This window comes from Bombus impatiens, unplaced genomic scaffold, assembly GCF_000188095.3.
Source record: "Bombus impatiens unplaced genomic scaffold, BIMP_2.2 scf_0775, whole genome shotgun sequence".
Classification (NCBI taxonomy): domain Eukaryota; kingdom Metazoa; phylum Arthropoda; class Insecta; order Hymenoptera; family Apidae; genus Bombus; species Bombus impatiens.
In genome coordinates, this window is record NT_177194.1 from 153,138 (window position 1) to 277,330 (window position 124,193).

Here is a 124,193-nt window from a genome sequence, read left to right on the forward strand (position 1 = left end):
GTATAAATAAATAAATCTATAAAAAACATAGTTGTCTTTTATAAAACTTTTATTTTCATTAAAATATTAATTTGCATAAATAGGGACTACCATGGAAGAAGAAGAGAATCGACATCAATACAACTATGTACTTACACAGAAAGTAATTACAAGTAATCTGTACGTCACTGCTTCAGGATATTTCTGCACATGTGCAAAATGTTTTGTTATAGTTTCCTAGCCTCCATGACGCCATTGTTGCGTCGAGGTCAAATTATTCACTGTTAACCTTATCTTCAATTTTGCTTTAAAAAACAAAATTGTATATGTTGGTATGTTATTTATTCCTTTACCTTTAATTCTCTTTGTCTTCTTTTCAAATAAATATTTGCAGTAAAGTCAATGGCGGATTCAGACCTATCACCCTACGACCAAAGAGCAATAAAACATGAAAATATTATTTCATCCCTGAAAAACTTGCTAGGCAGGTATATAATTAATTAAATAATTTGCAATGAACAATACATATGAATCATAAAATATCATAAAAAATGGCATTATATAGTACTAGTGATTTTTACATTTCAAATGCAACCGTTATTTAGTAATAGGATACTTTCTGTTATATTAATGTGCTACTTTTTATGAGTATATTATCTCTTTCCAGTTCTCTGTAGTTTTCAGTTTAACTGCAATAAACACCGACGTGTAGCTATAAATTTTCTTTTCAAACGCTTACTTCATCCACTGTAGTTATTGAATAGATTTTAATTAGAATGTTTGCTATACGTTTGACTTCCGTAATACTTCGAAATGTTCCATATATTTTGTTCCTGCACTTACATTACCTGTTTTTATTATTTTCTTTATTTAGTGTCTTAGGTTTCTTAAAATCATCTTCGTTATCTTTATCTAATTATCTTAAATATGACAACAGATCATGTATCGTGATAATAATATGATTGCACATTAAATTCTACTATTATTATTTTTTGACATAATATGATATAACTTAACTTTTACACATAATCATTATTATGATTGAAACGTATGGACAAAGGAAAGCTTTCGTTTTCCGACTTGTCATTTTACTTAAATTATTTAAATCCCTGTCTTTTATTTTACACGACATGCTTAATATCTGATTCTTGACTTGGATAACACAGTTTTATCTTAAAACATTTGGCAATCATTCTTGATAAGAAGAATAATATTACAAGGAAACGTGAAATACACTTTTGTTGGAGCAATCAGTGGATAAACGATACTGCTTGGAAGTTGGAACACAGGCGACCTCTGTACTGTTCAACGTACTTACATATTATATAATAGCATGAGTATGTGTATATACATATATAAACTAGGATTCTCTGTATATGCGTTCATCATCGATAAAGTTCGGAATAACTCGGGCGCGCGGACTTGTTCGCTGAACGAGTGACGGATCTAGCAGACGAGGAGGCTGCGGAAGCTGAAAGCTCTGAAAGGGTGCTGAGTAACCGATCCTTGGCCGAAAGTGCGCGACAACGCTCGACGAATAAATACGAGAATATCCGAAGCTAAACTGACGATGAGCGGAGTTGTAGAGTGACGACGACGACATGTTTGCGGGGTTCGACCTCTACAAAATTGACATCGAGATTTGAATACGATATTGTTGCTAATAGATCAGCGTGGTTAATAAGCGATGTTCTGTATCGTTAGTTGACAATGATACATCATAATATGAAGTGAAACGTGACGTGACAAATCCTTTGGAAAATCAGTCTGTGGTGAGCAGAGTGAGTGAGTGAGTGAGTGAGTGTGTGTGTGTGTGTGTGAGCGCGCGCGCGTGCGTTTATGTGTACAATAACGTGTTATATCTCGAGAAACGTGCGCGATTTGTATGCAGCTGTAGAGAAACGTGCGTGCGTGCTGCGTGCGTGCGTACATACAGTGTATACGTGTGTGTATGTGTGTTTACCACGAGTAAGAGCTTTGTAGGTACACATACACACACACAAACGCGCGCGCGCTCGTATACACAGATATATAATAGGAAGAAACGTAGCGAAGGTGTGTAGAGGCTGTCAAATCGTTTTCCGACCGCTGACCAGTTTCACGACAGTCATTTCCTTTTCTTCCTTTTTTCCCTACTACATAGCCTATTTTCCTCTATATCTGTCCCCCCACTTTGTAACCGCGAATATCTCCTGATATTCGTCTGGCCGACAGTGACCGCCGTCACGGCGTCGCGTCGGTGTCGTCGACGGTCCCGTTGAAAATATGCTTGGCATAGAAGCGTTAGCGGCATCAGTGTCGTGGTTGGTACTGGTGCTAGCGTTGGTACTGCTGGTGGTGCTAGTGCTGGTGTTGAGAATGGTCTAGCGCGGGTGTGCGCGCGCGGGTGTACCTCGACACAGTGCGGACGGTGGCTTTAGATTCGAAGCTGCGGAAGAAAGGCCGCGAACTCGGCCCTGCTCCGATGGCCTGATATACACTACGAGACGCGTATATGAAGCTACACTGCCCTGACTCGTCGAGTGAGTACTTTAATTATCATTGTGTTAATAGATTTTTGACTTAAATAAATCTTAACGATCAACCTTTAACCAAACTCGTCAGAACTTTTGTTTTTCCTTCTTCCCCTTTCAACACTGTCAATATTACATTCGTCCTTGTCGATAAGAATTCCGTAAGTTTCCACGCGTATTACATGTCTGTAACAAGGATGTCGCAATCATTACGCGTCTCCATCGATCAATTTTCATCGTATTTATCAATTAGTATCATCGATATATGTGCTTTCCATGTTTGTTACTTCTTCGATATTCTCTTTGTTCTCTTTCAATCTCTTTTTTCTTTTTATTATGCGTTGCTTTGCGATCAACTGTCAGCTGTCCGCACCAATTGATCGGTGAAATCATTAAATCGAATATACTATAAATTTACTGAAAAGTGATTTTTACGCGCAGTATTACGATTAATATGTTGCAATTATGTAGATATATCGCGTGACTTTTGTTTCTCTGGAAAACATTCCTCTCAAGAGGAAAGGTGAAAAAATGAGTCGGAAAATATCGTACGAAGCAGCTGCAATAAATATCGACCACATATTCTGACGATGAACGAAAGCTTAAAGAAAGTGAACCGGGTCACGACGCAGTTTCTCGACGCGCATTTCGAAAATGAATAGAATATGGAAAAATTTGTAAAGCCTAATGTTGATCGCAAAACATTATTAATAAAAAATTGACACCAAATTTTCATCAATATCACGCATTTGCATTTTATCCATTTTGGGCACATAATATGCATAATAATACTTTTGACTATTTCGAAATCCAACTATTTATGCTTGTTAATTCATGGTACTAATATTAATATAAAGAATAAATTATTTTTAAGGTTTCTTATTAGCACACATTTCAAGATTGCAAGCATTGTTATTATTACCGGTCTGTATTTGATATCGTCATTGCTATAGTAACGATTCAACGAAAGTCAAACGATGCGAATGTACTTCCGTATTATCGAGCTATATGATTGTCTGCGATTATGTATCCCTCTTCATTACTGCTGTCTATTATTTATGATCTATACATAATACGTAATATGCAAACAATATCGATATGATAAAAATATTATTGAGATGTGTTCAGTATTACTTTTGTCTCATGGTTTAAAATAAACAAGTTTAGAATAATATTTAAATTTACGTTTGTAGTGTCATGTATATTGCGTGCGAAACGCATGTCTTGCAAAAGTTCAAGTTTGAGAATAATCATGTATTTTTTAGTAATTAAGGAGATGAAATATTTTCTTCGACATCAATCTTCAGCGATAAGTTCGAACAAAAAGTATTATGCATTTTGTATTTTGATTACAATGTGTCAATAAATAATGAGAGCTATATCTGTTAAGAATTAGAGACTATGTAGCTACATATTACTGTAAAGTGCTAATATTTTTATGAATATTTCTTTATGTTGAGCAAAATGATATAGAAATCCGTTAATTTAATAAAATATTTTTCTACACTCCAGATTGATAATGTAGTAAACGATTTCACATGCTTATGCTTTGTTTCTTTCATATAATTTTGAATGATAAGGACACCGAAGGTAAGAGACGTTACTTATTTATTTTTTGTAAGTTTTCTTAAACGTAAAAAGACACAAGTATTAAACATAGATATTTCAAAACTATTTCTACCGTTAACAATAGAAGATGTGTAATACTTATTTATTATTTTTTATTATTATTTATTATACATATTTCTGGCTTAGAGCGGTTTAGAACGAACTTCCGGTTTTACATCTTTTATTTCATACATCTCTTACTTCCTATGTTATCTCACGCACTCACGTCCTCCTCATTCATTCTTCTTCATCTACGATTTCATTCATATCATATGTATTCTGTCTATAGACTATTTTAAAATTTCAGTGTTTATATATAACATAACGCCTATTATACTACTACTTAAATCTTTTCTTTGCTCTCTCTTTCCATCATATTGTTCTTCCTGGTAACCAATTCCTTCTAGGTGTTCAATATTGCTTTCTATCCCATTTTGGTTTCCAAGATTTTTAATACAAATAAAAGTAGATTAATTTAAACGTATAACAAATCAAGATACAATAAGGAGTAAAATCTCATATTTATCAATTAAATGAATTCTAATTACCGCATTACGTTTCTATCGCAAATACTTTGATGATACAATCAACGAAATTCTTATACCTACATTATCGTGCATAGGTATTTGGACACTGGATACAATCTAATCAAAATATTTATATTCTTATCTCTACTACTAATGCTTTGCTTCTTGTCATAATAGGGGCCAAATATTCTGCTAAAATGAAACTAAAACAAGAAATACATTTGTATCTGAGTCAATTAAATTCTATATTTATTTCTAATAAACCGCTGGCATTAGAAAAGTCTATATAGACTTTTAGAATGTGGTTGGAGACACATATCCCAATCATTCTAAGATCTAAGCATTGAACAGATGCACTTTAAGTTACTTTTAGCTAAGGTGTTTCTGTAGAAGCAGTTTTCATTTACATATAATTATTGCTGTATTTATTTCTATTAATTAATATCAACCAGTGTTTTTATCAATATGTACTAATTATATATGCTTGCCTGAGATAGGATCAGAGGCAAAAATTAGATCGAAGAGCTTCATTTAAAATATACTTTATATATTTGTAATCATTTGCGAGTCCAAATACTTATGCGCGATAGTATACATATGTGTAAAAATAGGGCACAGAAAAATAACAAATTTTCGTAAGGAAAATAGAAAATAAGATATTGCGAAAGTTATTGATGAGTTGAAATAAACGTTAATCTGTTGGGGTACCTTCCCTATTACATATATGTATATATTTAACACTACTAAAAATTTGTCGTAAACATCGAGAAGTCGAAGTATTTAATGGTATAAATCTTAAGAATAAAATTATAATACTGTTCGTAAATTGAATAGCTGCATTTTTTGTATAGTTAAAAGAGAAGTAAATGTTGACGTTCGTATATTAAGGGTATGCAGTAAAATAAAAAAATAATGTATTATGTTCTATCTATGGTAATTCCTAAATGAATTGATTACGAAGTGGATACATACGTGTATATTGTTCGCGTATAAAATAATGTTTCTGACCTTTAGTAATACGTTTCTTTTTATAGAATATGTACCGAATTTTGGAGATTTTATTAAACCTGTCTCAAGTCACTTTCTCTTATTTACCGCATAAAGCTACAGTTTTCTGCTAGTTATTTTTTATTATTACTATGTGTTATGAAACATACAAGAAGTACAGTATTTAGAAAACGTATTGCACTATGGAAACAAAAAATGATTAAGTTCGGAGGAATAATTAGACGTAAGAATTGTTTATTTCCTATTAATATTTTTAATGAATTAAAGAATTTAATCAAATTACTGACCTTACCTTTTTACCGATTTCGAAGCCCTTAAAATATGTTGTCAAGATCATCATTCTGAACAACTTCTTCCTATATATATGAGTGGTCGGTTCTAATTTTCAAATCATACACAGAGGTATTTTTGGTATCATGTATGCTGCGTAAAGCTGTTGATGTATTACCTACTCATGAATTTTGACGGATTATTTTCGTATTTTCATAGTGACGTATAAGCAGTGAAAAAAATAACAAAAATTCCAGTTACTGAATTTCAAATGCAAAGGAGTAGGTTGGATTAAGCTATTTAAGTAGTGACGGCCCGTAGGCAATACCGATAATGGTGCGTCTACATTAACACAGTTATAATTTGTGCATATATATACGTACATAAGCAATAATTATAATATCTAATTTACAATTTTGTACAAAATATAGAAAGAAGGTACGTACAAGGTGTTTCCGAAATTATGGTACAAGCGATCGTGTGGTGATTCTACATACAAAAATAAGTGAAAAAAGAATAAAATTTTTTCCTTTAAGACTTCGTTTTTTGAGAAAAACGAGTCTGAAAACCCATCTGGTACCCATGTCTTAACTAATTAATTTTTTTCTTCCTTTCCTAATTAATAAAAGGATACTTACAAAGTATTAACGTTATTCTCATTTATAAAACCATTTAAATTAAATACAGAATAAAGGAAAATAATAATCGATATCGCGGATAAGATAACAACAATAAGGAAGCAATCGTGACATTGTCCATGTTTAAAATACAGACACGAACAGAAACAAAAATTTCATAATTCGAAGTTTCCAGTTAATCCTTTGTGGGCAAGACCGTTCGGCGAGCGAGCGTCGCTGTGGACGAGAGGTATTGGCGCGCGCAGTTGAGAAAATATACACGTTGAACGTTTGCGTTATTCATTGTCGAGGCTTGTATTATTTTCATCAATATTTAGTTCATCATCATTGTCACTATTACTAGAAACGTTGAAACGTCTGAGCCGATTCATTGTTGAACGGAGTTCGTTTCCACTGTCTAAAGCATTGTCGTCGTCTTCTATCTTGTCAGGTTCAAAATAGCGTTCGTCATCACTACTATCACTATCGAACATGTTCTTTTTGGAACTTTTAGGCATCGTGTATAAGGTATTATAAAAAATATATAATAAGCTTTCTGATTTATCCGGTAATGCCATTGAAAGATTGAAATTCGTTCTGACTCGACCATCATTCCCATCGCGATTTTACGTTAAACGGAAGATAAGATTTCTAAAGGTCTATAATTTTCATAACATAATACTGTTTAGTTTACTATACCCATACGTAAATACGCATAAGATTACCGCTTAGAAAGATAGAATTACAGCCACTTCAAAATAACTGTCCACAACAGTAAAAAAGACTTGGGCGGTTATCATATTTGCCGACACTCGTCCGTGAAGAGTTAATATACGGGTGGTACCTGATAGGTTTTCAGACTCATTTTCCTCGAAAACAAAGCCTTAAACGAAAAGATGTTATTTTTGTACGTGGAATCACCACCTGCGACCATTTGTACCATGATTTCGAAGACATTGTGTATATGGTACCAAACTTAGTTTCGTGTATAACTCGGAAACTAAAATCGACCATCCTATATATGTATAGGAAGAAGCTTTTAAAAATGGTGACTTTGACAACATATTTCAAGACCACTGAAGTCGATGAGGAAGTAATTCACTCAGTTCACCAAAGCTTAATTACAAATTAAATTTAATTTCTAATTTACGTAAATAAATCTAATTTACTAAATTGAACAGTATGTAGATCGGATAATTTCGATAAAAAATTTATACAGTGTGTCCTATCTAACTTTGTCGTTCTTAATTACCTCTGTATCTGTCACGATAAAGAAATATTACGAGAGAAAGTTATTGTATTTCAAGGGGGAAATTAGATTATGAGTGTGAAGATAGTCTTAAGGTTAAATCCTCTAGGATTTTATAGTAATAGTAAGGTTTTTTTAAATGGAATATCTTTTTTTTCGTTTACTACTAAAAAGGTGAGATCAAAACTCATCCAACCATGTCCCATGATCTTGAAACAACCTATCGCTGAAAACTTCGGAAGTAAATGACTGAGGCGGAAACGAAAAATGAATTACGGAAACAAAATAAACACTTTAATCATACTATTTATTAGTTTAATATGTGCTCAACTTTCCTATAACGGCTGCAGGCATAAAAATCCGTATTTCCAACGCACGTGCAATGTGCAAGTTTATCTTCGGATACAATAAAAAGAGCTAGCTAGTCATGCATTAGTCTGTATTGTATAAGTGTATTGAATTTGGAGGACAACATTCTCAGCGCGCGGTAAAATAATGCAATTAAGATGTTTATTTTGTTTCTGCAATTAATTTTCTGCGAATTTTCACCTCAGTCAATTTCTTGCCAAATTTTCGACTCAGATCTTTTCAGGGCCATAGTATGGGACATGATTGGGGTTAGGATGCGTATTGATTTCACTTTTCTAATATAAACAAAAAGTTAATTCACTCTACTTAAAAGCTTTCAGAAGATACGACCTTCAGATGACATTCACTCTTATAACTTAATCTTTCCTCTAAAATACAACAGATTCTTCTCGAAACATTTTCTTGTATCGTGACAACTAAGAAAGTAATCAAGCATATATAAATGTTTTGAATTTAACGATAAGAAGATGTATGTATTGGTAAAAGAAAATTGTGCCATATACATAGTGTTTGTTAAACAGTGAAAGGTTTTTCTGCGCGATTTGTTTCTAATCATTATATTACTTAAAATTGAGAACTACACACAGCTTGTCTCATTTGTTAGAATCATCAGCTAGCACATACCGATAACGTTGAACTATTAATTAGCCTTGTTATAAGTAGTATTATAATTAAGCTTAAAAATATGAAAATTATGTAAAAACACAATGTGAAATGAATAATTCCTTACAAATTTCAGTGGGCGTGCGGGGGTGACTGGAGTGATGGGATGGGGCTAGAGCCCCATGGAGTTCGGGTAGACCCGTCTCCAGCCCAACTCCCCAGCCCCCTCCGCCATCGATACCGCCACAGCTCCTGTCAGCGTCGCAGAGGGCCGCCTCGATCGCGATGGAGGCCTCTAATAATCAACAACAGAAGAAGGAGCCACGCGTTCACAGGCCTTACGCCTTCGACAAGGTTTATGAATTTCTTATTTACACATTATGAATAGAGTACTAGCTGCATTATTTAAACTTGATTCACAGTTCGCATATTGATACTAGTACAAAATTTTCCAGTCATTTTTCATTTTATCAAACATCGTTTTATGGTTTAAGCCCTAGCCAACCGAATAGGGAGATCTCCCCTCTGTAAAGTACATCGCTGCGTGACCGAACGGGGAGATCTCCCTTTTTGACTTTTGCAACGCGTTTTCTTTTTTTGTTTTGTTTTGATTATTACCAGTTATTGTTTACCTGGAATTGCCCTGAATCAATTGCACCACTTTTTCTGCTTTTATAAAGTACAGTATATAATAAAATACACCAATTTAGTGGTGTTAAAATTAATTACAAAGTTACACTATCAGTTATGACTAAGTAAGGTTATAATCGATCGATACCACATTGTAAACAGATATTAAAATGCATTATGAATTTTTAATTTAACGTTCAAGTCGTGTTATTTATCTTTAGTCATCCTTAATGTTTTTAATCCTGCCTATATTTTTTATATTTATAATATATCCTTTCTATTTGACGTTTTTTATAAACAATATGTGAAATCGTTAAATAAAATCATTACCGCAAAGTATAATTGACCACCTAAATAATTTTTAGACTTCTTTGTTTTTTAAGTAGTGAATATTAGTCCTTGATACCGGGAAAACACGCGGTGGACAGCGTTATAGATTGGGGTTAGGTTATAGGCTTGCTTGTCCGAGCGCAATGGGAAACGTATAGCTCGCTGTGGCGCGCGCGATTGGCTAAGTCTTAATAATTAAGTTGGAAAATTTTAAGAGAGTCTATGCTTATGGATATACGTAGGATACACAAACGCGCGCGCGAAGTTACTAGAGGTGTGCGATTCGTCCCGAGTATATATCGAGATCCTGAGCTTCGGAATGGGCCGAAAACAGTTCGGGCAAGATCTGGCGGGATTTTAATATATTAGAGGTGTGCGGATACACGTATCGAGATTGCAACGGGTGGAGAAAAGTTTGGGAGGGATTCTTGGTACATGTGTACATATACCCGTGTTGCTCGTATTCCTGACTCGGACGCTGCGAGGAAGCCGGTTATAGGTTTAAGTAATAAACAACGACATAATTTGTCATTATTTAACGAAAGCGTTGCTGGATGTCGTGAGGCAACTGAACTTGAAAAAACTAACCCGAACCCAAACCCAATATGTACATTGATGATATTCACTTTTGATTCAGTTATAAGTTGTAACAGATGTCTTTTACAGCCTAGCATATGAACGTTGTACATGAGATTTTTAATCTCGCCTGACCTCGTTTATAGACAGAAGATAAGCGACCGGCAACCGGCAATCGATACTAGACGTACAATTATAAGCAGGATTCACTGTAGCGGTATCTTAGTTTCTTACAGATATTTCGGAAAGACCGGCTACGTGAGATCTCTGGTTATATGTGTAGGGAAATATTTAATTGTTGATGTCTCATTTACCTCGCTAATTTCGATTTTTGTATATTTGCGTAGAACTCAGCATTTTGAACAACTTTTTTCTGTACATATAACTGCTGCTAGGTTTGCAAGATATTCGCAAAGAACTGTTACTACCGCTACAGTGTACTCTGTTTATAATTTTGCGTCTGTATATACTGTACAATAGCATATGCATCGATATTGGTTTCTGGTCGCCTTACGGCAGTCGAATAAAATGGTATATAGTCTAAACCTATATAAACTATAAAAACAGAAGACAAGAATCATGTTCGAGTTAGGTCTCTTTTCCATTTGTTACGTCGAAGGTCCTGACAGACAAATTTTTTGATTATGGAAACACTGGTGTAAGCAAACTTTTACCGCGTTTGGAAAATTTCAAAATGCACGCTGTTTGTCGAAATTATTACGAGGTTGTGTACCATCTGAGTGTTACTAGCCAAATGATAAAAAGTTAAATCTTTCTGTCAGAAGTAACCAGCCGTAAATCACGTGTTATTTTGAATCTTCATGAATGAGTGAAATCGAACAAAGATTAACTTAATTTTTTTTCAACGGGATCATATGTTTTTTAACACATTAATCGGTCTATCATGGCACTCCTTATAAAAAGTTTTTAACCTATATATATATTTACGTCGAAAAACTATTAGTAGTAAATAAAAAAGTTCTTGGGTAGGTTGAAAAACAGAAATAAAATTGTTTATTTTAAACAATTAAATGAAAACACGTAAATGAAATACAGAAGTAAACAACAATTAATAATTAACAACAATTAATAACAGTAATAATTAAATAAACAACAACCAATTAATGACAGTAAACAATAAATAGCAAGTTCTGTACAATGTCTACCTGAAAATCGAGAATCGATTTTCAACGTCCTGAGCTACGTCCTGAGTCTTCAATGTTTTAAATAATTACTCTTTCTTCTGTGATCTTGTCTATCTCCGATGTTGATCTCTGTCCGTACGTTTGGGAAATGCGTGTCTCTCAAAATGGCTCTCCGTAAAACAAAGAAAGCCGCTCTGTCCGTGAAACAAAAGAAGTCGTGCGTCGAGAGACGGTCGTACAAACGTATTCGCATTTGAACTCTTAGAGAGTTTACATGTATTATTATTGTTGAAAATTGTGGATCTTTGAAGCCGAAATAATGTTATAGGAACACTAAATTTATACTGAGGATTAATATTAAAATAATGAAATATTTATTTCATGAACGATTCCTTATATATTCATCGATACACACTTGCACGCGTCTCAGCACTTTCATCTATACCCGACTGTTAACCGACTCTTAACCGACTGATAGGTTTACATTCCTTTGTTTTCGAGACGCTTCGGACACACATACTTCTACACACTGATATTCGCATACAAGTATCTCTACTACGCATTTAACCTAGTCCAGCACAGAAAATTATACATATCTCAACAATTATATAATAATGTGATATAGCATTATAAGTTGATAGTGTTATATATTAACACATCCTCAGTGAGGACTCCTCACATTCTAACAACAAAATGACATTTAGTCGCGCATGACTGTTCCGAACGTGGGTATAGCATGTATATATTCCATATCCGTACTTCGTAATCGCGCGCGATTAGTCTGTTGTCACGTAGGAGATACAAGAAATCATGAAATTGACAGATCACGGGTGATCTCGCGTCGTAGTTCGAACGTTTCACAAGTAAAGTAAAAAAATTTGAACTTTAGATACGGTAATAAAATTTATTGTACGAATCCAACAGAGTGACGGTTCAGTGTGTTAGAAGAAAAAGGTGTTGAATGCTGATTTGAGAGGATTATTACACTAAGTTTTGGCCCCTGTGGAGAGGTTATTATCGGATGTATATCAGACGCGGCTATTCTGTTACTATCTGGTTATTATTTCGATGGCTATGGCATGCAGGACGTTTTATCTACTCTATACTGCTTCTGAGCGTGTGACTCTGCCGTAGTGACTCGCACCTTGACTTGGCAGTCATTCGCGGCAATGCGAATGAAAATGATGTCATATTCGATAATGGGGATCCAACTATGGGGAAGAGCGAGTAATTCCAACATAGAAATTTTTCAACGATTCCAATCAAAACACTAAGATCTAATAGATGCACTTTGGTAGGCTATCAACGAAACAATACATCGCGACCTTAAGATACCTACAGTTAAAGAAGAAATATCCAAATTCAGTAATAACATAAGAGTTAACAACCACCAAAACCCATTAGTCATTCAATTACTTGACACGACGGATCAGATTCGCAGGCTAAAAAGACACTATCCTCTAGATCTAAACATTCGATTCAGCTAGAATCAAACATACGATAATCACTTATTATTCACGTTTATACCACGTATTATACCATACCAGAATAATTTACTTATAATTCTCAATGAGAATTGATTGTGAAATTCTTGCAAAAGAAAAAAAGAATATTCGATAATGGATTTTGTAGTCGTATGACTGTAAAGTCAAGCCACGACGTCCTTAAATATTCATAATGCCCATCGGGGACGATGAAAGCGAAACCGCTTTCTTGAATTTTCATGTATTTACCTTGTTCTAGACGATCAAGTTAATCATCGATCCGTGATGAAGTATACCGATCCCTTACTGTTGTAGGATTTAAAGCTCGGTAATCCACGCATAATCTATCATTTCCATCTTTTTTCTTTACTGATATAATTGAGCTCGTATACGGCGATTGTCTATGACGAATTGACGAATAATTATCTTTTCTAATATTCTTCGATCCTTGATTATTTTACGTACTATCTCATGTTGGGATAAGTTGTTGGTATCTCTGTGGTCGTTCTAATATATTTCTCCGGTATTTACCACGCGAATCTTGTCATCTGTAATTACTAATATTACTAATTACTAATATTCCATCAAAACGTAATACAATTCTTCTTTCATTTTTGATGGGACGTTTGAACAAAGTTAAATAATTTTCTAATCCAATCTAAATAAATATATCCAAATACGTTTCTGGATGTATTTTCTTCTTTTTGTTTAAACGGAAGTCAAACAATTCGGGTTCCGTATCATTGATGTTTTGAAAATTAAATCCGTACCAGAGATGGTGTTTACTTGTAGTATAGCTTCGTACAATGATTCTCTATTCGGTACAATATAGAATGTTTGAAGTATAGATTTTGCACTATGTACAATCAACGTTGTTTCGGTTTTTGCAAATTATGCCTTCAGTAATTCTACATAACGTTAATGTGCATCGTTCATAGCACCCTCCGATTCTTCTAACACTTCCTTCCCGCGGTGAAAATTGTTGAGGTTGACTGATAGGGGAACGAGTGGATGAATTTGTAATAGAAAAATATATTGAAATAAATAAGAGTATAAGTATAAGCACAGGTATAGCGTATGCTGATCCAGATCTTCACTCTTACAGTGTTATAATACAATAGGAAGAAGAATGATAGGGAGCACGTTCATATATTTATAGCAAAGGACATTACCAAAAAGTTAATCTTGTAGCTCTAGCTGAAGGCTACGAGAAACAGCTATAGATATCTACTTATAGCTCTTTTGTTTCTAGATCTTCTAAGCCAAAACAAAATTTATATCCAAGGGCACAATAATATGGATCTCTCCTTATTTCCAATTTTTTGTTTCACTAAATTCTATTTTCTTCGTAACAGTGGTCTCCATATACGAAAGAGAAGGTGTAGAGTTTTTCCTGAAGTAATTACTTCAACAGAAAATGATGCGGCTGAATCTATCAAGGTTGTGAGATGTAGGGCGTGAAGGGTGCCAAAGGACTACTCGGCGTATTACTTCAAAATAGTGCGTTTATTGATATTGTCTCGAACTCTCTGTCGACTTTACTGATCCGTTGCAACGACTAACTTCCTTCTAATTTGACTCTTGACTCCCGACTGACTAACTACCAACTGCGGTACTGAAGTCATATTGACGGACCGTTAGGCCTATTGAAGTTTCCGATCCTTTCGACCTGTCGGCACTTACGCTATATCGCAACACTGTATATATTTCGTCGGTCTTTCCGCGATAGTATAATAAGGAGCAAAGAAGCCGCTGGAAAGAGAATCATTGTGCCAGGACCGCGAAACGCGTCGCGTTTGTCACGTAAAATCACAAGTCACAAGTCAGATTATATAAAAATAACAAGGTTGAATCGAAACACAATCATTAACTTTCTTTTTATTACGCTTTATTATGCACTTAATAGTCACAATTGAGTATACACTGAATTGACACGCATAAATTACACTTTACTCTAACAACTTTATACAAATTAAGTAGGCGACTGATCTGAGGGTAGAAACCCGGTAAAGAGATGTTAAGTGTTCGAAAGATGAAAAATCAGTCAAGTCTAGTGACGATGTTGTGGCGGATGTGTAGACATCCGGTTGCCATCTTGCCCTCGGTGTGCGACCTGGTCTCTGATGTGGATTGCGATGTGGTTGATGTTACACGTTCGTCGTTAGTCGTAATTTTAGCAAGATGACGGTTACAAAGGCCTTGTGCCGCAACAGTTGAAACAACGTAGTCTCGTGTAGTTAATCGCGTAATGTGCAGACGACCTGTCTGAACTACCTTGATTTCTCTCTTCTTCATAGCTTGCTGTTTATATCGACACTTCTATCATTATGGTCAATTTTGTTGCAGTCATAACGTCATTGCAATTTTGTAACTTTGGAATCATCTTTTTGTTTTGTTTGACACTATCAGGCTATTTGTCTGTACGTGCAGCATTCTCTTCTATCTATAATTTTCCACATCTATAACGAGAAAGCGTCTCATTGAGCCGGATTATAATTTCAACAATTTGCTCTTCGCATATTTTTTATCTGGTTTTTCTCAAAAGAAAATTTTTTCCATCGCGTATTCTGCATACGTATCATATTCTTGATTGATCAACGATGCAGCTTTAAAAAAATCGGTACCCAAATTCCGATATCTGGGAAACGTGGCTAATAGCACAATCTCTAAATTATGCGACAGTTTAGCCACTGGCGTCCATTTTTCGTATAGTCGTTTTGCCGATCTTGCCAAAAATCGTCAAGAATTTTCTAACTGGCTTTCATCATCCAATTTCTGTTAGCTACTTTTTATCAGTACACTATGTCACTTCGTTTCAACATTTCCTGCTAAATAGGCAGAGAGACCGCGTCTATTTTAAACTGTATATCTTGAATTTTTCTTCGTCCACTATTCTGACTCATATTGGACCTAGATCAAGCCCATTTCTAACGATAGAAGTTATATTCAAGATCAACATTTCAAACTGTTTAATAATTTCTTTTGCAATCAGAAAATTCTATTTCCGACTCGTTTAATGTTATTAATGTTCTATTATGCTCTAAATGTTATTAATGCGTCTGCTTTTTTTCATTTTTTCCTTGTCTCTCCTTTGCTAATCGCCAACTAAACTTCGCTTCCGTAACTTACCTTTTTGAAAAATTATAGCCTTGAAACTGTTGACGCTAATGTCACGTAAAATAACAAAATAAAAAAGGAATTTGAGGTGAAAAATAAAAAAAGAAAACTTTATTTGTTTTCTAACAACAATACACTTTACAATCTACTTTCGAACTCCAGGCGTGACTTTCTAAGACAGACTCTTATGATTTTACTTTCGATCGGATCCGATTACTTTCTTTTGTCATCCCTCAACATCCCCACCGTCCATGCATTTGCTAGGCGTCCGCGATCGTTGCCACGTGCTCTTTCTTCTACAACCTTCGGTGGAAGGACCGTTGGGATGTTGATGGTTCATTAGGCACTTCAGCGATATACATTGTCGCCGAGTGCCGCCACATCTTTATCTCTATCGTCAGTCCGTCGGATTTGAAGTATGCCGGTCGTGACACTAACATATGCGTACCTCATAATAGCATATACGTGTCACGTCGAAGACGCGGGAAGTGATGAAATTAAGAAATCGCTGGTCGTTTCCTCTCGTCGTTCGAATGATTTCGCACAGGTTTAAACGTTTTACGAACAAGGTAAGAAAAATTCAGACTTTAGATATGGTGGCAGAGTTTATTACGTGAATTGAACAGAGTGACTCGGGATCTGATTTTAGGAAGGTTTGTATACTATAGGTTTGACTCTTATGAACGGGGTGTCGCCGGGGTGTTGCCGGGATGTTACTGTTTTCTGACACTGGGACATTGTCTACGTTGTTGTTTCGATGCCCTGTGGGATGTTCGTTAGGCCTCCTTGATTTTTCTATTGCTAATTTATGACTCTGTGACAAAGGCATAGACGTTGCCTCTTTCATCTTTTTGATTTTACTAGAGTGCAGCGAGAATTTGTTCAACTCATGTAACTACGTCATAAGAAACATTCTGAGCTTTCCCAGATCGGTATTTCAGAATCTGAGACACAAAGTCCCATTTAACGTCACTTCTATCTCCTTCTTAGTCAATGGTTAATAATGTTTATACTGCCTGTTCATGCTTATACTCGAGTCGAAGTAGGATCACGAAACTTTTGAGAACCCGAACAATACGGGTGTATCGAGATCCCGCCCGAACGTTTTTTGGTCCGTTATGAAATGATGTACGCTCGTGTGCTTGTTATAACATGTTTATTATAAGGTTCGAGGTACATTCAGAAATTTAGGGGTACCGGAAATTTAGGGATAGCCTCGGCACTCGTAGATTAAAAAATAAACTAAAAATCTACAAAGCGATAATAAAACCAATTTAGACGTACGGAATACCACTATGGGGGACAGCAGCAATGAGCCACATAAATAATGTCAGAAACAATGCCAGAAACGATGTTATACGCAAAGAATTAAAAATACTAACGGTCAAAGAAGAAATCGGCAGGTACGCAGGACGGAAATACAAGGAATGAACGGCAACACATCCAAACCAGCTGCCTGTTGAAACGAGCAAAACTCTCATAGAAAGAAGACTAAAAAAAATCACCCCACTGATCTCACTAAAGAAATAAAATAGTCAAACTCGAAGATGGTATTCCCGCTGAGGTTAGCCATCCACATGTTATTTAGCAATTAAGTTAGAAAAATTTACCAAATGTCCAGTTGGACAAATTGTAAAGTACAAGTTAAATAATAAAAAAGAAAAAAGCTCGTAAGTTGACTTCTGGCTTGGGGTTCTTTATATCCCCTATTTATACTACGAGCCACGTTGGTAGGAGGCTTCCTCCTCCTATCTTCATTTATTAACGTGGGCTATAACCAATTGGCATCGCGGATCGTTACCCTCACTTTTTCTAACGAAAAGTGTGAACAACGAATCCGCGTTGTTAGTTCAAAGGGTACACCCGCACCGAGCTTTCCTCCGTAATAATACGAGAACACCTCTGGACTGAAACTACAAACTCTCACCAGTCAACATCTCTCAGATCAGTCGCGTAAACTGTGCTTATTCAGTTGTGATATTCAAGCTTCATAATAAAATAGAAAAGAATTCGATGGAAGAATTTCGATAGAAAAGAAAGATAGTAGCGGTGTTACGGTTCAACCTTCTTGTCTTTAAAACCTAAGCCTTAATTTTACGTGACACGCTCGTAGGCGGAAAACAACTGGCGAAGAGAAAACGGCTGCTCAAGCCATCTGCATTCCCAACCCCAGATTGACGACGCCAATTATCCTTTTATCTGGGATAGCATTGCCTAGATAGAGTACAGATAGATTGCTCGGCACCACGTTTTTACTTTAAGTCAAACGGCACCAATTATCTCTTTACGTGGGATGGCGTGGCGTGGCGTGGCTAAGCTGTACACCGCTTAACACCGCCCCAATTTCGAACATACGTGCACCCTCGCGTCTCTAGTATTTACATTTATGTACCGCTGATTATGAAAATGTTCAAAGTTATGTTCTTTTCAAGATATTTAAATCATTACGTTTTTTCGAGTAAAATATCTAAAATACTTAGTCAAATTTATTAAAATTTAATGTGCATTATGAATAATTAGGTAAAATTCATTTCCCTGAACCGATGTGGTGATACGATGAAAAAGCAGTCATTTTATTTTCCAATGAAATTGGTTAACAATTCTAATCGTACAATTGACAACTTCTTTTAACTTTATTTCATTTACCTAATTACTAGACACAAATGCGTCGATATTATTGTAACAGAAATATGGGGTTGAAATATGTATATCACCATATAATTAAAGCAACAAATTTAATTTTGTTCGATTATTGACTTGGACGAATTTCACAATGATATCGAGAGATATGTATATGTATAGATAGATTTATGTATGAGATAGTTTTAATCGTTATCTAGATTAATTCTCGAAAGATGTATGTTTTAAAGTAAAAGGAAAAAAGATCAATTACGCCATAAAGAAAAAAAAAAATGGGGAAACGAGATGGATAGAACCATCTTGAATACGAAGTATACCACCGTTATTAATCGTTTGACTGTATTTATTACAGATGGAGGGGCTGGTGCGGGAGATGCAAGACCCTGAGAACGGGGTACCCGTGCGCAGCCAAAAACAATTTCTCACCTCAATTCCCTCAGCTTTCATGGGTGAGTGCCATCGGTATCTACGTTGTGGAGTAAACGTAAGCGGCCATCACGGCCAGGACACTACAGTAGGCTGCCTGCGTGTTGCAGGTTACGATCTCATCGAGTGGCTGATAGAGCGGCTTTCTATCGAGGAATCAGGTATGAAATTCGTATATGGAATGGATTGTTGCTTATCTAGATTTTTCCGCGAATTAGTGTCTTGTTGACTCACTTACGTTTCGTGCTAAAATGTTTCTCATCACACGTTTCTTATGTCGTATTTCTATATTTCTATTGTGCCTGTTGCGTTCCATGGAATTGTTAACTGCCAATTGAGTTTAATTATTTCCCTAAATCGTCGAATATACATATATTATTACCATCCTAGATAACCTAAGGCCAAAGGTATCGTATCGGTTTTCTATTTCTTCTGTTGCCCTTCCTTCTCTATTCGTAGCGTCCCTGTGATCTTTATTCGTATTATGCCGATAGAAGAGATTCAGCTTTTACTATGTGAAAATTTGGCGCGAGTGCATCGTGTAACTGCTATTAACGCTTGATAGTAATTGTTAATTATATATTTTTACTGATTTTTAATGTATCTACATCCGGAACTAAGTAGTTTCGGAAGACAAAGCCTTGAAATCTTTGTAACATCGAAACTTTGTAAACTTCCTATCCTTTAGCACTTAAATAAGACTATTTCTCATCGAGTCATTTTTTCGTTCCCTGTTCGTTCTGTCTTTCTGGCAAGCGAGTACTTAGATATCGGTAGCAACGTAACGGGACTTTATTCCAAATGTTTCCAATTTCGATAATTAAATAAAAATTCTTCAAATTTCTTATTATTACTAACTTTGTCCAAGCTATGCCAGTCAATCTGTCATTTTTCTGCGTTAATAAAAATAAGATTAAGAATATCAGCCCAGTTAATGTCCTAATTATTTTTTGTTTTGTGTAATCCGATATCATTATAGAAAGAAATATATAGGACATGAGATCCGGTTACAGAATTGACTATACAATACAAAACCACTGCAATCTGCGATACATTTGTTAAAAAATTTGAACATATATATGTATATATAGAGGGCGATAACTATATCCACCCTGAATATTTCCATTATTTGTAATGTTGTAAAAAATGTCTATATACGAAACTGGTACGGTATAGAGGGCGATATGTCGTAACGCCAGTTGTCTCAATACCGGCTAATTATTACACCAAGATAAAAAAATTAGCTTAAAAAAATAGGATATGACCTTAAAATCTTCTTTATACCGTTCATACGAAAAGCATTTGCATCACAGTACGTTCCCCCCTATACTTTGCAAGTTTTGTTCTATATATTAATATATTTTCATAACATTACAAATAACGGAAATATTCTTATTGCCTCACCCTGTATATGTAGATACAAAGTGTCAATCGAGGCGTTGGATAAATTTTACCAACGTGTCCAGCAGGTCATTCTGAACAAAAAATGTCATGCATACACTATAAACTCGATAATATTATAAGTAATAAAATAATAACTCCAATGTATTTCGTTTAATTTGCTTTTATTTTTTTATTAAGTTTACTGCTAATAATGCTTTGTTCCTGAACAACTAGTTGTTATTAATCTTACATTTATCGACGTAATATCGGCCGTCCCATAACGCATTTTACAATTATATATTCGTATTTAAGTTGCAGTTCTAGCGTTATAATGGCAGCATACGTCAACTTTTCTTAGTAATTCTTTGCGTGTTTGTAGTTACGTATACGTCTTCGGTCTTCGTATCTTCGACTTTGTACATTTGTATAATTAAAAAAAGAATCTGACTAATCCAAACCAAACAGCATTCTTTGATAAACTGCAAAAAACATTTTTAACGATATTGAAATAAAAAGAAAAAAAATGATTTAGATCTACGGTGACACATAAACGAACACTCGAACAAGTTAAATTTAAAGCATTTTTTATTGTATTTGTCATCGATACAATGTCTCTGGGTTATTTCGTTCGACCTACGGCGATTCAATTTACTTTTGTCGGTAAATACGACCTTTTACTCTTTACCTTGACGATAATCTAATATGAAAATAACAACAGCAGCGAGGACACAATGGACTGTAATTGATTTATAAATATCAAGATTTGATAGTAAGGAAATAGGAAGTATGTACTAGCTGAACTTAAAATACAACCCATTAATTTCATCTTTAATAGGTTTCAATTAAAAACACTTTTCAAGACACTTGTATTATTATACAGTTATAACTTTCATTTGGTGAGATATGCTTCTTTACGATATGTGTTCTTGAAACATAAGCTTTTTCGGTTTATGGCTTCGGCTTGCAACGAATAAAGTAATTGTTAAATTTGGAAGTAAATAATTATATCGTATAAAAGGTAAGAGCATAAAGTGGCCTCTAAGATACAACTATACGATTAGAAGCAATAGGAAAACGATGTAACAGATTCGTTCTACAGGCGTCCTTAATTGCAATGAAATCGTTAAATAACGTATCGATGACACTGATCGTCACTTTTTGTTGACTCTCATAATTAATCGAATTTGATTTTAATTCGATTAATTTTCTTATTAATATACGTACACATATTATATGTACATGTGCCATAGTGCGCACATTTATGCGTTGCGCGTTTAAACCGTTCTGGTAGCATATGTTGATCGAACATACTTTCAGCCCGGTGCTGTGAAAGAAACTGCTTCGGTATATATAACTAAAGAAGGGAGATTTTATGATATTTATTTTAACCATACACACATACAAACGCGCGCGGGGATTAATATTTTAGACATATCGCATAATGCGATATACATGTATTTTTTGTTGTTTATTTCTATAGTTATTACAGTTTAATGGGTCCTTCTTGACAGGATAGATATATAAACAAGAAGGTAATGTATCCTAGGTAGTTATCACTGTTGATTCTCGTAGAAAGTTAAAGAACCACCACCCTTTGCTCGTTCTTATTCAAGGTTTGTAGTTTTAAATAGATCTCGTTTATCATGATACCTTTTTCCTACAAAAGAAAATTGAATATCGTGTTAATAAAAATAAAAGAATGTTTCTATCGCGAAGGACGCACAAGCTTCGAAAATTCTTTTCACCGTACTATTGCCCTTGTTGAAAATACAATCACGATTTTATCTTTAATAAGATTTGTTAAAAAGCTATTTAAACGCATAAATTGACTATGGCAGCTATGAAATAACGCTACTTCATCTATCGAATACCACAACCATCTTTTCTATCGGTCTAGTTGAACGCATTGCTGACCGATGGATCGTAATGCATCTTCCATTTCACTTAGCGACATATTACACTGCACTGTTTTAGTTTAGATATAGTATATAATATATCCGAGTTAAAATATTTCCAATATTATTATAATAATGATACATAGTTGAAAACGAGATACAATATCGATAATGTTGATATTTACGAAAAATTCAAAATTTGGTCGCGATGGAAGAAGAATTTTCGAGTAACGTAGAAAAATGATTTAGACAACTCAATACCGGCAGTAAAAAAATATCATAGAAAATGTGAAGTATACTTTAATACAAATATTCTCATATACCATTGCATAAACTCATTTGTTTCGAACAATTTCCTTCTAATGCTGCAAAAGTATTAAGTACTTCGCTTTCATTCAACGAATAAATATTCGTAGGCGTACTTTATACAGGGTGGTTGGTAACTGGTGGTACAAGCGGAAAGGGGGTGATTCTACGCGAAAAAAGAAGTCGAAAATATAGAATAAAAATTTTTTTTTTTGTTAAATTTTTCCATCGAGACAACGATCTACAGTGAGATCCGTTATAACGAGACGCGATAAAGTGCACGCGTACCGAGCGAAAATTCAAAACCGATTTTCTCGAAAACAAAGCCTCGAACGAAAAATGTTTATTCTATATTTTCGACTTCTTTTTTCGCGTAGAATCACCCCCTTTCCGCTTGTACCACCAGTTACCAACCACCCTGTATAAAGTACGCCTACGAATATTTATTCGTTGAATGAAAGCGAAGTACTTAATACTTTTGCAGCATTAGAAGGAAATTGTTCGAAACAAATGAGTTTATGCAATGGTATATGAGAATATTTGTATTAAAGTATACTTCACATTTTCTATGATATTTTTTTACTGCCGGTATTGAGTTGTCTAAATCATTTTTCTACGTTACTCGAAAATTCTTCTTCCATCGCGACCAAATTTTGAATTTTTCGTAAATATCAACATTATCGATATTGTATCTCGTTTTCAACTATGTATCATTATTATAATAATATTGGAAATATTTTAACTCGGATATATTATATACTATATCTAAACTAAAACAGTGCAGTGTAATATGTCGCTAAGTGAAATGGAAGATGCATTACGATCCATCGGTCAGCAATGCGTTCAACTAGACCGATAGAAAAGATGGTTGTGGTATTCGATAGATGAAGTAGCGTTATTTCATAGCTGCCATAGTCAATTTATGCGTTTAAATAGCTTTTTAACAAATCTTATTAAAGATAAAATCGTGATTGTATTTTCAACAAGGGCAATAGTACGGTGAAAAGAATTTTCGAAGCTTGTGCGTCCTTCGCGATAGAAACATTCTTTTATTTTTATTAACACGATATTCAATTTTCTTTTGTAGGAAAAAGGTATCATGATAAACGAGATCTATTTAAAACTACAAACCGAATCACCCTCTTTCTGCTTGTACCGCCAGTTACCAACCACCCTGTATATTCTGGATTCAGCTATCAGTGTTTGAAGATTCTATAATTCGTATGAATTTGTACCTATCGTTATTACCTTATTTTTAGTTACTTGTTTCTTGTTCTTTAGTTCAAGTTTCTTGTATTGCACTTCGTTTCCTTTCACTGGCCCCGTTAATTTAGTTTTCATTAGTTTAGTTTTGTTCTGATCAGTTGTGTATGTGCATTGTCTTTTCATTGAATTTAATGGAATAAAGGATTATTTAAACAAAATATAATTAAAGATACACACATTCGCTTGAGCTGAGAAATTGCTTGTGAAAAAAATATGTTGAATAGAGAATTTCGGTTGTGTAGTGGTGAATTTGTTTATGTTTTCGAAACAAAGAGAAAAAATTAGTTTTTTTTCAGTGATGTGGCTTTCTTATGATTAAACAGCATGCGTCGCTCTAAATATTCGCTCCGAATCAATGGCTGGCCGTGTTAATTGCTACTCATCACACGATGTACGCGCAATACGGCAAAGACTAGATAAGTTGCACGTGATTAGGTATCACTTAATGCCTTCCGTTCAATTAAATGTATTCAACGATTCCGGCAGCTGTGAAAGTAAATTGTTATGTTGACAGTAGAGGCGGTCCATATTGCCAATCAGCTCTGCCAGTATGGCTACTTCTTCCCGGTGAATGACTCCAAGACACTCACCGTAAGGGATGATAGTTCTCTGTATAGATTTCAGGTACCGTATTTGTCATACTACATGCTTCAGAATCGAGTATCTTTTGAACTCGGATTCATTATGCGCCATATATACGTAGTATATATATATTTATATGCTATATATGTATACATTGTATTTAATATTTGCGAAATGCGATGTCGATCCAATTTTTTTAAGAAGTCATTCTGAATCAGTGCCTTTGTGTGTAGGGTACCTCGTTGAAAAAGGCTAATTATATACTATCATGCAGATAAGAATCCAACTTACCGATTTCGATGATTTTCAAATATGTTATCGGTATCACGATTTTGAACAATTTTTTTCTGTACATGATATAATCGTCGCTCGCTTTAGTTACCGAGATATTTATGAAAAAACTTTTGACATTTTTACTTTGAAGCGGGCTACGTGCCGCTAAGGTTGAGTATGTCCTAGACGGTAAGATTTGCCTCGAGGCATGCTTCCAGACCCGGTTTCACGCGAGGCGAGCTGGATTTGGCATACTCGTAAGAGTAGTATGGACATCTTCCAATTATAATGAATTACATGCGAATTATATGCGATTATATACGAAAAAAAAATTGAAATTGTTTAGGTATAGCAGTAGATACAGTTACTCTTTAGCACAGAATAACTTGTTCAAAATTGGTACCAAACGACTTCGATCTTTTTACAAGGATCGATCAGTTTATCAGATGACACGAAACAAAATTTTACAAATCGTACTTGATCGGAATCGCGAAGAAAATAGTAAATACAACCTTTCATTTTTACAACCTTTCGTAATATTTACAAGAAGACCAAGCTCATCGATTTCGTTCATTTTTGATGTGGTAGAAATCAACATTTTGCACAACTTTCTCCTATACGTATCACATTGGGCCTTAGCTTGCGAGATATTCGCAAAGAACCGTCGGTACCGCTACAGTGAAATTTGTCTACGATTGGGCGTATACTGTCACAGTATACGCATCTGTATTGGTTACTCTTGGCAAGCTGCCGGCCACTTATCTTCTGTTTATAAACGGGGATTAGGCGGGATTAAAGGTTCCATGCACAACTGTATGTGCGAAGCTGCTAGAAATGTCTGTTATAACTTATAACTCGATTAAAAATGAACATCGTCGAGTTGAGCCCTATTTGAATTTCAGCCTTAATTTGAATTCATTTTCATGATTTTCATGACTTTTATCTGCTACGGTATACAATACGCATAAAACTTTAGCTAGTTTCATATCTTGACTAAAAAAATTATTGTTGATGCAATTTGCACTATTATAAACATACATATACTTATACGCGCGCGCGTGTGTGTCTGTGTTATAAATATAAACTTATACTATATAATAAATATGTACACACACACACATATATATAACCCTTTACACTCGAGAGGCGACTCAGTCGCCACGGCGTTTCGTGCGGTAAGTCGAGTGACGGGTGAGAGGCGACAGTTCCTGTTTATGCTAAATTTTTTCGACATCTCCAATTGAAGACAGCGCAGTATTGGTTCGTAAATAGATTCTTTAGTTCTTTATGTTCTTTGTTAGGACGTGTAAAGTGTTACACTTTAAAATGGAGGTGAACTATTTAATCTCAAATCCCTCCGGTTTTGGAAATGGTTTTGAAAACGTCACCGACGTTAGTTCGGATTCGACGATCATGGCAAAAGTATTATAGTTTAGATGTTCTAAAAAAATGGTTTCCGGAAGTGAAATTAGCTCAAATGACGATGAACTTGATCTAGAATTGTTGAGAAATGCGGTCAATTGTATTCAAGAATGCATCTTGGTGAATGCTTTGTAAATTATATAAAAAGTACAGAAATTAATATTACAAAGTCATATTTCCAAAGATGCAAATATAGATAAATTATTAGAATATAATGTTTTCGTAAGTTAATTAGCGCATAAAATCATTTTACGTTATCTATAAGTCACGCGTCACATATGCGCTAAATCATCTCGAGTTGCTACTTCGCCTGAATGAAAAAGTCCTCGAGCGCAAAGGCATAATATATACTATATATATATGGGACTTCTACCGTGCACGGTTAGATTTATCTACGGGCGTGATCATATTACCAGCTCGTACCGCGATAAGTTTTTATATATAAACTCGCGAGGTTTTTCTTTTACGCGTATAACAAAGGTTGCTCAAATATAACATAATAAAACATACTAAAAAATCATCGATATCAGTTAGATGGACCTGCATGGGAACTGCATCGTTCTATTAAAACAACTTTTCTTGCCAGTTGTGAAGATGCGACGAAGAAACATGATACATAATTACTTTCTTACGAAAAGGCATCTCGCGCACACTGATTGACAATCTTGACAAATACTTCAAATACGATTTTGAAGAATATGTTTTTACGGTACATGATAATCCTTTTTCCTTTCCTCTTTTTCTAAACAAAGAGAATTCATATATATCTAGATCTAGATGTTATGATATTAATATGGTATGTTGTAAAATATAATTGCATCGTATTACTGTTGGAGAACAAAATATTTAACGACTGAATTTTATTCGTGTATACCGTTGCTATACGTTATAACTAATATGTCTATATACAGATTAAAAGTATCACATTGCACTGATAAATCGGTATATAGTGATAATGCGTTCGCGCACAAAGCAGGCCATAAAGAATAAAATTCGCCATCGGTCGTGCTTCCAAACTAGGTTTGGTGCGAGGCGAGCTGGATTGTATGAGATCTACGATATAACGAGTAGTATGGACAGCTTTCAAGCAGTAAAACATTTCTATGTGAAAAGAAAGTTGCAATTGTTAAATATAGCAATAGATGGGTGTATTGAAAAGCAAGAAACACCGCGCGAAGAAAGAAAACGATATGAAAAAATTGGCTAATAAAAAATTGACAATAAAATAATATTGTGTTTGGTTTCATTTCAATCGGGAAAATGTCAACAATGCGTTAATGAAATTTTCAATGTATCAAGTGCCCGAAATAAGGTCGGCGGCAGGTTGTGTTTCGGCAGATGCCTTTCGCTTATTTGTCAGCGAGATACGTCGGCTGGTCTCGTGTGCGCTTCTGGTCTCTCGTCAAAAGCGGGAACGGCGAGACTGCTCTGTTTATGCATATAATCAATCTTCACCATCGTTCTGTCATCCCTGCCCGCGTGACCTTATCTCGGCTTCTTGAAACGGTCGCACAACGAGACCGGTCGTTTCGCCTTCGTATCGGTGAGACAAAACACCAATGGAACGGAGAAATATTTTTATTAAACATTTTTTTTAATTACCATTAATACATTGTCAACATTTTCCTGATTAAAATGAGCCCAAATACGATATTATAATACTGATAATCAGCTAATTCTTTGAGATGGTCTTTTTTTATCACAGATATCTAAACGTTTACAAATTTTTTCCGCATAGAAATGATATTTCATTGTCTGGTAGATGTTTATACTACTCTTAGAAGCAGGTTTCATGAGACTCAGCTTGCATTGCGTAAAACTTAGTTTGACAGGATGCTTCGAGGTAAATTTCAACGAAAAGGCATGCTTAAATAACAAAGTTCTTTTATATATAACTATCGATATCTCTCACCCAGCTGACCGATTTCGATGATTTTTGAGTATGCTGTAGAAATCAACATTTTAAATAACTTTTTCTTTCTAACTTTATGTATAGCCGCCACTAGGACTTACTACAGAATTTCATAAAGTATCGTCGGTACAGCTGTAGTGAATTTTGTTTATAATCGTGCATCCGTTGCAGCATATACGTCAGCATTGGTTGTCGGTCGCCTTGAGACGGGATCTCCAGGGTCGTACCGCCGTACGCGGCTGCATCTGAAGCAGTCTCATCCCAGATTGACACGGCATCGGCCGTCTCCCGTTTGTGTCAATCGCGTTTGATGATCGACTGTATCGTACGTTACAAACGTAATACTGTAGCAGCCGAATGAACTTTTATTAAATGCTTCTATTTTAAAAATATATCTTCGTTTATAAAATATAAAATAGCATCTGACCCAACATAACAAGAAGATACGTCAATAGTACGTTTATCTGTGACACAGTCACAAATACGGCCGGCGTGTTTGCTGCTTTGTTCAGCCTCCGTTTATGTAGACTACAAACAGAAGATAAGAATTAGGTTTCGGGTAGGCGTCATTTTATCCCGCCGCCGTATGACGGTTGGCAACACTAACTCGTACATACTCATACGTTGTAACGGATGCACAATTGCGAGCATTCGTCATAGTAGTTTTATGCGACAGTTCCATGCGATTATCTCGGAAACTGAGGCCTTTGGGGCGGTTTCATATACGGGAAAAAGTTGTGCAAAATGTCTGATTTCCACATTCTCAAAAATCATCGAAATCGACGAGATCGATAAAATATCGATAATTACGAGCTTTTCTTTATTTTATCGTATACGTGTCTCTAAACACGTATTCCTACGTATGAAACTTTTTGTATCTAAAAGCTCAACACGAAACGCTAACGTAATCTACGAACAGATATCTTAACGTTACAAATATCAAGAACAGGATTGTATTTTTCTACGTATCTATAGGTACAATGATTTTCAAAAGTATTCAGTATTATGATAGGATTGGCTTTGTGGCTCAATATTTCGGTTGTTTATAAAGCAGACGGCCCGGTTATTTTTTACATGATGGATCGTATGTTAATATTAGTAAAAACATATAATTTGTTTGAAAAGTTTACGTACATTATATAGTAAAGACTATTGAAAGAAATAATTCCGTACATTTGTCTTAGTTTGACTTAGTATATTTAGTTAACCTTATTTAGTATAATTTAGTATAATTAAGTTCATCGAGTTAAAATAATTTTGTTTTGGAACATGTTTTAATCTGTTTGAAATGTCATTTAAAATTTTTCTTTAATATTCTAATTATACACGGCCACTCAATTTCGTGTCTTTGTTTTAATTCGGCTATTAAAGAAATTGGAGTTTCCCGAATTTTTCTACGTAGTCCATCCCATGAATTCTCGATAAGATTAAGGCCCGATGAAGAATTTTGGGGTATTTATATGATTATATTTTTATGAATGCTCTTGGACAATGCGTGCCTTATGCTTGGGGTCGTTGTCCTGATAAAACTTAAAACTATTATTTACCCCCGTTTTTACGGCAGTTTAAACTAAATTGTTCTTAAGTATGCTTAAGTAAAGATTTTTATCCATAATGTCGTCAATGAACATCAAATTTCCAACTCCATATCCTTTTTTCTTTATTCTTTATTCGATTTTCGCAAGACTATAGCTCTTCCGCCGATTAAAATTGTAAAATTGTTTAGAAGAAAACTATTCGTCTCCTTAATGAACGACTTTTTCTCGCTATTTTTCCGTTATAACCAGCTTGCCTTAACGTTGTCCCAACTGTTTCGGCCGAAATTTTTTTGGGTCTTTCATCTGATAGCTCGCTAACTATTTTCGGAGTACTATTCGCAGATTTTCTTTCGCTTTTCGAATAATTATCTCTCGTACTTAAAACTTGATCTTTCAGTTTGCAGAGTAGATTCAATGCGATTCTCGAAATGAAATCGTTGAACGATATCCGCGACAGTACCTGTTCGTACCAAGCATAGCACTCACTTCATCGTACATTTTCCGCTTTTCTCGGTGAAAAATTACAAATCGCCGCGTATGAAATGTCGTATTTTTCATTTGCGACTCATTTCGGGCAAAATAACAGTCGTAGTAGAGAATAGTGTATAGTAGAGAATAAGAGTAGTGAGAAGGTATGTATGTATAGCGCATTTCCAAATTCTGTTTGTAAACGGTATTAACGGTTCTATTTTCTTGGAATATCGAGCTACCAGAAAGAGATAAGCGGAGAAATACAAAACCTGTTTGTATATTTTGCGAGACGAAAATACGGTATTATTTCTTTTCATAATTTTTATTATGTAACATAGGTGAATTTTTCACTTTTTATATGTTTATTTTACTATTATATGCTATATGTTAATTTTATATGTTTTTACTAATATTGATATATACGACCTATTATTTAAAAAATGAGCAGGGCGATTGCTCTATAAACAATCGACATATCGAGCCATAAATTAGTAAAGTATAGTCATACCGAAGTGTTTATATCTTCGAAATATTTTTGAAAATCACTGTGTGTAGTAATATTTTCGATAAATTCGATAAATCTAAATTACTAATGCATACATGGTTTTTAATTCAGAATGACATGCAATTATGTTTCGTGAAACAGTAGAAAAGTTTCTAGCTCTGTGATCGCTATGGTTCTTGGATATGTCGTAGAAGTCGACATTTCGAACAAATTTTCCTCTATATGTAACTGTTGGTCGGCTATAGTTTTTCAGGTAGTCGCACTTCGTATCGATACCACTGCAAAATTGAATTCTGCTTGCAATTGTGCTTCTGTAACAGTTATGCGCGTTAGAAGTGATTGCCGGCCGCTTATCTTTTTTTATACAACGATATATACATATGTATAGTATAAGTTTCGCGAACTTAAAGCCCCCTACACAATCGCACGTACGAGGCTGTAAAAAATATCTGCAATAACTGAATCAATAATGAATTCCATCGATATATCGAGTTTAGGTTTGGATCAGTATTTTCAATTTGGAAGCCTCGTAATCGCAAAAATATGTAATAGGCGAATCAATAATCGATATTATTTTACGTAATAAAAGAATGAAAATTGAAAAATTAAGCTAAACCCGATATATTGACCATTTTCGTTTTTAATTGAATTATAATACATTTCTTATAACCTCGCATACGTTGTTGCGCACACAGTTTTAATCAAGCTTGACCCATCCTCGTTTATATAATAGTGGACAAATTTTAAATTTCGACCAAATCGTTCTATCCGGCCGCTGATAACTAATATAGACGCATACGCTGCCGCGGACGTTCGATTATTATAGAAAAAATTCACTGCAGTGGTATAGATAGCATTTTGCGAATACCTTGGAAATTATAGCCGAGGGACAGTTACATGTATAGGAAAAAGTTGCCCAAAATATTGAGTTTTACAACACATTCAAAAATCATCGAAATCGGAGAGGAAGTAGCTTTTTTACAGTTGCACCGAAATCTTAGATACTACTTTGCATTTTTCGGCTTTTCTTTTCAATCGTGCGATAGCATTAACGAAATTGTCACCGAGTATCCACGTTATATTAAATTCAAGTAGACGTTTAAGTAATATTCTTGAGAATAAATAGCAATAGTAATAAGTTACGCAGAAAAATAGTATAGCTTTCGTGTATATTCATTTTCTAAATCATTAATATATCACCTTTTTTATTTAATAAATAGACTCCATGTTATTGGCCATGGCAACATAGAATCCCCGATAACGTGGAATATGCTATTTATCTGGCTAAAAGAACTCTAAGAAACAAGCAGCGACATGCCCTTGAAGATTATGAAATTGTATGTAAATTTTTATGATTTTATTCTGTAAATAGCCGATATGTAATATGTATTACATATATTACACATATTCTATAGTTTTGGCAAATATCTAACTTATCACATCTTCTTAGGAAGCTTTGAACAGCCTACGTAGGAATTTGCAAAACAAATGGGATATTATACAACTACAAGCCGAAGAACAGGTGAATAATTATCGTCGTCGTAATTTATCTTTTCTCGTCGATTTAACTGAAATTTAACAAACAGTTGTAACAATTTGATATTGTATCGCGTTAATATTACACAAATTATGCTCATCTTAGATTATGATCTTAATTTATCGCAATTCTAGATTTATCGCGAAGCAGCAAAAATTCGATTTTGTTGGTTGGATTAATCTTTAGGAAAATACGTTCTAGCACTTTTCTATAATTTTATATTTCTGTATTTCGTTACTTATATTTTCCTTGTACGTAATCAAAACATCGTACGTTTGAGCGTGTAACTCGTTGAGATACAACATTGTGTATTCAGGTCCGCTTAGCGAAGGAGCGAAAAAAGGGGGATAAAATAGTAAGCGATTCTCAAGAACGAGCATTTTGGAGAGTTTACAGGCCACCACCCGGTTGTCTAAGTAGTCTTGAAGTAGCACCCGTACCTACACGTTTTCGTCCTGGACTTTCGCGTCCTCCATCACGTAAACGCACTTTAACCGATCTGCAACGCGAGGTAAATACTTTCTTTTAATCCCGTTATCTTATTTTAGATATATGTAATTAAACAGCTACACGGTTTTAATCACCTTCTTGTGCGCTGTGTTTGCGTCCTGTGCCACGTGTTTTCGAATTTCTGGTAATACAATATAAACGATTACTATGTACGATAATTCATATTGTCCGACGTTGGTCAGCGCAGCGTTCTTAGATTACGATTACACGGGCGTTTTACACGCTGCTTGTCGGACCCCGGTATTAAAAATTGTATCGCCTGGTCAGCATGTTTCGTTTTCTGTGACAAAGTGGCGTTTTGCGACCGTGTCGGAACGTGTTTCACACCCGCGTAATCAGTTGCATTACAACGCATAGTTAAAGTCTATTAAAAATATTTCATATTTCATTTATACATATATAATAGAACTTGTGTATGTGTTACGAGCGTAGTCTGCAGGACGCACGCTGTCGGTTTTGTCCGGACAAAGTCCAAAGAGATAGTCGAACACCGAACATGGTTCGATACGCATAGCACGAGCAAAATCGATATTATTTACCACTGCCAACTTGGCCAGGTTTGAATTGGCCATTGTGGATAATGATAAATCTATGCGAGCAGCACCGCGCTAAGTTGTCCCAGTTTTATTCATCTCGTAAGTTATACTATCAAAGTGCCAGTCTCCGATTTTCCTAAAACTCCGCACTCTTGTAGTACATCAAAAAGCATTAGACACGTGTTTCGTTATTTCGGCTCATAAACTGTTTGATGGTTGGAAAACGGCTCCGAGATGTCAACATCGTTTTTAAGCAATTTTTTCCTATTCGCCCTACTTTTCAATGCAACTTACCCCGTAACCGTCGAATATCTAGCCCGATCTCTGAAGTGTTAAACTTACAGTTATACGAAATATCGTAGCAGTGGCTGGGATCTTGAAATATCCTTTGCCGATAATGTTGCAAGAGACAGGTGACAAGTTTGGACCTATCGTGGAGAAAAACATCTATCAAGCTGTCACTTTGTGTTTATATTCAGATCATGGAACAATTTTTTAAAAAACTTTCAGATTTCATCTTTCTGCACAACTATGATGCTGCAACTTACAAGTGAGAAATAATGTTCTAAAAATCCAATCATCGATTCATATCAAATTTGTATCGCCAGGATTTGCGAACGTGTCTCTAAGTACGCTTGATCAAAGGGCGAATATATTACAGAAAAAGCAGATAAATGTAAGAATATTGCGCGTAGAATGTTGCTTGAAAAATTGTGGTACGCAAAGTAAGTTTTGTAATGATGTTGCCATTATCGGATGTGCTTGGTGCACTGATTCTATTTATATAAAATACTTGTTCACCCCAATTGCTGCTCACTACCCTAAAAAAAATACATAAAAATAAGAAACCAAAAATATTAGACTTTGGGTTTGTGTGCTTATGAAGTTGGAGTTATGAATTTATGAATTTTGGGATTACCGACTTTAGGTTTGTGAGTTTCGGATTTGCGAGGTTTGGGTTTATGGGTATATTGCCAAGATTGTGGAACGATAAGTTAAAATCAAAGATAATATAAATAGAGAAAATTGCTTTGCGTAATGCCGACATCCTATAGGCTTTTTCTAACCTTCGAAAGCTTTATGAGCCGAAATGAAAAAGCTCGTGTTTAACGTTTTTTGATATATTACGTACGTATGTGCGCGGTTTTAGAAGAATCGGCGAGTGGCATTTGGTAGTGTCGCTTGTCAGCGATACCATTCCTTTTGAAACGAGGTATCGGTATTGGTTCAGACGGCCGGAACCGGCTGTCGACTCTTTTCAAATTTGTATTAAGTAATTTTAGTAAATAACGAACATTAGTCCCTAGAAGCGAATAGAACGGAAACAAGCCAGCGCAACTCTGTCCCATTCGGGAGACACCGAGGCGCGAAAAAACACGCGTGACAATGCACTCGGACCGCAACTGTGGCCCCGTAGACGATTCGTCACGTCGCGCGTCGATACCATCAGCGAAAGTTGCTGGTCGAGGAATTTTATAGATATTTACCATGTTCGCTATTCGACTACACGTATTTGTTTGGACTCTGGAATATGACTATGAGTATACTGTGTATATACAGAGAGAAACAAGCGGTGATTTTCAATGAATCCAGGTGGATGAGATATTACACTTTGTCTCATCTAATTTTAACATCTGGTGATCAATTACAATACTGCAAATATATTACACGTATATTTTAGTAACGGTGCAAATATATTCTTTTTTTTTCTTTTCTTTTAATACTAGGTGGCCCTTTTGAAGAACAGTTTAACGCGTACAAGGATAAAGGTTTCGGCTGCGATCGAAAATTTAAAATCATACTTTGAAACATACGTGGAATACGATCCGATGTTTATACAGCCACAACCTTCAAACCCATGGATCACCGACGATCAAACATTTTGGCAGCTAAACAGTCCTGTGTTGGTATTCTAAACATAATTAAAATTTCTCATACAAATATACGCACGTATATGTACGCTTCACGGTAAAGCGTGCGATCATCGCAGCGAAGATGCTTGTTGTGTCGCAAAACACCATTTAAATTCCTTCCTATTTGTGTAATTTGTTATGCGCAGGGTGGATCTTCCTACGGAAAAACGCGTCAAGCGCTGGGCATTATCGATGGAAGAGTTAATGTCTGATCCAACTGGTGAATATTTGGAATTTTTTCTTTGAATAGATACGTATTTATACCTACGATATATGTAAATTGCAGATGCGTTTGTACGTAATAACAAAAATAACTTATGTCAATTATCAACGACTATTTTGAAATTTTTTTATAGCTTTTAATTCTTTTACGTATATAGAACTCGATATACAAAATGTATGACAATAGCAACAAACATAAGTAAGAATGTTAGTTAGCAATGGTAGGAAAGCCTGAAAAATGTTAATCATAAGTAATCGAATAATCGACGTTTGAAAATTGCGTTTTGATTTTACACGTTCTATCGTAGGTTTGCAAGAGTTCACAAATTATTTGAGGAAAGAATATAGTCATGAAAATATACGATTTTGGTTAGCAGTTAAAGATTTGAGACATAGTTTTCAAGCACAAATACCCGACAAAGTCAACGAAATCTTCAAGTATGTATCACGTATTATACTATATATTATCAAATATTTTCTCTCAGTTGATTCGCGAAAAGCGAAAATTTCATTGAATGACATACTCGTATGTACAATATATAGACGTATAATGATATACATATAGCAAGAAAATGATGGATGGAATATATTCTAGAGAATTCCTGGCACCCGGAGCACCTTGCGAAATAAACATAGATGGGAAGACAATGGAAAAAGTACATCAAGAAATGAGAAATCCAAATCGATTTATATTTGATTCCGCCGCTGAACACGTGTATACGCTGCTTCTGAAAAAGGATTGCTATCCTAGATTTATTCGTTCGGATCAATATCGAAATACCTTAGCTGCCGGTGTGCAACCTTTGCAAAAAAAGTGGTACGATTTAACAGTAATTTTAGTGGCAATTCTATTCTCTATGTATTTCCTATTTTTTCTTCTTGACCTCTACTCAAGAGTTGATCGAAGTTCATCATCTACGATATCTTTCAATTACTACTGACTACTATTAATAGTATTATATATATGGTTGTGCGGTATCGGTATATTACAATTCCGTTTATTCGATGGTATTCCGTAGGTTTTTTAGCTTTGGTGGACAAACAAAGAAGAAAATTTCTTCGACTTCGACTTCAACTTCGACTCCGACTCCAACGACCAGCATTTTGCAGCACCATGCTGCAGGTAGTGCAGCAAGCGGTAGTAAACGAAGGGGAAGCGATCGGAGTCTATCTGGATCTGCTCACGAGTTAGCCGTCTGTGGTGTTCGAGATACAACTTCGGTGCCTAGAGTGCCACATTCTCACAGTCAGTCGAACCTCACCGATATTCCATATAGGTAAACGACAGATTTAATATTTTTTGAAGAACGACGATATACATGCTCTTCTCTCTATGTTGCCTTTATCGCACTCCTTATTCTCTATTAATCCTATCTTTATTTTCGTCTCTATGTTGCTATTTTTAAATTTCTATAAGGGTTTAATTCGTTACAAATAAATAAATAAATAAATGTGAGAAATATATTCGTTACGATGATAATTATGGTTGGATTCCGTCGAAACTAGAGAAACCAAAACTATAAAAGGTGAAAAAACGTATGAGATGTATAAAAATTATTCATATATTAAAACCACTACAACTGGCTTCTACACTTCTGGATCGATGGGTATTTGTAAATAAATAGTATGTGCAAAATTATCGTTCACCTTGAATTTCAAGGTCCAGTTTTTTTTGCTTGCATCGTATTCTCATAAGGTCCAGATTTGTCATAAGAGCCATGGCTCCACAACTCGATCGCTCTCCTGAGAAAGTGATTTTAGAGATCCATTGGTTCGTAAGTTGACATTATTTACGGTATGTTTACATTTTGCAGTCGGATAGGAAATAAATAACGTGATATTGACGAAGAAACGGGAAATTATTCTTTGGCACCTTAACTGACATAGCTTACCTTAAATGGAACGAAACATCTAACTTCTTAATTTCGAATTACGTATTATGAAGAACGTTTCCGAAATAAAAGTTGAATGACGCGAAGAAAAGACGATTTCATGTTATCGCAGGTGGTCCACGTATGTCCACGTAAAGGATATATGAAAGTCAACTATGTTTCTTTAAATGGAATTACATTTTTTAATGTACTGATTGATGCATTTCGTTATTCCATATAGAGAAGTATTAAGTTGTTCACGTTGAAAATCATTAGTTCCGGAGATATTTTAATAGAAATAATATATTACTAAAATAACGCAAACTATTGTTGTTCTATGATATGTCTAAAATGACATGAAGTACGAAACAAATTTAACTGTAACGTTACATGCGTGCTTTTATCGAAGAATTTATGAGACGAAACAACATGCGAGGGAAAAGGAGTTCGGCCTTGAAATTCAAGGCCAAGGACAACATTGCACGTACTTTTGTTTTCAAATGTCCCACCAATACAAACATATAGAATCCCGCCAGGGTGATCGTTGCACATAACTTTTACATACATTCTATACATATATAGCAGTATGTGTGCACTATGTATAAAAGGTTTATAGGAATGTAAATTTTCTGAATTTTCTTTGCGTTAGTTTCCTTACGTTAAATCATTTCAAATCCTCACCGAGTATCACACTTATTTCAACTTATAACTTAACTAACTATAACGCGGATAAAATTTGTCAAAGTAAATACGTCAAAGTAAATATGTATGAAGAGAAATATAATGGAATCGAAGTTTAAGAAAGCTCTTCTCTTAGTAACTTCTATTAAAGAGCGTACAAGTAAAATAAAATCAGTAATACACGTTTAGAAAACGTGTCGAACGTTTAAGAAATTAGCCCCCTGCCATCCTATTTAAGTTCCAATATCGCGTGCCCCAAACGAAGGTCGGTGAAGGTCGAACGTCGAGCCATTTCACGGTTTGACTGAGCGTGCAAAGTTGTGCAAATCGTATATGTCTTTGATATATAAATGCGTTGGGTACAACTAATTTTAGTTTGCAAGATATTTGATAAATAATTACAAGCAATTGATCATTGCACAGAAAAGATTTATTATCGTGAAGTAAATAATAAATCAATAACATCAACGCACCACGTCTTTCACACGATACTATAGGTTATGGAGTTAATTCGCTCCACCTATCTTCGATGTATATTTAAACTTGTAACGCATCGAAATCGCTGTCTTTATCTTATTTTCTAAACTATTAGTACGCTATTTGTCTTCGCGACACGATCGAAAAGCAAACAGAATTACAAATTATCCCTGTTTCCAGAAAAATAATCAATTTGCAAGAAAGATAGGTTTTATCGATGCGGTGTTTTCAGGGGAGATCTGGCTCGACTCGTAAAGATTTCAACAAGGCCTATCCCGCATAGCGTTCAGTAAGTCCTCGAAATAACCTGATAGTTCCCTTGCATAAGTATGCGAATACGAATCTCTTAACTTATTTCAATTTTTATAATAAACCCTGTTACTTAATGTATTATTTTACGATGTTAGCACTTGTGAAAAACATTTCATGTATGCAATACTGTTGATGTTTTCTAACATTCTTCGATATTCCGTATTCTCAATGTACTAAGGCTAATGTAGTTTGACTATCTTTCCCTAAAATTTTCTTCCGTTACTGTATTTTAAGTACATCGATCTCTCTATATATATATATATATATATAATCTCGATATATATATATATATATATATATATATATGCGTGGTACATACATACATATACGAGTATGTATATAAATGTATGTATATGTATTATCGTTCAACTGTCTTTTTCTAATCTTTCGCTTTATCATTATTATGGCACTATCACGTTATACATATCCATCTCTCATTCTCATTTTCGTTCTTACTTATTGTTATCGTATCTACTAATACGGTAGCACCGTTTCATCTTGCCACTTGCCCAACAATAAATAGTTACAAAATATTCCGCATGATCTTGATGCAAAATACCAAATTAATAACAAAAGTTTACGATGTCAGTGATAATAACTAGTGGAATTTATCTATATTTGAGGTCTTGTCCATTTTTAATTAAACATTTTATTATTCGATATCGTATTGTTTTCTTACGAAACGGTGTCTATTATACGCATCGAAATATCTTGTGTAACCATTATCATGTGATCGTGTCGTTATTATTTGATTCCACTGTTAACACCAATTGTCGAAACGCTATTTAGCGAATTTTCAGTTTTTCGTGCAATCTATATATATATATATATATATATATATATGCGTGGTACATACATACATATACGAGTATGTATATAAATGTATGTATATGTATTATCGTTCAACTGTCTTTTTCTAATCTTTCGCTTTATCATTATTATGGCACTATCACGTTATACATATCCATCTCTCATTCTCATTTTCGTTCTTACTTATTGTTATCGTATCTACTAATACGGTAGCACCGTTTCATCTTGCCACTTGCCCAACAATAAATAGTTACAAAATATTCCGCATGATCTTGATGCAAAATACCAAATTAATAACAAAAGTTTACGATGTCAGTGATAATAACTAGTGGAATTTATCTATATTTGAGGTCTTGTCCATTTTTAATTAAACATTTTATTATTCGATATCGTATTGTTTTCTTACGAAACGGTGTCTATTATACGCATCGAAATATCTTGTGTAACCATTATCATGTGATCGTGTCGTTATTATTTGATTCCACTGTTAACACCAATTGTCGAAACGCTATTTAGCGAATTTTCAGTTTTTCGTGCAATCGATCCAAGCGATATACATTTTCAAAGATATAGGCAACAACTTAAATTTAGGTTGAGCTCCTCTTCGATTTCTATGAGTTTTCAATACGTTGTAAAGCTCGACATTTTGAACGACTTTTTCTTACGTATACGTGCATAACGCAGTCGGTCTTAGTTTCCGAGATATTCACAACGGACGATCGGTACTGCTACAGTGTATTTCGCCTATAGTTATGCGCTGTGTCAGCGTTTGGGTCAGCATCGGTTACTCAAATCCAACTTACCTCTAACTCTTATTTTCTGTTAATAGTACGTATAAATGAGAATTGGGTGAACTTGAAACTCCGTCCATTATTGCGTATGCGTGGCTGACATCTCTTAATGTCTGGTATAACTCATTCGAAAATGAATACGTATCATCGATGTATCGGGTTTCGGTTTCGGTTAGTTTTCTCAATCCGCTGAAAATTTTCTCCGCGCCGCCAGGCGGCTGGCAACGGTTGCGTGCAACGCCTTGAGGACCGGAGACGTGAATTCGCGTCTGACACATTTCAAGCGGTGTTCTATAAAAATGTCAACTACTGTTAAATGAAACAGTAAAAAAAGCAATGGATGCTATAAACGAACTATTACACATTATTATTCGTTTTGTTAATGTCACACATTATTATTATACTATTACACATTACATGCTTGAATAATACGAAACCGTTATTAACATATTAGATGTAATATTGGTCGCTTTGAATCTCTTCAATTGGTCGAAAAACACGCGGGGATTCGCGCTGTATAGTTGTCAGAGTAGCCGCTTCCCGGAATGTTAATTATAAAAGATAATAGAACGCCGAATAATCGATGTTATTTTACGAAATAAAAGAATTGTTATTGTTTTACGCAAACATTGTTGGCCGTCTCAGGGCGTGGCGGTTGAATTGAAAAAACTAACGGAATAAAAACTCAAACGCAATACGTTGGCAATATCTATCTTTAATTGAATTATAACAGACATTTATTACAGTTTCGCATATACGGTTGTGTAGAGAGCTTTACCCAAGCTCGTCAAACTCTCTTTTATGTATACATATTATAAATAAAAGGTAGAAGTTAGGTTTCGGTTCAGTCGCTGTTAATTATACGCTCATGCGTTACGAATGCACAAATATAGACAGAATTTGCTGTAGCGACATTAGCAGTTTTCTGCGAATATTTCAGAAACTAAAGCCGACCGTCCATTATATGTATGGGGAAAGATCGTTCGATATGTTGCAACATATTTCAAACTGATCGAAATCGGAGAGGCAGTAGCTTTTCTACAAGTTCATCGAAAATAATGCAATATATAAACAACAATTTGGAATTTGGAATGCACTTCAAATTCGACTTAATTCTCTTGAAATAATTTAATTCTCGTCAATTGTATTTTACCCGTTTCTTACCGAGAGAAATCGGCCCTTCTTCCCTCAAAGAAGCCTAACTGTGTTTCGGCTCGAAACGAAAAAGAAGCGACAATTACGATTTCTCTTTAGAAATGTAATTTTGTAAAGCGCGTGTAATTTCCCTGTTGTACGTTGGATGGTACAATTACATATTTGCATGGCCCATCGACATATCGAAATCGGAAGAATCGAAATAAAATGAAAAGACGCTGTGGTATTTTAACGAGAGGAAAAAATAAAAACTAAATCATATAATAAAGTTCATGTTGTCAGGGATGCTGGCACATCGGAAGCGGTAGTTCGCCCTATGGACGACGTTTGCCCGTGGGACGTGGTTCCAGGACCGAGTATAGAGCACGCCATAGATACCACACTATCACACCATCCAATATCATCTGGAGTAACGTCGTCGGTTGAGAGTCAAGCCGAAGAAGGCAATAATTTGAGTGCGCAGTTACAGTCTATCGAGGTTACACGCGCATCTCGGAAAAATTCATCGCAATTAGATTCCTGTAGTTCCTCGTCTGATGTCAGTTTAGTGGTAGCGGAAGTCTCTGAACATCTTCGAAAGTCTTGTAGTTTGCAACACAGTAGTAGCACAGGTAAATATTTTGTAAACTATTTGTGTTTATGCTATGCGTATATTCTTCCCACGACGCTTTCCACGACGCTCTGCACAACGAAATTTTCGCTACTGTCAAAGATAAGATAAAATTAGATTAAATATAATAAAAAGCGAGGGATATTATACGCATGCATATTTGTTAAGTATTAGAACGAATAATTAATTAAAAGGTGCAGCTTTTTATCATAGTTATTTCGTAATACAGCCGGCATGACGACTACCGAACGAATTGGCATAACAACGCGAAATTATTCTATCGGCTCGACTAGCGGAAGAACGAAGCTCTCAGAGATCAGTCGGCCGTCCGTTTTGTCTTATAATTATCCGTCGCCACAACATTCGTTCGAGTATTCTCATATGACAACTGACAGATCGGATGTGTCCACGACAGGGAAGTGTATTGCCGAAGAGCCTGAAACTAGTACGACGTTAAAGTCTCTCGAGGAGGAACTGACGACAAAAACTTTAACCAAGGCCCCCTTAATAAGCATTAGCGCGATCGTGGGGGATCTACCGAGCGACAATTCTACGGTTGAAGTCGAGGAAAAAACGAATGGCGATCATGCGCCGGTAATAAAGGAAGAGATAGAAATTGAGGAAAGAAGGCAAAAGCCGGAGGCTGACGAAGGTGATGCAATGGCGGCAGTTATAGCCGAAGAAAGTTTGGCAATTTCCGCTCTAGTAAAAACGGAGACGGTGGAGTCGCTGGAAGAGGCGCAAGTTGTTCCTGTTTGGGAGCCGGACCCCAGACAGGATGATCAATTAGCGCCGGTTACTCAACCAGCTCCTCAACAAAAGCGTGACAATAACGTTAACGAAGTATGTCCGTGGGAAGACGAGTAAGTACTTGGAAATTTACTATTGAAAATTAGTTGGTTAACTGTTGTTGGAACTGGAAAGACTTTACATCTAAACTTGTTTTACGTTTATCGTCGTAAGCGTAACAAAGATATTTAAGTTATAGTTTCAAAAGAATATAAAAGATGTTACGTTTAAGGAGAGAATAAAATATGTATATGTAGAATATTGAAGGATAGGAACGAAAAAAGAAGAAACGCACAAAATATTTCCACCTTCTTCTCTGCTTGTTAACATTGAATATCATTTGAGGTAAACTATACTTTAGAGGATGAACAATTTGACCGAACCTCGATTTTTTCGATATAAAATTATTGCCCTTCTTATTTGTCATTTAGTAGCTTCTTACGCGCAGAATACAAAATTGCAAGTTTCAACTGTAGAGATTTATTTGGTTCAAAAGTTATGCGTGCGTAAATTTCAGCTTTTTTAGCGTATTTTACACGTCACTTTGACGCCGTGTTGGCTCTTACGCGCTATTAAGCCAATGAGTGGAGTCGCTGGTTGTACATAAATACTCGTTTTTTTATGGTGGCGGCCATTTTAAGGCGAGATTTTGTATATCGGATTAAGTTTCAGTTATCCTATACTCTCGACCTCGCGGTGGTCGGTTACGTCACAATTATAATAACAGGTCTAGACACTCGCTTGGGAAAGCCATCGAAAATTGAATCGCCAAGAATCAATATGGGAGGCAACAAGCTTCTCGTTCTTGCGAAACAGACAGAAATGAGTAGAGTGTCTCTGTCTCTGTCTGAGATATTCATAGAATCGTCACGCATGCGTCAAATCTTCTTGTCTTCCATGTTGATTTTTCACGACTCAACTTTCGGACGTTTTTTCTTAGGTTTCGGTACATTCGTGTCGAGATCTACGAAAACCTCCGATAAAATAAACGATGAACGAAGGGCAACGTGAGTGAAAGAGAAAGCGGGACTGAGATCAATGAAACTTTTACCAGCATATTTGTCATGTTTTTCTGATTAAAATTAGAAGATCAAACGCAATATGCCGTCTCCTTCCTTGTACAATGAGCGACGCCATTCCTTGAATGAATCATGATTAAAAGCCGACGATAAGGCGACAAAGTAACCTATCAAATACGTTAAAAATGCTCTATTCTATATACGCATAACTAGTGGATTTCTATACTAAACTAGTGCATTTCGCACCTTCAAACTTATTTTTTTAAGTTGAAATACGTCGGAAACTACGAGATTGCAAAAGATTCAATAATTGTCCGTGTCCTGAAGTATAGTATATCGTTGTTTGTAGCCAATCCAAGAGCATAAATTTTCTTATTATTTGGATACTACATATTTTGGAGAAATTTAGATATTGTTTTTCTTCCTCTTTTGCTTGTTTGAGATTTTCAAGATTAGCAGACTTGGTAAATTCACACAGTTTAATAAGATGAAAATAAGATTATATATAAAATTCTATCACTTTAATCGCTTTACAACGACAAAAGCATCTTATATTCTCTTTTGATCGAATTTAACTGTACTAATTGACCTGTCTTTCGCAACTTTATCACTATTAGCGTTCTTAATTATTTATCTTTGTTCTTTTCTTAAGGAGTTGTGCTTATCAAGGGTAGTTGGAAAATTCATACAATTTATAACGTTTGTTTCAGGGAAAATTGTAGAGTGGATGCACCCTATGTGAAAACATATGCAACTTTAGGTTATTTATAACTTGGTATGGTACTAAACATACATTTTACATATAAACATTCGCAACTTCAATTTCCATTTTACTTCACTTTTGCCAAGTTCGAGTGCCCGAGCTCTCCAAGATATCAAGTGTTATGTTTTTGAATTTTTCGATTTATCATTTTCAATTCCGAAAAGATTGAAAATTGTATTATTTTTTATCTGTAACATTTGTCGAGATATGGAATCGTCTTAATGGGAAAGAACGAAAATATTGAAAATAAGCAAAAGGAAATGTACTTGTGTGTCTAACGATAAAACACCGCCACCATAATTCTATGATAGTAATCTAATAGAGTAATCTCAAATGCGTAAATAACGATAGAGATTTCAGCACGATGTGATGTATAAAGAATTCCGTTTTGTCTGGAATTTTGGTACAATTTCAGTAGAATTTCGGTAGCATTTCGGTAGAATTTCGGTAGAATTTCGGTAGAATTTCGGAATAGCATAACGTAAAAGTATATTCAGTGAGATTCTCGATTTCATTTTCTTGTCAATCTATGTAAATTTGAACGAACCACTTCGTTTTCTGTTTCCGATTCTATAATCTACGTGAAAGTTGTGCGATCTGTTGACTAAAGAGTTGTGACAGATAGAGTTACGTCACTTTGCTGAATGCAATGAAATATAATTAATACGTACATGTTAGCCAATTAAGAAAACAAACATAGTGGACAAGATGACACGAATTTTTTAATAAAGGATAAAGTCTCTAAAGCGATTTGTTTCGTAAAAGTATTAAATGCGAAGATGCGTCCTAGGGGAGTTAGTCAATCATAAGCCCTTTGACCGCTCCCTTAGCTCGCAAAGCTCCCTTAGCTTCTTTAATGCTACTTACGTAAAAAGTTCTTTATTTGATTTATTATAGACGATTAATCATTTTCTATAAACGAACGTTCCTTACCAAAGAAAAATTTTACGATCGCGTACAATCGAATTCCAATAGCGGTGTATCATTGTATTAAATAAGTAGTACAATGTGACAAATTTACCATAAGAGATCCAAGTGGTTTAGATCACATTGCTTCGCTTAATAAAATCACTCGAATGTTGTGACAGTTGATTGTCATTTAATCTAAGTGTTAGTCATACGTTTATCCGATATGTAATAAGTGTCGAATCACAAGTATTTAATGTAACTTTAGCCCGCTTACGGCCTTATATTACGATATAACGGCTGGCTAACGGTTAAATTTTGAAAAGTACAGGTAAAACGAAACTATTCGACTTTGATCTTCACGTAGATACTTGACGTGTATTTGTAAATCGTTACTACTCGCTGTTCGTAATTAGATCGAGTTAAAATTAAATAGGGCAGGAAAGAAGCTCGAAACAAGAGCGTAATAATAACGATTCGTTTGTTTGTTACAGAGAATATCGAATCTTGTTCTTGAGAAAGAAAGGTGGAGGGAGAATGGTTTTCTCGAAATGTAGTCATTTATCGTGTCTACATAATATCATTTATAAGTATATACTATGACCGGGTTATGCGTATTGTTGCTGCCCTAGTACCTAGATCTCACGAATCAATTCAATCAACTTAAACTCAAGTATATAAGAAAAAATTTAACAAAACTACATACTGCACGTGAACTTGATGACGCAATTTTCCTCCTTTGATAAACTTAATCGACTGGTTGTTAAATACTATAATGGAAATGTTGTACCGTAAAATTTAGAAAGATAATCTTGCAGAGTGCGCACTTGGTAAAACACTTGTACTTTATGTAATACGTAACATAATTAATGAAAATGTTAATTTGCCTGTAGATTACGTAACAAAAAGACTCGATTAACAATCACAATACGAGATAAAGGTATAAGAATGCGAGACATCGTGCTACTATTTTTAATAAGTATTAACGAATTCCATCGGTAATTCCGGTTTTGAATCGAAGAAACATTGAAACTGGAAACACGAATTAAAATTGTAAACGAACGATAGTAAAATTTTATTATTTCTTAATATATGAATTAATTTCAGCTGTTAAAACACACACACACGCGCGCACACTATTGCATATACTATATGTGTATATATATATAAAGTTTCAATTTATTTGCTACACGTTTGAAACGAATGTTTTTTTTTTACGATAAATAAGTATTTGTTATATCGTATATATGGAAAGTACATACTCTATGAATATATGGAGTAAAATTTAAAGTAGCGACGAGCATTCTTTTAGAAACGATAGTAATAAATTTCGAACGAAAGTTCGGGCACTCGAGATTAGTTTTAAGAAATGTAACAACGTATTCATGACGATCGTACTGTTAATTCAAGAGCTCAATTTAACTACCGTAAAGGTCTTTATGAAAACTACATAGTTGATTAGTTAGATAAAAACATGTTACAGTCCCTGTGGAAATGAATATATTATACGAATCATAATGAATACGGTATAGGTACCGAGATTATTCTGTTAGTCGCGGAATTTGCAAAGATATAGGTTTAACGTATGACTGACAATGGATCTTATTTACGAACTCCAATGATTCGTAAATAGAGACGATTCCGATTTGACTTACACGTAAGTAAGTATATACCATCTTGTAAAAGAATTTCGTTCGGCGAAGCATGCAACAATTATTATAACGGATAAGCTTCGAAACGAACCAAAAGCTATTTTTGTTCTCTTTTTGCAGAGACATTTTATACACATAATACATAATGCATTATCGTTCCGTCGTTAGAATTTTAATCACAGATTATAGATAGTTCTACTCGCTATCGTTTAACTAACTCACTCGTCGTCGTCATTGTATAAGGGGCAATCGAAAGGATCGTTGTGCGTCCTGAATCTCCAAGCGCCATCTGATTTCACGTTTTCTTTTCTACGTATCTTAACAACGTATGTTTTTGTATCGATTGGTCAAATGAAAAATTTCATCGAGAAATAAAAATGTCACGGTAACGCATCAGTGTGTGTATCGGTTGGCGATTATTTTTTCATTAGCGACTACATACGACGCGACACGACGCAACGCGCGCGTCGCGTAGCAATGATAATATCAGTATTACGAATGAAAAGACAGTGTTCATAAACGACAGCAAAGTACAACAAGCTATAGCGATCGATAATTATTTTGATATTATTATTTTAAAAATGAATATAGATATGTATCGTTGGGTAAATTTTTACCAAATATTTCGTATAATTCGTTATTGTTTTTTGAGGGCACTAATCGTATAATAATTTATAATCTATGTTTTAGACATAGCGCAACAGATATTTCAAAATCCAGTTGTATGCGAGTACACTGATACTCATTAGCAAGTGCATACAAAATTTCAGCATGATAGCTCACCATTGTATTTCCTATTCTAAGCTAACGCTAAGGTGTCGTCGTTATCCGTCGTGCAAATTATCTTGTGCGATATAATAGGGATTTAATCGTCGAATGATCGGCAAGTTTTCGGACAAAGAAAAGCACAAACAGAGAATCAAAAGGAAGAAATATTATTTTTTAGTTGGTTATACTGCGTAGATTATATTGCTCGTTGTATTTTATTTAACACCGATTAAAACGATGCTATCGTGAGAGGCGTTAAAGGAAGAAGCCGCTTATCGAACATGTTGGAACGTTAAGGATGTTGCCACCTGCATTGTGTACGTGTAATTAGTTTGGAATCGTTCTTACTTTCATACTCTTATTTTCAATTCTCACGTACAGCACACATGCAGCACACATACAGCGATCGTGCCGAAACAATGGCGATTTCTCCTATTAGGGTCTCTAGTGAAAGAATTACCTTGATCTCCAGTCGATTTAAATTCACTTACAATTCGATTTTCTTAATCACGCGCGAAGCGAAACGATCACGTGTTTGTTTCATCGGTTTTTGTTTCTTCCCCAGTTTTAGATTCGCCAATAGTACAAATATAACTTAAAGTATAGCGTAATTTACGGGTAAGCCTGACTCAGATATGATCTAGACCTGACCCAAACAGTAAATATTTTTCATGAGTTATTTAAAAAAATGAAATTGGCGTTCACCGAGAAATAGAGATTTATTCGATTCGATTCGATTCGATTCGATTATCGATTATCGATTATCGATTATCGATTATCGATTATCGATTATCGATTATTGGAACTATATATATTTGGAAGTAAAAGCCGATCATTAAAATTACAAAGTTTAAGAATTTGCCACGATTTCTCTCTCAATTATCTAATATCTGATAGACAACTAGATGAGAATGAGCCATGTTTACCAGGAAAAGACTGAAAACGTACCTGAAACTCACCCCTCCTTCGAAAATGCATGTTGCAAATTCTAAGATTAATTAAGTTTTAGAATAACTAGTATTGTGTCTCATCGTTTTGATAAAAAGAATAAAGCAAAGTAATAATAAAAGAATACATCGACAAGGACGAAGAAGATAATTAAGTGATATAGGTGAAAAAAGGGGTGATCGATTCAAGATTTCAGCGATCCTTGATATGTCCCGAGATGTTTCATCTGTATTTTGTATTAGATCGATCCATCTTCACGCCATTTCAACAAGTGTGCTAAACACGTGTATCTAGTAAACTATATTGTTACTAGAATCGAGAAACTAGCGTAGGGACGTTCTCATCGCACCGATAACATTTATTAAACGGTATGCTGTTCTTTTATCATTGATACGAAGGAAAAAATCCTGTTTTAATTGGATAGAATACACGTTTTCTTACAACAATAATTTAAAGGAAATTCTAATTCGAAGTATTAACAATGAAACGCAAAACATGGGTGAAACTTTGAGAAATTTTAAGAGATCGAATAAGATTGCATTCGAAACGCGTTCCAATATGTTTTCGTATTTTAAGGATTGTTTTCGTACCGTGGCACTTGATAATGAATTATACGTACATCGCGTATAGACAAAGAAAGATTAAAAATAACCTCTCGCGAACAGTGTGTTGTCTATACTGGTCTTAACAATTAGAAGGATTCGTGATGAAAAATGAAAATAAAAGTAACAAAAGGTAAAGGAAGGATCGATCGAATAGATGTCAGTATGAAACTGTGTATATACGTATTGGTTTTGAAAGTTTCTACAATTGAGAAATAATAAAAATTGTGCATATTAACGCAGAATAGAATGAAAAAAGGTTTCTCGAGAATAGAATCCGAGTACGGGTTTCGTTGCATTCTAAGTCAGTCGTGGACGTTAGATAGTTGCTTAAACGATATTAGAATGTATATGTAAACGATGGAAAACGAAGTATGACGACCCTTATATTAAATAAGTTATGTTAGCGACTTGCGATGCGTCCATCACAACTTATTTCAAAGTTATATTAACACGTTGAACACACTGTTGTTCGCTGATTAACTATCCAATTACTAATCCAATTACATATATATTAAAGTACATGCAAAAGAATGAAACAGATCAAACATGTTACTACATATTTAGACACTTGAAAACGTATTATAGAGAATATAAAAGGCTTTAGTGTATATATGTAGTTTTGTAAAGTATTAATAATGTATAGACCTGGAAAAAGACGTACAGTGCTGAATCGACGAAATATATTGTTGATATTAATCGAGGCCGATATGAATTACAAGTTTTCACTGTAAAATCGAAAATCAGTTGACACAATGCGATGTGTACACAAGTGCGCAAATATACATATAACGTGCGTGAAGGAAGTTATTGCATTGAGAACATTTGCGACATGTAATTAAATAAATGATCGTTTCGTTAAATGTAACTGCATTTACGCGTACGAAGGTATGTATGCGTATACACGCATATGTACACGTATGCATAAAAGCAAACAAGATGTTATTCGTTATATATATAATATGTAATATATACGTAATATTTTAAGCTGTCAATAGAATGTCCTAATACTAAATATACTATAGTGAGATTAAAGTCTGTGTTCTCTTGAATATTCCTAACATCTCCTCTTTTGTCTTTTTTATCGAGAACGATCAAGGGTAGTGACAAGTTTCCAAGCTTTTCATCTCCTCTTCGAAATAAAGATTAATCTTAAAAGTAGACGTACAAGTCTTTTTAATCATACCTATAGGATATGTCGTATATTTGTAATATTCATACATAACGAGTGTAATTATTTAATACTAAATAAACGAATAATAATAAAAATACAAATGAAACTAACGATACTAATGATAATGATAACGCACAATATCGTAATGGAGCAAGTAATTTTTCTTTTTTACTCCTTATTCTAATAAATATTATACATATTTTCGATAATATTATATAACAGGACCAAACATTATGTAAATATTTATTCATCGCGTAAAACACAAATGGGAAAGATTATCAAGAGATTACTAGAATTATCAAGCATTAACATTAGATCGTTACAAAGTAAATGGAATAGCTCTCGTGGACGGTGGTGGCAGTTTTTCGATAGATATCAGTCATATTTCTATACGTAATCAAATGTCAAATTCGATAAAATTACAACATAGATATCATTTCTGCGTCATCATTTACAATTGTTTAGTTAAGTTTCTCACTTGACAATAAACTTCAAGTATGGACATAACGGTGTTCCAGTTATTTCTGCCAAAATTGATAAACATTATCGAATTACAATCATTTTGTTAATCGTTAATCGTCGAATAAGAGCTAAAGATTCACGATACAATTCCATACGCACCAAATTGTCTGCGCGTAATTGAAATTTGCCTAATAACAGCGACAACGTTGAGAGGGGCAATTGGAAGGGTATACTAAACACTTATCCATGCAATAAACGCTTGCACCGTCTTTGCCAGCAATATCTCCAATCGCGTCACACAATTCCCTGTTAGAAATAAAGAATGCAATTTTTTATGGGTTTTTTAATAAAATTTCTCTTGTCGATAAACTAACTATTCTTTGTTAAATAAACCAAGGGAGTATCGACAGACGCACGAATCATCACGGTATAAAATAAAATAAATTTCTTTGATACAAATGGAAAATGTAAATACCATATATATGTGCATAATAAAAATATGCACATTTATATATATGCTATTAACTGAATTGGTTTGACTTAATATTTTAAGCTGAATAGTATACTTGGTTAAAAACATTATTATAAGACAGTATTTGCAACATATTCCAGGACGACACATACTACGTATGTGCGACATGTAAAAAAATTATTTGTCAAACCATTATTCTACACCATTGGATCGGTGAGGATCTACGAAAGAAGTAGCCGCGAAATTGACCTTTATTTTCAAATACCAAGTGAAATTTTTTTTACTGCGTCATATTCTACTCGCTTCACGAGGAGCAACAATTTTATTGTATGAGTATGCACGTCAGTACGCTGAATATGTAATAATCAGTATCCAAACTAATGTAGAATAACGCTGATGATGATCTTGACAAACAATTTGCTTACAGCCTGTACATGAAAAGGAGATAAGTAAGGAGATGAAAAAGTTGCGAACATTTGTTGGGAAATCAAACACGATCGTCGCATAATTATTACAAAGTGGCCAGCAACGAGGTACTCCAGTTAAGATGAAATTCTTGGTTTAAGTATGCCGAACTATTATTTCACTAGAAAATGTGTAATTATTATATGTACGAGACTCGTTCGCGATAACTTACGGGCATTGGCAAATAGCTGTTGGGCAATTTGGCGGATAGCGAAGACAGTTGGTTTGACACCAGTCATTCATTCCTGGTATACGCCGATAAAGGTGAGTGGACATGCATACCTGAGATCTACAATTGAAAACACCGGTTAATAAATATTACATCTGTTAATTGCAGATCTCCTCGATTAAAAAAATACTATAATTACCTAACGACAAGCGGAAATATGTTATTCGGAGAACGATAGTCTTTGTAATAGAGCAAAAAGGGATTGTCCTGCTGTACAAAGAGCGGCGGTACTCCGGCTGTGCTAGTAACGATGCTCACATCAGCGCAATTTCGAAACGTCTCTGGTCTTCCACATCCGTTAGCTTCGGTTCCATTTTCGCAGGTGCCCCACATATTACCTAACATGTATGTATTATAGCATTCGTAATATTCATAGATTGCAAAATCAATTAATCGGTTGCTAACGAGTAAAAATCTACGTTCTCGACATTACTCAAATGCCGGAACACAATACAATTACAGTTTTAAAACAAATGAGATTTTTAAATATACCGATTTTTGCCATACATACATGTATATACGCTATACATTAGATAGGTTCAAATAGTTTTTCCTCAAATTCGGAGGATAGTATATAATTACACTAGAACTAATTATAAGTCGGTATAATGAAACTGACGTAAGCAAATATTTCTGTAAAATGTAAAAATACAAACCAGTGTAATAGTTCCATTGTATCACACACTGCGTACAGGTAACATACGGTGGTAAAGTTACCTTATACCGAAATATAGCTTTTCTTTCAGTGTCTGGAGGTATCTCAAATCGGACGTCTCGGGTTCCCGATATATATAACGGATATCTTAAACAACAACATGTTTCGTATACAGTATCAGATTTTTGAAAAAAGTTGATCGTAATATGATTATAAATATTATGTCCTAATGTGAAATTTGTAAAGACTTTACTGTTACTTAGTAACAGTTACTATCGATGAAGATATTGCCAATCTAGTATAATGTAGTAGCATCTAGTACATTGATAAAACGCAACGATACCTAAAACATATCGGCAAGCAGATGAAATAAAATATGAAAATGTAGGAAAATGAGCATCGTAGGTTTTAAATATATTACAGTCTAATTGTAGTAAGCTGTATAATTAATAATAAAGAATACAGTAAAAAATACAAGTGCAAAAATAATATAAAATTAATGTACGTATTTCGTATAACATGTATGTGTAAATGTTTTTCGAAAATTTGCTCAACCCCTATCATAGCTATGCACACAAGACGATTGTTATCGTTGTAGTATCCTGATTTTATTGATAATTATCAACTAATTCGTTTTCACATACCTATTCTACAAATTGGTACTGATAAATCAATATCGTCAAAAGATTTTGATTACCTATCAAAGCATTCTTGGTTTGCTACGTGCCTTGGATTGTTATTTGGACAAAGATACATTTCAAATCTTCCTAAATGGTTGGCCGTAAGCTCGATCTCGACGTCGATATCCTATAGATTTGAACGATATATTCGACTCCGTCATCGATCGATCTAGCTTCGTTATGATAGAAAATTCGAGGCATAGAGTGAAGGAATTACCTGACCAACCGTGTAATGTCTAACGATAGTGCCTTTTGCGTATTCGCCACCCGCTTCGTGTGGTCTCGGCTCTTTCAAGTGATAAGCATCACCGCACACTCCACACTGGCCTTTATTCTCCACCCATTGCACTGCAAAGATAATAATTATAATCCGATTATTACCTAATAATGCCTGCCAAAGAATTGTCAGAAGGAATTCGTGGTCGCAACGATATTGAACCGACGCGAAAAGTCGATCTTTCTGAAAAGCGATCAACCGACTGGTTTTTACATCGAGCTCTTTAATTTCGTAAGCTCTTAAACGTAACGTTGTGTAATATGATATGAATTTCAATGTATTCGTTCATCGTGTACGTACAACAGGATTCTATACCGTTGGTCTCTCTGAACTCGCTATATCAGAACAAGGTAATCATTGTAATACGACGAACCTGCATAACCTCCACAAAAGAGTTCATTGTCATTGTAATTTACAGGATTCGGATATCCAAAACGCCACATACTATTCCGTGCAGGTGGGTCCATTAAACGTCCATGACCATTTACATGAATGCAACTCGGAACCTTTAAAGTCATTACTTTATATAACTATAAATATTTCTGTTTTATTACAGACAAAACGAGGAATATAAAACATTAAAATATTAAAAATATTGTACAATATGAAAATGAAACAAACTTATTTTTATGATATTAAATTGAATTGAATTTAGTTGGGAAATAAATATGAAACACATGCGCAATAAGATCGCATAATTTTTATATGCGTTATCATCGATTGAAATAAACGTATTAACTTTCCTATTAATCGATTAAATCTTTTTAAGAGTTAAATCAAACGAATTGGCAAGTATTACATGTATAGATACGTATACGTATGTGAACAAATGTGTACACACGTGTATCTGAACAATGTTTGAACAATATCTGAACAAGGAACTTACCTGAAGAAAGAAACAGGATAGTACAAAAAATATATTGCGATACCGATATCTGTTAATCATGTTCACCTAAAATAAGATTTACAGGTCATAAAATAAAAAATTATTTAGAACGTTATTTCATACAGGGTGATTCATACATTTCAATACCTCAGGGAATAAACCTCCATACAAAAATACATATATTCTACGTACTTTAATTTTCAAGTTATAGGCGATCAAAGGGAATGTTCCAAGTTTTCGCCTTCTTTTCTTTTTATGGTAAAAACATTTCTTAATAGCACTTTTGCAAATTGATGGATAGGATGAGATGGATCCATTGCATGGCCATCACGATCTAAATCCGGATTAAATCTCCACAGCGCGACGGTCGGATTAATACTACCACTGACCCAACCCAGCTTGTGTGCGCTATGTGTACTATGCATGTGTAATGTGTACCATGTATGTGTAATATGTGTGCGCATACCTCAAAAACTAAGGCCGACCGCCGCGCAATGCTGCTATTCCTACGTATAGGAGAAACTTATTCAAAATATTGAGCTTGACAACTTCATCCGTATTTTCGTGTGCAGATTTATCCCCTGAAGTATTTAGATGCATTTATGAATCATTCTGTTATTAATCCCCCCCCCTCCCCCCTCCGCTCTCTTAGGCTCTCTTTCCGTTGAAAATGTACCATAATTACTAATTTAATTAGCCAAAGTTCTTAAAATGTACAGACTGTAGCAGATCGCATGGGCAAATGATTATTTTACATGCAGAGACAAGTCGAAAGTCTAGAACAAAATTTCTTTTTTCGAAATTTCGTTTTCGAAAAAATCAAATTTCTATTGCAATGATAACAACGATAATGTAACAATAATATGATATCGCGCTGGTAGATCGTAATACTCGTATTAATGAATGAAGCAAGATGTCCTTAGCGCTGTGTTCATCGAAACAGGGGACGTGAACGTGCAGAGATTTCAACTGTTGGGAAATTTCAAAGAAGGTCTATTTACATAGTCTATTACAAGGTCTATTTACATAGTAGTTTTAATTATACCGTAAAATTCTGTTTTGATTTACAAAGGGATTATTTATGTTACCATTGGAAAAATAAATGTCGTAGTGATGATTGTGAATAAAGTTTAGACCTTGAATTTGGTAGTAGCAATGAAAAATCTTTCGTAAGAATATACAATCAGATTAGGTTACAATTGAAATGAAATGTTTATCGTATCGCGATATCGACATTTTTAAGTCAAAAAATATTTTATGAATTAAGGCGATTGATAGAAAAATGTGGTGCAGGTAGGTTTTTCTCATACACGAGATAAATATAAGGAAACATACACGAGACTTGCTTTTAATTATCATGTTTAGACGAGCTTTTAACGAATTATGTCTTTATGAACATTTATATTTCATTGTGAATACGTATTCAGCAGCATATAAATTTTTCTGTTCTTTTCTTAAAACGAAGATTTTGTCATTTGCGCCATTTCTACTTTTTTTCACTCCCTTCGTTTATTTCGTTAAAAATTGATTTTATTAATAATCGTGTTGTCGATAATTATTGCGAATATTTTTATTTCAATTATTTCGAGATATTTTATCAAGGTCAGCATTCTGAACAACTATACATATACAACTACCGCTCGGGTTTAGTTTCCAAAGTATTCGCAAAAATCTTAAATTTTTAAGTTATCGTTACATTTCATTCTGGAGTAGACAACCACGTTTTTATATAACCTGATCCGAATCTATTGACGAGAGAGACAACCATTTTTAATACCGTAAAAAAGGAGGATCAGTGAGTTATACACAGTATAGATTGGAGCGTTGGGACAGAGTGGTTTCCGGCAACGTTAGAATGAAATCATTTTTTATAAATCGGTTGATGTATGAAATGTCGCACATTATTCTAATCCTCGATCGCTGAAAAATGCAGCAAATATACCTACCGTCATTGGGAAGTTATTTACAGAACAAAAATTTATAAAATAAATTTACATATATGTAGTATTAAACGTAAATGGCTTTATAACTTAAAAACTAAACTCGAGTGGCGGTTACACGTATAGACAAAAGTTATTTAAAATGTTCCTACGATAATTTTAATTATCACTTTGTCGTACGCACTTATTCGCTTCTATAACGTCTATTTCATTATTTCTATGCAATATAAAGTTGTGTGCTTTTGTAAAAGAAAATTTAATCACATTCTGTCATTTCGTTGCAAGAAATAATACGGTACAGGTGAAAAATACGTATTTCAAAGATTTAATGTCCACGGTATCAGAGTTGTGTCTACCATCGTGTACATATTGGATATAATGATCATTAAATTAAAATATCGAATGAAATTAACATAAATTTAGACTGACATTAAACCGATCGAACGTTACTATCTTTGCGAGTCGATATGTCGACGATTAACAGTCGAGTTTAAAATCTATATACACACGTATCTAAAATTCGATACCTTCTAGCGTACGGTAAATCAAACATCATAAATGTTGAACAAGCATACTTTTGTTACTATTATAGGATGTAATTTAATCGTTTTATAAGGAAACATCGTAGTAATAGCATCGTAATTTCAAACAGACAAGACGACAGATGAAATAATCTAAAAAGTGTTGCCAGCTTTGTCATAACGTACATGTTTATGCGCAATTAATATTCATCGATATTATATTATTGAACAAAACACGATAAGACGTAATGATAGAATAAATGTAAAATACTCAAAAACATTAAAGACCATGATTTTATTAAGATTTATAAGTAACGACAGGTTTAATATAAAATAATCAAACGTATCAATCTGAAGAAAATAATGATAACTGGCATAACTGGTGATTAAAACTTTTTCTATCCATATATGATGAAATCGATGCCCTTACACGGAATTGTGCAAAGTACCTTTCAATTTCAATATTAATTTATCGTTACGTTTGTCTTTTATCAACGGAATTCGATGACTTGAGATAAATCGGTGTGGCACCTTTCTCCGAAACGACGAAGGTTAACCAGCCTTTTTTTTATTCGTTTTTAAGGAACTTATGTCTCTTATCGGACCCTGGGATATTTTTCATGTCGCTGAATGATAATTTAAGGTTACTGCCTTGTAAATTATTTTCCGCAAGTTATACAAAATCGCTGGCTATTTTCAACTCGATTGTACTTTTCTTCGTCCCTGGCGAAAGATAATCGAAGGGTTGGGAAATATTTCGATAAATACACAAAGAAAATACAAATTAGGAGGGGCATTACAAGTTTACTAGTAATAATCAGTTAAAATTTTCTAACGTCTACATTACATACAATGTCTCAGCCGATGCGGTATAACGTTTATTATCTTATAAAGAATTATGTGTGCAAACAGTAACGCGTCATCGATGTGTTCACCGAGTTTGATTATTACTGTTAATTAATAATATTACGATGGTATCCGATGAAATAGTTTGAAAGCTATGAAAAAATCCGAGGGTACAGAGCCTCTCGAGTAATAGAATTACTCCATAACGTTCGACACTTGGGTACAGATGTCAATTTTCTTATTGCATAATTGCAATATGTATAATGCATTATCGCATCGTAATATATACATATACTAATACATATAATAATAAAGATTGAAATAATTTTTGGTCATTTTGTTTGTGATTTTTGATTGAAACGAAATTACATCCCGTCGAATGTAAGCAACTATCTGAATAATAGAGTTTCGAACCGTTGAACTTGCGAAAAGTCTTCGTAGAAAGTAAAGCAATGAAAAAGATTGTACAGTCAATTAGTTTTCGAAGCAAACGATTCAGATCTCTGAATGATTACCAAGCGATCCGATCACGCGTCTGACGATCAAAATGCATCCTATCTCGTCGTATATTGAAAAATAATTTTAAAGATACTGTATCTCGTTATACGTATTATTATGGGCCTAACATCCTCTACTCGACCGTTTAAACCAAATCGATATCAGTAAATGGTATACATATCGTACGGTAAGGTAAAAAATCATCACTGAAATATTTCACGATAAATGGATATATCGTTTAATGCCACTATTTAATTAGACACTATCGGGCATCGTTTAAGCTTGCTTTCGTTTCAACAAACAAAAACACACAAGAAAAACTTAGTAATATGAATTGAAAGGAGAAATCACTCGTATAACCGATAATTTCTTCATCTTTCTTCTCGAACTTGAGAAGCTTTTTAACGATAAAAAAATACGATTGGATCGGAGAGCAACTGAATGATTACAGCTAGTATGACGTAATTACAATCGTGTGCTTTGTAAAGTTTCAATTTTATTTTATTACCGAGTATACGTAATTACGATTCATTGTTAGATAATAGAGATATATAATAATTAAGTTTAAACATTTCGAGGAAGCAACTTGTCGAAGTTCGTTGTAAATTATGGTAAAAGTAAGGTTACGAAAAAGAAATATATACGCGTTAAAACAGGTTGATGACTGTTTCAACACCAAAGAAAAATAAAAGCCATGAAGCGAAACAAGAAAGCCATGACAACTAGAATCGATCCGGGTGAACATGTATAGATGTATGTATATACATGTATGCATATATACATATATTCATACGTACTTATGTAGTTCTATCAGGCAATTTAAAAAGTACATTCAGAAAAAAGACAGGTTCAACGGTTTCTTCCTTTTTTCTTCACATGTATGCACACATACTGAAATTATCGAAACTTCGAATTCGGTAAGAAAAAAAAACATACATATAAATAACATCTTGCGGTATTCGTTACGTCCAACGTTCGATCTGGAATTTGACTTTAATTTGATTTCTTCAAGGACGAATTTATTAAGGCTAAAAAAAGATTTATAATTAAATTTTATTTTTCAATTGTATTATATTCGTAAATATTATATAAGATAGGTAACATTATAAAATGGTTTGAAAGTCCTAATTGTAAGCAAAACCATGTATGCAGGTACTTACATATAGCTATTATATCGTATCTTTTGGTTTTGGAATGATGCCTGAATTAAAGAAATTAACGAATAACGTAGCTAAAATACATTTATTTCTTAATATTACAAAAAAAAACTACCTTTTCAGAAATCAAAACATTTATAACTTTTATTTAAATATACAATGCAAAATTAAGTAGTAAATTTGAAAAACTGAAAATATCTCGTATAAAGTTTCAAATGACATACATGTATATATATACCAGATAAGAATGTAAATATAGACAAACAAACTTAATTATTTTAATATATGAAAAGATGGACTAATCTAGTCTTTGGTCTTGTAACTAGAAGAAATATGATAATTGCGTTCAACGTTTCGTAAATAATCGCATATTTTTTAATAGCTACGAAACTTTGCCAAACTTGCCACATCTATAAGTTCTATCCACGATAAAGTAAATTGTAAAAATTAAATATTTGTTATTTATGTACATCATCGTAATCAAGGATAATATTGGTATACTTTTACAGAATTTAAAATCTCGAATAGTACCCGGAAAAATAGTAGTTTTCCTTATCCCATCGTACGACTTATGAAGAACGAAAGCAATTTAAATTGTTATCGAAAATTTCAGCTTAAAATCTGGTAGACAAAAAAGAACATCTTTTCCTAGATCTCTTTAAGTATTACGATATTAATACGATATTAATACGATATCGATATTATGTTTACACGTTTATTGCGACTTTCTCTCAAATCCGTGAAATAAAAAATAAGAAAGAGATATTTGATCAGTGTTACAAGATAAAGATAGATAATAAATCCGAGTTATGGAAATTGGAGGAAATGGAATAGTAATCGAATCGTGGAAAGAACATTCGAAATCTTCACTCGTAACCTTAGTGTTTGCGAGTTTGCACGTTCGAAGGATAACAGAAAAGAAAAAGGTTGGAGGATTGTTGAGAGAAACATTGACTTTTTGCATTAAAAACATTGCTGAATGTTGACGATGGTTAAAATTTGGATACACGTATGAATCATGCGATTTATCGCCGATATAATTTTGTATGGTTATGTGCTACGTTTCAGTTCGCTCAGATGTTTCATTAATAACGATAATTATGATACTTGTTTTACTACCATTACTACTTCCTACCCTGTACTACGCTGCCCCTCTTTTCTCTCATGCGCGAGACTGATTTTAACAATAATCACATAATAATGTAGTTCGTCAAATTCATTGTATGTATCAACATAACTACTTCTTCCAATTTTTGAAACAATACTGGAGGGGTTCGTCAATGTTACAAATAACATAATACGGTTTCTTAACTGAATTTAAAAAGTCTCACCTAACAACATGATAAAACATTGTTATAATCGTTTGCAAAATTCTGCGTAAAATATTGCGTAAAAAAGTCGTAAACAATGTCTCCTTTTTCTGAAAACTTTTGAATATTTATTGAACGCAATTCTCGTGGAACAGGTGTTTCAGGTGACAATAGACGGTGGATAAAAGATACCGAAAGATAAAGACGAACAATGAATTCCAGCTCATCCTTTGAGAATTTGAAATCACTCGATCAATGATTCTTTCGTAAAGGTATAAGGTAAGGTCGCCTTCGAATAACCGAGTTGTATGTAGAACCGTAGAAAAATTTATATCATATTCCAGATGTATAGAACTTTAAGCACGTATTAACATATTTTCACGTTTAAATATGAAATTTATGATTCTAGAAAGATAATTTTTGCTCGGATAAACCTCTGCCGTCATCTTTGCATTCAGTTAATTTTAACGTCAAAAAGGTATCGAAATCGGGACAAAATAGCAAAAATGAGAGAAAGGAACGACGGTTCTCTTCAGTCAAGGTTTCAATCAAGGTTTCTACCAAGGTCAGAAATAAAATAGAAATCCAAAACCAATGCTTTTTTAGTTAATGGAGAATTTTAGTTTGTTAATGGAAAGAAAAAATCTATTCGGTCGTGCAGTTCTTAAACAGGATAGACAACGTTTTATTGGACGTTACCGAATGTTAAATGTTTCTGGTAAAAAATAATATTATTAGCAAGTGATACATAGATACTTATACGTACAGCCATCGGACATAATTATCAGATAATTTTGCAGAATAATAATATATTCGAAAAAAGTTTTCTTCGTCGATATTGAAATTTTCGTATTTCCCGCGTACGAGCCGTCATTTCCACCGAACAGGTTGTCCAGTGACATCGATGTTCATCGACTCGAATGTTCGAATTTTATAGCGAGGAACCGTTTTGACATTTTCTTCCGGGTGAAATTACGCGTGTAGATCGTAAAATAAGCAACGTGCAATCGGTACCGCAAGAACGGGAGGATACTTACCGGTGGCCGCGTGATCGGAATTTTAATATCGATGGCCAAACTATAGGTGAAAACTGTCTAGGTCACTCGTTTACCAAATTAAGGGAGATGTTCTTTGGAGAAATTTCCTATTCGACAATCACTTTCGAATTTTCTCAACTATCCACTACGTTGCAACGTTGAAACATCGAAACGAGAGAAACGTAGACTATTTAATGATAAATGAAATGAAATCGACTCGTTCGAATTTTGTGTGCAAGGTGTGTTAATTTGAATAATTGAACGAAACGTACAGAGAGGCAGCACAGTGGTCGCGATGTAACGCAGCCGAACGAACAGACTCGAATGCGTTGGCGCGAACGAATAGTGCTCCTACGATACAGCGTGGGTTGCTATAGCCGAAAAACTTGACCACCACCACCAACAGTATGATATAAATTTGCTCTTGGGAGAAAAGGACTAACAGGCGTAGTTTTTAGCCACATAATATTAGAATAATGCGTGTAACAAAGTAACGCTCGAAAATCCATCTAATAACTTTCTTTCAACTTGAAGATCGTCGACTTTCGAATTCCCAATCAGAGTTTTGAAATTTGCAGAGTCTTTTTACGTGTTAATATAAGATCAAAATATCGAACGAATTTAAAATGCATTAAATTAAACACGCTAAATTAAACCCATTTAACGCTAAAACTACCAAACTGATAAAATATCTTTTAAAATTCTACTTGTAACTACCAAAAACAAGTAGATACTCTTTTGGAAAAATTAATACTGATTTTTATTGAGACGAGATCTACGTATGTGTAGATAGGCATGTACATGTGTATCGATTTATGTATTTTCATTAAATCACTTCCATCGTAACTATTTTAGCACGATATATTTATTGTACCGAGTATCTACAAGTCGATAGTTGTAATACAGTTGTTTAACAAATTCAATTTTTATAAAAAGATATTCAAACTACTAGATAGATAAAAATCTTACAAATTACTTATATTTTATCAAATTTTTTCGTATATGTCGTGTATATAAACAATTAGTCCAAGAGCAGGCTGATGTTTGAAAATTTACTTGTTACACTTTGCGAATTATGAGAAAAGTTTAAGAATGACAAATTTTAACCCCTTAACCTACGATTTACGTTCGAAAATTTTCGGTCGAAAACGTAAACAAGCTATTATATATTACATATTATATTTGGCCCGATCATCGTACTATTTACGTTTGGTCCGATCATCTACTACGGGCTATGTACTTGTATTCCCGTACTTGTAGGTTAAGGGGTTAACCTACCATTTTTTTAACTAATTAACGTCTTCGATAGTTACTAATTGATAGAGCTCTAATACGAGTAATTAATAAAACGATTAGAATAAGTATGATATAAATTGTATAAATCCCGATTGTTTCGTGAAAAGGAATTATCGCAGAATGCGCGTTCTAGTAAGTAAGTAGGATAGTAATACGATAAAGTAAATATGTAATGGTAAAGAGGTCAGGAACGATGCAAATATTGGTACAAGATTTTTGAGTGTGACAGATGAAATTGGCTCTGCATCGAAATTAACCTCATCTCGTAACAAGCCAGTTTCGTAAGTAACACGCGGTGCATTAAGAAAAGCACAGAAATTTTACTTTCACTTTCGTTATTCGGTTAGTCGTTATTCGCAACAATTGACAGACCCATTTTTATTCGTGGCACGAAACGCAATGGCATTTTAAAATCAAGCAAACGCTAACTGCGCAGAGGGAAAGCCAACTTCTTGAATGTTTACGTAGCCATCTTTCTAGTTATTAGTACTAAAGTATATTAGTACTAAATAATAATAATACGTATATCTAGCGTTATAAAATAGAGGGAACTTGTAAAGAATCGCACACATAAGTGGGGATCTTTAGGTCTATCTACCATTTAATTTAGAATCGTTTATCGAATTAATTTTCATAATCAACGTAACACAACAAATATATTGTTCAAAAATCCGGTATACTGTTCAATTTAGTAACTGAACGAAACCTATTCCATCTTCCATTTGTCTCTTGAGACAAACAGCAAAGAAACGTTTAGAAAGAGAATACATTTGACACATTACCGACACTTACGTGTTTCGTCGACTTTTAAAGATATCAACATTAAAAAACGAATCTCCGTTAAGACAAACTTTATCGATACAATGAGTAAACGATGCAAAATTATTTAAATCAAAAACGATTCGGATCGTTTCATTCGATCATAAACTATAATTATCTAAACGTGATGCGATACGATGCGAGTTTCGATCACGAGAGTACCGTGGATCCCGCCATTAGTTTTAAACAATCGTGAAAGTTCGTACATGTCCGTATTCGTTCGAAGACGTCCTGCAGGGATGAAAGTTGAACGTTGCAAGCATTTATCGATAATTAAACGTACTGATCTGTAGGTGTATGTCAAGCGCGTATGTGTCACGTGTTGTTTCGTTCATTTTCGTTATTATCTTTCAACTAATACTCGAAAAGATCGAACTCGTATCGAACAAACAAACGATATTACATCGCGCGCGACGTTTAGTTAAAAGTTCGCGGTCAAAGTGAAACTAGCTCGTGAATGTTCGTACAGTCTCGGAAACGATCAAACATTTCCTGCGCAAGGATCTGCAGAGTGTTATATCGGTGACCAGTCCGAATCCATCCCTTCGAGGGAGCGTTTTATTCGGCGTGATTTTCCATTTCTCGCGAAATTTAACCTTTAGGCCAGTGTTAGAATACCACACGCAAGATGCTCGCTAACAAGTGTCAAACTGCGCTCTTTACTCAAAAATTTTCACGGCAGTTGTTCAAAGGTACAATCTATTTTTACGACCGTATTTTTCTCCATTCCGATGACTTTGTCTCCATGTCCATTTGTTTCGTCCACTTATTCTTTGTTTCTTTGGTCTTTAACAACCAAATTGAAACGATGCGAGAGAAATAGCTAGCAGCCATTTCGGACAGTAAACCAGTCCGATAGACTTAGAAAATCGATAACTCGCTCTCCCCCATCAATTTCCTTCTTTTACGGTTTTCTCTATTATTTTCTGACAATGATTATGTTACATTTTTTCCCCCCGTTTAGTAATCCTTCGCAAAGTATACACAAATAGTACATAGTACATACGAAAACCTGATCGATTAAAAACTTAATTTAACAACTTTATGTTAAACTGAAATCATGTACATTTTCCCAGATTCCTCTCTTAACAACCACGTGTTTAATTTTTTTTCAATAAACTATGGAAATAGGCAAAAAAAGACAGTAGCAAAATAGAAAGTATCTTTGAAGGAGTGTTTTCTACGAGATGTGAATATTTTATCGTTAAAACGTTTTGTCTTTCAAAGCAAACATCGATTAGAATGATAATCCAAGTACCATACCATCCAAGTATCCAAGTATCGTATTATGATATATTTTGTAGAAATATATTACTCATAGTCATTTTGTTCTAGTCGAAACTTGAGTTGTGCCCATGAAAGATGATCGAATTGAGTATCGTTTATTCGACAATTATTTCAACAAATATCACGTTTATTATGTATATATATGTTTCGTAGTAAAGGAGATTGAATATACGATGATCTTTAAGCCTCTATTATCCCTACCTTAACCTTTACACTTCTGTTATGTACTTCTTTCGTATGTAAAAAAAGCTATTTACGCCCATTTCACTTCTTATCTTATCAAAATCGAGAATATCATACAATTGAACGAATCGTCGATGTTTACATGTGTGAACTCTTCTTAAACAGCTATAAACTTGTTCATAACCTTATACTTTCAGAGATAAATTTCAAGTGTAAATAATTGCTTTTGATGTACAATTTTCATGCAAATAAATCGACATCGTCAAAAATTTAGTTTTAATTCACTTGTGTATAGCAAAGACGGGAATGATCGCTATCACAATGTACAATTAGTCGACAAAGTATAAAAACTTGATTATTTAAACATCGATTTTAGGTTTGATTAAAAGCATGAGAAAAAGAAATAAAACCTTGAAAAATATTTTATTTAAAACAGCTATAAGTATAGGTACACGTAATAATAAAGTAATGTTTGTATAATATATTATACCATATTCGTCGAAACAACGTACGGAAAATAATCCTCCAAGTACACAATGGTTTCGAAATTTTCGGCGATACAAAATTTATCGTTATCAGTTATGATAAAAATAGCAAAAGACACGAGTTAATTGCACGCGATAACAACGATCCAAGATTAGGTATTATAACTGGTAAGTAAAGAAGAGATATCAGCCAATTCGAAACTCCAAACAAACCTTTATGGATGAGAAATTGATTTATTCGAAGATGATTATGATTGTGAGCTAAACGAACGTTGGGCACACCGTTGCTGGTGTAAGTGTGTTGGAACAAAAGCACGTCAATACGACAACCAATTACCCACGACTGACATCAATAAAACTAAACGCTCAATCTATTAAATCGGGGGTTGTGAATAACGTGATTGAAGTCGATACGTTACACGTTACGCTAGACCTAGACTACTTTATAACGAATCTTAACGTCAGTGAAATCTTACATGATATCTTACATTTGATATTTAAACAGAAAAAATTAAAACATATCGAACATGACCATATTTTCACTTGAAAAACTGATAAATAAACTGAATATTTTTATACATTTATAAATATGCAAAAATATTCAAAGTTCTCATTATGATATTTAGAGGATGAAACGAGCATAGTTTATATTCTCTTTCTTACTTAACAATGCTAAGTTAATATAGGACACTACAAGAATTTGTTGAAACGAAAATAAAAATTACTTGTTTATGGAATCACCTAGGGTATGCAATATCTTGGAAGAGATGCTTGACCGTATCCGTAGAGGAACCAAAAAAACCTATAGTAACAACAGAAATACCAGGACCTCGATCTCGTAGTTTATTGCAGGAACTCACTTCGATGCAAGTACGTTCAAAATCATCGAAATATTTCAAATATCTTTTTTATTTAATTCCTAACATTGGACATATATATGTCGATGATCATCTACTTTAACTTATTGAAAGAAAGCTACTTACATTTGAAGAGAAATTCACATTATTATTCTTACATATCTGCAGCCTAATATTATAAACACTTTTTAGAAACAAACGTAATAAGTTATTATATTTGAGTAATAAAATGAATCATGTATTATTTGTAACGTTTAATCTTCTCTAAATATGTATACTAGAGATGAAATGGGTTACATGTTGAAATCTGACTGCAGCAAGCCTCTTCCGTACAATTCTTCGCAGACTACGAAAAATCAGTAGGTAACTATATAACGGACGTCGATGGGAATACTCTGCTTGATGTTTATATGCAAATTTCGTCGATGCCTCTGGGCTACAATCATCCAGCTATGTTAAAAGCTCTCGCTGATCCGGTTAATCAGGTAAACGGAATATCTTTAAACGATCCGTTCTTTATTTTAAAATATCTATGTAATTTCATCGCATTGATATATTCGACGCATTACGCGTAGAAGAAATATAGAATTAATAATAACATTAGTTAACGAGTTAATAAATGTTATTGAATTATTACATGTATGTACATATTGCACATCGAACAACAAAAATATATTGATTTACATTTTTAATAGAAAATTATAGCAAATAGGCCTGCGTTAGGTGTTTTTCCTGGAAAGGATTGGCCAGATAAACTGAGGAAAATTTTGCTACATAAAGAGGTACGCGAATATCTTAACGATAGCTATACTTACGTGTACCCAATCTTGTTGCCTAATAATATTTTGCAAATATATAAATGGAAACATCTTAATGCATGTATATGACTACGATTGTGTAATTTATGTAACTTGCAATATATTTACTACGTAATATACAGATTGCCCCACCGGGATTGTCTCACATCACAACCATGATGTGTGGCTCTTGTTCGAATGAAAATGCATTTAAAACAATTTTTATTTGGTATGCTGAAAAACAAAGGGGAGACGCTCCGTTCACGAGAGAGGAAATGGAAAGTTGTATGATGAATCAAACACCTGGTACTCCGCGATTTTCGATACTTTCGTTCAAAGGTAACTAACTTATACTCGTATAAATAGGTAGAAAAGGGTGCTAAATTTCTTATTTACATAAACTATCTAGCGATTTCCGTGTTAAATCAGTCGAGAAAATAATATCAATATCGATATAGGTGCATTTCATGGACGAACATTGGGATCTCTTTCAACAACGCACAGCAAATACATTCATAAAATAGATATTCCAGGGTTTGATTGGCCCACCGCGTCATTTCCTGTATATAAATATCCCTTGGATGAAAATATTCGAGAAAATCAGCAAGAAGATAATCGATGTCTAGCCGAAGTAATTAACTTTTCTGTTTGTTTCCATTAATTATCAACGATAATGTAATTCTCTAGTTAGTTTCGTTTGTATCCATAATATATTTTATTACCGGTTATTTTATTATCAGGTAGAGGAATTATTCGAAAAGTACAAAACTGAGAAGAAAATTCCAGTTGCTGGTGTGATAGTTGAACCAATTCAGGCGGAAGGAGGTGATAATCACGCATCTCCTGAATTTTTTCAAGAATTACAGCGTATAACAAAAAAAGTATTAGTTCAAATTCAATACAGCAAACGTTATCTATTATATATTTAGAATTTTCAGATATGTTATTACCATTACTATTACTATTTCAGCACGATGCGGCATTATTAATCGATGAAGTACAAACTGGGGGTGGGCCAACAGGAAAAATGTGGTGTCACGAACATTTCAATTTAGAATCTCCTCCAGATGTGGTGACCTTTAGCAAGAAAATGCAATTGGGCGGCTATTACCATGTCAAATCTTTAAAGTAAAATTGCTTCAAAGCTATTCGTTGTTTTACAAGATTCGTCATCTGCTCGTTCAACATAGTCCATGTACTTTACAGACCTAAACAATCCTACCGTATATTCAACACCTGGATGGGAGATCCCAGCAAAATGATATTACTCGAAGCAATATTAGAGACGATAAGGAAGGAAAATCTTTTGCATAGGGTTACGACTGTTGGCGATTATATGCTAAAACAATTAATGAGTTTGCAAAATGAATTTTCCACGATGATTAATTCGATACGTGGACGTGGAACGTTCATTGCATTTAACTGCTCTTCGCCTGAATTACGAGATACGATAATTAAGAAACTTTTAAGCAAAGGTATGATAATTGTATAACTAATACCCATTGATTGCAATGACAATTTTTCTAAAACGCTATCATTTACTTAGACATTAAATCGATTAATATAATAAAATATAATAGACAAATTTTCTAACTCTTAACGAGCAGGTATTCAAACCGGTGGCTGTGGTACTGCGACGATAAGATTAAGACCTGCCTTGACATTTACGGAACATCATGCGAATATTTTCTTAGATACTCTGCGATCTATATTAAAACAATAATAGATTTAAACTGAAACTGTTAAATGATCTTATATGCTTCCTGCTGGAATGCAAAATCTTTGTGGCTTCCAAAATCAAGTCTTCCATTAAAAGAGATTATATGTATAATTTTAATATACTTATACACAGTATATCAGAAAATATGTATGAAATACATATTTATATTATCGCGTATTCATTTTTATAATAATTTTAATGCATCATATAATACACATAATATAATAAATGTATAAATATTATTTACATTTATGTAAAAAACTTGATAATATTATAACACATAATATAATTCAATACTACTATTTTTTATGATATTCTCTGCCAAATTGATTATATTGATTAAATTGATTTCTGGCTTATATATATATATATATATACTATGTATATATATATATATATATTTGCGTTATTCTGTAATGCGCAACAAATGTTGCCATAATTAAACAATATTTAATATACAATCAATATGTCTCAAAAAAATTATTAAAAACAGATTTAATCCACTCTTCGGCATATATCTATTTATGCTTTCCGTCAATTTACATATAAGTTTAATCCTTGATAAATTACTTATTACATTTAATCTATTATCTATTTTAACATTTTTCTTAAAATGTCCCCAAAATGTTCGTATCCTTTGTGATGACCTTTTTGTACTATATACGCTATCATCTTCATCTGTAAAAATACTTTAATTTTATTTATTTAAAAATATCGCTTATAAAGCGAACACATTATTACCACTTACCTTCACTTTTGAATCTATCGAACCATGCCGAACACATAAATTCCATAAATTTACAGCCATGTGCGCTAATTGTGGATCGCGCAAATCGGCTCTAATAATGAAGCAATTAAAAAGTTCTAATGCAAGAGCTACTTGCTTTTCCAATTGATCGGTAGAGCCAAGATACTTCAAATGTGATAAAATTTCTTCTACAATTTTCGAACTTATTTTGTTCACTTCGCTTATAAATTTTTGATCAGATCCATATAATTTATCATTAGAATCAACCTAAATATATATGAAATACTCTAATCGTACTATATAATACTCCAAGTTTCTTTGATATATTTTCATTTTTATTTAACATACCTTTTCAACATGATATGGATAGTTTTCTTGAACGATTGCTGACAATAAGTCAAGCACACGTAAATACAAGTATGTCTTCATTGACGTATTTTCATCAAAACACCGTTGAACAGCATTAAGTAAACCTCGCATTAAATATAAAACACCATGCTCTGGACTATCCTGTACAATGTTGTAACTTTCAGTAGCGTTTCATTTATATATTATAAATCCAGAAAGAGATCATATTTACCTAACTTTAATTATAAATACATACCGGAACAACAAGCAACGTCGATAAAAAGTTTGATAAATATGAAAGTAAATAAGGTTGTGAACTTTTTTGTCTTCCATCTATATCTATTGTTTTGGGCATTTCCGGAACTAAGCTTAATGCAGCCTTAAAACATGCATCAGCTAATAAAATAGATTTTAGTTAATTATGTAATCACAGTGAATATAATAAATACCGAATATAATTAATTACCTTGACCCAAGCATTGATTTAAGAGTGCAACTTGGCCTGAAAGTAAATATAACTGCAGCCGTGTATGAACTAAAGTTAATGATGGAATAGTAATAAAACAAAACGCGGCACAAGCGCGTACAAACGCCGACGTTCTTCTTGTGTGATGTCCACGAACGATCCTTCGAGTATCGACTGATAGTCTATTTACACACTACATACATTAAATATATTAAGAAAAACGTTCATTAACGTTTTTTAAATATAAACTCCATTTCATACTAAGAATATGATTAAAGATTAATTACCTGTACAAGTTGTGTATGAACACTATCAAGATTAGGAAAAGCAGCTCTAGCTTCGGCATAAAAATTAAGTTGCTTTTCAAAGTCACGACCATAATCAACACGTTGAACTAAACCACATATAAGTTGACCAATTTGCCGTTTTTCATCTTCAACAGTTAGAGCACTGGAATTATCTTCTTATCAGACTACACATATATACACAATACATTCATACACGTATTACGATAGTTCTCGGATGTGATCAGCTTCAGCATTCTTATTTTTAATAAATCAATCAGTGCGAATAACGGTAGACAGTGTTTGAACTTCGCATAATTAATCAATGATAAAACAAACGAATCATTTTTAACACTAGATCATAGTGGATTATTAACAAAAAATTGAATTTTCCTATTTATGTTTAAATTTCTATGAAATTATTACCACCAGATTGCTAAAGTTCTCCGAATAAAAGTCCATTGCTATATAACTTGATAGACACAGCACCCGAAATTCTCTTTAATCTGTTACTGATAGGGTTTGCAACATTGAAACATCATTTACTGTTCTTTTATCTTATTTGCTCTCTATAGAATAAGACCACCCCCTCCGTCATCAACATTTACACAAAATCTGATTACAAAATGGTATCTTAAAACGCATTCATTTCGTGATCACTTATCCAAAAACAACTATATACGTATATAATGTAAAAGTAAGTATACATTTATAAAACAAGAAAATTACCTAACAGAATCATGCATTATCCTAGCAATGAACATAAGAGCATTTATAAAAATAGGATCAGTAATAGGGCTGGATTGAACACTTATACCTTCCATAACAGTCTTACACACTTCAACCTTAATACTTTCTTTGTGAAACAAATCTATTAGAGGTAAGAAATTATCCTGAAAAATGTTTATATTGTTTAAATGTTCACATAATATTCAAATTAAAAAAAAAAAGAAAATCAAAATTGTAAGTAGTAATAGATAAGAGATAAATTACCATAGCAAGTAATGATTCAAAATCTTGTGTATGAGATATTACTTTTTCAATAATATTTTGTAACTGTGGATAAAAATGCTCAAAGCTTTTGTTTGGATTAAGTCGATCAATTATTTTTCCAAAGAACAAATTCAATTCATTTACCTATAACATTAGAATTATAAAAAACGGATACTTTTTTGTCCTCAAATGAAAATTTTAAACTTACGGAAAAATGAATAGCGGTAAATTGAATCCAAATTTCAACGCAGTGCATAAATTTGTTAGGGTTTGTTAACTCTGTTATATATTTCCATACCATATTAAGAATTGATTGACAGTCTTCTTTTGGTGGTGATTCTAATACAAGGCTTTCACCTAAACTTCGGTATAACAGATACTGTGGAAAACCTGAAAGTAATAAAGTATATACAATATACAAATTTTAAATCGATTCAGTCATACATTGCAATATTATTGAATTACCATCATCCTCGATTGTAGTTATTAAATTTACGAAATCCATTGCACGCTCTCCAATATATGTAGGTTTAAATGCTGTCAAAATACTGTTCAATAATAATGAACTAAAAAAAAATACATATTTCCATATTTTAATCTCACAAAGGTTAACGTTTCTGACATAAGCACATAACAGAATCATTAGATATATATAAATAATCACCTATTTGCTTGGCTTTTACACCGAGAAAGTACATCTTCTAAAAAATTTTCAGAGGTTGTAGCTACCAATACTTGCAAAATCCAATCCAAAGCTGGTAGGTAAAGGTTTAAATAAGAATATAAAGTCATATTTTGCTCAATTAATTCAGTTTTCACAAATTGCCCAAACAGCTGTTGGTATGTAAAGAGGAAATCATAAAAGTTCTCCCTCACAAACTCAAAATCAGACGTTTTATTTAAAGCTAATCCCACTCGGCATAAATAACATCTAGCATATACAGCTATGAGAGGATTTCCGATACCTCTTATCATTCGCGTTATTCGCAGTAAAGCAGTGTTAAATTCACTAAAAATAATATAACTTTTAATTGACATTAAACGTATAATTAAATATGTATAATTGTCTAAAAAATACTTGTAATTTACCTTGTTGTTAAAAAGCTATAAGACTTTATTATTGCCATTTCAACATAAAGACGTGGAACTAGTTCTCTTATCGATGCTATTTTGTAAAACCAATTTCTACAAGTTTCTTTCGCATTTTCAGGTACCATATCTGGTGTGAAATTATCAGGTAAACTTGTGGGCATTTTATTTCCTGGTCTGAAAGATATATAATGTATTATATATATACAATTATTTAAAAAAAAATAAAGATTCTATGATAAAAATTAAAAAATATATTATTATCATATATTAGGCTTTTGGATACTAACAAAATCATAAATGTTTTTGAATCAATAGCTATATTTTTTATACCACACGAAGGTGGTTACCGAAAACGCTTCCTCAAATCACATTACTGAATAAAATATAGCAATAAACAATACCAAAATAAGATAATACTAACTTGTAATATTCAGCTTTAACCTTTAATCTTTCATAAACCAGTTTCCCAAAAATATCTAAAATATCTGTGATAAGAACAAACTTGCCAGGATAAAAAGCCATAACAGATGTATCTACTAATAACTTCGCACACTGAAATTATTTGGGATTAATTTACATTTTCTCTTTCGCGTAATTAAATACAACCAATAACGAATAGCTGAAAATAAAAACCTGAATTGCTATTTTAAGTGCTTTAACCCTTTGATCAGAATGCCAGGCTTGTACAAGTTCATTATTTAATTGTTCGACTCTCGCAGTATATTGTTGTTGAGATAAATCTAACATTTGTCTGACAGATCCTTCTTCAAAATCATCTAACTGTTCCAATCTTGTTCGTACTTTATCAACAACTCCACCACTTGGTTGAACTTTAACAATAACTATAATAAATTTGCGAGTGCGTTTTTATTTATGCTTTATTTGTTTTACTAATATTATTAATTAATAAAAAAATAATACCTTTTTCACCACCTGGTAAGAAACTAGTAACTATTGACAATTTTTCTGATGTTGTGTATTTGTTTAATATTGTAGTACGTCTTGCTAACCATGGTTCTACTAATTCTTCTGCAGTATCCATAGATTTTTTATTAGTGACTACTGTATTACAAGAGTAATCCCACTGCATTATATTTTAAAAAATAAATGATACATAATTTTTTTCTTTCATATTTAAACAAAACATAGTTTACAAACCTCATCTGCAGCCATCTTAGATAATGGGTCTAATTCTTCTTTAGCAAATTGTGAAAGAGGATCTGAACCATCAAAGGAACAATGACTTAATAATGGATCTACTAAAGAACTTCCTGGAACAGGTGTATGAGTTGGTGTTGATGTAGCAGTTGAAGAACCAGTACTGGTACTTCGTAACACATTACGCTTTATCCCACTGCGACCATCAATTAACTAAAGACGTAATTTATATAAAATTAGCATTTTTATATTCTTTAAAATACAACATATATAATTGTATATAATATAATTGTATATAATATAATTGTATATAATAAAACAACTACATCAGTAATTGAATAAATATATTTTATATATGTAGAATTACCTATAATAAAATTTTAAAACTCAGGAGATAAAACTTATCTTTTATATTATATCTTCCTATATATTGTTCAATTATACTTACCATCACCGTGACAGGTTTTAAGGGATGGTCACTTACTTCTTCTAAAGTTGCAAACTGTATTGTTTTGTAATTCATAGGTTTGGCAATCCTACAAGCACAAGCAATTTAATATTTTAAGTATTTCTGTCAAAATCCTTATGCATGTCATAAGAAACACTTGATGCATACCAATTTATTTCCGTCATTTTTTAAATGCATTAAAATATTTTTATAATTCAGTTACAATAAAACAATATACATTAATTTATAGAATTTCACATATTACGCAAATGTACATGTTTATTGTTTCATATTTAGAATTGGGACTGAACTGTACTTTAAGGGTTCAAAAGTTATTGACTTTTTTATTTGCAATCTTGTAGTTTTTGATGTATGGAATCCTAAAATGTAAATTTTAAGTTGCGGAATTCACTAATTCAAAAGTTATGGATATGTAAAACTGAACATTTTTTGGGTATTTACACGTTATTTTGACGCCATATTGGCTTCTATTCATGTTTCGTCCAATGAGTAGAATTCATGGAGCCACTGACTGCACTTAGGTGGCAGCTATTTCGGCGGGTTCGGTCAAATATGTTTGGCTGAATACACATTTATTACTTAATCTTCTTACTGACACTCGTTACTTCCTTTAGTGATAATGCGGTTCAACACAGGGTCAATTTATTTATAAATTCGAGTACACATTTGTGCAGTAGCATCTCGTTGTGTTACTGCGATCTGTTTACCTAGTCAATGGATCATGATAACGAATGTAGGCGGTGTTCTGCGTACCGTAACTCCCTATTTGGTTTGCCTCTTCTATTGAATGTTGAAAAAATGACTTGCTCCAAAGAAAGTAATCAGATATCTTTTGACTTTTGAATCGGCTTAGGTTGGACGTCTGGTTCAAACAGATAAAACAATAAATACACAACTAATACACTTAATATTATAATGATGAAAAAGTATGCATATGTTTGGTTATTAATATTTGACAAAAACCTAAAATTTAATGGTTTTATTTATATTTTAAAACATCTCGAAACATTTTATCGTTTTTTAATTATTTTTCAACTGTCTGAAAAATAGTTTGTAGCCATTTAATCACCAAACATCCTAATTTAGAAAGATACAAGTTTTATTTGAATGATAAATAACATGTATATAAAGTAAATGTAAATAACATATATATAAAAACATGTATATAAACAAAATGATCATTTATTCGTGAATGAAGAATAATTTTATTTACTCGCGAAGTGTATATACTTTTGCAAATGGACTTTTTACCTCATTTGGTTTGGGCAATAAATTAATTTATTTGTAGCTTGAAGGTTTTGCTTTATCTTTACCTGGTTTCAATGCTATGTTATTATCACCATTTTCCATTTCGTTAGGAAATTTCCCAGTTTGAACATACCATTTGGGATATATGTGAACCAAACTATGCATTTTTTGGATAGATTTTTAAACAATATATTATGTATTTTGTTAGGGACCAGATGCTTTCTGCAATTTCAGGTGTTCGAGTGTAACATGAGCTTTTTGCAAAGGATAATGTGATTTATCCATCCGCTGATGTTTTCAGTGGTAGTGTTTTCAAGGAAGCTTTTTACCGTTGCATTGATTGCTTTTTATTGTATGTAGCTGACCGAAGTGATTTGCTAGTATTTCTGCTTTATCTTTGTTTGTGAAGGTTGTTTGTGGAGAGTACAGGCATGGGTTGGAACGGTTTTTCGAGGGATTAGATTGTTTTCCAGGGCGATGAGCCCTTAGGAATTGTGATGATATTATTCATTTGTTTAAGATGTCTGAGGCATATGCGTTACTACTGTCACGTAAACTTAAGGGTTGGTTGATGAAATAAAATAGCTGAGACGTAACACAACTATTAATTTTGTTTTAATTAAACTTTATTATGAATTCAGCAATCACAACGTAACACACACTGAATTAACATAAATCACAATTTACTCCAACCACGTTATGTAAGACTTAGTTACAACGATACGTTAAGTACGCGACTATTATAAGGGTAGAGACCGGTAAAGATATGTTGACTATTCTAAGGATACAGAATAAGTAAGTTTTTCTGGCGATACTATGTCTGAGGAAGGCTAGGGGTAGGTGTGTCTAAGGACACGGGACTATCGGATTTCTTGATGACAATTTTGGTTAAGGAAGTGAGGGCAGTAGACACCGTCTCCGATTGGATAATAAGACGGTTGGTGGACCAGGAAGAGCTTTGGCCGCCCTCGCGAGAAAGTTGCTAACGGAACATATCAGATGTGAAGAAAACCAACTTTCTAGGCTAATGTCACGACCGGCATACTTCAAATCCGACGGACTGACGATAGAGATAAAGATGTGGCGGCACTCGGCGACAATGTATATCGCTGAAGTGCCTAATGAACCATCAACATCCCAACGGTCCTTCCACCGAAGGTTGTAGAAGAAAGAGCACGTGGCAACGATCGCGGACGCCTAGCAAATGCATGGACGGTGGGGATGTTGAGGGATGACAAAAGAAAGTAATCGGATTCGATCGAAAGTAAAATCATAAGAGTCAGTCTTAGAAAGTCACGCCTAGAGCTCGGAAGTAGATTGTAAAGTGTATTGATGTTAGAAAAAAAATAAAGTTTTCTTTTTTTATTTTTCACCTCAAATTCCTTTTTTATTTTGTTATTTTACGTGACACTAACACGTGGTAGACAATAAACGTAAAGGGAAATCTAAGACAAGAAATACTCGCTTGGTCCGAAGGACCTTAACTATGAAAATGCCAAGACCCCTGGTGGATACTTGAGACTATTGAGGGTATGCACCAAGAATGTCCAGACATCTGGGTGCCACCCTGTCTGCGGTGTGTGGCCTGATCTCTGATGTGAATCGACGTTCTCCGTCTAATTCTACCTCCGTCTAATTCTATTTCTAAACTTGATTAGATTGACAATGTATTATAAAAAAATAATTGTTCCCATCTTATGGAAGCATTACCGGCCTCCTTATGGTTGCCGGATTGAAAAAAACTAACCCAAATATATTAATGATATTCACTTTTAATTAAGTTTTAAAGACATTTCTAACAATCTCGCATATGCACGTTGTGCACGGAGTCTTGAAGCTCGCTCGAACCCTTGTTTATAAACAGAAGATAAGCGACCGGTGGCCGTAACCAATACTAATGCTTACGCTACTACAGGCGCATGCCTAAATAGAATTCACTACTATGGTACCAGCAATTTTTCAGGAATATCTTGGAAGCTATGTGACCTCCTTACATATATAGAAAAATGTTGTTCAAAGTTTTGAGTTTTACAACATATCCAAAAATACATAGAAATCGGAGAAATAGCTTTTCTACAGTTTTGCCCTTACTTTTTATGATAGAACAATGCCGGAGGAAAGCATTATTCGATATTTTTCTTATCACGCCATAATAACGAAAAAAAAAAAAATATTGAATTGATTTAATTTATTGTGAGGCTACAAAAAACTTTATAAAAACTTCACGCAGAAAGATATTTTAAGAAAAATCATTCTTCTCAAAAAAGTTTCAACCATATTTTTTAATTATTTTGTAAAACAGGTAGTATTAAACCATTTAAAAGAAAATGACTGAAGTCTACTACTAGAGAAGATACAGAAACTTGTAACAATATCATCACAATGAACAGACAAGAAATACCCGAACAACAGATACTAGCCTATTCATCTCTGATACTAGATTTTGATGCTGCTATTGATCAAACATATTACTATATGTGCTTTTTAAGTGGAAGGTTACCTTATATAAATTACATACACCTTTGTTATTAAAGTATTGCATGCAGCAAGTACATTTATTTATATGTTATTAGTTTGTTACATAATAAATGTACTACATACATAAAGTGATTAATTAATGGTTGTATGTTTTCGGAAGAAACATTAGTTAAAAATGTTAAGAAGAAGAAAAAATAAAAGTAGTAAATTTGCTCGAATGAACGAAGAAGAACGTGTACGTTATATGCAACATAGACTTGAATTTGAGTTAGAAACCAAAAGGCGTAAACAACAATTAATCGCTATTTTTACTAAGGTATAAGATATAATTTATTAAATTTTCTTATTATAGCATTTTAAATTTAAATTATTACAGAATAAATTAAAACGCGAAGAGGTATTTTCAAAATTAAATATTGCCAAAATTAATGAAAAGTGGAGGTATGTTTTGCGACAAATAAAATGTAAGGAACTTCATAAAGATGTAACACATCTTCATACAACTTTTGGTAGAGCAATAAGAACTAAGGATGCAACAATTTCTTATTTATATAATGAATTAAAAATAGCAGATGCAGATCACAAAAAACTTCAAGAAACACATATTTTATTAATCAATAATATAATTGGTATTTTCATAACTATTTGTATAAAAATTATGAATCTATAATATCGTTATTTCTTATGTTTATTTTCAAATTTATATAAATTCATAATCTTTCTTTTAATATTATATAGGGAAATACAAACAAAAATTGACAGAGTTACATGATACATGTACATTTAATAATACTAACACAAATAATATGGTAGAGTTAACTGAATTGAGAAATCACATGGAACAGTGCTATAAGGAAATTTCTAATAATATAAGCAGAAAAAGTACAATTTTTAATCATACACAAACTATAAGAAAAACATACAATGCTGTTAATATTTTTAATATTTTGTACTTGGTAATAATATTAATTTACTATATAGGAAGTTATTAATCAAAATTTTGTAAATGATTTTATTAAATATGCTAGGAGGAAGATATGACATCAAATCTTCTGCATCAGTCTTTTTCAAACATAGAAAAATTCTGGGAACAGTTATATAGAATAATAAATGAATATCAAAGAATAGTTGAAAACAAAAGAATACAGTATGAGTATTTAAAAGAACAAGATAACATTGATCGAATGTGTATATTGCGATATCCGAAAGTATGCTTACAGTTACAAAGTATTATTGAAAGATTAAAAGGCAATGTACACATATTATCACAAAAAAGAAATGAAAAAATTGCAAAACTCCAAATAACAGATATAAAAATAAAGGAAAAATACAAAAATATTAAATATGAATTAACTATAACTCAAATGATAAATTCTGTACAGTTGAAAAAATTGGCTATTAAAAGTAATGAAGTATTAAAAGTAAGAAAACATATGTTTTTTATTATAATTATTTTCCTGCACTTTTATGGTATAATAATGCTTTTTATTTTTAGCATTTACAAAGACTTATGGAAAAAGGTTGCACAATTCTTGAAATAATTAAAATATGTTCCAATTTGGAACCTTTATTTTTTAACTTGAAGAAATATTTTATACAAAATACAGTACATAATGAATGTGCTGATACTAATGTAAGAAACAAAATAGAACAAATATAGTTTATGTTATTGCAATGATATTCCAAACAAATTATTTCAGATTCCTGAATCATGTGCTAAAATCAGTAACTTTTGGGAATATTATAATTATATAAAAGTAAATAATATTATGTTAAGGAAAGAAAGTAACAAGCTTTGTAGAGAGAATAAAAAATTAAAACATAAACTGCAAGCATACTTCTTGGTGGATTCTGGCTTAACATATCCAATTACTCTATCTTTGACTTGAAATCTTTTGTTTAGTTATCCTTTATAATCATAAATAAAAAAATAAATAATATAGTAGTAAATACTTAAATTTCAATGAATCGGGAGTTCACATTGTAATTTTTTTATAACAGGCATCGATTTTACTCCAGGAATAGCCATGAACTTTTGACCCCTTTGATAAGGAAAAGAAGAAATCTAGCAAGACGTGAAATACTACCTGATGTCTAATATTTTATTTATAATATATAGATTGGGTTATGCTGCACTCTCGAGACATAGAGCAGTGGAAAGTAGTAGAATTTAAGCGGAATGATTCTATTGGCATTTAAGTATCTATTACTGTATAGACAATAAAATATATTTTGCAAAAATGTATTCGTATATATCATGTTGTATTGTATTAGATTAACGATGAATAAAAATTCCACCGCCTAGCTCTAAATATTTATATGGTCTAGCACGAATACGACCTTTTACAGGGTGAAAGAAGATCTTTTCTTTTGGTATAATAGTTTCAGATTCCAAATAAATGTCGAAACATGCTCGTAATCGCTGAAGTTGCGCAGATAATGTCGGCGGTTTTATCCACATGACATTTACTTCTCTTTCAATATCTCTTAAAATATCTACAGATGCAGGTACTATAGGATTTATACTTATATTAAATACCGGTGCTATTTTTGGATAATCTGGTTTTATAGCTATTCTTGCAATTAATTCATCTAAAACAAATATTGTAAGTTTAATGAATCATGAATGGATTAATGAATAATATAAAAGAAAGATTTATGTATTAAATAATTTTATATCTTACTATTGCCCCGACGAAGTACAGCCTCATAAAAGATGTCCAACGAAGATACTAATCCTTGTTCTTGAAAAATGGGATTTACGCTATTACAATAATTACTCCATGAAATTGTTGAGAATCTTTGTAAAATTGTACTAAGTTTTTGTGGTAAAATATCGTTATTAGTAGTAAAATTTGGGAAGTTTCCACATTCTAATTGTCTAATCTCCGTACATAACTCTAATCTTGCTATTACACGTCTTTTGATTTCTCTCAACACACATTCAACACTATCTTGTGTTATTTCGCAACTCGTAAACTGTAAAATATTAATATATAGATTACTCGAAAATAATTTATGTAATAAACGCGATGTATGAATACGTGTATATTATATTAAAATTTTTATACTTTTTGCTCTCTCGTATCCAGTGAAATAAAATGTAATCCAGCCATTCTTTGTGCCCATTTATATGGGATTCCTAATCCAAGTGATGAAAATTGGCCTAAATTATGTCGATTCAATTGATAATAATTAGCAGGATTTGGGCTCTCTAATCCTAAATCTCGTGGATATAATTCCCGTAAAATCGATTCTGATATAAGCATATCTCTATTAAAAAAAAAAACAAAGAGAATTTGTAGCCAACTATAATAAAAAGGCAACAACAATATTTGCACTATAAATGATGTAGTGTATAAAATACTATATACCCTGTACTAATGCCCATAATACCATCAGTTTTTAATTTTGATTCCACAGTTACAACTTTCAGAGACATCATGTAATAAAATTGCAATGTCAGCTTTGTTTCATCTGAAAATTTGTGTTTTAATATATCCTATTTCAGTTTATAATTATCTATTAATTTTTGTGAATACTAACTTTTCAATTTAATAATTATCTTTACGTTTAAAGGATGCCTTTGTAACAGTTTTGTTCTTTTCTCTTCTTGCCTAGCTTCTCTAGATAACCTATGATGTCTTTTTTTATGTACAGGTGTTTCTTCTGTAACATTTTCAGAAACAGTTTCAGCATCTGAATCAGATTCTTGTAATCCATCCTGATTATTTGCACGCTTTGCTTCTTCTTCGTCACCTTCTACTTTTACTATTATAGAATTATCTGGAAGAAAAATCTCATCAAAAATAAAGCAATAAAATATAAAATACTTGGGCAATAAAAAAGGTGATACCATATGCATCTCTGTATGCAGATGCCTTTGCATAAAGAACATACAGTGGTGATGCAAGTAATGTCGCTTTATGATGTTCTTGTCTAACTTTATCCAACAACAAACCAAGGCTTTCTTGTAATGGCTTGCTTGCCTGGAAAGATTAATGGTGATTTTAGTTCAATTATGAATAAAAAACTATGCTCTACAAAAATGTCAAAAATACTTCTAATATAGTGCGAAGTTGTGGAGCAAGATTATCAAGTCGAGTTTGTTTTGATTCGATACTCAATGCTACTGCCTTTTTATTCTCTGTCAATTCATCACACAAAGCGGCTAGTTGTTTTCTTTGCGTTAATTCCCATTCTAGGCGTGCTAGTCTTAGTTGATGAGGATTATGTTTTGTTATTTCCTGCAACATTATCTTATATAGATATGTAAACAAAGATAACTTTAATTTAAATTTACTTCATACCAGCCTAGAAATATTTTCAGGTGCTTCCTTGTAAAATTCTTCTTCTGATACAAGTTGTATCAATTCATCTTTAGATCTATACATTAATATATACACATACACATTATATATCAATTACATTAAGTCTAAAACTAAATTAAAAGAATTTTAAATAAACAACAATTACTTGAATTGAAGACATTTAACAACTTCTTTCTTTAAGTGCATTACTTCATATAACAGGTTTTGTAAATGTAAATGTCTGCTATCGACAGAACTTTTTGAAGATATAAGAGAATCTCTTGCAAATTTTGTACGAAATTTTTCCATTCTATTCAATTTTTTTAGTTCAATAAATGCTAATGATGTCTGAATCTGAAGTTCATGTATTTCATCTTTAGCCTAAAAGTATGAAATTTAAACTTATTAAATTGCATTTATTTTTCTAATGAAATTTAGTTTCTCCTTGATTGATATACAAACGTTTACATCCCCAGTGGTTTTTAATTTTGCAATTTTATTCATAGCCGCACGTATATTATCACAGGTAGATAGAAAACTTTCAGAATCATTTTCTGGTAAACGTTCTATAGCTTCCTTTTCTTCATAACTAATTATAACCTAAATATGAAGAATAGATACTTGAAAATTCAAGGAAATTCCTGTATAAAGTGATATTACCTTATATATATCTCCATCTTTCAAAGATATTCCAGAATTTCCACTAACTGATTTTCTCCTTTTTTTTGTATTATCAGAATCATTTTCTTTGCCCATTTCTTTTGGTTTCGTAGAACTTGTTATGCGTTAAATTACACGGATGAAAAGGAAGAAGGTTAGCTTTATTCACGTCTTGATTCTAATTAAGATAATCAAGATTATTTTATTACGTTATTTATAGAAATTTATAAACATGTCTGAAAGTGTAGAAAAATGATAATCAATCTCATTCTATAGTGTTTACATATAACACATTCTATGCATACATATAATGTTTGATATAATGATATATGCTGTATTCTATACTTCACAGCATTGAATGTAAACAAATAGAGTAAGGGTTATATATGTATATAATAATTATTCTAATTAACTTATTATTTTATGTGACCTTATATCTTTTAATGTAAAAATATACTTGATTTTTAACATGTTTAAAAAAATAATTTTTCTTAAAGAAAAAGGTTAAAAATGAAGTATACGAATTGACCCCGACGTGATTTGAACACGCAACCTTCTGATCTGGAGTCAGACGCGCTACCGTTGCGCCACGGAGTCTGTACAGTTCGATCTTTCCTCTTATTATTTTAACCCTCATACATAATCTTATATACAATGAAACAGAATATAACATATAGAATAACTCAGCTAAATGGAACGCGCTACCGTTGCGCCACGGAGTCACCGTTGCGCCACGGAGTCTGTACAGTTCGATCTTTCCTCTTATTATTTTAACCCTCATACATAATCTTATATACAATGAAACAGAATATAACATATAGAATAACTCAGCTAAATGGAATCACCTAAATATTGTCTTTATTTATTATTTTGTGAAAGAACTTCAGAATAAAATTACACTATTTTAAGGGCTTCACGCAACGATGAAAATAGTTTTTCTGGTTGTCATTTTCTTTTTACGAGACTGCAAGATAATCAGTTTTTTAAATAGGGCACTATATTTATTCTCCGATATCTTTCTGGAGAGCGAAGAAATAAATTCAGCGACCTTAATAAGTATATCACTCCTATCATTCAATTTTGAAACATTTGTGTCTGAAGTACATACAGAGGTGGCGTGACCTTTTGCGGGGCCGGGTTCAGAAATTTTCCGGGGCCTGAATACACATTCATATCCTACACTTAAATTTTACAACGAGGAATTATTTATTTACAAATGTTGTTACATATTATATATTTTTTATAAGCAGTTGTTTAAACAAATCCAAGTAATATTTTTTCGCATCGCAAAAAATTCAATGAAAGTACAAAATCTGTAATCATGTATGACTTTTGCAAAAAGCTATTGATGCAGCCAAATAAAATTACACTTAACTTGAACCTATATAAACTATAAACAAAAGACAAGAATTAGGTTTAAATTAGGTCTTATTTTATTCGGCTGTCGCGCCGTAGGTCAGGCGGGTACTACAATACGCTGCCAGAAACGCTCAATTCTACTTTTATTAATGTGTTGTAGCAAATGTATATACACTTACTAATCAGTGAATGCAACTATTGAGCTGACGCTTCTATTACTGCATTCTTATAACTTATATATGTTTATGATTATTATGTTTGTTAGTTTATAATTACTTAATATTAACTTATAAGACTTATTTAAAGATCATAATATATGTAACCAGATTTAACATAATGGACACATATAATACATGTATGGGTATAACAATTTTGTAATTAAAATTGCATTTTAAATTCGTTTTATATTATATATTTGTATATATGTACATGTACGTTTATAATATGCATCATATTCGTTATAACATACATAGCTCTCATATTTTGTTCATAAAGAATGTTGCAATTGATTATTTGTACGTTAGGATTTAAATTTGAATTTAGTACGGCGTCCTTTGATTCGTTACTTTCAAATGTATTTTATTTACTATGTTAAACAAAAAGTGTTAATACATGTATTTAGAAACAAAATCATGGTGAATTGTATTATAATATGAACTAAAATTTAATTTGGGAAGTGTATTTGTGGTTTCTATGATAATATCAAGCGTAAGTTTTTACAAAGATGTGACATGTATATATAGAAGATTGATATAAATCCTCCTTCGTCCTGTTTTTTTATATAATAAGTTATTTAATTGATTTGGACTAGATTACTAATTTGTGGAAAATATATAATCAATTAGTAATACATGCATTTTTCATCTTTTGAATATCGATATGTATCTAACCTCCACCATTCTACAGTATGAATTTACATCTTTTAATGTAGATTGTGTTGCGGATGAAAAATATATTATAGATTGAGAAATAGGATGGTCGAGGAAAATCGTATTAATGAAAATTTTCCTGAAGACAATATGGAAATTAATGAAGAGAATGTTTTACACGAAGATGAAAACGGTGGAATAAAGGTGGATGATGATATATATATACCACCACCTCTTAAAGTAATTAACGAAGTTGATGTTAATGGCCCTAGATTAATGATCACTAAGATTGTTAATGAAAATTTCAAAAGTTACGGAGGTACACAGGTTATTGGCCCATTTCACAAGGTAAATATTAGATAACTAAAAAGTTTCAATAAGAATTATTGATAAACTGGAAGCCACAGTATCGATTTACCAATTTTCTTTGTTTATAGTGTTTTTCAGCAATTGTTGGGCCAAATGGTAGTGGTAAAAGCAATGTTATAGATTCAATGTTATTTGTATTTGGGTATAGAGCATCTAAGATTAGATCAAAAAAGATATCAGTTTTAATACATAACTCGAATGAATATCAAGATGTTAATAGCTGTACAGTATCTGTATATTTCCAAAAAATAATTGATAAGGTATATTACATATTAGAAAAGATTATCTTTTATCAAGTTTTATGAATTAGTAATGTTATTTCTCTCTATTTTCCAGTTGCAAATGGATTATGATATAGTGCCAAACAGTGAATTTGTTATATCGCGGACAGCATTTAAAGATAATTCATCTTATTATGAACTAAATAAAAAAAAAGTACAGTTCAAAGAGATTGCAAAACTTTTAAGATCTTATGGTGTAGATTTAGATCACAATCGCTTTCTAATTTTGCAGGTATGCATTTTATTATCTATTACTTTACAATATATAACTTTTTATTACTTTACGCTATATTACATTATATTATATTATTAGGGAGAAGTTGAACAAATAGCAATGATGAAGCCTAAGGCACAAAATGAAAATGATACTGGTATGCTTGAGTTTTTGGAAGATATAATTGGAACAGTTCGTTATAAAGAACCATTAGAAAAACTATCAAACAAAATAGAACTTTTATCAGAACATAGGATGGAGAAATTGAACCGCCTCAAAATTGTTGAAAAAGAAAAAGCAGCTCTTGAAGAACCCATGCAAGAAGCTATTCAATACTTGCAATTAGAAAATGCAATTACGAAATTACAGCATCAACTTTATTGTTATCAAAGGTAAACTATTTTGAAAATTATACTGTGCTTGAGTTTGACAACAAATTTTTTTAGATTTGAAACATCAAAAGAAATTGTGGAACAGGAAAATAAAATTAATGAAATGGATAAAGATTTATCAGATCTTGTAAACAAAATGGAAGAAATTGATCATGATAAAGAGCAGAAAAAGAAAGTGATTAAGGAAAAAAGTGCAACATGGAACAATTTACAGAAAGACAAGGATGAAATTGCAACAGAATTTGATAAAATTCGAAAATATGACGAATCACTTCATGCAGAATTAGTGGAAACAAATAAAAGACGAAAAGCTAACATTGCATCTTTAAAAACAGTAAAATTTATTTTATTACCCTTATAAAAAAGATTAGGATAATTATTTTATTAATTTTATTACTAGTTATTAATTATAATAAATAAATAATTAAATAAATAATTAATTACTCTCTATAGGAAAAATCTAAATTAGAAGAACTGTATACAGTCCCAGAAAAAAGTATAAAAGATATCCAAGAATGTGAGGAACTTGTCGACAAACACTCGAAAAATAAGGAAAAAGAGGAAGTAGTATTGGAAAAGTTGATGGCTGAATTAAGTAAGAAGACTAAACCACTATTGAATGACCGTTCCGAACTTGAGAAAGAGCTAATATCTTTAAGAAAGGATGTTAATCAAGCACAAGCAGCATTTGATATTGCTAAATCTGAGTTAGAACTGTATACCTCTATAGAATTAACAGAGAAAGAAAAATTAGAAAAATTAAAAGATTCTTTAAAATTAACAGTAGATAATTTAAAGACACGAAACGAACAACTACACAGCTTAGAAAACAAAATTCCTTATAATGAAGGAGAATTAATAAAGACACAACAAGATTTAAAAAAGATGAAAACAAAGGAAATTGAAATGACTTCAAAGCTGAAAAGGATGAGAATTTCATTTGAAGAACAAAAACTTGCTATGCAAGCAAATAAGTCAAGGAATAAAATTATAGACAGTTTAATGAGGGAAAAAAGGGAAGGTAGAATTCCTGGTGTTTTTGGAAGATTGGTATGTAAATTAATAGTGACTTAATGACTGAATATTGCTATCATACTGTTTAAAATTATTTCAAGGTCATCGTGTTGTTGAACTTGTCTTGATGTCGACTACAACTGTCGATCACAATTATAAAAAATATGTCGACCTTGGAATAATCCTCAAGGGAAATTGTAACTTTCAGGGAATTTAAATGTCTCTTACTCATTTTTTCTTATCTTCAATAGCAATGGAAATAATTTAGATATTTAATTTAAGTGAAATACCCTGTAACTGGGTATTGTCTGTTTGTTTGAAAGTGCAAGAAAAAATGGAAGGTATTTTTATTCAATTAGAATAACGTACATCTTTATTGCTGTGAAGATTGCTTGGAATAAATATATAGTGCATTATAAATATATCTCTTTCTAGAGAAAGTATTTTGTAGTGCATATGTATAATAAGAATTTTATGTATCTGTTTATGTGTAGGGTGATCTTGGTGCTATAGACAGCAAATATGACATTGCAGTTTCAACAGCTTGTGGTCCCTTAGATAACATTGTAGTCGATACTGTAACAACTGCACAAACATGTATAACATTTCTTCGGCAAAACGATATTGGACGTGCAACGTTTATACCATTAGAAAAGCAACAGCGTTTAGTATCAAAATGTAAACAAAGAATACAAACTCCTGAGAATGTTCCAAGACTTTTTGATCTAATACAAGTTGAAGATGAAAGAGTATTACCAGCATTTTATTATGGATTACAAGATACATTAGTGGCAAATGATTTAGATCAAGCAACACGTATTGCATATGGTTATAAACGTTTCAGAGTAGTTACTTTGAAAGGCGAATTAATAGAATTATCAGGAACAATGAGTGGAGGTGGAAGAACTGCAATGAAAGGGAGAATGGGACAAAAAGTTGTGACAAATGAAATATGTATAACAGATATTGAAACATTAGAGTCAGATTTAAATAAAACTTATGAAGAGTGCAATCAACTTAAAGCTAGATCTCAATCTTTAGAAAATCAGATTCATATGTTAAATGAAGGTTTAAAGGAAATGAAAGTTAATAAGGAAAAGTTGTACATCGAAATGAAGACATTAAGCGAACAAGAACCATCGTTATTGGCGCAAATTAAAGTTCAAGAGAAAAGAACTGTAGAATTAATATCAAACCCACAAAAAGTGCAACAGCTAAAGGAAGTGATGAACTCTGCAAAGGAAACTTTGGAAGATGTGCAAAAGAATTCAAAAACTGTTGAAAATCAGGTAATTCGTATTAATAAAGAAGTAGATACATTGTCAGGAAGTTTTGTGAAAAATCAACAAAAGAAGGTAGCTGACCTATCTAAAGCAATTGATACAGCTAAAGCTGAAATATGCAGATTGCAAGTTGCTATTAAAACAGCTGAGAGAAATGTAAAGAAAACCGAGCAACGAATAGAATGTTTAGAAAATGATGTACGTACTTGTGAACAAAAACTCCGTGATATTCAGAAAGAAAAGCAAAAATTAGAAGAACAAGGAAAAGAATATTTAAAAAAGCTTGAGAAATTCACGGAAGCTCTTTTAGAAAGAGACGAAGCTATGGCATCTTTTAAAGAAGAATTAGATATTTTGCAGGCTAGGGAGAATAAATTGAAAGCAACTAAAATAGATCTCGATCAGAAATTAAAAGAGCATAAAAATACAATTAAGGGTTTAAATCAAAAAATACCAGATTTCACAAGAAAAATAGCAAACTTAAAACTTCAAATAATACCTGGTGAAAATGTGGAAGAGTTGAAAGAATTAACAGAAGAGGAACTTAATGAATTGGAAGAAAAAGTTCTTATAGGAAATTTACAAAAAGCTAAGAAAAAGTTACCTATGGAAGTTCCAAATGTGCAACTTATAGCAGAATATAAAGAAAAAGATGCATTATATTTACAACGTGCTGCTGATTTAGAAAAAATAACTACTGAACGCAATAAAATACGAGATATTTATGAAATAGCAAGGCGTCGAAAAATTCAAGAGTTTCTTGCAGGTTTTACTATCATTACTGATAAATTAAAAGAGATGTATCAAATGATTACATTAGGTGGTGACGCCGAATTAGAATTGGTCGATTCTTTAGATCCCTTTAGCGAAGGAATTGCTTTTAGCGTAAGACCTCCAAAGAAATCTTGGAAAAATATTTGCAATCTTAGTGGTGGTGAAAAGACTTTAAGCTCTTTGGCTCTTGTATTTGCACTACACCACTATAAGCCCACTCCTTTATATTTTATGGATGAGATAGATGCTGCCTTAGATTTTAAAAATGTTTCAATTGTTGGAAATTATATTAAGGAAAGGACAAAAAATGCACAATTTATAGTTATATCTTTAAGATCAAATATGTTTGAACTTGCGGATTATCTGGTTGGGATATACAAAACATACAACTGTACGAAGAGTGTTACGGTTGATTTGAAAAAGTATTATGAAAGAAATGGTATTGTCCCACCCACACAAATATCCTCTAGAAGTCTATATTCCACACAAACACAACAATTTGCTATGCAAAGTCAACACAAAGAGAATTGTACAACACAAAATATGAATACTGTACAAAATACGGAAAATGTTCGAGAACCGAATGGGAATGCAGTTGAGTAAGTAAAATGAACTTTTTAAGACTCATACATTTCAGTTTTAAAGTTATATTGACCGAATTATGTTATATTTATTAATTTTGTTTGAAATATTAGAAATATATCGAGAAATTAATTCGGAATTTCTGGTATTGATCAATAATTTATCTATAATTAATAAAATAAGAAGCTATTTCTAATTAATAAAAATGACATATTTAACATATAATAAGAGATTAACGAAAGTTTAAAGATTTGATATTTCCAACAAACTATTCTCCTTTTCATTTATTTTTCACTAATAAAATGAGTAAAACATAATATAGTAAAATGATATTAGTAAATTATAGAAAAATACAGAAAAATAAATGCAGAAAAAATAGTGCAAAATAAATATAAAGTAATAGACTATGAAATGTATTGTTTGTTATTACATTATAGTTGTTGAAATTTTATCGATACACTCATTTGAATTAAAACTAAATGCATAAATTACAATTTATGCAATAAGTACGTTATATATTAGTGTATCACTTTCTTTCAGATTGCCCGAATTAGGATTATGTCCAACACCAAAAAAAGCACCTAGTGAAAATACACATACAAATATTAATAATAGTAACATAAATGATGGCAATACTTGCGGCAAACCTTTAAAAAAGAAACGCAAGATATAAAATATAAAACATATATGTTTGTTAATATTCAATGTATGTAGAAGATATATTTTTATATGCATAATATAATGCAAATCTGACCGACATAAATTATATGTAAGCTAGAAATAAATTTTTTTAAAAAACATGTATTTACCTACAATTTAATGAAAAAATTAAGATTGATTGCGATTCTTCCGAAAAAATAATAATTATAATAATATAGTGGTAAAATAGACGATCTCCAATTAAGTATTAAAAAAATATTATTTTATGTAAAATATTATTATATGTATAATATTATTTCATTAATAATTTGCTGAAAAAACTGCTGTTTTTTGTATTGAAGATGGTAAGGTAATGTTTTATATAAATTGAAATAATTAAGTATAATTTTAAACAAATTAAACATCTGAAAAATAAATGAAAATGTGTCAAATATTTTTGAAATATAATAATGTAAATAACAATGTCATTTTGTATAGTATTAGGGTATAATGACATAATGAAAATTATTTTATTAATATGCGTCATATCACTATAATAAAAGAGTAGTCATTGACTTGTATATTGTTATCTATTTTATTTGCTTTTGAAGAGGAACACATTAATTCTTGTATTAGTTTATCATTAATTAGTACTTCGAAGAAAAATGGCACTTTCTTAAATTCTCTAATCAGTATAATGCTGTGATTGTTATCACCTGCCAAGTGTGAGAGACTAATTAATAATTATCTTTACGTTTGTTCATTGAAACACGTTCAATGTTCTTTTGAAGTCTGATGAAGCAAAGACTAATTGCAAAGAAGTGGGATAGAAGTGTAAGGAAAAGGAGAGGCTGCATGTCAGTGGGCGGGGAGTAGACATGTATGATATAAGTATGGTGAATTATCATCTAGTAAGATTAGAATTTGAACAGTCTGTGTTTGATAGTACCAGAAATTACAGCTATGGAGAACGAGGAACCTGCAGAAAATACAGAAAAAGGATCAACGACAATTTGTGGTAAATATATATAGTTTTGATTTACAACTGAACCTTGAGATATTTCTAATGTTTGGACAATTACGAATTATAATATTTTTCAAGTGTACATTTAATAACGCCTAATTTCAATGATACTTTATCAATTCATGTTATGGAATAACAATTTAAGTCGTAAATAATATTTAATATCGTTACTTGCATAAGATCGGTAATCAAATATCCTTTAAACAGAACTTTTTTAAAATTCGACCAAATGATTTGAGTTTTTTTGAGAAGTAAACGGATTAGTTTACTAGATGACGTGTAAAATACTTTTAAAAAATTTGCAGTTCTTATCTGAGCTTGTAATGAAAATCGGAAAGAAATGAAACAATACGTTTTGTAGGTTTATGTCAGTTATACACATGTTGAAAATTTCATCGAAATTGGTTAACGTTTCTGTGAGTTTTAAACGATTAAAAGTGAAAAACCCAGTGTTTCATGATTTTCGGTCTAAAATCTAAAGATTCTTACATCTTTCGATACCTGTCGCTTGTTTCTGTATTAATCATTCCGTATTTAATAATTTTGACATAATTTTCAGCATATATATCTAGAATATATATATATAATAAATAAATACATATATACACATACATGACTGACATAAATCTTCAAAATGTGTTGAAAATTAAAATTCTCATAGCAAGCGTAGATAAGAAAGTCGTAAAAGGCGACCTTTACTTTTTTTTCACGATTCCGATCAGTCGCAATTTTTTTCAAAAAAGATACAAGTCATTTGGTCCACTGTTAAAAAAGTTATTCTGTTTTAAAAAGTGTTTGATTAGTTACGCGAGTAACTGTATTTCATTAACTTAATAATTATTTTGATATCGATAGTTTGTAATTTCGTGTATATAGTTTAGTGTTTTGTAATAGAATAAATATGTTTAGCGATAAAAGCGGTGGTGATGATAAAACTAAAATGTTCCATATATTTTAAAATTAATTGCTAGTTGAATGGAATTTTTGCGTTAAACGAATAATATCACGTAGTTCCATAAATTTCATTATAAATATTCCTTGTATCTTTTTATATATGCGCCAATAGCTTTTGACTAAACAGCTATTTTTAAAGGAAGCGCCTTAAATCTATCTACTCTGAATTTACATTTTTCGTACTTTATTTGCCGTTTTCAGACAGTTGTAGCTAGTAGATTAGTAAGAACAAAGGGATAGAGATCTAATTTTATCATTTACAGTTTACAAAATGATCTATGAAATGTTCACAATGTTAAATAATCTTAGAAAAAAAAACTAGAATTAAATTTTTTTACATATTATAGATATATAGTCGTAAAAAAATACCTTGAAATAATCTTTATCAACAAAATTTTATATGTACAGAAAACGGTCGGTACATTCAATGTTAAATATCTGTTTTATCTATGATGTCTTTTATGTAATTTAAGCGTTTATCAATCCTTTTATTAATCTTGTTTTTTTTAACAACTGATATTATCGTTTAAGTTTTTCATGCTTGAATAATAATTGTTTATTTCTTTCATGATTAAATCGATATCTTCTTGTTACACACAACATATTTAGTTTCTTAAGACTATGCACCTATATATAAGTCTATTACCAAGTAAATCGAGCAGGAATTTGTAGGATATAAGCGACTTTTTAATCACTTATAGTAAATCAAGTTTATACTATTGAATTAAATTTTTATATATGTACGTCGATTATATTATACCGAATAAAATCGTTTGAATTAAATCTTAAATATACATGTATATACATATAATCGTTACTTAAGAATATTTCTTGCCGTTTTCATTAAGATGAAATGATAAGATTATTTTTGATTACCTGCCCTGGAACATACAATACGCAAAGTTTCTAACAAATGAAATTAATATTTGAATGAAAATTTGTATTCTGAATCTGCATTCTTCAATCCTGTAAATGGTTTTCAATGGTGTACGTGTAAAGTATAGTGTAAAATATTGCCAAATTATTAAATTACCATAGAAAATCTGTAATAATGTATGAACAGGAGCGGTTACTCAATACGTATTATCGTGCTGCAGCACGAAATAAAATATTTTGGAAATCGTTGATATCGTAACTTTTGCTTTCCGTCGTTATTTCTTCGTGACTCACTGCCAGATACGGTCACAGCGTTTGAAAATCGCTTCTAGGCTAAAGAAAACCCTATCACTGTTCAATGTATACTATAGTCGTTATTATCGTCAATATCTTCCCTCACATTCTCACTAATCTTTTCTTTGTTCAAGATATTTTGTTTTGTGCTGTAGTCAGTGTCGCGCGTCTCACTCGCTATCTTTGATGTGAATGTTTAAAAAGTTCTTTTTTATTCGTTCTATTAATGTAATTCGAATGATAATTTAATACGCGAGTATATCGATCTTTAAATATGAATTCCGACAATTCTTGGTTAAGACAGCTATTTTCTACGCGATCTTCTGAGGAAAAAATTTATACTAAAACACTGAAAAGGGCTACTTCTAATTTGACTATCGTTCAGACAACCAAAGAGAAGGCGATCTATATACAATACCAGGGTTATCGATATGTTTGTAGCTAAAACATATCGTCGAGCTGATTTAACAATAATTTGAGGCTGTTTATGGTTACATGTGCATGTAGCACGTGTGAAATCAAGACCAGTAGTAAGTATAAAATCCACGAGCCGTCACTGTGTATAACATAATAAATGTAAAAAGTTAATCTTTTCATACAGATATGTATGATGTATGAAGTCAATTTTGTTAGAAATATTATACCTACGCAATTAGGAATATCGATTACGCATTTGAGGATGGTTTTGTTTTACGTTTATAAAATAACAGATTAGTAATACGATAACAACACATGTTTTATGAACTTACTTATGTATCAATTATTTATTACAAAAACAGGTGTTTGTAATAAATAGTATAAAAAATAGCTGTGATAGTTTCAAGTCATCAAGCTTTGATATCATTGATTCCAGTTAGATCAAAGATAAAGAGATTTATCTTTTACTATAGCGAAGGAGATATATGTCATATGTACGATGTACCTATGTACCTATGTACAATATGTACATGCAGCCTATAAAACGAATATATGTGATTTAATTTTTTAATTTCGAATTAATTAACGGTGCTGAGCGTTCCAATCTGTCGAGTCCAAAAGACGATTCTCCTTTGTTTAGACTGCATCCAAGAAATCATGGACATAACAAAATAAACATAAATTTTTGTAACATACATATATATATAGATATATTATCTATAATCTTAGAACATACGATATTGAATTTTTGCAGGTGGACTCGGCATCAGACACCTGCAAGTTTTTTTACAGTTTTTTGGAATGGTAATTGGATATTGTCTTCGAGTGAGCATGTCGGTAGCTATTGTTGCAATGACACAGAACACTCAAAGCACTGATCATGCATTCGAGGTAAATTATGTATATGTACGTGGCTACAGAATTTGTATTAAGTCTATAAAGTTAGTAGAGTTAGGATCTTGTGATAGTTATTACACAGTAGTATATAAAATATGTTATAATTGCACTTTATAAAATATTCATTTATTCTAAAATTTAGTATCCTTAATAAATTATTTAGTATCCTTTTAGAACCATGATTGGAAGTAGTCTATTTTGTCTAAGGCAGACTTTTGTTAAGATAATCGGCATTATTGCCACACGATTAACGTTGAATTTACGAAGAGCGAAGAGTTTATGAAATCCAAATACGTTTCCTTACTAGTTATATAAACCTGATAAGAGTAATTTCTTACATAAACGAATGTTTAAAGAATATCGAGAGTATTGAGAATGTTGAGAATATTGAACATTTTTATCTGGATGTTGATATGTATTAGATATATTTTATAAAATACTCGGGTCTTATTTAAATCTGAGCAATACGTGTCGATAATATAATTTATTCTAAGTATTTAGTTATATTACTTTAAAATCTTATATCATTCAGTCATAAAAGAAAGAATACGCGTTTATATTATACATGTTCCTTTAGTCTTGTGCAACGTTAAAACGTGATCTTTGCGATGATCATAAAAAAACTATCGTTGTTGAAAAATATATAGAAACAGTGAATAGATATAGAAAGCAGTTGTGTAAACAATATCTTGTAATTATTTGGTCGACTTGATTAAAATTTTCCAAATTTTTTATACAAAATAAATATCAGTAATTTTTACAATAATCAGTGAGTCATGAAAATAAATATAGTATTTATACTATAATAAATATAATTTGCTAGAATTATTTTTATGGCATTAGAAAAATATCGAGATAAATTCAGTAGCCTTCGGACTGCTATTCGTTCGTACATTATATAACATTATGAACGTCCTAGATGTACATATATAGCATAGAATGAATCACTTAATCCGTTATAAAATATTTTCTTGAAAAGAGTTACATGAGATATAACGTAATGATGTTGTTTTTTGAAAAGGGAAACAAGAAGAGTCCAGCAAATCATACGTCTATATTTAAATGAGCTTATACATATGTATATACATGTATATGGTTCTGGCTGTATATAATCTCAAAAAGTAATAAAATTTCTAATACAAATCACACATAGGATACTATCATGTAACGATAAATTCTCCAAGAAATTGAAGATTTAATAACACCCTTTGTATTATATTATTAAATAAGCGTAATAAACATAGAGTGAAAATAAGTTTTATATTTTATGTAATCTTTTTTTCTGTATGTAATCTTAAATTCAAGATATAAGAAAATTATCTAGTAAACATCGTCAAGGCAATAAAAATTAAATAATGACACACACACCAATTCGATATCACTTAATCTTGAATTGGTTCGATGCAAAATGTGAGATAAGGAACACGTTTGAAATCCTTTACGATCTTAGCGTTTTCCTTTTGAAATTAAAGTAAACTTAAATTAAGAAAAATACAATATTCGTTCCTTTTCTCGAACTTTTTTTTGCAAAGTTTCCTTATTTATGCCCTTATGTTTCGCAACGAAAATATATGGCCGGTGAAGGTGAGAGTCGATTAAAGCAAAACTGGATAAAAGAAGACTCCTCTTTATATTATATGTATAATGTACACAGAATGGGCGAAAAGTTAGAAAATACTTTTACAGAATGATTTACGCAGTACAATATACTGTTACTGTTGCTCGTCAAACAAATTGTATCTTTATCATGTAATAGAATTAACGTTATCTTCCTAGTAGTGAGAACGATATACTATGTATATATAATAAAAATTGAAATTCTATAATTAAGATTAGCATAATACTAATTGTACTAATTATAAGTCAATTAGTTTTCCAAGGCATCGTTATTCTATCTTTCAAATTGAAATTACGCGCATATTTTATAACGTTAATTTTATTTCATACCATTGTTGTAAAACGATTGTTCTATGTTTGACTATTGTAATTAGGTCTACAATTGGACATCGACGGAGCAGTCACTGATCCTCTCTTCTTTCTTCTGGGGCTACACGATAATGCAAATACCAAGTGGCTACATAGCTACAGTATGGAGCGCACAAAAATTACTCAGTATTGGAGTACTGCTTTGCGGAATCTTAAACATTTTGACACCGACCGTTGCTCATTATGGGAGTTACATTGGTGTTTGTATTTGTAGAGTAGGCATGGGACTGTGTCAGAGTTGTCTTTTACCGTGTATACAGACTCTGCTTTCTAAGTGGGCACCGCCATCCGAACGAGCACGACTTGGTGAGAACTGTTTTATTAATATCTTTTACAGAACTATCAGACTACCACATCTTAAGTAAGGATAATTGCTAATTTGTTATGCATATAATATTACTTGGATGTGATATAATTTGGTCGATCGAAAATTTGACTCGCGGGTTATTTAGGAATTTGGTATTTACATATAGAACACTAAATGTATATACCATCTGTTGACTCTAACCTTTTAGTATACACGAGCAGTATAATGCAACATTTTATGTATCAATCAATAGATTCGTTGAAAACAATTTCACGCTTGCATTGCCGATTGCCTACTGTCGGCTGGTACTACTTCAGCCACTCCATAACCCTTGTTTACATAATATTTATTTACACGATATTAAAAATGGTTGTCTCTGTCATCGATGGATTTAGAATTTAGAATTTTGGACTATATAAAAATGCGTCCGCTTACTTCAGAATGAAGCGTAATCGTAACATAAATTGTATCAAAGTTTTTTGCGAATATCACCTAGAAACTATAACCGAACAGCGGTAACGTGTATAGGAAACAGATATTCAAAATGTTGACCTTGACAACATATTTCATGGTCATTGAAATTGGCGAAGTGTGCCCTTTTCTGTATAATTACCAGGAATTTTTATGAATTACAGATAGTTGATACGTATGTGTTGTGCATCCTAACCATTGAAATGTCAGCTATAAAAAAGCGAATTAAGTAGGATCGAGTAAGCGGAGGTAAGAAAAAATGAAGAATAGTAGAACTTTCCGATTAATAAAAGCAATAAATATACAGGGTGTCTCAGATTTTTAACAACACCAAGTTGCGGTAGAAGATTTTGCGAATAAGAATTAAATGAAAATGTCATATAAATATAAACTGGCAAATACTACAAAAAAAAGGTATTTAGAAAAACGAACATTAATTTTGAAATTATTCTGTGATTCTTAAATTCAATAAATATTATTGGATTGAATATAATATAGTATAGATTATCCTAGTTACGCGAAACATTTTGTATATTGCGTATGACCTAGAATGTGTCATTACATTGATCGATTCCATCGCGTAAGCTTATTTTGTGTCAGTCGAAGGTTCCTGACCTTCCTATATTTCCTTAATCAACTATGCTGTAATACGCATACTACACACTAAAGAACAAGTGATGAAGGATAATCCTTGAATACTCAATACATATCCTTGAATGGTCAATGCTCATGACCTCTATTTTGACACGTGCAATAAATATATAATTGGTCGTATACGTCCAGAATTCGAATTGTTAACCTTCTTTATGTAATACATTTTTAAGATATCTGTATCTTTAATAATACTGTATAACTGTATACTTTAATAATACTGTATAATCTGTATAACTTTAATGATTATTCGGTTATTTTACTTTTAATCTTTCTATTACTGCTGATTCAACATTTTTATATTGACATTGTTTCGTATTTTTATCCAAGTTTATCTAAGTCTAATCCAGTTAATATTCATCAAAATAGTTGTAAAATTCGCAATCTACCACTTACTATACGATACAAAGGTGTTTTATCTTTTTTCAATTTTCGTTATTACAGAGAAAGAAATACATCGTATGCCATGATAGATGATCATTTTTAAAACGCGTTGCCCTTGATTCGGTTATGCTCCTCATATTATTAGTGTATGTTACTTATTGGAAATAACTCAGAAAGTGTTTTCAAGTGAATTACTCCTGATAGTACAATCGCAAGGTTATTAGATTAAATTTGAACTTTACTACTGTATACTTTACGATATTTGTTTACAAAAATACGGAACATTGAGGAAGCGCTATGAACATGCGGATTTCTTATATTACGTACTTTTCGTTTAAAATCATTTACATTGATCGATATTGGTGTGCAATATTAATTTATTTAATTTAACTAACTTAACATGGAAAAATACTTGCTTTTTTAATCGACAATCCTTAACTAAACAAACTTGTCGATAATATTCCCATTCAATGTCCTCGACACAGATAAATTTTTATTTGAACCGATTTAACGATGCTCATAAAATACCTGATTTGTACTTGTTTGCACAGAATTGTTCAAACTTAATATTGGCGATAAACTAAAAGTCAAATTTAGTTATATCGTTGAAGTCTAACGAACATATCGTATTATACATGTTTAGATCCGTATTAAGGAAAATAATTTAAAGTAAATTATTAATCCTCTATTTTTTTCTTAAATTTCGCTGTGCATTTTCTAGTACGAACAATCCAATAAACATTTTGTTATAAGTCGTATTTTGTCAAGTACATTGTTGCTATTAACTGAAATTCCACATTTATGTATATCATAATATAGTACGTATATTTATTTCAGGCACGCTTGCTTACGCTGGGGCACAATTTGGGACCGTGATTTGTTTTCCAATATCTGGAGAATTAGCAGCTTCGAGTATTGGCTGGCCATCTGTGTTTTATACGTTTGGTGTTTTAGCGATAATTTGGGCCATTGTATTTTTCTTTTTTGGTTCGGACAGTCCTTCTAAGCACTCGGGGATATCGGTGAAAGAAAGGCGATATATAGAAGATAGCTTAAAAACTCCCGGGGATAAAGAAAAATCAGATAACAAAACGGTAAAAATATTTTCTTCCCAGTGATACTTATATTTTCTAACGACATTGCTTGTATTGTTCCTTTTTACGTCTAGTAGATATATATCCTGTTTTACGTTTTATTTCTCTCTATAATAAAATCGAAAGGTTTGCTTTGCTGTACGTAGGTACTTTCCTTTTATCATGCGTATAATACTCGAAACATATTTCAAGAGAATTATAGATTTAACGTCATCAGTATTGACAAGTCATGTTTTAATTTACAGATTAGTATAACGTTTGCATTAGATTTTCCACATGAATAAACTTTCCTCTTATATTTGTGAATGCTATTTCAGTGATGCATATATATGTTTCAGTGACATATATTATCCTACGTTAGGACATTAATATATATTAATATTACGTCACTACGTACTCTAAACAATATTAAGTGTCCATGTAACATGATGCTGTGAGGAAAACGATGCAATGAAACAATACAATGATTACCCAACATGTTTCTAGAAATCATATTTTATGATATAATCTACTAGATGTAAACACATATACATGTATGTATATGTATACATACACCCGTATATATCAATCGACCAATTGAAAACTTTCCTTTCGTCAACATAAAAACCATAAAATATAATATGCGTTTGCAAAATTATTTCGAAATCAACGTTATCGTATGATCTATGAATATGTACATATTTTTGGCAGAAATGTCCATTAGAAGAAAAACCTGTGATAAAGTTAATGCGTTGTATTGTCGTATGTAAGCGACGATAAATGACGCATAGACGCTAAAATAAGTGTCATTTTTATAAAAACAATACCTATGTTTTATGCAATTTTGCTTTGAAAGTACACACGTATATATCGATTAAAAATTTATTTTTTAAACATCAAACAGTAGAATAATTAGTCAATTCGTATATTTATTTTATCAAATATAACGTATTTTAAGCTATTTTATCGAACATGGACGTTAATATTATAAATTATGGATCATTGATGTATATTTTATGTATGTTTGTGATTCTCCAAAGGCGTTGAAAACACCATGGAAAGCTATATTAACCTCAGTACCGATGTGGGCTCTTATAATTGTACATTGTGGACAAAATTGGGGCTATTGGACTCTTATCACAGAACTACCAATTTACATGAACAATATTTTACAATTTAAGTTGGAGGAGGTACGTAATAATATAATGCTTTAATAAATAAAATTATCTACTAAAATCTTAATTTTTTGAGGATTCTTTAAGAATTTAATTAGAAATTAATTCTTAAAAAATTAATTTTATTTTTTCAAAACTGTTTTACCGTTACTTAAACCTTTCGAACAAATATTAAACACTGAAACATTAAAATTGAAATTTAACATGTACACCACATCGCAAAATAGAACGATCTTTCTATTACGTAAAAACCGTGTTAGGGCGAAACTGTGTTGTGTACCATACAAGGGTTTCTTCTAATTTTTTTACGTGTGTTGTAGAAATGTCGTATTGTACAAACGGTCTTTTAAAATTTTGCAATTGTGTTACGCATGCAAACTCACTGTAGTAGGATTAACGGTAAGATTATCAGTATTTTCTTCATTTTCTTCTTCGGGAGTAATTCATTACGTCTAGGGAAATTATCAATCGAATGTCAATTGAAATTTGACTAATTTTCTTCAAAATATTGTTCAGCGTACACATACATGACTGTAATTTTTATTTCATTTAACAATAATAGTTAATAGATAAATAGTATGCTCAATTTTTCACTGCTACTGATTGCTGTTAGCTTTTTTTTCTGATAATCACACACATAAAAGTCGATAACATCTTCGGCAGTAAATTATACACTACATCATAGACGATCGTATCGAGATAAGGATACTCATGTTGATAAATATTCCTCACTATGCCCTATTGTTTTATCGAAGTTTACGATGTTCTTGAATTCTTTTTAATTTACGACATCACGTGGAGTAAACTTTCGATATTATGTATTTGCCATATGATTGGTAAAGTTATAAAACATGTTCGTAACGTATCGTTGATATTTAACAGAATGTGAAATTGTTACATTAAAATAGATATCTGGATTTTTCAGAACGGTTGGATATCGGCGCTCCCTTATTTAACGATGTGGATACTAAGCTTTCCAACATGCTGGTTAGCTGATTATGCTTTAAAGAAGAATATCTCAAGAGGAGTAATTCGAAAAGTTTGCAATACGATTGCACACTGGGGACCAGCGATAGCTTTGATTTGCCTTGGTACGATGTCGGTGCACGATGCCACCGTGGCTACAACTATCCTTGTGATAGCTGTAGGTTTAAATGCTGGATCTCTATCCGGATTTCAAATTAATCATATCGACTTAAGTCCAAATTTCGCTGGCACGTTGATGTCCATTACAAATTGTATAGCATCTATAATTGCAATAATCGCACCAATAGTCTGCGGCATAATCGCACAAGACGAGGTAGTTAAGTCGAAGCAATTTTGTCTTAACCGTGACATTTTTCACCGATAACTACGTATGTTAATTTAATTTTTTCCTTAATTTGTTTCTTTACAGAAAGATGTGACCCAGTGGAATATAGTATTCTACTTGTCTGCTGCTATTTACATTTTAGGAAATTTAATTTTTATTATTTTTGGCAGTACTGAAATTCAACCATGGAACAATCCTGAAATTACGAATATCAAAGGACAAAGCGAGAAAGAATTAACAGTTATATGAATATGCAGAAATATCTGCGTTATGTTCCTTTAGCGTCGCAAGCGCCATGTACGTTTTCAAAATGTTATTTCAAATAAAACTTGAACCGTATGTGGTTTCTCTGTAGCATCATATACGTATACAAATTGGATCTAAGTAATTTCTATATATGTGATTCGATACATTTAACCAATGACTAACTACTTTTATTATTGCAGATTTAGAGGAACGATCGATTTTAAAATCCAAGAATTCTAGAAACTGTTTCCTTTATTTTTTCATTCATAAAGTTTCTTTTCAAACAATTAATATGTTAAACAATCTCTAGAGTCTAGGTGGAATACAAAATGTATTTAATCTTCCGCAAACATTAAATTTATGATTCGTGCCGATTGCGACCAATGATTTACAGTAAATATATTTTTCTTCAACGTGGTTGATAATCGACAATGTGATATACGTATTTATATTGGTAAATACCAAAAAAGTAATTATACGTAATTTTAAGTGTAAGGGATAGACAATATCCCTTTGTGCAGAAACGATTTAGGATGTTTAGACAACAGAACGGCTAAGATAATGAAAAAGAGGCTGTGCTTTACAAAACTAAGTATACATGTATATATAAATGATTAGCGTCGATAATATACTGTTCGTTTGCACATTCGTAAGATACAAGATTGCTTTTGCTATATTCTAGTCTTGAGTCAAATCTTTCATCAAACAGTTTAATGAGACCAATTTTTTATTTAGGTCTGAGATTAAAAAAAGAATTTAACTTGCAACATATCAAAATTTAGAATAGCTTGAATGAAAGAGGTAACGTGAAGCCTTTAATAAAATATTAGGTTATCTCATAAATATAGGTATCCTTCTTTATGACATGTTAAATAAACATCAATATCATACTTACTATGTTAAACAAACATCAATATCTTACATTTATTCTTTGAAACAGAGTCGTTCTCTTGATCTAAATAAAATATCTAACATGTACAGAATGATATTTTTTTATTTAAGGGGACTCGTAACCAAAAAATGTAAAAAAAAATCTTTATTTTATTGCAGATTCGGAATATACGTATAGATATTTCTGCAGGTTGTGTTAAAATATAGTGCAATTTTGTACACTAGAAGTAAGATTAAAGAGAAAGTGGAAAAAAGATCTATATTCATTTAATGAATTTCTGCTCCATAAGCAGGATCATCTTTCTCCTGTTCTTGGAAGATATATTCCAATTTTCTTTTTCTCGCCTGCTGATAAATTTTTGTTATTTTTCTACCTGCGTTTCTTATCCTAGTTCCATCTAGTTATTGCATAATTTTTGTACATTTTGCTGGTTCTAGGCAAAGTTTCTCAACAAATGAATTATCGTCGCTTATCAGAAAAACATTTTTCTCTTAATCATATTTTTAGTACTGACTCTTACGAAGGTAATGAACGTACTGAATGACGGAATTTGGAAAATAACGTCTACATTCGGAGAACAAAAATGATAATTTATCAGTTTTTAAACGATATACTAAAAGTCATGTAACTTTTTTGCTAAAAGACATATAAAGAACCGAGTATTCGATTCATTTAGAACTATTAGCAATTAAATTTATCGATGTATTAAAAATAACAGAGTACGTGATTCAAATTTCATTGGTATTGCTACATTAATTTCGGAGAAAATGTTTCATAAAACTTCTATATGAATAGTTCGATTGCGAGCCCCCTTAATTAAAACTACATGTTACACGAATTCAAATAAAGAAATGCAATAAATATCGGAAATATTTATAATGTCAGTAGCACTTTTTCAAGTTTCAAATGATATTAAAAAAGAAATTTGAATTTTAGCAATAATACCACTTCGTTACTTAGAATCAATTGGCAGTATGATATTTTTTTAGTAAATTATGTATGAAATTGTCTAACGTTGTATATTGTGTACAATATAAAAGAAGTTGTAGCTATGTGATTTTTAGAAATTATTGTACTTTAATAATGTATTTAAAATGAAAATGAAAATAAAAAGATATGGGTAAAACTGTTCAAACAACACGATTTATTTATACAATAATGCGCGCACGTGTGCACAAACACAAATTTTACATATTTTTGCTAAAAATAAAATAATTATTAGATGCAAACTAATGTAACGATTTACATGATACCTACTAAATCCTACCTAATCCTATCCTTTATTACATATATTTATTTTTACGTACAATGCATCGCAGAATCTAATTTTATATGCATACTATTATAGCTGTTGTTTCTTAAGTAGATTCTAGTATCTGAGATTAATTTATTTTGCAATTATAATTTATTCTTAAAACAATTTTTTAACTATTTTTTTAATTCCTGAGGTAAAGCATCTTTTTTTATCGAATTTTCTTTTCATATAATATTTAGAAGATTTAAATTGACGTATTTACTAAAAGCAAAAAGATATTTATAAGTTAAACAAAATGAAGTCTTACTTATTCTAACAGAATCTCATCTTAATTAATTACTAATATTCGCTTATAAATAAGTCGTTCAATTAGTTTACTATTTAAAAGTGCTTAGAACGATGGGTCGTTGCACTTTCATGAAAAACAGTCATTCGTAAGATATGGATATAATTATAGGAGTAAAGATAAAACTTTAACGAGCCAACAATTGAGAAGTTTCTCCCTGGTTGGTGAAATATGACGAACAGTTGAAAGCTTTTCCAATTGGATAATTAAATGTATTACGTTAAATTTAAACAATCAATGTATAAGTATATCGAATGAAACGAAATCTGTTGGTAATCATAATGTAATTATAATTGAAATACTGTTTGCTTCATCGAAAATAATAAAAGATTCGGAATATAAATTTGGAGGTAAGTGAATGGGTTTGAAAATAACGCGTTAATAGCTAGACATCAGTAGGAAATATAACATTTAGATATAACGGAATACGACTTGTCTACTATTTGTTTATTACGGCCGTCCAGTCTTATTAAATTTTCGATATAAGTATGCATGTAAGTTATTATGTAGGTCTTGCAAGATTTTGCACAGTCATTAAGGATTTATCGAGATGTGAAATCGTACCGATTTCTATCGAAAGTTTGACAATGGAATTATAAATTATCTTAATCTTCAACTAAAGTGTATTTCCCTTCTAACGTGGATGATATGTAATGTTCATTCCGCTTTTGTCTGGTTTGTATATTGTATCTAAAAAATCGCTAATATAATTATATATATCAAAATTTTAAATACACGCGCGTAGTGTTTGATACAATATATATATATATATATATATATATATATATATATATATCAGTATCATTGTATTTTATAACAACATATGTATTCGTCTGGTTTTCCATTTAGATAAGGGAGAAAAGTGATAATGTACTATTGTGTGTACGCATGCAGAACGTGCAACTTGAAAAATAAGAGTGGGAGAAACTCTTTTCGGTGTTGGACTATAAAGCCACGATCAACCGATTGATGGATCGTAGTGTCTTTTTTGCGATTTACTTCGGAACTCGACCCTACCTAACAAATCGTGTGTACGCTTGAGTATTTTTATTAACAATATGATGCATTCCCATGCAACGAAAAGGGTCTCTATCATTTCTATTTCGGGGCGGATGCAGATACCGGCATCCAAACCAAGAGGTATTTAACTAAAATCTAAAACCAAACTTATTTTACCACATAAGTATGTATATCTCGTTTCATATTAATTTTATTCGTTTCAATTTCCAAGTGTCTCTCTTCTCGGTTCACCAACACCAATAACAGAACAGCAATATCTGATCAAATTAGCGTTATTGACGAAACAAACATGATCTTTTCATAAATAAATCTTAGATAGGTTTTAAAATATATAATATCATTTATAATAGAGTGATTTATTTCTAATAATGATTTTCTTTCATACATACGTTTTAGACAAAGTTCGTTTACGCTTTTTATTATTAGGTATGTCTGGTACTCTCTATAGAAACTACGAAAGAAATAGATTTGATAGTGGAATTGTTCATTCTAGAAGATAAAATCGATGTATGGAAAGCAATATCTGATTTTGATTTAGTGACATTGATCAAAGATAAATTTTATTTATCACGACTTGTGCGAAGATTGGTGACGTTTGTCCTCATTTAAAATCGTGCTTCTCACGTGTTTGGATTCTCCCACTCGTGCAATGATTTTTTATATTTAATATCATATTCTTACCATCTTTTCAAGCCTTTTTTCTAGCCTTCGCTGTCTTTAAAATGGTCAATAAATTCATTAATTTTAAGTGTTCCATTAAAGTTGTAACGAATATTAGTATCTTTATCATATTACTACATACATTAATGATAATTAATATACCTATATACATATTATTCGTATACATATGTATTCGTATAGAAATATCTTTTCTTGGTAAAATCTACTTAACGGTATACATTAAATATTCGTTTAATTGCGAAAATACTTAAGAACACAATGTATTTCGTTCAACGTGCATAGCATAAATACGTGACGAATCGCTTTGAATTCCAAGACATGACGCCAACAGTTCGTCAATGTCAGATTTCCCGCGATGTCCTAGAAATATGGAATAAACGAATCGCTCATCCGCATTCTCTGCATTGCACGATCGTGGTATGCAAGAAATATAGAGAATGCAACAAGTTACTTCAAAGCGGTTGATAATTATCGTTCAAAGGTTTTAACAGAACTTTAAACTAGTATCATTTAATCGTACGATAACATGCTATCGAACAGCAACCAACGAAACTTATAAACGGACAAGAGGAAGATAAATCACGGATTAAAAGATTAATGTTATTTATGAAATAACAATCGTACCCGTTCATTAATTTTGATTTAATCGAAACCTTGAATGGAAGGAAAGAGAAAAAAAGAATGTGCAAATAAGATGTAACAATAAGTATGTATTACCTAGGTTCTATTTTCTATAGTCACGTTATTCGCGTTATTTAAATTATACTTTCTTCTATTATTTCTTTAAAAGTCCTTAAATAAAATATTACGTATTTAAAAGTATGAATTTGTGTAAAATAAGAGTGATAATGTATCACGAAAAAATAGCTCGTTCTTTCGGGAGAACAAAATGAAACTGTTCGAGAATGAAATGAAAAGCAAAAAGAATTTTGCGATTAAAATCTTATGTTTCAAATGCAATCACGTCTGCGACGGTGGATCACGTGAGAAGCACGTGTAAATGAATACTATTCATAAGCACGATACATCTATAAAATTTTATTTCGCTTTAAGCACGATTTTACAATACCTAATAAATATGTAAATAAAGCAAAATAATATCTACAAAATGAGTATTATGACATAATCACAACTAGCATAGAATGAATGATCTACAAAGAATTATCGCTTTCTAAAAGTTTTTGCTACAGCTATCGAAATAATAAGGTTATAACTAACCTTGTAAGTAAAACAACAATTGATTTTCCTATGAGTTCTATAGTAGCATTAGCAACCAATTTCAAATGCAGGACTAAAAACGTGTTTCATGAATACTTATTTCTTAATTAATATCTTTACTTGAAACGGATGACACAGCACTTTTTTCCAACCTAACGGTATGCCCTTTTTAAATGATAAACACTTCATTTATTTATAACGTTTAAAGTTCATAGTAAAATTGACATTATACTCTCTATAACTATACATGTATATCGCGTACGTCGATCATTTGTTTCTTACCATTAATGAAACTCTTTAATTTATAATTTACAGCACGATACGGATGTAGACACACACAGAGTCTTCTAATGGCACTGGGCTTTCTCTGTTGTTATGCCATTAGGGTTACTACATCAGTGACGTTAGAAGCAATGACTAATGCGAAATCTGCAAATCCTGATTTTCCAGTATGACCATTTTCCCGTCTTTCGATCTGCTTACTAATTATTCGTTTGTTGACCATTTTGTAAAATGGATTTATATACAGAAAGCAATATCGATTCGTAGAAAATTAACACCTGCAGTTAACGGTGTATTTATGTAGATGGCTATTATATATTTTGAATGTCAAAATACGTAATAGTTACAACGAATAAATCTCATTGTCAGATTAGTATCTGTGATTTTATATGTCCATCGTAATTATAAAATGTACAAGTATGTATAAAATGGTTCAAATGATTCAAATATACTTTGTATTGTACGTCGACTAATTACTTGAATTTAGTTATTGATTCTGCATATTCTATACGTAATTTATATGTAAATGGGTGCTAAATTCGGTATGCGTATGTATAGAAGGAATTTAGCGCGCGTTTACGTGCACATTATGTGCATATATCTTTAAATCGAATCGCTTTCTATACATATACATATATAGCACAAATTCTCAAGCAAAATAAAAAATATTAATTTTGACAAAATATTACAATAATACTTGTTAAAAAGTAGAAGCTACGAAACAATTTGCTTCTAGGTTATTCTCTACAGTTTTCATCCTTTTCATTGAAGGAATTTCCATGGAAAGACGCCACAAAGGATATAATTCAGAGTTCTTTCTTCTGGGGATATGTGTGCACGCAAATTATTGGTAGCATAGTGGCACAAAAATGGGGAGCTCATAAACTTTTCTCACTGGCGCAATTCGCATGTGGTTTGGTAACACTTTTAATTCCCGTACTTGCCGAGTACTGTGGATGGGAAGCGATTTGTGCTACTAGAGTAATCGCCGGTTTATTTCAAGGCACTGTTTTACCGTGTCTTCACACATTACTTTCGAAATGGGCGCCTATGGACGAAAGAGGGAGAATCTGTAAGTATTTAATGTTTTAATGATTTAATGAATACAAATTTTGATCATCGAGGCAGATTATGAATATTGATACGAAATGATCATTTAAAATGTTGTTTCGATTCCAACAATACGAATTAAATTAAGTTATTAAGCAATTTTGAGCAATTTTGAGCAACTTTGAGCAATTTCCACACGAAAAATCATCAAAAGGCTGTTCTTTGACTCTTTTGGTTTTTGAACCATTATTAAGCCAATCGATAATCAAAGTAATTTTATAGAATCGTTTGACAACGATAAGAATCTTTTCAAGAAATTGTATCGGTCATCGTAGTTCATTGTATCTAAACAACAGTTAACATCCATTCATGATTTCTACATTTAACGATCTCTTTTAATTATCTTAGAAATCATTAAGTTTGATATTTCATTTCAGTTACTCGACTGTCTTTGATAAATTATTTTCTGTACATGAGCGTATATATGTATCTTTACCTACAGTACGTATCTTTTGTACATATATAAATTATACGCGTTTTAATAATTGATGTAAAATTTCAATAAAATAACGTCATTAAAAATTATTCAAATGAAAAATATTTATGATGGCAGTGAAAATTATTTTTTACATTTCATTTTCTATATATTTTATTATATTTCTATATATTTTATTTTCTATTTTTGACAATCAGTATGTTAAAGTGGATGACAAAATTAAACAGATGATAATTTTATAAGTGAAAATAAATTAAGAACATAGACTATACAATTACTTTTAGCAATCGAATGCTTACACCAGTAATTATCAAAAGTATCTGACATATTTATTGCACGCAACATTTAGCGACCTTCGTTTATGCCGGGGGCTGGATTGGAAACGTACTTTGTTTATGGAGTACTGGACAACTGTCAGCTTCTCGTTTGGGATGGCCTAGCTGTTATTATGTTTGGGGCTGTATAGCAATTGTTTCCAGTATTCTGTTCTTTTTCATCGGTAAAGAATCACCCGCTGAACATCTAAGTATACCACAAGATGAAAAAGAATACATTGAAAATAGTCTTGGAATGATAGAAACAGAAGAGGTAAGAGTAATAGTTCCTCATCCTTCCTGGTTAAGCCTTCCTAATCTAAATATAGACACTAGGTATCTAAATTTATAGTATTTCATATTAAATATAAAAAACGACATAAACATTGTGATCGCAAAACACGTTATAATTTCAGTGTTAAAATTTTTCATCACATTTTATAAAGAATAAAGAAGCAAGCAGAAACGTTTAAATTATAACAAAATTGTAATATTTTTCTAGAAATTATCAACTCCTTGGATTAAAATATTAACCAGTATACCAATGTGGGCACTATTGGTTACACAGTCTGCTCACACTTGGGGCTTCTGGATGCTTTTAACAAAAATTCCTTCGTACATTGGATCAGTCTTTGATACCGACATACAAAACGTAAGTAACAGATAAAATACATCCTTTGACATATTCGTGTTAATTTGCATGTAACGCGTATATTGACAAGTTTATCCGATTGTTTAGCATCCTTACAGTAACCTAATTATTTCCTATTTTTACAAGATCTCTTTCAACTTGTCCTTAAATAAAATTGTCGATATCAGAATTTGAAATAAGATATTAATATAATGTAACAAAACTCGTGATAATGTTTCTTTTCGAAGAATATAACATCAGTCTTTTCACGTAATTGAAGAGTCCAGAAGAAAAATAATTCTAATAAAAATAAATAATAATAATAAAAAGAAATTTAAATATTTGCTACCATATATTAGAAATTAGGGAGAGCTATTAAATTGCGTTACTATACTATATGTATATACATATAGTATATGTATATGTATAATGTATATACGCAGGGAGTTCGGCTACTATTTCTACATAATTTAAGGGGTGATTTTTGACGTCGAAATAAGACAAGAATCAAGAATAAAAAAATTACGTTTTCGGCTTTGCTTTTTAGTTATTGACAATTACAAATCGACGAAAATATTCCTGCACGCGAGCAAATCTCCTTACACGAACGAAAGGAGGTCAGTCTAAGCAGCGGAGCGCATAGTGATTTTTAATCCGAACGACACGTGAGCGACAGCTTATCTCACATAAGTCGTAGAGAGGGAAACCATGGTATTCAGAGACGTAAATAATCTCACGCAACACTTCGCAAAAGAAATGGTAGATTGAACATTAAACTTGCTTACTCGTCGAAATCCATAAGAGCATATTGAAAACCGCTCTATGAAATTTCCAAGTAAAGAGGATTAATGTTTTCTCTAATCTTTTGCCTCCGCGAGTGTTCACAGCAAAATCACACACGCACCGCGATTGTCCCGGCCACGAGTGTTCACAAAAAATACAAACAAATTACAATAGATGTTCCATATGTCCTCCGTTTTCTTGTAAACAGAGCCTGACTCTTCTCTTAAAATTTTGACGTATTGTGTTTTCGTGTGTCCTCAGTAGTAAAAGCCGAGAGGATTTAAATCTGGGGACCGAGTAGACCAAAGCACAGGTCCTCCTTGACCACCTGTTTCCAAAACAATTGTTTAAATGCCCTTGCATTGAGTTGGAAGAATATGGTGATGCGTTCGATTTTTCGACTCATCCATTCGCAAAGATTTTTTCTTTTTGAATTTTCTTGAATATATTTTACAGGATTTAACGTACCGCTATTCCGCAATCGTTGGTCTATTTTGCAAAATATCTTTGTGCTGGGTCTATTCCTATTGGGATATTTTTCGGCGTATAAACTTCGCGCTTTTGTATTATTGCCGTCCGCCGTAACATAGCAAAAGTGCATGTCCGAAAGTTCTTCAAATGTATACATATTGTAATAAATATGGCTACAGTATAAATACTGCTACACTGCATACATATAACACTCATTACGTGCACAGTACACACATCAAGTGCACTGTACACATAATACACTCAAATGACATTCTAACTTAATATTTTCAGTTCTTTGAAAGTTCCTCGTTGACTGTCAGAATGACAGAACGATCTTCAAACTTTACATAGAGGTTCATTAGAGATTGCCATTGAAAAAGTAGACTTACGTTTACCAGATGAGTTTCGAAAATATCTCAATTCTTCAAGCCTTATTGTCTTTAGTTTTTATGAATGTAACGTGTTTTAGAAGAAAACTCTAACATAGAAAAGAAGCATTATTATTTATTTTGAAGCAAACATGGTGACTATATTAGTGGAATAATATGAAATATTAATTTGACATTTTGTAAAATCTGTTAAAAAACCGAATAAATTTTTCGATAAATATTCACTTTTCATCATAAAATAGCGTTATGTCGTATGAATGTCAAATTATATATATATATATATATATATATATATATATATATATATATATATATATATATATATATATATATATATATATATATATATATATATATATATATATATATATATATATATATATATATATATATATATATATATATATATATATATATATATATATATATATATATATATATATATATATATATATATATATATATATATATATATATATATATATATATATATATATATATATATATATATATATATATATATATATATATATATATATATATATATATATATATATATATATATATATATATATATATATATATATATATATATATATATATATATATATATATATATATATATATATATATATATATATATATATATATATATATATATATATATATATATATATATATATATATATATATATATATATATATATATATATATATATATATATATATATATATATATATATATATACATATATAACGGAAAGAAAACAGCGGACACGATACAATATCCTTTCCTTTGGACTCTTCACTTGGAGGCCCACAGCTATTTACTTTCATAAATACTCGAACAAAAGTTTAAAACTAAATATTTATTTTGATCTATTTTAGAATGGTCTATGGAGTGCACTACCATATCTCACAGCATGGATTTGTAGTTTCCCAATTAGCTATATTTCGGATGTCCTGATTAAACGAAATATTTTAACCGTACAAGCATCGAGAAAAATTTGTAATACGATCGGTGAATGGATCCCAGCAATTGCATTAATCGGTCTTGGATATGTTACTAAGGAAGAACCTGGAATAGCAAGAGCACTTTTAATATTCGCTGTTGCTAGTAATGTTGCTATTTATTGTGGACATAATGTCAATCATATGGATCTTAGTCCAAACTTTGCTGGTCCTTTGATGGGTATTACGAATACCGTGGCAAATATTTGTAGCATTTTGGCTCCGCTAATTGCCAGTATCATCGTTAAACATCCGGTATGTATAATAATAATTCTTTGTTATTTCTAAAATAATTTACTCTTCTCTATGCAGTTAGATTATTCTATTATTACTGACTTTTCTTGGCATTCTCAATTCAGGCAGATAGAACTAATGAACAGTCTGAGTTGAATAACATTTTAAATATGTTTTATTAAGAAAAAATAGAAATCATAAAAATTTGATCTTTTGTAAGTCGAATTAATACTCATGTCGTTGCGTGTTTGTATCCCCTCTTTTTTCGTCGTTATTTTTATTTACCATATATTATATACAGTATACGTATTATTACTTACATAATATGTACACCTATAACAGTTAATTAAACGGTAATTGGGTTGATCGTTCCAACCTGTATACAAGCTAGAAACATTTTTTGGAAAGGATTGTACTTTGCAGCTTTTGTTAGTAAATCGATATTTCAAATGTCGTCAAAAGATAAATTGCTTTAACTTTACCATGATAGCATACGAGTAGAATTTTGACGTTCTATACTAACAAGAATAAGATTCCAATTGACCGACTTCAATTTTAATGAACGTTTGCAAGTTGATAGTATAGTTGATAGTATATATATACCTTCTACATACAGAGTGGGGCATACAAATCGGAATACCTAAATACCTCTGTTACTTAATGATCATATAGAAAAAACTCCACAGGACAAAAGAGAGGACAACTTGGAAAGGCACATGTAATAGTAGATAACGTTGGTAATTATCGATATCTTAATTATCTTACTGATTTCGATAATTTTTAGATATATTTTAGGAATCAACATTTTGAACACCTTTTTTCTATACATATAACCACCATTCAGTTACTGAAATATTTGCAAAAAATTATCGGTATCACCATAGTGGATTCTGCCTACTATTGAACGATCATGAAAGGGTATGCGTCGGTATTGGTGACTGGTTGCCACCTCACGACTGCCGGATAAAATGACGCCTAATCCAAACCTATATAAACTATAAACAAAAATAAGAATTAAGTTTGCTTGAGGTGTCATTTTATCTGGCCGCCATGAAGCGGTAAACAATCAATAGTAACGGGTGCCCTGTCACGGACGCATGATTATAGGCAAAATTCACTGTAGCGATATCAATAGTTTCTTGTGAATATTTGGCAAACTAAGAGCCGAGCCACGGTTATATATAGGGAGAACAGTTGTTCAAAATGTTGATCTCTACAATGTATCTAAAAATTATCGAAATCGGTAAGGTGAGTAATATGTCGATAAGTACCACTAAAAAAGATGACGACGATCTTGAAATCTCATTAACAAAATTACTTTCAGACAATATTTTCCGAAACTGTAGAAAAGCTGTCTACCCTCAAATTCGGATAATTTTTCAATATAGTTATAGAAATTGATATTTTGAACAACTTTTTTCCATATATATAAAGGGTATAGTCACTTATTTTCCGAGATGTTCGCGAAAAGCTATCGGTCTATGGTATCGTATGCATAAGTGTTTATCGGCCGCTGATCGCTATCTCCTGTTTATAAACGAAAGTCGGACGAATCTAAAGACCCTGCGCATAGCTGCATATGCGAGGCTACAGGAGTTGTGTAACTTACAACTACGTGAATATTATCAATGTATTGATTTTAGGCCCCGATTCTCATTTATACTAATAACTCGCGAAAGCTCGTTAACACCAAAGTCAACTAATTGGAATATTTCTCTTGTAATCTTCTTTGCTATTGCTTAACTATATCATAATGATTTGAGAGACTGAACTGAGGTTGCAAAATGGGAAGAATGTAAACTTGTCACAGGTTCCTTAATTATTAATATTTTATGTCGCATACTCACAAACGTTTTTATATTAATAATTCATTAATGTACTCTAATTATTTAAGATAATATGTGAAAAAGTAAATAATCTAAATCTTTTATTATTTTTCAATCTTCAGAATAGTGTTGAGGAATGGAGAAATATGTTCTTTTTAACATCCATAATATATTTTCTTGGAAATTTGACTTTTATTGTGTTTGGTACATCTAAAATTCAAGAATGGAATGACCCTATAAAGGAGAAAAAGGATATCTCTATGAGTTCTGCAACTGAATCATCGATGGAAAAGGGATATGCACAAAGAGAAAAAGATACTGAAAAGATGGATTTAGGAAAAGAGTCGTAATATTGCTCTGATACTAAAGAATATAACATTATTCATATAATGTATTGTAAATATTGTGATTGCAGAGTGCATTATTATTTTATTTGCAAGTGTATGCGAAAAATATTTTAAAATGTGAGTGCTGTATGTACATGAATATTTATGTGTATTATATTTAATATTTATTACAAAATTATATATATATATATAATGATGATTAATGATTATATTAAGCAAACAAGTTTATTTAAAACATGTTACTCAGTTTTAAAATGTTCTGACATAGATTTCCAAATTGTTTGTATAAGACATAGTGTACATAAAATAGTTAATGAAAATGTGATAGAAGTTACTACAAGTAACATAGTTGTTTCACCAACTGGTATTGTCCATACGTTTTCCTTATCCTGCAAAATGGATGCAAAAAGTAAAACATTTCTATTTATAAAGATAAAGATAAAATAATTGTATTACTTAAGTAACAAAATTTATTTTTTACCATGATATATGGAATCTCTCTCCATTTAGGTACAATCTCTACGCATGGAGAACACAAATCAAGTTTAGAAACTCTATAATCCTTAATTCTTTTTTTACAACCTAATAATAGCGTTGGGTTTGGTAAAGTAATGTTCATGTATTTATTACTATCGTTGGCATGTTGATAACGTTGATGTATTGGAACTTTTAAAGCACATTCTGCACGACTCAAATTCGAGCAAATGGTTACAGTTTGTGTCTGTGCTTCCTCAGCAAATAACTCGATGTCAGCCTCTCCATTAACACATGCTGTACTCTGAAATTGTGAAATCTGATTTGTATATATGTGAATTAAGATAATTTCATATATATATATATTATATACTTTAATTGTATTTCTATCAACTTACAATTCCAAGTCTTCTTAAATTAGTCAATTCATTAACATTAGCATATAAAGCAGATGGAAGTTGTAAATAAATGGCTACGTAACATTCTTCTATAAATTGATCGACATGTACTTGATATATTAAATCTCTGTAAATAGAATTTTTCGTGAAAAATAAAACAAAATGTTTTAATGATTTTGATAAATCTTTATTATTTCAGTCTGTGTTATCCAAGCATTTTACCAAGATAAATATATATATATATATATATTTAATAAATGGGACATTTGATTCATATTATATAAACATACATATATCATACATATAATTATTATTAAATAAAATAACAGTATATATGGAGCAAGCTATAGTAGAACAATTAGGATTGAAATTCTTAATTTCTACATTTGTACGTGATAAAAAATAATGGTTTCTATTATGTAAAAAAACTTACAGAAATTATCTATGTTTTTATCTTATGAATAGTACATAATGATACATAATTTGCTTTTTGAATAAAATTATCAACGTACAATCAAATTTCACCCGTTTAGATTGGATAATAGACTTTTTTTTGCTTTACTGTGATACCATGGTCTAACCTATGAAATCCCGTTCCTTGCACTTTTAATGAAACACGAGCATCTAATTTATCACAACTTACTACAATTTTCAAAATAAGTATGTAAAATAAACAAATTTGTACAAAAGATTGTTTAACGAAACTTGATATCATTTTTTAAATGTCTATAATTACATCGTTTTAATTATGCATTTTTTTCTGTACTTTCATGAAAGCTGAATAGGTATCCCTGGTTTGTCATTTATGTGGCTCATTTATGGGGCTCTCGACAATTAATTCTAATGATTCAATAACTCTTATAACACAATAAATACTTTATTTATTATAACGAGAAACTTAAATTACTTGTTTCACACTTTAACACTAAACCGAACTTCACAACAGATTTTGATCAAACTTTATGTGCTTGACACGTTTTAACACTTTAAATTCTCGTCTCTAACTTGTGAACTGGCGTAGGCATGTGGCTCCCTCTAGCGCGAATATCTTGTATCATAATAGGATACATTCTAGCGCTGCAAATTTAACTGTACAGTAGCGTAGCCAAGGCAAACGAACTAAAGTTATTTAACAAATTTATTGACTAAATGTCAAAATTATTTATCAGTAATAACTGTGATCACTTTCAAATTTCGTATTTACTTTCGTTACCATGGGAAGGAACATTGCCAAGGCAGCGATGGTTACTCTGTGGCCCAAAATGTAGAATCGTTAGAACCGTTGAGCTGAGAGTTTAAGTAAATTTCATAACGGTGCAAATCTTTAATAAAGTATTCAATCTATTAGTTTTAAATATAAATTGTTGTTCAAGTTAATTTGTTGTGTATTTCTTCATTTAAACATCGAATTAGTTTTTTCGAATTCTTTGAAGTTGTTATGCAAACAAAGCGCTTCAGCACTTCATGTGCCGAATTCCCCAATATATTAGAAAGGCCACGCAACACTATTTACAAAAAGAATTATGTTGATAACAAAATAGAATAATTGAAATGTATGTGCAATGTGATAAAGTAACAAATAGCAAAGTATGAATATAACAAGATGTCATCATTGATAATATTGGTAACTAGTTTTCTTTTTCGGAATAAAGCAGGAAGTTTCTTTAATTTGAAGTTGGTGCGGTGTACTTCTTAAATTAGGTCACAGGGCCACGTCTCACCCTCTGACGATCTTTGCTAATTTCCCGTGTCCTACGGGCTCGCAATCTCGCACATTCGTTCTCTTGTAATGAACACCTCAATCTGCTCATCAAAATCGTTTTTAGAAGTTTTTCAAATCACTAAAGAATCTTCCTTAGGTTTAAGATCTTAATCCTCAATTGATATTGACAGCTACAATGATTTGAATGGAGTTATATAGTTCTAGAATATTCCGTTCTTATTTATACTCTACTAAGTAGGCAAAACAAGTACACCAATGCACCTACTCCACGATTCTCACACAAACACTCGGGCACAAAACACTAGAGAGGATGTCCCAGGACGCCTCCAACATCCAAGCTTAACATACAATATGCACACTCTAAATTACGTACCATTTTCCAGAAATCGACTGACGAAGGCTAGTTGACCATTGCGCAAAACGTGATGAAAGACGTCTAAAGAAATTATATTGTTAAAATAAATGCAAGTAAACTTGGAATTATAACTTTAATTGATAGCAATATTAACAGCGTGGTTACACATAATTGTGATATTGTCACAAATTGTGATTATATTGATATATAAATTAAATTAATATACGTCTGAACATTTTTAATATTTTGAGTTGTAGCGAATGAGAAAAACGGCGCAATACCACTGTTTAACCACACATAGATACACACACTGTGGAAAATACGTCGTGCACTATTGTCAGTCGCTGAGAAATTTTTGAATTAATTATGGCCATCGTGCTCAATATCTTTCTGCCATTCAAGTAGCATCTGAGCACTGACAATGGGCACGGAAAGGGTTAAATCCGAAAATCCTGATCTAAGAAGATGATTAGTTTTTCTAATTTGTATTTAACATTCTTTGATTTTATATTGTATTACATTATTTCAGATTATAGTAGTTCTACTTTATTAATTTCATAAACCATTGAAAGTTTAATATTACAAAAAAAGTAGCATTAATTGAAAAAGGACCAAGACTCCCAGTATGCCAGTCTTAACTTCGGCCGTCAATGGGCCAGCACCATTGTCTTACTGCGTACAACGCAGCCTGTGTTCCAGAATGTAGGTTGATTTTATGTTCGTGTTCGATTATTAGAGCCGTTACGGCTGACTTAGACAATATGATTGGATGTCTCTGGGCGAAGGGCATCGGCGAGTGACTGAGTCGGTCCCTAACTTGCAATATCCCTTCCTTATAAATGAATGATTATGAATGATTATAAATGAATTGAGTCGCGTGAGTTTTCCTTTTACCGCCGCGTCTCGATCCTTACGGAGGGTGCCAATTTCTTCGGAGAAATGACTGTTTTGTAATAATTTTATAATTTTGTTGTGTGCTGTCTTTAATTCGTCCATAGTTAAGGGTGACGCTCGGTTTTGTTTCTGTTTCCATCGAAGGCAGCGAGCGGTATTGGTTTAGGCCAAGATGAGTATCTTTGCAACAAACTATGGTCGGCGGGAGTCACGGACAGACAGATCGCCCTTTTCTGTTCCGGTATTTCAATTTGCGGTGTTAGTATCCATGTCGGCCAGCAGTCTTTCGACTGTTAAAGCCACTCAGGACCGTGCTGCCAGATGGTCGGGCGCAGTAACTCTTCGGGCGTTTGACCTCGTGATATTAGATTCGCGGGGTTGTCGTTAGTGGGAACATGGTGCCAATCGCGGATACTGGTCTTCGTTTTAATCTCGGATACTCAGTTGGCGACAAATGTTTTGAGCGTGTGAGGCGAGGTGTTTATCCAATGGAGCACGATGGTAGAATCCGCCCAATAAACGGTTCGAGTAAGATTGTTCAATAGGGCTTGCTGTATTCCCAAGATCAGGGACGTGAGAAGCAGTGTTCCGCTCAGCTCGAGCCGAGGAATGGTCTGGGATTTGAGCGGGGCTACCTTTGATTTCGCTGTTAGAAACTGTGTCCAGACGAGCCCGTCAGGGTTAATGGTTCGGAGATAAACGCAGGCTCCGTAAGCCTTTTCGATCTCCGTTGCGGACTCGATTATTACTTTGCGTTGGAACTTGATGTTGTTTAGTAGTAGTAACTGGGCATAGTACCTGCCCCATTCTGAATGTAAATCTACCGGAAGTGATTCGTCCCAATCGACCTTCAATGACCAAACTCGTTCGTTGGCCCGAACGATCACCGGCGCGAGTAATCCGAGCGGGTCCTAGAATTGGTGGGTCTGATCTCGACTGAGTAAAGGATGGAATCGACAGAGGAATTCCAAAATACACCAAGCGTTTTTAAAGTTTGCGAATCGACCAGATGTTGGTGGTTTGTCTCCTCTTCGGAGAGACTTTGTAACAGTTCCTTGTCGTTTGATGCCTATTTCCGTATGTTTAAACCAGCTAGTTTAAGTAACTCGGCGAATTAACTCTCGCCGTTCTGTTCTCAGTGTAAGGGCTTCGTTCTTCGTCTCAGCTACGGTGAGGGTATCGTCGACGTAGAAATCCCATTGCAGGACCTGCGCTGCGCGCAGAAACCGATGTCCCTTGTCCTCTGTCAGTTGCTTGAGGCACCGAATGGCTAGACACGGGGCTACGGATAAACCGAACGTTACGGTGTTGAGTTGGTACGTTTCGGTTTCCCCACCCGTGCTGCACCATAAGATTTTTTAATATTTTCGGTCTTCTGGTCGCACAAGGAATTGCCGATACATCTTTTCAATGTGAAGTATTGATGAGAGCGGAATCTAAGGAGTATGTAAAACAAGTCTTCCAGTAACTTGAGCCCTGTATAAAGCGTATCATTTAGAGAAACTCCGGTGGTGCTTGTTACCGACCTGTCGGACACGAGTTTGGTGGTTTATCTCGATGCCTTCATTACGCCGTGATGTGGTAGATAGTATCTGTTATCGTTGGAGTGGTTGGTGATGACCCTCGTCATATGTCCCAACTCTAGGTATTCTTGTAATACCGCTCGATATTCTGATTTGAAGCGCTTGTCGCGTTGGAATCGGTGGCTGAGAGAGGCGTGTCGTTTCATCGCAAGCGTTTTGGAGAAACAAGCGACTGAAGCTGGTCGTTGAATGGGAGAGCGATGGTTATCGTCCTTCTCTGGTGCGTCGGACGTGGACTCGGAAGAGTTCATCGCATCGTCGACCTGCGTCTGAAATATGTTTAATCGGCGGTCCTTCGTCGATTTCCCCAAATCGCGCGAGGTCTGCTTGTAGAGCCGTCGTGGATGCGTGAAATGTGTTTGTCGCGGTTTGGGAAATTGGGCTCCTTCCGATGAGCCATCCGAATCGCGCTTTTTGCAGACGCAGTTCGGGCTTGTCTGGCTGCGTTAAATTGATTTGTCCGGCAGACATCGACGCAAGTGTTGATCCCGAGCTCAATAAGACATCGATCGGGGCTGGTAAGTGGAATCGTGGATCGGCTAATCGAAAATTCCTGGATATGTCATGTGTCGAGCGATCGATGAGTTGAGTTGGGATTGAGGTCGATATGGTCGGGATAATGAGAAACGTCAATGTGCGTTCGTAAGTACTGTCAATAGAAGTGAGCGTGGCCGTAATGTAGCGCTTAGAAATCGTCGTTAAGGTGTCGGGGCTCCAATTGGGACCGCAATTTTCCTTTACCTTATTTCAAGTGATTTTGCCAGTTTTTTGGTTATGAAGTTCATGCTAGATCCGATGTTGAGCAACCCTCGACAACATCGTTGTTTATCGTACAAAATGCTGATCTGAGTCGTGATTACCAGATCGTTGTGTAGTGAGACGGATGCTAATAGGTTAATATATTCGATCGTCATTGGAATCGTCGATTGTCGGTGTCATTGTGTGTTTGTCGATGGCTAGAGGATGGGCTTAGAGACGAATTTGTTCGTGGTTTCCCCGATTTGTGGTTTGTTGTGGATTTGCGATGACGAGTAGGTGATGAGTAGGGTTGCGAAAAGGGTGTCGCGGATCGACTGCTTGACGGAGAGGAGTTTCGACTGGATGTGACAGAACGAGACTTCTAGTGGTGTTTGATCTTATGCAGCATCGTGTGATGCGATTCTCGGCACGTACGACATGATCCGGCGTGACAATCTCGCACTGAGTGCCCTTTCCTCGGGCAATTGATGCATAGGGATGTCCTTTCAACGTCCTTAAGGCGCTCGACAAAAGGTTTCAAGGCCAGTCACATTTCCAAATGGTGTATGGTTCTCGGCAGGTCGGACATGTTGACAGAGCCTGTCCTCTTGTCGCCGTGACCATGGAGACCGATATGGAGTTGAGTGCCAGTCTCTCAAGGAAATCCAGTAGTTGAGTGTACTGAGGCACTTCCTTGTTAGGTAACGTGAGATCCCACTGTTTAATGATATTTGGTGGTAATTTCGAAAGGATGAGGCTGATAAACATGGCGTTTGTATTGGTATAGGACTCTCTTAAATTATTCAATGAATGGAGATTTTGTTTGACCGTATTGATTAAGTGCCTCAAGGCAGTTGGAGATTCTTTAGTTATTTTTTTTTCTTTTTGAATGGGGAGCACGAGGCGGCTACGAGTTCTCAGGGCGTAGGACTACATCCTGGGAAACTCCGATGACTCCGATATTCCCCTATAGCCGGGTAGTGGTTGGTCGGCGCCTCTGGCCTCCGCCAGTTTGCCGATCCGGTGCGGAGAACCTCGGAGAAGTTGGTGGGCCCGTATCTGCCAAGACCACTCACCTCACCTTCTTGTGGGGCTCCTTGTCATCCTGTACCAGCC

At 32.7% G+C, this 124,193-nt stretch overlaps 11 protein-coding genes, 1 long non-coding RNA gene and 1 other non-coding gene across 30 annotated transcripts in view; 6 read left to right on the forward strand and 7 right to left on the reverse strand.

Annotated features, from left to right (window-relative positions):
- Positions 1-1,321, reverse strand: part of LOC100744222 (EH domain-binding protein 1) — a 54,663-nt gene extending 53,342 nt beyond the window's left edge. The window contains exon 1 of the mRNA XM_033323099.1: positions 136-1,321. The gene's annotated coding sequence lies outside the window, so the exon portion shown is untranslated. The remainder of the gene's footprint in view (positions 1-135) is intronic.
- Positions 1,322-1,335: 14 nt separating this feature from the next.
- Positions 1,336-26,295, reverse strand: LOC105681323. The gene is made up of 3 exons (XR_001102589.3): positions 26,180-26,295; positions 3,788-3,793; positions 1,336-1,349 (listed from the first exon to the last, which is right to left on the reverse strand). It is a non-coding gene; the product is annotated as an uncharacterized LOC105681323 (long non-coding RNA).
- On the forward strand, positions 1,380-44,797 carry LOC100744339 (regulator of G-protein signaling 9). Of its 8 annotated transcripts, none has more exons than XM_033323102.1 (17): positions 1,380-1,760; positions 2,194-2,501; positions 8,880-9,097; positions 19,018-19,252; positions 24,456-24,565; positions 31,865-31,981; positions 32,095-32,166; positions 32,498-32,692; positions 34,955-35,130; positions 35,287-35,360; positions 35,671-35,800; positions 35,958-36,179; positions 36,382-36,639; positions 38,624-38,680; positions 41,742-42,070; positions 42,299-42,932; positions 44,588-44,797. In XM_033323102.1, exons 3-17 carry the CDS (start codon positions 9,029-9,031, stop codon positions 44,646-44,648), a joined length of 2,739 nt encoding a protein of 912 aa, XP_033178993.1. In that variant the 5' UTR covers positions 1,380-1,760; positions 2,194-2,501; positions 8,880-9,028; the 3' UTR covers positions 44,649-44,797. The 8 variants fall into 8 exon arrangements, with proteins under 8 accessions (XP_033178993.1, XP_024226258.1, XP_024226257.1 ...); XM_024370490.2 differs by having other exon boundaries at positions 2,258-2,501; XM_024370489.2 differs by having other exon boundaries at positions 1,380-1,751; positions 2,007-2,501.
- Positions 44,798-50,919: 6,122 nt separating this feature from the next.
- Positions 50,920-62,439, reverse strand: LOC100745548. 3 transcript variants are annotated; one of them, XM_012390455.3, is made up of 9 exons: positions 62,126-62,439; positions 54,817-54,882; positions 54,304-54,436; positions 53,871-54,001; positions 53,671-53,780; positions 52,975-53,120; positions 52,458-52,656; positions 52,262-52,378; positions 50,920-51,458 (listed from the first exon to the last, which is right to left on the reverse strand). In XM_012390455.3, exons 2-9 carry the CDS (start codon positions 54,874-54,876, stop codon positions 51,341-51,343), a joined length of 1,014 nt encoding a protein of 337 aa, XP_012245878.1. In that variant the 5' UTR covers positions 54,877-54,882; positions 62,126-62,439; the 3' UTR covers positions 50,920-51,340. The 3 variants fall into 3 exon arrangements, with proteins under 3 accessions (XP_012245878.1, XP_012245879.1, XP_012245880.1); XM_012390456.3 differs by lacking the exon at positions 62,126-62,439 and adding an exon at positions 55,009-55,204; XM_012390457.3 differs by lacking the exon at positions 62,126-62,439 and adding an exon at positions 54,954-54,992.
- Positions 62,440-64,602: 2,163 nt separating this feature from the next.
- LOC100744462 (4-aminobutyrate aminotransferase, mitochondrial) lies at positions 64,603-69,734 on the forward strand. Of its 3 annotated transcripts, none has more exons than XM_024370484.2 (10): positions 64,603-64,932; positions 66,941-67,065; positions 67,370-67,537; positions 67,748-67,834; positions 67,993-68,188; positions 68,308-68,480; positions 68,590-68,736; positions 68,820-68,977; positions 69,056-69,324; positions 69,457-69,734. In XM_024370484.2, the coding sequence occupies exons 1-10, from the start codon at positions 64,869-64,871 to the stop codon at positions 69,570-69,572; spliced, it is 1,503 nt and encodes a 500-aa protein (XP_024226252.1). In that variant the 5' UTR covers positions 64,603-64,868; the 3' UTR covers positions 69,573-69,734. The 3 variants fall into 3 exon arrangements, with proteins under 3 accessions (XP_024226252.1, XP_003492665.1, XP_024226253.1); XM_003492617.4 differs by having other exon boundaries at positions 64,609-64,932; positions 68,590-68,730; XM_024370485.2 differs by lacking the exon at positions 64,603-64,932 and having other exon boundaries at positions 67,334-67,537.
- Positions 69,735-70,052: 318 nt separating this feature from the next.
- On the reverse strand, positions 70,053-75,812 carry LOC100744583 (VPS35 endosomal protein sorting factor-like). Of its 3 annotated transcripts, none has more exons than XM_012390447.3 (18): positions 75,275-75,291; positions 75,107-75,194; positions 74,659-74,871; positions 74,422-74,584; positions 74,134-74,342; positions 73,922-74,052; positions 73,498-73,674; positions 73,073-73,417; positions 72,874-72,974; positions 72,617-72,798; positions 72,409-72,552; positions 72,145-72,308; positions 71,419-71,581; positions 71,132-71,324; positions 70,922-71,061; positions 70,666-70,827; positions 70,318-70,584; positions 70,053-70,258 (listed from the first exon to the last, which is right to left on the reverse strand). In XM_012390447.3, the coding sequence occupies exons 1-18, from the start codon at positions 75,289-75,291 to the stop codon at positions 70,244-70,246; spliced, it is 2,874 nt and encodes a 957-aa protein (XP_012245870.1). In that variant the 3' UTR covers positions 70,053-70,243. The 3 variants fall into 3 exon arrangements, with proteins under 3 accessions (XP_012245870.1, XP_003492666.1, XP_012245871.1); XM_003492618.4 differs by having other exon boundaries at positions 70,128-70,247; positions 75,275-75,812; XM_012390448.3 differs by lacking the exons at positions 75,107-75,194; positions 75,275-75,291 and having other exon boundaries at positions 70,128-70,247; positions 74,422-74,562; positions 74,659-74,800.
- Positions 75,813-78,197: 2,385 nt separating this feature from the next.
- Positions 78,198-80,910, forward strand: LOC100745670 (dynein regulatory complex subunit 2). The gene is made up of 7 exons (XM_033323083.1): positions 78,198-78,919; positions 79,012-79,169; positions 79,230-79,482; positions 79,592-79,809; positions 79,882-80,274; positions 80,349-80,486; positions 80,554-80,910. The coding sequence occupies exons 2-7, from the start codon at positions 79,029-79,031 to the stop codon at positions 80,740-80,742; spliced, it is 1,332 nt and encodes a 443-aa protein (XP_033178974.1). The 5' UTR covers positions 78,198-78,919; positions 79,012-79,028; the 3' UTR covers positions 80,743-80,910.
- A 24-nt stretch (positions 80,911-80,934) lies between these two features.
- LOC100744704 (THO complex subunit 5 homolog) lies at positions 80,935-84,199 on the reverse strand. The gene is made up of 12 exons (XM_003492619.4): positions 84,083-84,199; positions 83,824-84,010; positions 83,626-83,763; positions 83,330-83,544; positions 83,164-83,239; positions 82,915-83,100; positions 82,710-82,842; positions 82,400-82,639; positions 82,228-82,330; positions 81,925-82,126; positions 81,538-81,832; positions 80,935-81,445 (listed from the first exon to the last, which is right to left on the reverse strand). The coding sequence occupies exons 2-12, from the start codon at positions 83,917-83,919 to the stop codon at positions 81,129-81,131; spliced, it is 2,001 nt and encodes a 666-aa protein (XP_003492667.1). The 5' UTR covers positions 83,920-84,010; positions 84,083-84,199; the 3' UTR covers positions 80,935-81,128.
- Positions 84,200-84,348: 149 nt separating this feature from the next.
- On the reverse strand, positions 84,349-84,420 carry TRNAW-CCA. Its single transcript has one exon. It is a non-coding gene; the product is annotated as a tRNA-Trp (tRNA).
- Positions 84,421-85,666: 1,246 nt separating this feature from the next.
- LOC100744823 (structural maintenance of chromosomes protein 4) lies at positions 85,667-91,760 on the forward strand. 2 transcript variants are annotated; one of them, XM_003492620.4, is made up of 9 exons: positions 85,667-85,890; positions 86,114-86,399; positions 86,489-86,680; positions 86,757-86,933; positions 87,015-87,307; positions 87,362-87,641; positions 87,761-88,357; positions 88,816-90,977; positions 91,501-91,760. In XM_003492620.4, the coding sequence occupies exons 2-9, from the start codon at positions 86,157-86,159 to the stop codon at positions 91,631-91,633; spliced, it is 4,077 nt and encodes a 1,358-aa protein (XP_003492668.1). In that variant the 5' UTR covers positions 85,667-85,890; positions 86,114-86,156; the 3' UTR covers positions 91,634-91,760. The 2 variants fall into 2 exon arrangements, with proteins under 2 accessions (XP_003492668.1, XP_033178985.1); XM_033323094.1 differs by lacking the exon at positions 85,667-85,890 and having other exon boundaries at positions 85,912-86,399.
- A 753-nt stretch (positions 91,761-92,513) lies between these two features.
- On the forward strand, positions 92,514-104,927 carry LOC100744943 (putative inorganic phosphate cotransporter). Of its 3 annotated transcripts, none has more exons than XM_003492621.4 (8): positions 92,514-92,617; positions 95,919-96,055; positions 98,053-98,353; positions 100,698-100,954; positions 101,974-102,123; positions 103,034-103,408; positions 103,505-103,717; positions 103,867-104,927. In XM_003492621.4, the coding sequence occupies exons 1-7, from the start codon at positions 92,563-92,565 to the stop codon at positions 103,667-103,669; spliced, it is 1,440 nt and encodes a 479-aa protein (XP_003492669.1). In that variant the 5' UTR covers positions 92,514-92,562; the 3' UTR covers positions 103,670-103,717; positions 103,867-104,927. The 3 variants fall into 3 exon arrangements, with proteins under 3 accessions (XP_003492669.1, XP_033178987.1, XP_033178986.1); XM_033323095.1 differs by lacking the exon at positions 92,514-92,617 and adding an exon at positions 95,833-95,851; XM_033323096.1 differs by lacking the exon at positions 95,919-96,055 and having other exon boundaries at positions 92,533-92,617.
- Positions 104,928-107,060: 2,133 nt separating this feature from the next.
- On the forward strand, positions 107,061-116,974 carry LOC100745064 (putative inorganic phosphate cotransporter). The gene is made up of 7 exons (XM_012390459.3): positions 107,061-107,299; positions 109,394-109,527; positions 110,132-110,432; positions 111,256-111,494; positions 111,723-111,872; positions 114,383-114,760; positions 116,688-116,974. The coding sequence occupies exons 1-7, from the start codon at positions 107,218-107,220 to the stop codon at positions 116,913-116,915; spliced, it is 1,512 nt and encodes a 503-aa protein (XP_012245882.1). The 5' UTR covers positions 107,061-107,217; the 3' UTR covers positions 116,916-116,974.
- A 144-nt stretch (positions 116,975-117,118) lies between these two features.
- LOC100745792 (phosphatidylinositol-glycan biosynthesis class X protein) lies at positions 117,119-120,050 on the reverse strand. 2 transcript variants are annotated; one of them, XM_012390461.3, is made up of 4 exons: positions 118,366-120,050; positions 117,785-117,911; positions 117,394-117,705; positions 117,119-117,301 (listed from the first exon to the last, which is right to left on the reverse strand). In XM_012390461.3, the coding sequence occupies exons 1-4, from the start codon at positions 118,497-118,499 to the stop codon at positions 117,152-117,154; spliced, it is 723 nt and encodes a 240-aa protein (XP_012245884.1). In that variant the 5' UTR covers positions 118,500-120,050; the 3' UTR covers positions 117,119-117,151. The 2 variants fall into 2 exon arrangements, with proteins under 2 accessions (XP_012245884.1, XP_003492676.1); XM_003492628.4 differs by having other exon boundaries at positions 117,394-117,690; positions 118,366-119,255.
- Positions 120,051-124,193: the final 4,143 nt, after the last annotated feature.

What these genes read in the sequence shown, in the direction of transcription:
- LOC100744943 (XM_003492621.4), top strand. Translation starts at nt 92,563, where the DNA reads ATGGAGAACGAGGAACCTGCAGAAAATACAGAAAAAGGATCAACGACA. An exon ending in AGGATCAACGACAATTTGTG is followed by an intron (nt 92,618 to 95,918) that starts GTAAATATATAT and finishes GAATTTTTGCAG; the next exon opens with GTGGACTCGGCATCAGACAC. An exon ending in ATCCGAACGAGCACGACTTG is followed by an intron (nt 98,354 to 100,697) that starts GTGAGAACTGTT and finishes TATTTATTTCAG; the next exon opens with GCACGCTTGCTTACGCTGGG.
- LOC100745548 (XM_012390455.3), bottom strand. Translation starts at nt 54,876, where the DNA reads ATGATTAACAGATATCGGTATCGCAATATATTTTTTGTACTATCCTGT. An exon ending in CTTTTGTGGAGGTTATGCAG is followed by an intron (nt 54,002 to 54,303) that starts GTTCGTCGTATT and finishes TTATCTTTGCAG; the next exon opens with TGCAATGGGTGGAGAATAAA. An exon ending in ATATTTCCGCTTGTCGTTAG is followed by an intron (nt 52,379 to 52,457) that starts GTAATTATAGTA and finishes TTTCAATTGTAG; the next exon opens with ATCTCAGGTATGCATGTCCA.
- LOC100744339 (XM_033323102.1), top strand. Translation starts at nt 9,029, where the DNA reads ATGGAGGCCTCTAATAATCAACAACAGAAGAAGGAGCCACGCGTTCAC. An exon ending in TAACCGATCTGCAACGCGAG is followed by an intron (nt 32,693 to 34,954) that starts GTAAATACTTTC and finishes TTTTAATACTAG; the next exon opens with GTGGCCCTTTTGAAGAACAG. An exon ending in CAACCTTTGCAAAAAAAGTG is followed by an intron (nt 36,180 to 36,381) that starts GTACGATTTAAC and finishes GGTATTCCGTAG; the next exon opens with GTTTTTTAGCTTTGGTGGAC.
- LOC100744583 (XM_003492618.4), bottom strand. An exon ending in CACTTAAAATAGCAATTCAG is followed by an intron (nt 74,053 to 74,133) that starts GTTTTTATTTTC and finishes AAATAATTTCAG; the next exon opens with TGTGCGAAGTTATTAGTAGA. An exon ending in ATCCATATCATGTTGAAAAG is followed by an intron (nt 70,585 to 70,665) that starts GTATGTTAAATA and finishes ATATATATTTAG; the next exon opens with GTTGATTCTAATGATAAATT.
- LOC100745670 (XM_033323083.1), top strand. Translation starts at nt 79,029, where the DNA reads ATGTTAAGAAGAAGAAAAAATAAAAGTAGTAAATTTGCTCGAATGAAC. An exon ending in TTTTTAATATTTTGTACTTG is followed by an intron (nt 79,810 to 79,881) that starts GTAATAATATTA and finishes TAAATATGCTAG; the next exon opens with GAGGAAGATATGACATCAAA. An exon ending in ATGAATGTGCTGATACTAAT is followed by an intron (nt 80,487 to 80,553) that starts GTAAGAAACAAA and finishes AAATTATTTCAG; the next exon opens with ATTCCTGAATCATGTGCTAA.
- LOC100744823 (XM_003492620.4), top strand. Translation starts at nt 86,157, where the DNA reads ATGGTCGAGGAAAATCGTATTAATGAAAATTTTCCTGAAGACAATATG. An exon ending in CAACTTTATTGTTATCAAAG is followed by an intron (nt 87,308 to 87,361) that starts GTAAACTATTTT and finishes AAATTTTTTTAG; the next exon opens with ATTTGAAACATCAAAAGAAA. An exon ending in CCGAATGGGAATGCAGTTGA is followed by an intron (nt 90,978 to 91,500) that starts GTAAGTAAAATG and finishes ACTTTCTTTCAG; the next exon opens with ATTGCCCGAATTAGGATTAT.
- LOC100744704 (XM_003492619.4), bottom strand. Translation starts at nt 83,919, where the DNA reads ATGGGCAAAGAAAATGATTCTGATAATACAAAAAAAAGGAGAAAATCA. An exon ending in AAGATGGAGATATATATAAG is followed by an intron (nt 83,764 to 83,823) that starts GTAATATCACTT and finishes CTTCATATTTAG; the next exon opens with GTTATAATTAGTTATGAAGA. An exon ending in AACTTCGCACTATATTAGAA is followed by an intron (nt 82,843 to 82,914) that starts GTATTTTTGACA and finishes TAATCTTTCCAG; the next exon opens with GCAAGCAAGCCATTACAAGA.
- LOC100745064 (XM_012390459.3), top strand. Translation starts at nt 107,218, where the DNA reads ATGATGCATTCCCATGCAACGAAAAGGGTCTCTATCATTTCTATTTCG. An exon ending in ACCGGCATCCAAACCAAGAG is followed by an intron (nt 107,300 to 109,393) that starts GTATTTAACTAA and finishes TATAATTTACAG; the next exon opens with CACGATACGGATGTAGACAC. An exon ending in TTGATACCGACATACAAAAC is followed by an intron (nt 111,873 to 114,382) that starts GTAAGTAACAGA and finishes GATCTATTTTAG; the next exon opens with AATGGTCTATGGAGTGCACT.
- LOC100745792 (XM_012390461.3), bottom strand. Translation starts at nt 118,499, where the DNA reads ATGATATCAAGTTTCGTTAAACAATCTTTTGTACAAATTTGTTTATTT. An exon ending in CAAGGAACGGGATTTCATAG is followed by an intron (nt 117,912 to 118,365) that starts GTTAGACCATGG and finishes TTCTATTTACAG; the next exon opens with AGATTTAATATATCAAGTAC. An exon ending in ATTTAAGAAGACTTGGAATT is followed by an intron (nt 117,706 to 117,784) that starts GTAAGTTGATAG and finishes TATACAAATCAG; the next exon opens with ATTTCACAATTTCAGAGTAC.
- LOC100744462 (XM_024370484.2), top strand. Translation starts at nt 64,869, where the DNA reads ATGCTCGCTAACAAGTGTCAAACTGCGCTCTTTACTCAAAAATTTTCA. An exon ending in ATAATCGATGTCTAGCCGAA is followed by an intron (nt 68,481 to 68,589) that starts GTAATTAACTTT and finishes TTTTATTATCAG; the next exon opens with GTAGAGGAATTATTCGAAAA. An exon ending in TAAGAAACTTTTAAGCAAAG is followed by an intron (nt 69,325 to 69,456) that starts GTATGATAATTG and finishes CTTAACGAGCAG; the next exon opens with GTATTCAAACCGGTGGCTGT.